The sequence below is a fragment of the Rhinolophus hipposideros genome (genome assembly GCF_964194185.1).
Source record: "Rhinolophus hipposideros genome assembly, chromosome: 12".
Taxonomy (NCBI): domain Eukaryota; kingdom Metazoa; phylum Chordata; class Mammalia; order Chiroptera; family Rhinolophidae; genus Rhinolophus; species Rhinolophus hipposideros.
The window spans coordinates 71920205-72064383 of NC_138058.1; the positions used below are offsets into that span (position 1 = coordinate 71920205).

At 42.4% G+C, this 144179-nt stretch overlaps 1 protein-coding gene across 3 annotated transcripts; it reads right to left on the bottom strand.

Moving 5' to 3' along the window:
* Positions 1-14975: 14975 nt before the first annotated feature.
* TAF1B (TATA-box binding protein associated factor, RNA polymerase I subunit B) lies at positions 14976-83716 on the bottom strand. Of its 3 annotated transcripts, XM_081069633.1 has the most exons (15): positions 83642-83716; positions 81587-81685; positions 78105-78192; positions 75821-75918; positions 74457-74552; positions 70512-70665; positions 64811-64967; positions 59434-59533; positions 37728-37875; positions 32314-32491; positions 31703-31749; positions 29113-29203; positions 24595-24665; positions 23862-24084; positions 14976-16642 (listed from the first exon to the last, which is right to left on the bottom strand). In XM_081069633.1, the coding sequence occupies exons 1-15, from the start codon at positions 83657-83659 to the stop codon at positions 16441-16443; spliced, it is 1770 nt and encodes a 589-aa protein (XP_080925759.1). In that variant the 5' UTR covers positions 83660-83716; the 3' UTR covers positions 14976-16440. The 3 variants fall into 3 exon arrangements, with proteins under 3 accessions (XP_080925759.1, XP_080925760.1, XP_080925761.1); XM_081069634.1 differs by lacking the exons at positions 78105-78192; positions 81587-81685; positions 83642-83716 and adding an exon at positions 77700-77746 and having other exon boundaries at positions 14982-16642; XM_081069635.1 differs by lacking the exons at positions 70512-70665; positions 74457-74552; positions 75821-75918; ... (1 more) ...; positions 81587-81685; positions 83642-83716 and adding an exon at positions 68507-68551 and having other exon boundaries at positions 14982-16642.
* Positions 83717-144179: the final 60463 nt, after the last annotated feature.

The window sequence follows — 144179 nt, forward strand, 5'->3', positions numbered from 1 at the left end:
TTATCCCGGGTCTGCTCATTCATTCAACAAATATTTACTGAAAGACCTACTCTGTGTTAGGCGGTGATCTAAATCTGGAGATAAGGCAGTGAACAGAAGGGACAAAATCTCTCCCTGCTTTCCTCCAGCATCCTACTTGGGTAACAGACCACAAAAATACGAGTCAATTACATGGCGTGTTAGGAAGTGGCAAGTTCTGTGAGAGACAAATAAAGCAGAGCAGGCAGCTGGGGGGCATGGGGTGGAGCTGGGCTTGGAAGACTTGAGGAGGAAAGGCCTTCAAGGAGGTGGGGAGGAGAGGTCCGAGTAAAGACACAGCTTTGCAGAAGGTGGGGACAGTGAACAGCAGGAGACCAGTATGGCTGGAGGGAGACAAAGGAGGAGAATGGGGGACATTTAGGCTTTTGGTTTTTACCAAGACGGGGAAGCATTGGAAGATTTGGATTTGGGCAGTGACGTGATTTCACTCATGTCTTTACGTAATCTGGCTGCTGAATGGTAGAGGGACAAAGGTGGGAGCAGGGAGACCAAGCCAAAGATACTAGTAGATGCTAGTAGTGTGGCCTTGGGGGGTAGAGTGCAGTGGTGAGAAGTGGACAAATTCTGGATCTAGTCTGAAGGTAGGAACAACAATATGTACTGAAAGTTGGATATGGAGTATGAGGGGGGGAAAAAGAGAGAGTCGAGGACAACTATTAATAGAAGGTCTTCAGTTGAAAGCTAAAATGATCTACCATCATTGAGATTGCAGGTGTAGGTCTGGGGGAGGTCAGGAGTCCCATTTGGGGCATACTCGTAAGTTCAAGATTTTTATTAGCGATCCAAGTGGATGTATCAGCAGACGTTGGACATGAGTCTAGAGTCCAGGGGAGAAGTCTGGGCTGCAGGACATCAGCACAGAGGTGGTATTGAAAGCCTGGAGATGGGATGAATCCTCACAGCAGTGAGGGAAGAATGGGACTAACACTTCCAACACAGAGAGAGTGGGAGAAGATCCAGCAGAGGAGACGGAAACGGAGGGGGCGGTGGGAATCACCAATGTAGGAGAACAATGGAATTGCGGAAGCTGAGAGAAGAAAGTGAGACAGGAGGAAGGCGTGGTCAGCAGGTCACATGTTGCCTGCTTCCAGGAGGTCAACAAAAACCAGGATTTAGCAAAATGATTTAACACTGTGGCCATAATTCAGCACCAGCTGTCCCTCATCTACTTCTGCCAGCTTCCTGCTCCCTGTTCTCCAGGCCTCTTGGGTACTAAATCAGCAACCAGACACTTTTCACTGTCCCCTCCTGCCATTTCCAATTTCTATCCGTTAAGCCTGGGTACACGCTGGAGCATGGAGCCTGTTCTTATTTCTTATTCACTGGTTTGCTATTTAAATAAATTATATTTTTAAATGATCTAAGAAAAGTATTAAATAAATAATAGTATGGGTGGCCCACAAGTATGGTGTAAATCATCCGAATTGTGCCACAGAAGTACAGTAGTACCTTGGTTTTCGAATGTCTCCAATGACAAACCTCTCGGTTTATGATCACCGTAAATTTTATGGATCTATGGTACCATTAGATAGTAAAATTCATGCTGAATTTGCAGTTTTAGGGGTAGATTTTAAAGGTCTGAAATGGATTAATATGTTTTGCTTTATTTTCTTTGGGGAAACCATGCCTCGATTTTCGAACGTTTCAGAACTTGAATGGTCTTCCAGAACGGATTGCGCTGCAAAACTGAGATACCACCGTAACTCAAGTTGGGAAACAATGTCCTCCCTCGCTTTTCCCCCTTCTTCCTGTAATCCATCTTTAAATGTGGTCAGAGTGACATTTCTAAAGCACAAATTTTAGATCACGTTACCCTACTACACTCAAGATAAAGTCCAAACTCCTTAGCAGGGCGTGTAGATGAATGGCTCGATCTGCCCTTTTGCAATTCTGCTCCTTCCCCAGGGCTGCTCTCCGATAAGAACCTACCACCTAGAGTTCCCTGCTCCTCCTCTTCCTGCTTGTCAAGTTCCATTCAACCTTCCAGATTCAGCCAGGACTCCCCATTCCTCCAGGTGGCCTCCCTGGCCCTCTACACTGGGCTACCTGTCGTGTTGCACACCCACCGTACCTTCTGCATCACACTACCACGTTCACCACGTTCTGTTGGTAACGCGATTTTCAGTTTACACCTATCTCCACCAGAGTGGAAACTTTTCAAGAGAGGGCAGGGTTTGTATTGCTGTCATTTGAAAGTCTCCGGCCTCCTGGTGTACACACAGAAAATACCCAGTAAGTGTTTATTGAGTGGGTACGTTCCTCTGTAGGCATCTGTTCTGCCTCTCAGTCTCCTCCCTTCTGTACCCATCTGGGATTCATTTACATGATCTTCCTGCGCTAGAAGACGATTGGTCTTGGGCTCCAGTCCCAGTGCCGGATACACAGGAGGCATAAAATACATATGGGGTGAATGAATAAATATCAAACCATAACACCAAAAATAAGAGCAGTAAGGGCCCAAGGTTATTAGAACTTAGGTTCGGTCTATCTTGTAAATTTGAATGTAGGCTTATTTAGTTTGTCTCTAAGAGCTCTCTAAAACAGAAGTTAAAATCCATACCGACGAGTGTTGGCAATACCTTATTTTGAATTTTCTTACTATTTTTTAAAATTATAAAAATAATACATGTTCATAGTTTTTTTAAAAAAAGCTAAACAGAAAGAAAGGGACACCTAAACAAAAAAAGTAAAGACAAAAAAGAAAGAAAATTTAAAACATGCAGGATTTAGAGTGGAGTACTCCCTTCTCCATCCCATCCTTCTCCCTAGAGATAACCACTGTTAACAATTTTTATGTATCTTTTCAGATATTTCCTATGTATCTGCCAACATACTTATGTTTTATTTTCTCACACAAATGGGATTTATATTGTACACATTCTCCTCAGGTTGCTTGCTTCCTATGTCTTAACTTCCTATGTCTTAACATTTTCCATGTTAGCACAAATAAACCTAATGCACTTACAAATGGCTGCATATTATTTCTTTGTATTGATGTATGATAACTAGACTCTATTGGTGAGTAATGAGGGTTTTTCTCCCCAATTTTCCACACTTACAAAAACCCTGCAATAAATATCCCTCTATACACTTTGCACACTCGATCGAATATGACCATAGGATAAATCCCTAGAATTGGAGTTGCTGTGAAAAAGGTACGCATAATTTTGATTTTTAGAGATCTTACCAAATGGTTTTCCAAAAGGCTACCCCACTTAGATTCCTACCAATGGGATATCGGACTGCCTAAAGGGCCACACCCTCATCAACCATGGGCATTATCTAACTTGGCTTTGCTAGTTTGTTAGATGAAAAATAGCATCTCATTGTTTTGGTTTGCATTTTAAAAAATTATGACTGAGGTTTAGCATCTTTTTATCTGTTTTGTAATACTTTTCTTAAGTTCAAGGCTGATGCCATGTTTTCTAAAGAGCCTGTGGATCTTTGAGGTACCTTCCCAAATCATGGGCTTCAGAGTAGGGAATGAATTTTGGACACCTCCCCAGTAGTCCTAACACATGGTTCTAACAGACTTGTGGAAGTAAAGAGGTGGGGTGAGTGAGATCTGGGTTCTCGCTCAGGTTCTACTGACCCACAGGGTGACCTCAGTTGAGTCATTTCTCTCTGGGTCTCAGAAAAAGGAGGAGGTTGGACAGGTCATCTGGCCCCTTTCATGTCCAATGTCCCATGGCTCTGAGAGTAGTTCTGAGCTTAGATCCCCTCAGTTTATAGATCTGAATTCAAATCTCAGATCTGCCTCCTATTTTTACCTTCAGCAATCTACTTCTCTGCCAGTCCTCAGTTTTCTCATTTGTAAACGAGGAAAACAATATCAAATTTTGTGGACTGAAATACGATAATGGAGTTACAGAATCTCACACAGTGCCTGGCACAGAGACACTGGATAGTTGGCCTTCACCTTCTTTATTAAGAGGGCAGGAACCCTGTCCAGTCCCTCCAAGCGCTTGCTGGTTGGCCATGCAAAGTAGTCCTCCCTCACCAACCATTTGCAGTAGGGGCCTCATGCTGATGACACAGCTTGTATGGAAGGGACATCTGAAGTAGTTGCGAGATAATGGCAGAACCTCCCTGCCTGATATCCAAGAATCTGTCCCACCCAGCTAACCAGATCCATTGTGTCTCACGCTGTTTGCCAGTGAGAGGGCAAGTTTTCCACTGTTGTGAGATGAAAGTCTTCCACTCTGGAGAAATGGGGTGTGGAAGGGAGAGTGTGGCATCCCCACCCTTGCCTCCGAGCTCTATGACTCAAGAAAGTTATATAACCTCTGAGCCTCAGTTTCCTCAACTGGGGAACATGGGATAATAATTCCTATCACCAAGGGTTTTGTTTATTTTGTTTTGTTTTGTGAAGCGTGTCAGACCTATTGAAACTCAACAAACATTAAATATTCCACCTCCCCATTTTTCCTCACTATATTATAAGCTGTTTAAGGGACAGAAACTATATCTCATATTAAAAAAAAGGAAATCCTTCATTATCTAGCATAGGGATAAGCATATAGGGGGGATCAACACTTGTTATTCAGGATGGTAAGGACGTTATCCTTCTTTCGGCGGTGTTCAGTGATCACATACCTGAACTCGTTTGATTCTTAGAACAACCCTTTGAGGTAGACAGGGTTATGCTCAGCTTGGAGATGGAGAAAAGAGGTCCAGAGAGATCAAATGATGTATTCAAAGTCTCATGGCCAGTAAATTCAGGACTTGACCCAGACTCTTGTTTTCTGAATCCCACACTTGCCCTCCTAAGTGGTGGTACTGCTGACATGTATTTCTTACTGATATGCTGGGTTTAGCCGGTGGCCACCATGATACTTGAAATGTGGACACTTGAAATGTGGCAGAGCCATGGCTGGGGCTTCCTAGAAATATCTGGCTTGGAAGATGGCATTTGATTATTCTCTGAGTTGATTCTCACACTCAGAGAACACGTTGATTCTCAGGACGCTCTTTCCATGTTTTGGTGTCCATGCACTGTTTGCAAATATCTTTAATGGCATTATCGTGAAGGTACTTGCTCAGGAAGACCTTGCTCCTTCCCCACCATGCTTGCCTGTTATGCCAGGATGATGGTAGTCTCAGGTGAGTCTTGTCGAACACCTGGGATATGATCCAGACTCACTCTGTTTGTGAATGGAGGCAGAAGCTATGTCGAGTTGGGTGTCACCCTCTTGCTGGCAACAAGCTATCTCACATTCTTTTCCTATGGTTTCACTGTCGATCGATCTTTCCAGTGAAGGTTCAGCAGTTGCAACACAGCTGCCAGAAGGCCCTGGACTGAGGAACACTGGCCTTAACCCCTAGTAAACACCTCTTGCCTGTGACAAATTGGGGGGTATTATGCTTACTGCCCTTTCTTTTTTTTAATTAAATTTGTTGGGGTGACATTGGTTAGTAAAATTATATAGGTTTCAAGTGTACAATTCTATAATACTTTATCTATATATTGCATTGTGGGTTCACCACCCGGAGTCAAAATACCCCAGATAGGAGATGAGAGGCCAGGGTCTGTTTGCTGGCTCCTATTTGTGTATTTTACTCTTTGAAGAAAATGTTACCAGTGGTAAAACATTTTCTTTATAAAACAATATCCATATTAAATTGTTGAGATGCTATCCTCATTTTGTAGGTAGCCAGCAAAGAGGGATTAAGTCACTTGCCCCAAACTGATATTTCATTACACGAGTCGTATAAAGAGTCGTATAATCCTTCCCCAGATGAGAGTTTCTTTTATTTGAAATTCGAGTATTTTTTAACTCACTTTTGTATATATTTTCTAAACTATGAGACTATCAATTCCAGCCTCTGGAATTTTGAGTTATTCCTGTCGGTGGTTATGGGACAGGGAAAAACTAGTGATTGGAAAAAAAAAAAAAGGAGGGAAAAATCAGGAGAATTTTGCAACAGCATCAAGAGAGAGAGAAGAAATGGAATCAGCTTTTCCACTTGTGGGTTTGCTTCTCGTGGAGGGGGGGCAGGGGGACTGGTGTGTGTGTGGTCTGACGTGATCCCGAGCACATATTACTTGGGGATCACTTACTTAGGTGTCCTTCAGCCCTTTTACTGAAAGCTCCCCAAGGCATCACAAAACTCCAAGCGGGCCACACGGTGGGGACAATAACTCCACCAGCCAATGGGGATACTAAGTCTGAGACAGGAAGTCCGAGGATTTTAACATGTAGAGGATAAGGCAAAGCACAAAAAATACTTCTTAGTAGGTATGTGGTCCTTCACAAAGCAAAACAAATGGACAAGTATCTCCCTGAAAATGCATGGAAGTACGGTCCTGCAAAGTTTCTGACGAGCCATTGGGGGCAGGTGGAATTCCTTGTACAGACTTCATTGTTGCGGATTACATGTGTAAAATGTCCTAGATACGCTTCTTTGGCATGTTGCCCATATTGTTTTTGTGAACTCTATTTTTCACATAAAGTCTCATGTTTCTTAATCTCAAAATCTCGCACCAGCCCTCGGGTACATATGTACACAACTGAATGTGGTCCAGCACTCAGGTTGCTCCATCTGGAGACCGGTCACATCAGCACAAATGCTGTCAGTGCCCCAAGGGGGTGTGTGCTATATACTTTGGGAATGGTGGATTTTGCCTGGGGGAGCTAAGGTGGGGAAAGTGGAGCCGGCATTGGAACTGGGTCATAAAGGAAGAATATGGGCTCTCCTGAGAAGAGGGCGGACATTTCTGACAGAATACAGCATGGACAAAGGCCTTGAGGTGGGAGATGTCCTGGCTTGTTCGGGAGCCCCTTGACTGAGATGGAGGAGCAGGGGTAGGACAGGTGACAGGAAAAGTTGTGTAGGAGCCACACCCCAGTGGACCTCCACCGCCAAGCCATCACTGTGGGCAGCAAGGAGCCATCGAAGGATTTGGAGTGTCACAGCGTTCTTACGTCTATTTTTGGAAAACAACTGGCAGAAGAATGACAAATGTTTGGAACGGAGAGAGGTTTTGCAACCCACCAGGAAGGAGATGAGGGCCTGAGCTGAAGTGACTATGTCTCCAGAGAATTGGAGACCAATTGGAGACCCGCCAAAGAAGTACCTGGTGGGGGAACTGTCAGGGTGAGTGACGGATGAGATGTTGGGGGTGACAGATAGGGAGGGGTTGGCGATTTATAGCTTGGGTGATTAGGTGAATGGTGCTGTAATGAGAGACAGGGAGCATAGAGGACAAACAGGTTTGGGGTGCAGGTTTGGAAGGGGGTGGGTGAGGATATGCTTCAGTCATAAAAGCTAATGTTTTCATCTTTGCAGTAGCATGGGGGTTCTTAAGTTCCAAGCTGACATCACCAATGGGTTAAGGTCTTTGAGACGCTGGAAGCTGCTGAAAAGTACAGATGCTGGAACTCTACTGCCTGGGATCAGAAGGTCTCGGTGTTATTATTTGTAAAAGAACACAGGACCACATCCTAGGATCATTTAGAGGATTAACAGAGGCGATGTAGGTGTATGTTAAGTGCTCAGACAGTGCCTGGCACATTCTAAGCACTGTATAGACTGTGTTTCCCTGAAAATAAGATCTAATCAGGAAATAAGCCCTAGCCTGATTTTTCAGGATGACATCACCTGAACATAAGCCCTAATGCGTCATTTGGAGCAAAACTTAATAGAAGATCCGGTCTTATTTTCAGGGAAACACGGTATTTGGGAAGGCCACGGATACTCTATGGACAAAAGTTATGCCCATCTTTTCCTCTTGTTTCAAAAATACTTCAATTTGATCAAAAACCAACATTTTGAAGGAAGACACCTGAGTTCATTCGTTAAATACTGAACACTGCACTGTTGTAACTGACCAGAAAGCAGGAAGCTTTTTGTAATTTTCCCCTTTTTTCTCATCTTTACTTTCGGCAGAGACACTTATTGAACATCTATTAGATGGAGGGTTCTATAGGGAGCCATGAGAAATGGCTGCAGTCTCAAAGGCTTAGCAAAGTTAGGAAACAGGACACAAGCATAGGCTGTCCATATGAAATGCCCAAACTAGGGCATACTGAGGAATTGAAAGGCAGGGAGAAGCCTGGGCAGCCCCACCTCTGTGCATCGGGTGGGTGTGGGGTGCTGGGTGATAAAGGGCAGGCTCTGAGGCCACCCCACCACTCTGATCCTCAGGCCTTGTTTAGGAGGAGCCGGTATGGGAGCCCTGGATAGAGTTAAGGAGCATCACCCTGATTCAGATGCAGGTCCCTGGGCTGCACTTGGAGAAACTCTGGGTAGAGAGTGAGGAGTGGAGCGGACGGACCTGCAAACTGTGTTTTGGCAGGACTGAGAGCAGCCCAAGGGCCCCAGCTGGTGGAGTGCCTAGGAAACAAGGGACTCTAAGCAGAGACCTTCCCAGGGAGACTTTTATTCTGGTGTGAATTTCTAAGGAGAGAAAGGTAAAAATAAGTAAAGGTGTTTTATAATAGTTCCTTGACCTCTAACATGGTAAAGAACACATTTGTCCTACTTTTCACCTTGGGAGTTTTAAAATTCAGAGAACACCTTTTCATTGGGGGTAATGTTTAACTTCATCACTTCATCTGAATTAACGTGGACAACAGTGGTGACAAAAGGTATTATATTTAAGTGAGATTTTTAATATGGACAACAATGGTGACAAAATGTATTATATTTAAGTGAGATTTTTTAACTTAAAAATTCCTTTGGGAATATCTGGGAGTCAGCCAGTTCAACCCAAATATCCATCAAACATGCACTAACTGTTCCAGAAGGAAATAATTGTTGCAGAAGGGCAAAAGGCCAAGTGAGCTGAAATACCAGGTTCTTAATTTATAAAGTCAATAAAAGAACTCTTTTGTAAGCTCTTCTTAAGCCGTAGCGAATTATCAGGCAAGTCTGGCACTAAAATCACTTTATGCTTAAATACTTCACAAGCACACAAAACACGGGAAACATAAACTAAGAGCTTCTTGAAAACATTTTGTGAGAGAACTTAATACTGTGTGAATTTACTCAGTTTTCAAGAACGCAGAGGCATTTTAAATGTAAGAGTTATCGTCTCCATACTCAAGATAAAAATACATACTTTTAACTGTCTGCAATATTCACAGAACTTTTACAGCAGCTACACTTTTGAAATTCTAGTCATGGTTTTCCTTAAGATTCAGTGTCCTTCTCTTCTTTGAAGCAATACATCTTTTTCTGTAAATATAGGGTTGAGTTAATACTGATTTTGTTTTTCTAGGTGGCTTTGTGCCAAAGGAGGAAAAAAAACCCAAAGAGATAACAAAGAACTATAGACACGCCCCCAGCCCAGGGCTCTCCTCCTTCCTTTGGGCATTAGAAGGCTCCATTCCTGAAGTTGCAATGACAGGCCTGCTGTGTCCCCTTGGGTGAGATAACGCACCCCGTGGTTCATAGCCCTTAACCATCATTACATCCCCATAATAATGTTGATTGACCTGATGGGAGAGGAGCCAAAGCTCGCAGGTAGAAGACACTCCCTTTGCTTTTAAGTCTAGCACAGAATCTCCAACTGCCTAGAGAAAACTGCATTTTTTTGTGTGAAGGATTAAAAAAGAAAAAAACAACACTATGTTCAAAATATATGAGATATGTCTGTAGATTATGAAATATTTAGGCCAATGTTCTGTATTCTCGTGGGAAAAGACTTGCATGGTATATTCATTGATTTAATTTTTTTAATTTAAAAAATTTAAAAGGTTTTTGTTTTAATCTACTGTGACCACATCTTTAATTACTACACTTGTAGATAGATTTATTTAGATAGATTAAATGGGAAAACACGTAAAATGTTTAATACAAGATACCGTGTTTCCACGAAAATAAGACCTAGCCAGATCATCAGCTCTAATGTGTCTTTTGGAGCAAAAATTAATATAACACCCAGTCTTATTTTACTATAACATAAGACCAGGTCCTATATAATATAATAATAATGTAAGACCGGGTCTTATATTAATTTTTGCTCCAAAAGACGCATTAGAGTTGATTGGCTAGCTAGGTCTTATTTTGGGGAAAACACAGTAGGTGCTTTATAAATGTTTTATACCTTTGTTTTCTATGATGTTTTTGAAAACAACTAAAACACAAAATTTAACTCAATTTCAGCACATCTATGCTGTATTTACATGGCTATGAGGTTTTACTAATCATTGAGAGACAAAAAAAACAATTGAAAGTCTATTTTTTCCAGAAGTATCTGCTACATTCTATTTTCAGCCCCGAGAAGTATCTGATTTCACATTATTACAATAGTTACTGGAGCTGAGATCATGTGAAATCTCACTTGGTTTTATTTCCCTTTAGGGTGGTCACCTGGATGGTAAAATTATGTTTCTGCAGCGGTATGGAACTTAATTTTTTAAAAATAAGATTTGCTCATAAAAAGAGATTCCACCCAAATCAACAAATATCTCGAGACACTCTAAGTGGCAAACTTCCTCTGAAAGGAGACTAAACATTTGATCCCTGCCCCCAACAGGATGCTTCCCTGGGAACCCAGCTCCCTGAGATTCCCCGAGCCTACCAGTGGCGTCCATCTCTCCCTCCTCCATGCTCCCACTGAGCTGTTTGTACAACTATTATGGCGCTTAGCCTGCTTCTGCCTTACTTCACAATTGTGTACCTCTGCAGTTTAGAAATAGCTGAGGCAGACATAGGGCTTGTGGAGATCACCTGCAGAGTGCCCTGTGACAATACAAGGTGACAGCAGCAGAGAAGAAATGGCGGTCCAGCCTACTAAGGCACCCCTGAGGGGGCACCTTCATGCTCCCAGTGAGAATATGGAAGGCAGCTGGTGGAACTCAGCATCTGCGGCCTGGGACCTGAGGGCACAGGATGCTGAGAGGAGCGATCAGGAGGGGTTTCCCCTGACCAGGCTCTGCTGTGGGGGCCCTACTGCACCTTAGCCAGCACCAGTACATCAGAGCCTGCCAAGGACCAGAGGACACATGTAGAGCGGGGGCTCTTCTGTCATCTCACCCTTGAACCCAGAGTCCATCTGAGGAAGGAGACAGAAGTAAAACCAGCCCTAATAGGGATCTGAACTTGAACTTTACTAAATACCTATTCCAAGGTGACTGTTTTAACCCCGAAGAGACTAAGGTATCTTTAATCAGTAAGATTAAAGGTTCAAGGTGGTTTTCTCACTCTTTGCTGCCCTCCCAGCAGAATAAAGGCTTGGGAAAAGTAGATAATAAAGTCAAATGGCATTGTTTTTGTATGTTGCATGTAGTGAAATAAATTTTTACTCTGCTAATGTTTTAAGTTCCTTGAGAGCAAAGACTGTTTAAGTCTCTGGAGAGACAGTGTATTGCAATAGTTTATTCCAGATTAGTTGTGAGACTTTGGGCAAGTTACTCAACCCCTCTGTGTCTCAGGCTCCCTATCTGTAAAATGAGAATAATAGCACATACACCACATGGTTTTTGTGAGGATAAAATTAATATCTTATTTATTAATTCAATTCAGTTAATATATATGAAAAAACATTAAGCACTTAGAAAAGTGGTACATAATAGACATTATGTAAGCATTTATTATTAGGTCTTATAAGACTAGAACAAATCTGGATGCTAACAGCTATAAAGTATCTAACATTAACAGATGTTAGGAATTGTTTTACCCATAAGACTATAGCATCATATTTTACACATATTAAATGTTAAGACTTTGAACTTGAGAGAAAAGACTACATATATACTGTTCATTGCTTATCAGCAGACAGTTCCCCCATCTTTCCTTGTTAACAGTACCCTAATTTTGCTCAAATATTAGACAAAGAGCTTTAATCCTGGGGAAGGTAGGAAAGCATTGTGATAATCTAAACCAATCGTGGTAATCCTATTCCCTTTTGCTAGTTATTGGGCAAATGATGCAGTCTGGCCAATGAATGTAAGCATTTTATATACCCTGCCACATCCCTCTCCCGAGCAGACGTGTTGCTGCTTATTTCAATTGTTCCTTCATTTTTTATAGCTAAGTAGTATTCCATTGTATGGATATACCACATCCCTCAACTGTTGATGGCTACTTGGCTTGTTTTCTTTTTATGGCTATTCCGCAAAAAAGTTGCTGTGAATATTTATGTATATGTCTGTGTGGAAATATGCTTTGATTTTTCTTGGATAGACACCTAGTAGTGGAGTGACTGGAACATACGGTAGATATATTATTCACTTTTAAGAAACTATCAAACTATTTTCTAAAACGGTTGTACTGTTTAATATTCCCACCAGCAGTGGGAGCACCAGTTGCTCCACATCCTTGCTAACACTATCGTCATTCTTCTAAAATTTCAGCCATTCTGGTGGGTGTGTGATAATATCTCCTAATGGTTTTTTTTTTTTTTTAAGATTTTATTGGGGAAGGGGAACAGGACTTTATTGGGGAACAGTGTGTACTTCCAGGACTTTTTTCCAAGTCAAGTTGTTGTCCTTTCAGTCTTAGTTGTGGAGGGCGCAGCTCAGCTCCAGGTCCAGTTGCTGTTGTTAGTTGCAGGGGGCACAGCCCACCATCCCTTGCGGGAGTCAAACCGGCAACCTTGTGGTTGAGAGGACGCGCTCCAACCAACTGAGCCATCCAGGAGCTCAGTGGCAGCTCAGCTCAAGGTGCCGTGTTCAATCTTAGTTGCAGGGGGTGGAGCCCACCATCCCTTGTGGGACTCGAGGAGTTGAACCGGCAACCTTGTGGTTGAGAGCCCACTGGCCCATGTGGGAATCGAACCGGCAGCCTTTGGAGTTAGGAGCACAGAGCTCCAACTGCCTGAGCCACCAGGCTGGCCCTCCTAATGGTTTTAATTTGCATTTTTCTGATTACTAATAATGTCAAGTACCTTTCATGTGCTTATCTGTTCTCTGTATATTTTCTTTGATGAAGTGTCTGTTCAAATTTTTTGCCCATTTTTATTTGGTATCTTTCTTACTATTGAGTTGTAAGAATTATTTTTATAGATATAAATCCTTTGTCAGATATATGTTTTGCAAATATTTTTTCCCAGCTGGTGATTTGACTTTTCATTTTCATAAAAGTGTCTTTTGAAGAGCAAAGAAGAAATAGCTAAACTGAATAACCCTATATGTATTAAAGAAATTGAATTTGTAGTTGAAAACCTTCCCCATCCAGACCCATATAAGCTTCACACTAAACATTTAAGGAATAACCACACAAATGCTCCTAGAAAATAAAAACAGGAGAGAAGGGAAAGCTTCACAACTCATTCTGAGACGCTAGCATTTCTCTGATACCAAAACCAGATAAATCACAGGAAAAGAAAGCTACACAACAACATTCTTTATGAACATGGAGGCAAAAATTCTTAAAATTTCAGCCAATCAAATTCAACAATATATTAAAAGAATAATAGATCATGACCAAGTGAGGTTTCTTCTAGGAATGCAAAGTTAGTTTAACATTTGAAACTCAATATAAGTTACCATATTAACTGGCTAGAAAGAAAAACCATCCCATCATCTCACAGATGCAAGAAAAGCATTTGGAAAAAAAAACACCCAACATTAATTCCTGATTTAAAGAAGAAACTCTGCAAACAAGGATAGAAGGGAACTTATTCAGCCTCATAAAGAAAATCTGTGAAGACCTCTTTTCTATCTACACTAACTCCTTAGGAGATCCCATCTAGTTTCATAGTTTTTAAATATTATTTATATTCTGGTGAGTCCTACCTTTACACTGCCCCAGGCCTCTGAACTATGGATTTTTCCCTGCAACTGTCTATTTTGACATCTCTTCCACATCTAATAGGCATCTTAATCTCAATATGCCCCAAAAAGAACTGATTTCACAATCCCCACTCTTCTCAGAGTTCCCTGTGGTAGAAGACCTAAAATTAAGGCCCAACATTATGTACTGCCTTGACATATCCACATAACCTAACTACAAGTTCCCCTCTACTGCACTCCCATGAATCAAGTCCCCTAACCAAACACACCTTGTCAAGACGACCAGAAGCAGTTCCTGCCTATCCCTGAGTAGTGGGTTTGTTTCCTGCCAGTTCACGAAATTATTCTAACTGGCTAACGATACCCTCCTGCAGGAACTGGGGTCACCCATCCTCCTGATACTACAAAGCCTGCCTCCCACAGTCCGTTGTTCACTGCTCCAAGTGCGTCTCCATTGGCCCTGTGTATGTATGAGGATTAATAAGCTGCTGTTGTTGATCTCATCTGTTCAGTATTGGCGCCAAGTGTTCAGCCATCCCTACAACCCTGGGGTGGAAATGGCTTTCTTTACAAACAGGATGAATACAAGGCAATTAAAGCAGCCCCATCGTGATAAATGGTACCTTACCTCAGTGGCTCAGGAAAAAAAATATGGGCATTTTGATTTCTCACGCCCACCCATCCCCAAACCCTTACTCATGCCACGCTTATTAAACTGTATGTGGGACTTACCGACTTCACTTCCACGCCAGTCTGCAGTCCCAACCACCATCTCTAACCTGAGCCAGTACAACACTCTCTAAGGTTGTCTCTCTGCATTTCTGCCTATTTCCCACTGCAGTCTGTTCACCACAGGGCAGTCTAAGTGAGCCTATGACATGGGTTGGATCGCATCATTCTTTTGTTCAGAATTTTCGAATAGCTTCCTGTGACAACTGGGATAAACGTCAAAGCCCTTACCATAACCATCAAGACCTCTTCCATCCCATCTGCTACTATCTCTCCTCCTGCCACAACACTCAGCCGTCCTAACAACTTGTGAATCCTGAACCCATCAAGCACGATCCTGCCTCAGAGCCTTTGCATGTTTGCTCTGCTTGGAATGGCCTTCCTCGCGAAAGCTAAAGGGCTTGCTCCCTCGGTTGGTCTTGGCTCAATGTCCCCTCCCCAGAGAGCTCTTCCTCAATTATGTTTTATAAAAGGCCCACGCTACCACTCAGCTCCTATCTCATTCTTTCTTTCTTTTTTTTTATTGGGGAAGGGGAACAGGACTTTATTGGGGAACAGAGTGTACTTCCAGTCCTTTTTTTCCAAGTCAAGTTGTTGTCCTTTCAATCTCAGTTGTGGAGGGTGCCGTTCAGCTTCAAGTTGTTGTCCCCTCAGTCTTAGTTGTGGAGGGCGCAGCTCAGCTCCAGGTCCACTTGCCATTTTTTTTCTAGTTGCAGGGGGCACAGCCCACCATCCCTTGAGGGAGTCGAACCGGCACCCTGTGGTTGAGAGGATGCGCTTCAACCAACTGAGCCATCTGGGAGCTCAGTGCCAGCTCAGCTCAAGGTGCCGTGTTCAATCTTAGTTGCAGGGGGTGCTGCCCACCATCCCTTGCGGGACTCGAGGAATTGAACTGGCAACCTCGTGGTTGAGAGCCCACTGGCCCATGTGGGAATCTAACCGGCAGCCTTTGAAGTTAGGAGCATGGAGCTCTAACCGCCGGAGCCACCGGGCCAGCCGCCTACCTGGCTTTCTTCATTGCCCCAGATATTATATATCTGTCTGCCTCTACCCAATTAGAAGATCCTCAAAGGCAGGGATCTTGTTCAATGCTGTATTCCATGCCTAGAATGTGCCTGGAACACAGACACTGCTCAGTAAGTATGTGTTGCATGAATAAACAAACAATAAAAATTCCCGATTTTTAATATCCTCCCCAGGTATTATAAGCCTTAATAACCTTTGCCAGTTTAATATCTGGAAAATAATATCTCTTTATTTTAGCTTGTATTTCTTTGAGTTAGGTTGAGTATACTATCCTGTTTTTGGAGCTTAGCCCTTGTATTTTTCTCAAAAAGCTATCCTTTCATATCTTTTGTTCAGTTTGTCTTTTTCCTATTGCTTTACAAGAGCTATTGATATGTTAAAGAAATTATTCCTTCACCCTTCATGTGCTACAAATACCTTTTCCCAGTTTGTCATTTGCCTTTGACTTTGTAGTCACATTATCAATTTTCTCCTTTTGGCTTCTGGTTTTGAGACATACTTAGGAAGTCCTTCTCCATTCCAAGATCACCCAAGCATTCATACTTGTTTTCTTCTAATACTTTTATGTATTTATATGTAAATGATTATAATTTTTAGGTCTTTGATCCATCTCGGATTTACTCTGGGGCATAAAGAGTAAAGAAGTGACCTAGTTTAAAAAGCAAACTTAGCTCTAAAATACAATGAATACAAATTTCTGCATACCATTTATGTAACATTGTTGCTTTAATTTTCTTAAAAAATATTCATAATTTAAAAAGCAAATTCAAAGCTCACTTGTTTTCCAATATATATTTTTATAAGCACACTGATATATATGTAAATATTTGTATGCATATTTATGTATGTATGGATATATATGCAAAAAATTCTGTTTTCCACAATTCTCTGGAATGTTATATTACACCTGACATTACTGTCACTATTAAAATATTTTCCCAAGAAAGTTTCTATTTTATTTTTGTCATTTTCTCACTTTCCTGGATCTTGAAGATTTCTTTTTCGTTTTACTGTATTTTGTTTTAAAAAGTCTCTTTTCGATTAAGCTCACTTCTTCATGGAGAAAGGAGGTCTTTATTCTTAGCAGGAAGGAGAAGAGATTTAGTATAAACTGATAACTCAGAGAGAAATTTGATTCTTCATAGGTTGTCACGTGTTTACAATAGCTAGAAGGGGAAGAAAAAGGAAGACGTTAACTTAACATGGCCATTTAGAAATGGATGCCTCTGTCCCTTGAACATCTCCCAAATAATTTAACATATATATGTTTAGGTTTAAAATAGTAATTTGAGCTGAAAGGAAAACTTAGAACAGTTTGGATAAACTTAATTTTACAAAGGAAAACGTTTTAGCACTGCCCATGCAAGGGACACACAGGTGGTACTGAACAGCCAGGTCTCACAACTCCTTGCCAGAGGGGCTGCCATTCCAGGCGGGCCCCCACTTCTTACCATGATAAAGGCACACAAAAGCACACAGGGAGAGATTCTGTACATATTTTTAAAACAAACAAGTGAAAACAAATAATCCATAACCACACCCAAAGTAAGACACCAGACTTGATGATGTAGCTTGCAGTCCTGTATGTCTTACAGAAAGAAGAATTTACAAAGCAATTTCACTTATTTTAAAGTAGTAGAGTCTGAATCGGATCAAATCTCTAACTACCACCAAATCTCTAATTCTAATTACCAATCTCCAACTAACTCTAACTATACCAAGGTATAGTTTACCCAGGAGACAGAGGAACATATTAATGGTTCACGGAACTATACCATTTATAGGGTGTGGGAAATTGTACAGAACACATGACCTGGGTTACTCAACAAGTAAATTGCAAGGGGAAAAAAGAGATAAAGGAGGAATTTACTAACCAAAACACCTAAGGGATATCTCTGCCACTTGCAATGTAAGGATCTCATTTGGATTCTGAGTTATTTAAAAAAGTGCATGACAATCAGGAAAATCTAAACAGTGACTACATGTTTGATAATATTAAGGAATTACCATCAAGTTTTTTTTTAATGTCTGATTAATGATATTATGGTTTTGCTTTAAAAATGTTTTGGTGCTTGGGATTTGCTCCCAAACCATCTAAGGACAAGGGTGGAGGACTGATTTGGGGCAGGGATGAAGCAAGTCTAGTCTTGTTGACAACTGTTGAAGCTGGATGACAAAGCACAGGAGGGTTCATTCTACTATTCTATTTTTGAATACACTTAAAGTTTTGCATAATAAAAAGTTTTAAAAACAAGTAAGATACAGAGAATATAAACTTTTAGATATTATGATTTATAAACAAATATCGTCCTAAATTCCTGAAAGGACGTTTATATTTGCACTACAAAACTCTGCCACCCAACAGTTGTGACTACAGATAACTACTCTTGGTTCTCTCATCTGTAAAACAGAAAAAAATAACAGTACTACCTTATAGGATGGATAAGAGGACTAAGTGAAAATATATATTAAGCCCTTAACTCGATAGTTGGCACATAGTAAGGCTCAAAAATGTTAATTTCCCCTATACTACTTTAAAATTGCACTTAAATTCTTTTTTTTTGGTTTTAATTTATTGGGGTGACAATTGTTAGTGAAATTACATAGATTTCAGGTATACACACTTAAAATCTTAAAGCTACATATTTTAACAATATACAATAAAGCCAATACCCTACTATGTTCAGTAGTAGGAAATTTAAAGGCCTCAATGGCTTTTTCATTGATTGATTCTTATTATTTTTTATTTTTCAGTTACAGTTGACATTCAATATTATTTTATATTAGTTTCAGGTGCACAGCATGGTGATTTGATATTTATATAATTTACCAAGTGATCTCTCCGATCAGTCTAGTAACCAACTGGTACTACGTACAGTTATAACAATATTATTGACTATATTCCCTATACTGCAGTTTACATCCCCATGACTATTTTGTAACTACCAATTTGTACTTAATACCTTCACCTTTTAACACCTAGCGCCTCCCAGCTGACAACCATCATTTTGTTCTCTGTATCTATGAGTCTGTTTCAGTTTTATTTTCTTCTTTAGATTCCACATACAAGTGAAATCATGTGATATATGTCTTTGTCTGACCTATTTCACTTAGTATAATACCCTCTAGGTCCATCCATGTTAAGATTTCATTCTTTTTTATGGCCAAGTAATATTCCATTGTATATATGTACCAGTTCTTTATCCTATCGTCTATTGCTGGGAACTTAGATTACTTCCAGATCTTGACTATTGTAAATGACACTGCAATGAACATAGGGGTGCATATATCTTTTCGAATTAGTGTTTTGGATTTCGCCAGATAAATACCCAGAAATAGAATTGCTGGGTCATGTGGTAGTTCTATTTTTAATTTTCTGAGGAACCTCCATACTCTTTTCTATAGTGGCTGCACCAATTTGCAATCCCACCAACAAGGTGGGATTCCCTTTTTACTACATCCTCGACAATACTTGTTTGTTGATTTATTGATGATGGCCCTTCTGACAAGTGTGAGGTGGTATCTCATTGTGGTTTTAATTTGCATTTCTGATGATTAGTGATGTTGAACATCTTTTCATATGTCTATTGGCCATCTGTATGTCCTTTTTAAAGAAATATCTATTCAGGTCTTTTGCCCATTTTTAATTGGATTATTTTTTGGTCTTTTACCTCCTTAGTTAAATTTATTTCTAGGTATTTTTTTGATGCAATTGTATATTGATTGTTTTCTTAATTTCTCTTCTGATAGTTCATTATTGGTGTATAATAAAAATGCAACCGATGTCTAAATATTAATTTTGTATCCTGCTACTTTACTGAATTCACGTATCAGTTCGAACAGTTTTTTGGTGAAATCTTTAGGGTTCTCTCTACACAGTATCATGTCATCTGCACATAAGGACAGTTTTATTTCTTCCTTTTCAATTTGGTAACTTTTATTTCTTTTTCTTGTCTGATTACTGTGGCTAAGACTTTTAATACTATGTTGAATAAAATTGGGGAAAGTGGGCATCCTTATCTTGTTCCTGATCTTAAGGAGAACTTTTAGCTTCTCCCTGTTGAGTATGATGTTAGCTGTGGGTTTCTCATAATGGCCTTTATTATGTTGAGGTATGTTCCCTCTATTCACACTTTGCTGAGAATTTTTATCATAAATAGATGCTAGATTTTGTCAAATGCTTTTTCTGCATCTATTGATATGAGCACATGATTTTTATCTTTCATTTTATGTTGTGTATCATGTTAATTGATTTGCAGATATTGAACCAATCTTGAATCCTAGGAATAAATCCCTTGATCAAGGTGTATGATCTTTTTAATGTATTGCTGAATTCAGTTTGCTAATATTTTATTGAGGATTTTTGCACCTATGTCCATCAGGGATATTGGCCTATAATTTTCTTTATTTGTAATGTCTTTGTCTGGTTTTGGAATCAGGTTAATGCTGGCCTTGTATAATTAATTTGGGAGCCTTCCTTCCTTTTGAGTTTTTTAGAATAGTTTGAGGATAGGTGTTAATTCTTCTTTCAATGTTTGCTAAAATTCACCTGTGGAGCCATTTGGTCCAGGACTTTTGTTTGTTGGGAGTTTTTTGATTACTGATTTGATTTTGTTAGTAGTAATCAATCTGTTCAAATTTTATTTCTTCTTGATTCAGTCTTGGAAGATTGTATGTTCCTAGGAATTTATGCATTTCTTCCCAATTATCTAGTTTGTTGGCATATAATAGTTTGTAGTATTTTCTTACAATTATTTTTATTTCTGTGGTGTTAGTTGTCACTTTTCCTCTTTCATTTCTGATTGTTCATTGATTGACTTAATAGAAATAAAATACAAGCCATTTTATTTACAGGAATTCTCACAAATATGGTGGCCACTTAACTTTTCTTATTTTCTAATTTTTAACTTCAGCTCTTTTGAGAGAGATTCTTTCAGGCAAAATGTTATCACAAAAAGGATAAAAGTATTATTTCTCTTACCTAGGCACTATAAGGAAAGCTCTGTTTCTACAACACAAAAGATAAGAAAAGGTACATAAATTATTCACTAACGTAAGGACTTTTTATTTCTGAGTCACTAATGATACCTTATAAGGATTACATTCTTAATTATAAACTCAGAAAACTATCCTAGAGTTATAACAGATAAAACCAAATATAATATACAATAATTTGTTATTGGAAAGTATCCTGCTGTGAGTAGAACATGTGTCAAGTGATGTTCCTTGAGCTTTGTGTGACATTGAAAATAAATGCATGTGGCAAATGGATGCTGTATGAATATGCTTATACAAATAATTTCCTGTGATTGGATACGCATACATGTATATTTAAAGAGAGGGCAGTGTAAAGGTAAAACTTTCCTTATGAGAAGTTCAAATGTATGCCAAAGGAATAGTCTGAAGTCTGCACACACACATATAAATAAATAACCAGGTGACACAAGTTAATGTTTTGGTGGTCTCGAGTATGTTCAAATTTTGCATATGACATATTTGAGTATTGTTTTTTACTATACTTTAAAATATTAGTTAAAAATAAATCTTTAAAAATTCAAATCAAACTTCTGTGGGATACCCCAAACCCCTCCATTTCATGTGGAAGACCACTTGAGAAACCCTGGCTGTTCGCTTCCTGTGGAAGGACAGGTGAAGTACCTACCCCTCTCAGGGGGCTCAGGGAGAGACATGCTATCAGCCAGTGCCTACGATAGGTGTTTGGACCTAGCGAATTGTCAGTAACTGGCCTATATACAGATGGGGACTTCTATAAATATGAGGAATATTAAGGGCATTTAGATTCATTAAGATCGTTAGTTCTGCCTCAGAGAAAAAGGATAAACCTCCCATAGCTGAAGTGCTCTTGCAGCCTTTTTCTGCTTAGTTCTCAAGGCCTGAGTGTTCTCACAATTATTTTACAGGACCCTGAAACGAGGGTTTGTCTCTTTGAACCCCAAGAAATGAGACCTTCTGCATAACAAAATACTCTACGTCACTGAAGATCTGCTCTCTTAAGTGTCAAAACATTTCATTTTAACAATTTTGGATGGAAATCTTTAAAAACTGAGTTATACATTATTTGATTTTCTTAGGGCATAGTCAACATAATTTTTTCAGCCTTTACAATTATATTATTACACGTCCATTTTTATTGTGGAAATAGTAGAAAATACAGTAAGAAAACAGAAATCAAAGAGAATGTACACAGTTTTGGGACATGCTCTGTGTTAAAGTTGATAAATAGTCAGGCTTATTTATTTATGTGACACTATTAATTGTGTATCATGAATAAACTTCAGACCACTGGAATTTGAGTTCTTTTGTCAGTTTCTGATCCCAATGCTGGCTCCTCTACTGTTTGTCAACCAGATGTCATTTAAGTTTGCTATCAAGATACCTCTCAGCAGAGCACCTTTCAGTCTCCCTCTTACTTTGTTTCTTTAGATGATTAGGAGTTTGGAAATGAGGCAACTCAGCCTGTCAGAAACACACCTGAAGGCAGAGTAAGGAGGCTTTGAGTGAGGGACTAATGGGCTTCCTGAGACAAGTGCATAAGCTTTAGTCATGGACTTTGTGACATTTTTATTGGGTGGCTGAGCCTTTTTTGCTCACTCAGGGGTTCTAGGCTATGGTCCAAAGAAGCAAGGCTGACAGGAATTTCAGTACATAAAGTCACGGTGTCACTGATGTTTTGTCTATAGGTTATAGTGTTTAGCCTTATAGTTCACGCAGAGAAAACAATCTCAATTACTTCATCTCTGATTATCCCAGGTCTATTTATAACGACTGTCTTTTATTACACTATTAAATCTGTGAAGATCATCCAAAAATCCACTGATTGTGCTACTTGAATAAGGAAAAGGTGTAAACTCCCCGCTAAGTCACTCAGGACCGACTCTGCGACAGGTGAGGTCTCAGCGGGTCCCCTCACTGGCCTGGGCTACACCCTTCTCTCTTCCTCTCAATGAAATCTTAAAATCTGAAAGTACTATGTTGCACTGACCACTGTAAAGGAATGCAGTGCCTTAAATGTGGAATTGTCCCTGAGACTGGGATCTGGCCTTGCATTGCTGCTGCTACTCCTTAATCATTCTAGACTCAGCTAAACTTTTTTGAGCAGTTAATTTTAACACAGATAACTTCATTTTATCATCTTCATCTTATTATCTTGAAACTCTACTCAGGAAGTGAAACTTGTTAATAGAAAATTAGTTTCATTTAAAATAATAATAGTGATCACAGTTATGATTTATTGAGCATTTACTATGTGACAGACACCAAATATCTCATTTAACTACCATACAAACCCTATGGAGCAGCTTCCACTTTTCATTCATTCATTCATTCATTCATTCATTCATTCATTCATTCATTCTCTCAACAAATAGTTGGTGAGCACCCAGGCTCTGTTCTAGCCTCTTAGATTTTTCATTAAATAAGACAGAGTCTCAGCTAAAGGACCTTACATTCTAGTGTCAGAAGGCAGACAAACACAAAATAAATCTATAATACTATAATATATTTAATAGTGACAAAAGCTATAAGGAGAAAACAGGCAAGGCAGAGAGTGACGAGGTGAGAGTGGTGGGTTGGTGCTATTTTAAACAGGATGGTTAAGAAAAGCTTCTCCGAGAAAGGGAAATTTGAGGAAAAAAACTGAAAGAAGTGAGCCTGTATGAATATCCAGGGGAAGAGCATTCCAGGCTGAAGATACAACACGTGCAAAGTCCTGCATGGGGAGCGTATTTGGCAAGTTGAAGGAACAGCTAGGAGGCCAGCGTGAACAGGAGCAGTGAGCATGAAAAGGAGGTTAGCAGGAGAGGTCAGAGAATAGCAGGGGCTTGTAGGCTCCATAGGGTCTTTTGATGGTAAGTTACTTGCCCACAGGGAGCAAGCAGCAGAGCTGGGATACGAACAGCCAGATTCATTAGCACGTCCTCTTAACTACCGTGGGAAACTGCCTTATAGACAATTTGTAAGTCAATACAGGAATGAGATTAGTAAGAAAAGACTTTCCGCAATGACAAAAGTCTTTATAATCTAAAACTTTTCCCCAGCTTTACTGAGATATTATTGACATATGACATGTAAGTTTAAGGTGTACAATGTAACAATTGGTTGCATGAATAGATTGTGAAATGATGATCACAAGATTGGTTAACACCTCCATCCCTAAAACTCTTAAAAGAGACTCGATGCATAATTCCAATTTTCTTGATTCTAAACTCACCATTTCTATTTCCAACAAACAACCTATCTGGCTCTCATTATAGCCAACTCCTTTAAATTACATGTGACTTTTTTAATTAGAAAAGAATACTACTTCAGGCCCAACTAGAGGTTTTGTCATGTTTTTATCCTTTGATTTCTAAAACCATCACGTACCTTTTACAGAACTTCTGTGTACTAAGCCAATAGAGGGAATTCTTGGTTGTCAGTGACTGGCCTTTCTTCTTCAGGATTCCCTGGAGGCTATGTCCATGGAAACAAGTTCTATCAGTGTCTTCTTCAGTCCAATTGAACTGAAAACTTGAAGGACTTTTTTTTTCAACAGTTGGTGTTGAATCAACCAGTGTGCTAAACTGTTTTTGTAGATTTACCACCATTTCTGGAAATGGAGGAAAAAAAGGAAAGGAATAAAACAAAAACTAATGTTAAATTACAGGTAAAGCCTGTAGTTTACTTGACAGTAATGTACCAATGCTGGTTTCTTAGGATGACAAATGCAGTGGTAATGTAAGAGGATAACATTAGGGAAACAAACTGGATGAGGGAAACTACTTAAAAAGGGATAAAATGGTAAATTTTATGTTATGCATATTTTACTACAATTTAAAAAAATGAGTAAGACAATCTAAAGGCTCTTAACAAAGTGTTCTGAAAGTCACAGAAATACAGGATTTTATATTTTGGTGGGAACTTAAGCTCTGTTTGGTATAACGGCACGTTCCTGAAAGACACAGATTCCTGTGGAGATTTCTCACGGGTGATGTGTCTTTGGATGTGCACTGAATACTTGTTACGGAAGAAAAATATTAATTATGCATCACTTTCAAGACAATTAGCTTTTCTACAGTGGTGTTGCTACTTGGCATTCATAAGAGAAAATGCAACTCACCTCGTCTTTTATATACCACTGATCTGTCAATGGATGAGTGGTAGAGTGGCTTTTCGCTTTTCCACACATACCTGTACAAGGTAGAACGACAGTTGGAGCCAGATGGAGAAGAAATGGACTTAAACACATTTCTGAGAAGGTTCTCTGAAGCAATGTTTGAAATTCCTGATATTCAGTGTAAAAGCTCTGGCTTAGAATGACTAATTGACATGTGTCTGCAGAGCTTATGTCCTAAGTAAGCATGCAGCCCTGAAGGACAAAACAAGCCAACAGAATGATGTGCTCCTCCCAGATGCCATGAGATCCTGAAGGAGCTGTTGATTATACAAAAAGTGTAGAAATGGTTTCCCTCACCACGAAATTCCCTTGCTGCCTATTCTCATAGAGTGAAGCCACCTAAGAAACAACTGTTTGTTTTTGCCCAACTGCCCTTTTGCTGAGGATTTAGCGGTTCTTGTGATTCTGATAAGTCAGACAAAGTGAACAATATGTTCGAGTCTTCTGTCATTAATGCCTGGAAATTAACCCTATCCTTGGTGGGAATGAGATCAAGATTCCAGCACTAATGGGCCCTGCACTAACTTAACCTATCCTTCCCGAGGGAGTGCCAGACAGGGAGGCCCCCTGTAAAAAGGAGATCCTGCACTAATCTATAAAATATACATAACATTGCCTCCTCCAGAGAAAGGACCAAGAGCCATGTGGGGTTTTTCCAGGTTAGGGATGACCAGCCTAGAGTCAGGCTAAAGGGAAGTGACATGTTCTATTTCTAGTTCCAGGGGCCCATGCTAAACTTGGCCAAACAGACTGCTGCCCTGAAATAAAGATAACACTTAATGTTCATTTTTAGTCTCATTTTTATTCTGAGTTTCCTAAAGTGGAGGATTTTCATAATTTATAGTAAAAAAATAACAACTGCCGTCTTCTTCTTGATCCCAGGCCTTTCTTATTTTGAGAGGCAGTGTGGCAATAGGAAGAGGACTGAATCAGAGGACCCCGGCTCTACCACTTCCTAGTGGTATTACCTTGTGTGAATCATTTGCGACAAATTCTGGAGGTTCTCAAGGGCAGACTAGAGGCTGTCTCACCCTTCTCTATGGCCTTAGTGTTGGCAATGAATGGCACATGGTAAGGACTCATTCAAATATTTTTAAAAAGAATGAAGGGATGAGTAAATGAACAAATGAATTCAACATCTCTAAATCTGTCTTCTACTTTCACAGGGTTGTTCTGTACAATTAAGATAATGCAAGCAATGGTTCTTTAAATCTACACCATTGTTGTAAGTAATTATTATCCAGTGCTTGACTGAGTGTCTGGGTAGTAGACATTCAAGAAATATCTGTAGGTTTTCTACAAAAAAAGCTGATAAGAAACAGAAAGTCAAAAATTCAAATATTTTCTTAAATTTTATGGTATTTGATAATGGGTAATTTTTTGCCATTCTTTTTTTAAAGTTGGGAAAGAAAATGCATATAAAAAGTAAACATTTTAGTAACATTCTCCTAGCAAAATAATCATTTTAACCAATTTAAGAATTGAGATTTTTCTCAAGGATTTAAAAAAGACTTGATAAAATCAGTAAAATCTTGACTTTATATAAAACAGAGATGTTAACTTTTTACTTTGAGTTCTCACAATGATTAAAAATGTTAAGGATAGAAATGAAACTTCTCTCATCATCTGGGGGCAACAGAGATTTAATCGATCTTAATAGATGATGGTCTTCCTGAAAATTATGTGTAAACTAAATTTTAATGAGCCACAGCACATTTAAAATATATCAGAAAGCTTGTCATTTTATGCCTATGGTAAATGAGTTTGTGATTCTTTCAAATATCTTTCTTTTGTCATTTATTTTCCTAAATAATAAAAGTAACAACATACTCAAGGTAAAAAAAAATCTCAAATAATAAAGAAGTTCCCTAAACAGTCTAATCCCAATATGTAGATAACCCCACTGCTAAAAATTCCTTGTGAATACCTAATCTAGATAGAATTTCTTATGCATTTATAACAAATGCCCACACAGGTGTCAACGATAATATAGACAAGGAGGCATTATTATTCCTTTGGGGTCATAAGCCCAGAAAATGGGGAAAGTGCTCTAAAATAACAACTCTGTTTATACTCCTTCTTCAGACTCCTTCTTTAGGACTTTATTTTGCTTACCTCTTCCCCAAACTACAAAAGCTACAAAAAAACAGAGACACACCACAAAGTCCTATATGTTTCCCTCCAGTCTCTATATGATTTGTTTCCCATTGTTAAAAATTAAGGTGTAATTTACATGCAGTAAATTCATCCTGTTCAGTGTATGGTTCTGCTAGCTTTTACAAACACGTACTGTCGTGTAATCACCACCGTGATTAATATATAGAAGAGCTCCATGCCTCCAAAAATCTCTCAGGCCTCTTGATAATCAACCTTTCTCCAAACCCCCAGATCTTTAATCTCAGGCAACCCCTGATCTGCTTTTCTCTCCCTATAATATAGCCTTTTCCAGAATGCCAGATAAATGGCATATTTATCTGTATATAATCTTTTGAATCTTTCATTTAGCATAATGCATTTAAAATTCACACATATTGTTCGATGTATCAGAAGTTTGTTCCTTTTTCTTTTTTTTCCCCTTATTTTTATATTTTTCCTTTTTATTTCTGAATGTATTCCAGTGTTCAGGTATGTATACTACAGTTTCTTTATCCGTTCACCAGCTGAAGGGCATTTGGTTGTTGCCAGTTTGGGGTCGCTATGAATTAAGTCACTATAAACATCCGTATATATGTTTTGTGTGAACTTACTTTCATTTCATTTGGGTAAATATTTAGAAGTGAAAATTACTGGGCAGTATAATAAGTGTATGTTTAACTTTATGAGAAACAGCCAAACTTTCCAAACTGGCTGCACTATTTTGCATTCTCACATTTGGCACAGTCAGTATTTTGTTTGTTTTGTTTTTTGGTCATTCGAATTGGTGTGTAATGATATCTCATCATGGTTTTAATTTGCACTTCCCTACTAAGAATGTTGAGAATCATTTCATGTGCCATCTGTACACGTTTGGTGAAGTATTTAGTTGAATCTTTTGTCCATTTAAAAATCTGGGTTGTTTTCTTATTGTCTGAGAATTCTTCATATAAATCTTTATATAAAAAGAATTCTTTATATAGATATAAATCTTTTATCAGGTATGTGATTTGCACATATTGTCACCCAGCTTGTGGCTTCCCATTCTCTTACAAGTGTCCTTGGAAGAGCAGTAGTTCTTTCTTCTGATGAAATCCAATTTATCATTTTCTTTTATGCTTTAATAACTTTCATCTGACAATATGGAACATGATATCCAGAAGAATAAAGAAAAATTAGAAATTTATGTCAACAGTGGGGGTTGGATAGGCTGAAACAGACAAGTAACCAGCATGCACAGGGGTTTTGTACCCAAACACTAGTCTGTAGTGATTTACATGTGACTCCACTTACCCCAAAGCATCTACTCTATGAAGTGAGATCTTGGTAATAAATCCCCTGGACAATCTCCTCCCAGGGTCTGTGTCACCCATGGAGACCCAATGACTAAAGAAACATTTCTTCTCCAACAAGGAAGAGGAAGAACCCAGTTTCCTAGGTATCCATGGGCTGTCAGAGTAAGTTCACCTCCCTTCCTCACTGTGCATCAAGCATGAATAGTGAGAAACTGTCATTTCTCTCCCCTTTCTGGCAAGGACCCTCTTCCCCATAGTGCTTTATTCATCCCTATAAGTCTGTTTCTCTATTTCAAAGTTCTCTTAAATTTAGAGAAAAATAATCTAGTTCTATCTCTGAAAATAGAAATTTAGTTTGTAGAGCATAAAGCAGGCATTATTATTGATATTTATGAGGAAACTAGAACCGAATGAATAATCATTTAACTACTTTGAGGAACCTTGGTTTTTCTCAAAGGATATAAATTATTTGATCAAATGAGTATTATTGTAAATTTACATAAAAAACAGAGATATTAACTTTTGCTTCAAACTGTCATAGAGACGCAAAGTTCTAAAAATACATATGAAACTGCAAATCAGAGACCAACAGAAACGCAGTATATATTATATAAGATATAGTATCTCGGAAAATTTCTGAGCAAACTAAATTTCAGTGCATTGAGGCTGAGAGGTTCAATAGCTTGCTCATGATCACAGAGCTCAGTAATACAATCAGGATTCAAACCCAGCACTGAATCTTTCCTCTCTACAACAATGGACCTACATCAGAAAGAAAGTTCAAAGTCAAACAGTGAGGCTGAATCAAATACACTCTCTTTCTGCTTTCCTTTGTTTTGATTTTTATAGGGATCTTTATTTTGGGACAACATTCCAATTAAAGAATAAAGTTAATTAGAATATGGGGCTAATATTTCTAGGAAAAATGTCACAGTGCTGATGAGTCTATACTGATGAAACTTCAGCTTTGAAATGTAAAGTAACAGACTTGAAAATAAAGTAGGTGAACCTAAAACTAAAAGAAATAACATACTTTGCCCTGGCTTCCTCCCATTTTTGTTTCTTATCATCAAAAGATTTCTTCATAACTTGATACCATTTTCTGAAATCAAACCATGGCTTATCTGAAAAAAATGAAATCCACAATTATTAACCAAATAAGTCACATATAATAATTTGCACTGTTCATCTGAATCTTCATTCATAGACATAACTAAATATTTATATAATAGCCCTCGGAAATTATGGATGGAGTCAGTCTCAGTACTCTAACATGACTCCTGAGCAATCAGTCTCTCCTTCCTCTAAGTTTCTACCAATAGCACGGCCATAAACTAGGTTATCCTGAAATCATCTTGTTATATGTCTATTTCTCCTAGATGTGACCACTACCTCCTTGAGAACAGAAGACACATTTTGTTTGTCACTACACAATAAGGCCTCTTCCTCCCAATCCAACACCCAGCACAGTACCTGGCACATATGCTTCAATATGTTTGAGAATTCATGAATTAAGGAACAAATGATTAATAGATGTGTGAAATGGCACTATAGTAGCTGAATCCAGACCCAGTTTCATCTCTTATTCCTCCATTTCAATTCCTATTCTTGTTCTTTCTATTACTAATCCAAATCCAAAGCTTCTAGGGGTAAGAAAGTAGACTGCATTGGACAGCTGGTGTAAGTGTATGTTCAAGATGTCAAGGTTTGAGAGATAACAGCATTGAATGTAATTAAATAGGGTCACTCCTCACTCTTTTATTCACTCTTTATGGGGGGTGGGAAGAATAAAAAAGGAAGAAAAGAAAGGTAAAACAGAATATTATAGAGTGAGGGAGTTAGAAGAAAGGAATGCTGATAGGAGGAAGATGGCTGAGTGAAAGCCTAATTTTTTACATATTCTCCAACGAAGACAGTCTCTCTTAATGTCCAGTTAAAAATCTTTTCAACTGGCCAAAATAATCACTTAAACTAATAGAGCCTTATAGGGATACAGCCACAGAGGTAAGGAAATGACCACCGACCTCTAAGGATAGAGGAAAATTATAACGATCAATTAAACACAAGGTCCTTGGACTTTAAGTGAGGTGGACAGCCCCTCATGGAGGATGGGGGAGGTGGGGACAGTGGGCAGCAGGGAACAGCAATTCCCTGTGTCGCTGGCAGCGTAGATTTATTTTGAGGATTAGGGGAGACAATGTGTCAAAGTGCTCTATTGACTCTTAAATATCTACACAGTCTAAGGTGATCCTTGAGCATGAGAAAGGATATTAGAAGACATCTTGTTCAACCTTTTACTCCATAGAGGAGCCAACGTGAAGCAATGTGCAGAAGAAAGGATTCTGCACATGTTCTGGAAAGAACATACAAACTGCTACCATTAAATCTAAGCTCCTAAAACCGATGAACAAATGTGTGGAAGAAAACAAAAAGTCAAACTCGTACAAGAATAGAGTAGAAACGTGGTTGCCAGGGGCTGGGGTGGGGAAAGAGGGAGAGGTAGGTAAAAGTGTATAAACATTCAGCTACATGATGAATAAGGTCTGGGGAATCTCATGTAAAACATGGTGACTATAGTTGATAACATCATATTGTATAACTGAGATTTGCTAAGAGAGTTAAACTTAAATGTTTTCACCAAAAAAATATGTAATGTAATGGATGTGTTAATTAACTGAATAGGAGGAATCCTTTTTTTACAATGTATACATACATGAAATCACCACAATGTATACTTTTAAATATCTTACAATTTTACATGTCAGCTACTCCTCAACAAAGCTGAAATTTGAAAAAAGGACAATGAACTTAAATCCAAGTGAGAACATTAAGAGACCAGAATTGAATTTAAGAATTCATGTATTTATCAAATGTTACTGAGTTGCTTTTAGGCTAGTCATTATGTTAGGCACTAAAGACACATTAGGAAAAAATAAAGAAAGATATGATCCCTTCCTCTAGAAGCTTACAATCTACCTGTCTATCATTTATGTAGTACTCATTATATGCCAAATAATCTTCTAAGCACTTTACAAATATTGACAATCCAATAGGGACAGACATATTAGTCAACTAGTTGTAATACACTGTGCTAAACATCTAACAGAAGTTTGGACAGTAGTCGCTGTGGCAGGAGTGATTAGTTTTGATGTGGAAAATGGTGAGGTGGGGAGTGGCTGTGAGAGAAGGTAGGGGAGGGTATTTATGTTGTTATCTTGAAGAATGAGGATGTATTTTCCAGGGATTAAAGGAGTTGGGGGATAAGAAGGAAAGAGCATCTCAAGTAGAAGAACCAGTGTGAAAAAAGGTTGATGGCATTACAATAGATGGCACAGTGACAAAATGGTCCTCAAGTTCATGGTCTACTATGGCTAGTGAGTAGACGCTGGGAATAAAAAAGCAAGGTGGACTTTACACACAGTAGGAAGTCAATGAAATTTTTTAGTAACTATAGAGATGTAATTAGATAACTACATGAAAAAATAATCCTGGTACAAGGTAAAATTTGTATCCATGTATATGTATATGTGTACATGCATATTTTCAGTTTCTTTCATACGTTTATTGTGTCTTTTTAATCCATTATTTATGCTTTGAATTTGATTGATAAAAAAGTTAAGTACCTTCTTTGTTCTCTTCATTATACTTCTCAGCAATCATAGACAAAGACCTAGACATACCAATAAACAAGTCAATTTATTTAGAGATCACTTATTGAAGACAGTGAAATTCTGAAATCTTCTGAAAGTATATAACAGTACTTGAAATTGATGCCAACTTGAATGGAGAAGCAATCCCTGAAACGGGGAGGAAGACACTGCAAAACTGCCACTCAAAATTTTTGGCACTTGGGACGGGTAACATTTTAAGACTACTTTCCAAAAGAATCTTTGAGACACAGTGCCAGGAGCCTAAAGGCATATAGATGAAGTGCCAAACAATTCCTTAGGATTTGTGTATGATGATTTAAAACTTGGGAATCAGTGGAACAATGAGAAACGTGTACCTACCTAAAAAATAGAAATAAAACATCAACAACTTACTAAGGTAGAATGAAATCTCTGGCAACTACCTGAGTTAAAATATTAAGTAAGAAGCAATTGTTGCTACTAGCCAATGTTCTGTAACAGCTGAGAGTCTCTTATTTTCACTACGATAAGTATGGAGTCCCTCCCTCTGAATACTTAGGTAAAAACAATATAATTTTTCCCTTATACAAGTGGCATACACTTACCATTCTAAATTGTCATCCAATAAAAAGAGCAGTTTCAATACTATTACAATGACAGCTATGGCTTGTACATCATATTTAACAGTTTTGGCCATTTTAGCTATTGGATCAAATGTCAGAAAATCCACTTCTCCTATTCCAGCCATTTTTACCACTTGGCAGGTGAAACCGTGCATTTCATCTGTTGAAGATAAAACCAGTAAAATGTGAGTTAAATTCTTTGGCTAACTAGACCATACTAATGTATATCTCCATAAAATAAGCTTTATCATAAAACATGGTACTATGCTAGAACTTGGAGACACACATTTTGTGAATAAAATAAACCAAAAAAAAAAAAAAAAAAGATATCTGTATAGAAAAACTAATGGTAGGATCCTGACGAGGCATATCTTTTCCTATTTTGACTTCCTAAAATATCTACTATTTATAGGACCCATCTTGGTACCTAATACACCAGGCACACATCAGTTTTCTATTGTTTCATACACATCTCTTGTCTGTGTTTCTATAGCAATTAGCACTTCCCTGAAACTAAGTCCCCTGTGAGACCAAGAGCTTCTGCAGGAATGTGCACTTCCTGGCTGGCTGACACCTGGCCAGCACGTACCTGGAAGCCTCAGTATGTGTTTAACTGCATGCACTGCTTTCCCAAAGGAATTCCATGCTCAGCATAGACTTCCATCTACGATGTAGTCTGAATAATGTGGGGCTTACAACCAGGACACCCAGGGCTTATATTTAGGCTTTCCAATCATTAGCCTTTTGACTCAGGATTAGAGTCACTTAACCTCAGCTTCTATATTTGTAAAATGGGTTATGGTGAGGATAAGACAGTATTAAGTGAATAGATGTTGAAAACTCTAAATTACTAAAAAAATTGCTTTACTCACTACTTTTAAGTATCTAAGACGTACCATATTCTATTTTAATTTCAAGAAGAATAGCTGTTATTTACAAGAGCATAATAAAGTGTAGTGAATTGAACTGAGTCTCCTCCACACATTCAGTCACCATGTCCTATTGATTCTCCTCCTCTAATGTGGTGTACAATACAGCAGCTACGAGTAGACTACTATGGAACCAAACTGCCTGACTGGAATCCCTGCTCCATCACTTTCTAGCTCCGTGACCTTGGACAAGTTACATGACCTCTCTGTGTCTCCGCTTTTTTCATCTGTATAAAGCAGGAATAACAATAGTACCTATCTCATAGTTATTGTGAAGATTAAATGAATTAACATACCTGAAGTGTTTAGATCAGTGAATGGCATAGAGGGGACACTTAATAAATGTGAGCTATTATGCTGACTACTTTCAAATCCATCCAGTCTCTTCCCTCTCCACTGCACTGCTGCACCTTACTTCATCTTCATAACTGGTCTTCCTTCCTCTTGTCTGATTTTGCTGTGATCCCATCATCTCATTCCCCTGCTCTCATTAACCCATCAAATAGATCTCTGCAGTTACCCACACAAGCCATAGTCTCATTGGCGTCTCTGCTTTACACAACTATTTTTGTCCCTTTGCCTAGGAAGCCAATTTCTTTTCCCTGTTTCTCATCTCAAGTTTTGTAGGGTGGAGTCTCACTCATCTTACAGAATTCAACTATACTGATCATTTCTTCTAAGAACACTTGCATGACACCAGTCACCTTTGATTAGCCCTCCTCTGAATGTTAAAGCAGCTCTTCCGGCATTTACCCCTCTACTGCACACTGTAAGCGTTTACTTCTTTGCTCCCTCTTAAACTTGAGGGTAGACTCAGCCCTGTTTTATTTGTCTTTCTAACTGCAGAAATCTATATATCATTGGTGGAACCTATGTGTTTATGGTGAAGAATGAGTAAAACACAAAAGTAATTTTTTTCCTAAAACGTTTAAGTAAAAAATTTCCACTGATTAAACAATGCTTTGTTCACAGAGAAATAGAACATATATAACAACGATAATTCAAAATACGCATCAAAGTATTTTTATATGTCTATCAGATCCTAATAACTTAGTTACAGTTTCACTTGCTTTTACCCATTCTTTCAAAAAACATTTATTGAGCATCAACTATGCTCTGGGTATCAGAGATAAAGACACAGCCCTTTTCTCCAGGAGCTCATGGTTTAGTAACATGTAAATACTTAGAATGCCCTGTAATCAGGATAAGACAAAGATGCGATGGTGCTTTGGGGAAATGCAGATAGTTCCACACAAGGCTTCGGTGTTGAATGTGGAGAGGGAGGCAGGGCCAGATCACAAAGGTCTGTACGACAGAGAATTTGGTGATAGAGGATTTGGACTTATTATTGTTAAGATTATTTCAACCTACAGATTCCATCTGAATTATTCGGTGCAAAACAATTAGGCGACGCACAATTATGCTCAATTCCACAAGCATTTACTGAATGCCTACTGCCTACTGGGTAAAAGACATCGTGCTGTGATGGAGGAAACCAGAAAAATAATAGCTGGGACTCGCCTTCAAACACGTACACTTAAACCATGACAAAAAAAATTTAAAAATACGTTTACTAAAATTTTATGTATTATCTGTATCGGGTTATAGATGCTATAGTCACTGCTGCTTTAAAAATTGACTTATTATTATTGACATTTCTTGAAAACTATCTCCTTTATTTCTTTTAAAATTAATATCCTGAACTACTTCTCTTACACCAAAAGTACAGAGTAATAAGAAAGCAAATGGAAGAAATTATGAGAAAGGAATCAGGCACAATAGAGAAAAACAAAGGAGTACAGGATCCTGAATCAGAGCATAATGTGGAAAGAACAGTAGCTTTGGAATGTGAAGACTGGGTTGTAAGTATGCACTCTGCCACCTACCAGTTAAGTGTCACAGAGTCTTGCCATATATATATGGAAGCACTTTGGAAATGCTGAAGTTCCCCACAAATTACATATGTGACTGGGAAAGCTGCCAGAAATTCTCTCTAGCAGGCGTGTCTGCCCCAGTATGACTAACAATACTAGAAAATGTGTTTGGAACTCATTCAAAGCCATCAGAGTCAGTGCTCACTCAGGAAGGGTGTGTGCGTGACACGCTTGCTGAAACCTTTCTACCTAGTTCCAGAGCCCACATGGTCATGCGTGAAGCCTTTGGGGAGGGCATGTGTTGCAAAGGGTTTGGGGAGGGCATGTGCTGCCGTAGCATGCTAAAAACTACTGCCAGCTTTCTGGGAAGCCTAAACCTCTCTTTGTCAAAGCGCCAATACACAGGTTTCTTCTTTTAGACTAACAGCACCGTAGAACAGATGGCACTACAGAGAGTATATTTGTACACTGAAAACGGCGATATCCTAGAGCTCTGCTTAGAATCTTACGGATAGTTAGCACATCAATGTCACATTTTAGAATCTAAATCCTAAAGTACAGGGACTATCACATCTGAATTTGTAGAGCTATTTTGTTTATTGTTTTCCCACCACTATTAAGTAATACAGACTCAATATAGGACATTTATAAGATACATAAAGGTAGAAGAAAGGAAAAATGCATTACTGTAACTTAAAAATAGCACTTTAATATTTTGGTATATTTATTTCTAATATTTTTATGAATATTTTCATTTTATATATAATTTGTAATTTGGCTTATTTCATTTTTTTATTGTAACATACACATTTTCCATGCTTTTCTAAACTCCTCACAAACATGATTTTTTTTTCTGATTTATAATTCTCCCCCCAATTATTTTTATTTTTATTATTAGTTTCAGGTGCACAAGACAAAGTAATACTTAGACGTTTATCATTTATATCCCTCACACTGTGTGGACCCCCTCCCCCCATCCACTATCCCTCTGACATCTCATCGAGCCATTACATTTCCAACAAACATGATTTTAAAAGCTGTACAATGTTCACTGAATACACACCCCACTGTTTGCTTAGCCATAACCTTTCTGTCGGATATTTGAGTTATTTCTGATTTTTCAGTATAATAAATAAGGAGGTCAATAACATTTATGTATAATTTTTTTCCCTATTTAAAATTATTTCTATTGAACAGTGTATGAGAAGTGAAATTTCTCTACCCTGATTTTTCATAATATTGTCTTCAAAAAGGCACTTAATAAATATTAGATGAACATGATGAACTGCATGTTACAATGGGTTTAATTCTACTTGTTACTCTTAGGAAGAGTTAAGTGACACACACAGCTAAACTACACACACTGGCCAGAAAACACTGCCACTCTCTCTGTCCAACTGCAGCCATGTCAGCTCCGTGCTTGCCCTAACCCAGCTATGTCGGTTATATTTTAGTAATGCCTGCTATTTCTTCCACACCTAGTATTCCCTTTGTAAATTCAAGATTCTGGAGTACAGGAGAGAACACAGAAACTTTTCATATTTTCAAAGAACAATCAAAAAAGTAAATCAAAAAAGCAAACTCCAAAACAGTAATTCTGATCTATCCAACATGTCAAAAACACAGAAATCAGACTTTCCAAATTCTGGAATCTTTATCAAATAGTGACTTCTAAAATCTCAACAAGAGACATATATTCTTAAGCTTAATAGATAATATGTTTGAAAAGTTTAAATGATTTATGTTCCTTTACAAAACATTTTAAAATTACAGATTAATATTTACATTTATATATGTATTACTACATACTTATATTTATTTTATAGTTAAAATTACATTATATGTATGGTTTTAAACAGTTTTTCTCATGTATCTATTGTTCTTTTCTAGTAAACACATATTCAATCACATTTTTGATACTGCTTAAGCAGTAGTATAGTCACACCATGTTTGCATTTTCTCTTAAAAATGAAAGTTCTAAACTCACATTTCTAGTTTAGCAAGAAATTCAGGAATGGATTCCATCGGCAGATTCCATCTGCCTGTGTCTCAGTATATTGTGAAAAAGGTCTATGAGGTCCTTTTCATATTCTGTGTTTCGATGCCTTAAAGAGTGCACTGTGACCCCATTGGACTTTGGTCCCCATTTGTTTTAGGGACTGGAAATAGCATTATGTCACCAAACAATAAAAATGTTACAATAAATTAGTTTCTGGGATTTTTAAAAATTAGAATTTATTATGTAATAATCATGCTTCATGTAAATGAAGACGTGCTTCTTCTTGGGGCAGGGGTGGGGTAGGGGCGCGGGTGCACTCAGGTCATTGATAATACACACTGAAACATTTGTTACTTGCACTCAGCAAACTTACTGTCAAAACCAAATGTTCTCTCAAGCATATCCCTCACACTAAAAGAGAACTCTTCACTTCTGAATGGCCTGAAATATTTTAAGAAAGGATTCTGAACTTAAAGCTGCATGTTACTGTGGACCCTGCCAGTTGGCTCTACTAGTCTAGGATTTGACAGGATGTTGTATTTGCTCACTAAGATCCTAGGAGGAAAAAACTCCTCATCAATACCACACACTCACCAGGGAGGTTGACCTCCATCAAGTATTTCATACACAAGATGTTTGGATGCAGATAGCAGTCTTCGGTTATGTCTGGGAAACGAGGCAAATCTAGAAATGTGGCAACTTCAATCATTTTTTTATGGATATCCTCATAGTTAGGCCAAGACTGAAATAAAAGAGAGATAGTCAAGCTAGCGATTTAGGCAACATACATTTTAAAAAATATATTTTTTCTGATTTATAAAATAATATGTATTCATTGAATAAAACTGGGGATGTGGAAAAAAGCATGAAGAGAAAATCCCCCTGAATCCCTAATATCCTAACTTAGCAATAACACAAAATTTAGTAATAACACTAAATTTAAGAGCCACTAACATTCTATAAATGTTGGCTCATAAAACTCTTACTGACCTTACCCATGATCTAGTGAAATCATTACTTCTTGCCAGTCATAGAAGAATATTCCATATTCTTCTGTGAAGGGATAAAACTTTGACCCAATTGGAGTTACGATGTTGTCATAACTCCTCTGACACAGGCACCCTCTCATTAATCTTCAAATTCACAGCCAACAAATTTAGCTCGCTATTATATTCAAATGCTTCTATGTGGAAGATAACACCAGGGTTTAAGTCTAATAGTTTAAAATCCACAATTTATAGAAAGTTTCTTATAGAATTCAAGAAAATCTATGAGCTAATACTAGTAAATTCTGCTTACTTTAAGGTTCACTCCTGTAGTTTACTGGGTATGCTACTTATATTTTTACAATTTATAAACATTTGTGATATTAATACTACATATACTTTTTCCCCATTTAATAAAAACATTAAATTTAGAGTCTATTTTATGCGAGATACTTTGGAAAATATAAAGATGAATGAAACAATCCCGTCAAGGACTTCATAATCTAAAGGGGAGATAGGTGTGCAAAAATGACCTTAGTACAAGATAGGAAGTTATCAAGTATTACAGTAAAATTGAAAAAAAAATAAAGCTATGGGATTTCAGAAAAACTAACATTTCTAATATGATAGGACCCTGTTCAAACTAGGCCTGAATACAAACATTTTGGAAACCTCTTTGGCAGTATTTGTAAAATTTGAGCATGTGCACGTTGTGACAAAGCGATTCTACTCCAAGCTACACATACCCAGGGGAAACGTGCGGGCATGTCCATGAAAGACATGTACTAGAACGTTCATAACAACACTACTTGTAAAAGCCCCAAACTGGAAACTACCCAAATGCCGTCAATGATAGAATAGACAAGTACATTTTGATACAGTCTCACAATGGAATATATACAGCAAAGAAATGAACGCTCTACATGCAACAATTCTACAAAGGAATCTCCAAAACACAATGTTAAAAGACAGAAGCCAGATGCAAAAGAGAATGATTCCATGTATATAAAGAACAAAACTCAGCAACTCAGCAGCAAGCTTCTGAATGGTTAGAAGGCACGAGTGATTCCTCTTAGAGTAGGGGAGGCAATGAGTGGAAGTAACCAAAAGGGTAGAGCTTCTGGGGTGCAAGTTATGTGGATTCTAGACGGGGCAGTGGAGGGCAGTGGTGGTGGGGCCTTTTCAGCCTATGAAAATTCACCAAGCTATGGACATTTGTGATATGTTCACTTTTCTGTATGTCTAGTTTATCTCAAAAAGTTTTTAAAAAGTTAAAGATAGAATACCGAAACAGAAAGAACGACAGTTATGTAAACCATTTTGTGTAACAGACCACTTCACATACTCCCTTTGTAAGAGAAATAATCTAACTGGTGAATTCAGAGTTAGAAAGACATTTAGACGTATATGGTCCAACTTTACAAGATCCCCAGCAGGCAGATGTCTGGCCCTTATCGTAAATCCCAGTGGTAGGGACTCGAACCTTCTCTGAGGGTAGTCTAGTCCATTTTTAATGGGTCTAATCATTAAAAAGTTCTTCCGTATTTTAAGTGAAAATCTGCTTCCCAATTTGAGTTTATAGTCAATTAAACCCTCAAGTTGTTTAAAAAATATTGCTGTTAAGTCCTATCTTGAACATCTTCTAAATGTGTGCATGTATTTGGGAGCCAACTGAAGGAATGAATATTTCTGTTAAATTTTACTTTGTTAACTTCAGCTCATGTATAATTTTAAGCATAAGGGAATACTTTATAATGGTACAGGGGTATGCTTATTAGAAAACTATCATACTATTAATTTCCAGATTTTATAACTATGCTTGATTTGACTTTGCCTGAAGCTACAATCTTTGCATATTTATTTTGATACAACTATTTCAGCATCTAAACACTGAGTTTTATTAGGGGAAAAAAGCCTTCAGTTTATGCTGTATTATTAATATATGATTATCTGTAGCTGAAAAATACAAAGTAAATTTCTGTCAATCCAAAGCAGCAATATATCTTTTTAGGTCTTTTTTTAATGTTGATATACAACAATTCTACTTGTAGGGTGAAATACTATTAATTGTATTCTCTTTTGTGAATTTAAAAGAGACAAAAGGAAAACAAATACTCAGTGATCTTTGGGAGAAAGGGGTCTTCTTTTTTTCTTTACAAAATTCATTCACTTAGACCTCTGCTTCATTTTGCACAGAATTTGAAGCATCTTTTCAATTTAAGACAATTTTAATATTACTGACAAGATTTATGGCAACTCTAATACTTTTCAATAATGCAGGTAGGGGATACAATTAAGTGCTTTTATCTGTAAACAAAACAAACACTACATAGAGCAGTGACAGTTGCCCTTAGAAAAATAATCATTTCAAAAACCAATTTAATAGATAAGTTCATGACAAGTAATTGTAAGGTCATTAATGAATAGGAATCTAGTAGGCTAATGTGATTTAATATATTTTTTAAATGTCTACACTAAAAGCTGGTACAGTATCAGCTTTAGTGTAATAGACAAATAGGCCACCATTCTCTCACAATGAACTGAGGATGAAATAATTACTATGCGAATCTACATATTTATATTATAGTTTACAATTGATTCCAGATTCTCATAGTTTCAATTCAGTTTGGTAGCTCTGACTTTAAAAATAAATTTCACTTATTTTTAAATAGACTTTTTTTTTTTTAGACTTTTTGAATGACACTGAAAACTTTTTAAAAGCTGGGTAGGTTTTTAATAATCATTCCACTTATTAAACTGTAGAATGATTGCTATGCATTTAGTTGTTTCTAGTTTTCATACATATATAAATAAGGCCATGATGAACATCATGACGCACTGTTTAGCAACATTTAATCTGATTAAAAACTAATACATGATCATTATAAAAATTTATGAAACAGAAAATCTATAATAAAGACAACAAAAATTGTTCAGGGGACGGACGGATGGCTCAGTTGCTTAGAGCGTGAGCTCTGAACACCGGGGTTGCGGGTTAATTCCCACATGGGCCAGTGAGCTGTGCCCTCCGCAACCAGAATGAAGACAACGAGTTGCAGCTGAGTTGCTGCTGAGCTCCTGGGCGGCTGGATGACTTGGTTGGTTGGAATGTGTCCTCTCAACCACAAGGTTGCCAGTTCGACTCCCGCAAGGGATGGTGGGCTGCGCCCCCTGTTCCCCAATAAAGTCCTGTCCCTTTCCCAATAAAATCTTTAAAAAAAAATTGCTCTCAACTTAGAGAAAGTTACTTTAGGGTCTTGGTGGACTTTCCTCTCAGCCATTAGGGGCACATCCATATTTATAACATTGGGATTTAAATCCAACAGCCTCTTTGACACCGCTGCTTAGATATCTCTCCACTATGTCAAACTTACATATTCCAAATTGAATTCTTCATCTTCCACACCCCCAAATTGTATCCCTCCATCGGCGTTCCTTACCCAGTCAGAGAAAACAAGCACTTGGCAATCATCCCTGAAAGCTCCCTTTTCTCACACTCCACATCCATTCAATTCTACACACAGCTGAGTCCACCTCAAAGCTGGGCTGTGATTGCTGCTATTTCTCATCACTTCCGCTGCTACTACCCTAATCTAACCTACCACACCCAGGCCTCCTAACCGCTACCCCTATATCTGCTTTTGACTCTTTGAAACCATTATCAAGAGTGATGTTTTAAAGTACAAATCTGATATGTCACTCTCCTACTAAATCTCTTTAATAGTTTACACTGCTCTTAGGCTAAGCTCCTGTCTACCTGAGAACCTTTGTAAAAGTTGAAAATTAGGCATATATAGTTTTGCCTAAAATTAGGCATATATAGTTTTGCATTTTCACCTAACATTTTGTGAGCATTTTCTGTCATGAGATAGCCTTTGAAAACATCATTTGAGTGACTGGAAAATATTCTCCTTTATGAATCCTTTATTATTGGATAGCTGTTAGATATATATTACATGTATTCCTATGACACAGCTATTAAAAAGTATTTCCATAGCTGTTCCATGACTTAGGAAAATATTCACAGTACAATACTGAAAATATTTTGCATTTATTTTGTTTCTAAATATTTAAAAAATTTGTTTCTAAATATTTTAAAGATTTGTATATATTCTTCAATCCTAAGTTTGCAAGTGTGTTTATGCACATTATATAAGACAATCAAAAATACCCAATGTTAATGGCATCCATGAGAAACTGGATTACAGATGATTTTTACTTCTTTATACATTTCATTATTTTCTACATTCTTTTTAATCATTCTGAACATATTATTTTCATAATAAGAAAAAAGAATTCAATAACATATTACAGTGGTTTAAAAATTTAAACAGAATCACCATATGATCCAGCAATTGCACTTCTGGGTACATGCCCAAAAGAATTGAAAGCAGGGACCCAAACAGATACTTGTACACCCATGTTCATAGCAGTAATATTCACAATAGCCCAAAGGTGGAAACAACCCCAATGTCCATGAGTAATGGATAAACAAATGGTCTAGCCACACAGGAGAATATTAGTCAGCCTTAAAAAGGACTGAAGTTCTGACACATGCTACAAACATGGATAAACTTTAAAGACATTAATCTACATGAAATACGCCAGACACAAAAGGACAAACACTGTCGACTCCACTTGTATGAGGCCCTAGCACGAACTCACAGCGACAGAAGGCAGGATGGTGGACGTCAGGAGCTGGGAGACAGGGCAACGTGGAGTTAGTGTTGAATGGGTGGAGTGTCAGGTTGGGAAGATGAAAAAGGTCTGGAGATGGATGATGGTGATGGCTGTACAATGTGAATGCACTTAATTACACTGAACTGTATACGTAAAAATGGTTTAAGTGGGAAATTTTATGGTTTGTATATTTTACTATGATTTTAAGAAAGAATAAAGAAGGAATCTAAAATAACATCTAAAGGGAAAAAACCAACATATTAGAGACATCACAATTAGATGTAATAATAAAACTGAAGATTTTAAAAAGTCAACATACATAAAAATCTACAAACATTCAAAATCTATACCACTTGCTAACACCCATCTTTATGTAAAATATCTTAGCACTAGAAACATACATTTGGGAGGGGGGGTGAAATGATTAAACTATAACAATTAAATATGTAATACCAAGATACCGAGCAAAAAGAAAATACAATACCTGCCAAATCCCCCGCTCAGGGCCTCTCTGTCCAGAGACAATGCTTGATTACCACGTAATGGTTCTAGCACAAGACTGAAAGAGACCTTCTTAGTAACTCAAATGAGGTACGAGTGATAACTGGACGTTACCACCACCTGCCATTTCTGTCCAGGAGTGTTATCAAAAGGATCAGAACGCTACCTTCTGCCTCCATCATCACTTGAAGTGATGGCCCAATTGTCACTACACAGCTTGGCTATGGACTAACCGTCCTATGCAGCTGCTCCCATTCCAACTGTACCACCAGCTCAGCAAAGGCTAACCTTTGGCAGAAGGCAGAGAGCACTGTCACATATATTGTTTTAAAGAATAAGACCCCAGTGAAACATTTTTGCTTCTGTCCCATTGTCCTTGCCCAGGGGGTTGGGCTCTAATTTTGACAAGATTCTAAAACATAGATGACTATTACATAATAATTCCAGTAAACATTTAATGACTGTATTAGAACAATCTGATTTCGAATTTTAGAAAACTCATTCACGTACAGAGCACATCCAAGGGAAGGGTCTCATAGAAGCTGCTAGGTATTTGCACCACATTTTCACTAGGCGTATGGAGTAAGCAGAATAGGAGGTCTACAGAATCCCGTGCAAACTTGGCTTGTTTAGTGAGGTACGACAGCATTTGTTTTATACTAGGCTTTGGTTATCTGCTAATTAGTCTAATTCAACCTCAAATATTTTATGGAATAACAAAAGAAAGACAGACAGAGGTAGAGAGATAAGACTTGTTTTACTGCTAAGCACCATCTCAGAATCATCTGCAAGATGCTTGTTAAAAATGCATATTCCTAGATCCCACACCAGAATTACTGAATCAATCTCTGATGTTGGGTCTAAGAATCTGTAGTTTAAACAGGCTCTCCAGGATATTCTTATGTGAATGAATGAATGAATGAATGAATGAATACATAAAAGGCAGCAGCTTCCCACCCTCATTTTTCTGGCAGGCCCAAAGAGCCCCCAGACGGTCTCGCTCCACAAGCCTGAAAACAGAAGTGCACCCACAAATTCCAGGGATAGTCAGATGTTGTGGGAGGCCAGGAAGAAAAGAAAACATCGCTGGTTTCTATTCATGCTGTCTGGCAGCGTAATTCTGCAAGGGAGGAGTGGGAGTGAGAGAAACTGAGAACACCTGTTATCATTACACTTGCCTTAATTTCCCTCAGGTGGACTTTAAACCTGTCAGATTATTATTGCACAAACAATCCCAAGAACTGCATGTGGCCTATAGAGTACGATGGTGAACGAGTCTAGAATAAAGTTTGAAGACCCACAGTGTGTTGAAACTGGATCCAATAATGCCTTTATTTGGGGACCAACAGCTCCGAAGGAGTCTTTTCTTCCTTCAACCAACAGGGACCTAGTTTCACAGAGGGTGTAAGATTGCTGCAAGGCAAAATGAGTCACTGTGGCAAAGTGCCACTCAGTGGGTTTGGCGGAACCAGCATGACATCTTTTCTTTTTACTCATTCAGAGAGAAGATCAGAATGTTGTTGATCAACATTCAAAACACTGGAAATGTGCTTCGGAATGAATTTCCAGTTTCCTCTTTATCCTTTCTTGTTCAGTCTAGTGAGGGATGACGAAATGACTAATTCTCGAGAGTGTTTAGAAACATGGAGAAGGACCACGGTAGAATAATATGTGTTACATATTATCTGTTTAGAAATTGGTCTGTGGGTGGAAACTATATAAAAATCAAGCAAATCAGGCTGAAAAGATTGAAGTACTAGCCCCACTGGCAGAATACATTGTATCTGTGACAGAGACAAGTGTGGCTAGGCCCAAGTTCAGTTCAAGCAGTGACTGACATGATATGATATGTATGATAGAGAAGGTGTCCCAAAAAGAGACCAGATTTTCAGTTTATTCTATCAAATGAACTAAAATATTTTTGCTAGAAGTAAATGACGCTTTGAATCAGCACCATACTCCAGAAACTTGAGTTAAAAAATAAAACAGAAGACGCAGAGGAAGATAAAGGAGGAGGTTATCTTCAAATTAAATAAGTTTAAAAAGAAAAAGGCTATCCACTTAGAATTGGGAATCACAATTCAGAAAAAGGAGATGGTTGGAAATACTAAAAATTTGTACACCTGTCTCCTTTCCTGAGCTTTGCTCTTAAGGCAGGGTAATGACAGGAGGCGTGCTTGGAAAAAGAAAACAAACCACATGAATACTCTCTATTCTGTATACCATTCCCCTAAGTTTTAAGTGAGCTTTGTTTGTCAGATTTGTTTTTATTGGGACAGAGAGGCCTACTTAAAAACTACAGAACAACTTAATGGAAAGAAATAGTTCACCTAGGATAAAGGTTTAAGGGTCTTTAAAGCTGTTTTTTTCCCCCCTTAGTTTGTTTTTAAGGTGTGCTCAACTTTCTGGAATAACAAAAACAAAACAAAACCAAACACAGAAGAAAAACAGTCCCCAGCAGCCCACACACACAAAACTCCACCGGCATTATCTCCATCGCCATCTCCTAGAACAATTGCACCTTTTGTCATTTCTGGTGGAGGTACGGCTGCTGAAGAAGCCAAGACTTAGTGGGGAAAGCTAAGACATGGAAAGAGGGAAGAAAATGCTTCCTTTGTTAATGAAAAGCCGTTTCCATTTAAAAGTTTCAACATACTATGGAAGAGTGAATGCACTTCTGTGAGCGAAGAGAAAGCACACAATGAAGAAAAGCTGCCTGTCAATTAAATCAACAGTCACCTGAAGACATCCCAACCTTCCCCCTTTTTCTTGAAAAAGGAGGGGACAAGTGGGGGGAATGCAGATTATTACTAGACATGGTGGAGATGTGTCTAAGAGGTATAGTAAATAGGACACACAGAGCTTCTTGAGTGACACAGATTCATTTAATTACAATAGTAAAAAATCACAAGGTTCATAGGTTTTGTAAAAGACTACAAAGCTATAAGAAATTGTCCTAGCATGCATTAAAAACAGAGTGCTTGGGAAAGCATTTTATTGAATTTCACAAATATTTCAGTGAGTTTATTTTCCTTCATGAAGCAATGCCTTAAGACAGGTAAGGACAAGCTAGAGTTTCTGTTACACAACAGCAGACTCTTGTGATAAACCTGATTATAATACCCTGTCAGAGGTGAACTTCCTGCTTAGCTATTTAAAACAAGAGCACAGTGCCTCACCCTTATCCTTATTGTTGTTTTGAAGCAAAGATTCAGCTGAGAAAAAGCTAATGCTATATGCACCTGTTAATCCAAACTTAAAACGAGACTTTCTATTACAAAGGACAATTAATAAGAAATAAAAGTAATGTCAGAAGTAATGACAAAGCACTATAATATACTTACGGAAGAAGGTTAAAATGAATCCCACATGTATTATGATTCACAAAACAGTTCACCTCTCATTTCAGCCTGCTGGAATTATCTTAATGGTTGTGAATCTACCAGTAGTAACAAAAAATACTTTTTCATGTTCATAGGCTAGTCAACTGGAAGTCTATGGTAAATACATTGCCTTATGTGAACTATAGTCTTGGTCCTGGGGGTGAGACCATTTTAGAAATGCTGTCGACTTGCACAGACAGACAAATCTTATGAATAAATAAAAATGTATGAACTGATGACCAATGAAGATTTGCCAACTGAACAGGAGACAGTAATTTGTTTTGGCCCCAGGATCGGAGCAAGGAAAAACCTATTGGAGTCATCCTTCTGCTGACTGTTGCATAGCTATGTTCAAATTTCACATGTCTGTTCTAAAGAAGCTTAAAAGCTGGTGTCCAGAAGGGTAAGTAGATAATCCCAAAATAATTTCTATTTGATTTTGGAAGGGTTATGTGATTCTTGCAGCAGATTCACCTGTGTCGTTACTCGGTTTTCTTTAGGCTAGCATACAACCTGCTTCCCATTCTCTTCTGGGAAGTAGAAGTAAGGGGAGACCTGGGCTGAGCATGCTGGGTACTGGGGAGGGTATCGGCCCAGGATCAAATTACATCACAGATAATCCACATGAAATCATTGATTTCGCTTAGCAAATACCATGTTTCCCCCAAAATAAGACCTAGCCAGACCATCAGCTCTAATGTGTCTTTTGGAGCAAAAATTAATACAAGAATAAGACCCAATCTTATGTAACATAAGACCGGGTGTGATGTGATTGTGATTATGATGTGATGTGATAAATATAATATAATACCGGGTCTTATATTAATTTTTGCTCCAAAAGACGCATTAGAGCTTATGGTCCAGCTAGGTCTTATTTTCCGGGCAACACAGTACGAGGTATGATTCTCCTAAAAGAAGTGCCGTCAATGTAACCTCACACAGACATTTTCTGACCGAAGTAATTCGTTACCGGGTTCAGTATATTGGTAAAGACTACAAATGAACTGATAAGATTATTTATCTCATACTGGTTTTCATGAGTGATACCAACACACCCATAATTTGCATTTTTAAATAACCTTGCTTATAAGCAGAAATTATAACCCTTACATATTTACCACTAAAATATTAATAGAATGCTTTTTTAGTTTTTCCATCAAATGCCACTACTTAATGGCCTCCTAATATATTATGTAACAAATACACCAAAAGCAGTCTGGAAGTTTCCTACTTAGGTGGAAAATACTCCCCAACAGATCAATTTGAGATCTGAAAATAAAGTATTTAAACTTATTCTTTTTTTCAGCTTTTTCAAATCATTTAATCAATAAACACAGACTGAGTCCTTACCATGTATACAGAATTGCACTAGGTCTTACGGATAATAAAATAGAAGCATTAAATATGGTCCCTACTCTCAAAGAATAATTGGGGATGCAAGACACATACAAATAAGCCCATGTATTACATATTGCCTTTTGCTCCTTTGTTCCAGAAATTCTTTTTAGAGAGCATCCTCTAACTGCCTTTAAAATCTTGAAAAATACAAAAAATATGTGATATATCTGCAAGCTACAAAGCATATAAATGAATGAATAATGAATTCATAATAAAATGAATACCCATGAATCTACTACCTGACTGAAGAACTGGAACATCACACCACTGAGGCCAGCAGCGCTCTCTCCATCCCTATCCCACCCTCTACCCCCCCTCCAGAAGTAATCAGTATTCTGCATTGTGCTTATCACGAACTCGCATTTTTAAACATACTTTTATCACGCACATTAATATACCTAAATATCTTCATTTTAGATTCTTTTGAGCTTAAGAAAAATGGTATCATACTGTATAACTTTCTGAGTCTCACCTTTTACATGTAATAGATTGTTTCTTAGATTCATTCACATGGCTTGTGATTGTAGCTCATTCATTTTCATAATTGTTTAATATACTATTCATTGTCTGACTAGGTCACACCTTATCCATTTTCCTGTAGACAGACATTTAGATTGTTTCTAGTTTCGTTTGCTATGTGTTTATATTACCTAGCTGCCTTCTTTACCTTTTATCCCCAAACACAAAACTCCATCAATAGAGAACTAGTTAAGTAAATTGTGGCCTATCTACATTGTGTAGCTCTTAGAAAAGTAGTAAGTTAATAAGTAAATTGCAATTATACAAGAAAATATCCCTATTCTTAGAAAATAAATACAGAAATATTTAGGGGTAATGATAGAGGTAACTTACCTTCAATGATTTAGAAATAGAATTTCATACATAGATACAGATACATACATACATACATACATACACACATACATACACACATACATAGAGAGGATAGCACAAATGGGATGAAATGTTAACGATAACTGAATCTGGGCAAAGGATATATACAGGTGTTCTTTGTAATTTTTTGTATTTTTGCAACTTTTCTGTAACTCTAAAATTTTTCCAAAATAAAAAGTTTACTTAAAAAAGTTCTCCAAGATATAAGTGAAAAAGGCAAAGTACAATAGTTATTGTTACCAAAGCATAATCTTGTATTATTTTTTATACTTATACTTTGTACCAACATCTCTATAACAAACTTCTCACCTATTTTACCCCCGTCTCCTTTATCAAGAATAACTTAAAAATAGTCAGGGCAGCCCGGTGGCTCAGGTGGTTGGAGCATGCTCCTAACACCGAGGTCGCCGGTTTGATTCCCACATGGGCCAGTGAGCTGTGCCCTTCACAGCTAAGACTGTGAATAACGGCTCTCCCTGGAGCTGGGCTGCCGTGCCTAGCCGAGCTCGGTGTGAGCTGCTGTGGGCTGCGCTGGCAGGCAGCCAGTGTGTGGCCGGCAGTGGCTGGCCATCGGTCTGAGTGGCCGGTAGCTGACGAGAGCTGCCATGAGCTGCTGTGAGCAACCAACCAACGACCAACGACCGGCGACCAACTGCCTCAGCTGGGGTGGGGGGTGGAGGGAACAAGGCTCATAACACCAGCATGGGCCAGGGAGCTGTGCCCTACAACTAGACTGAGAAAACAATGGCTTAAAAACTGGGGGGGTGGAAGAAAAGAAAAGTCAAAGTAAATTATTACTGTGAAAAGTATTTCGGGGCCAGCCTGGTGGCTCAGGCGGTTGGAGCTCCGTGATCCTAACTCCAAATGCTGCTGGTTCGATTCCCACATGGGCCAGTGGGCTCTCAACCACAAGACTGCCAGTTTGATTCCTCAAGTCCCGCAAGGGATGATGGGCAGCGCCCCCTGCAACTAAGATTGAACACGGCACCTTGAGCTGGGCTGCTGCTCAGCTCCCAGATGGCTCAGTTGGTTGGAGCGTATCCTCTCAACCACAAGGTTGCCGGTTCGACTCCTGCAGGGGATGGTGGGCTGCGCCTCCTGCAACTAGCAACGGCAACTGAACCTAGAGCTGAGCTGCGCCCTCCACAACTAAGACTGAGGGGACAACAACTTGACTTGGAAAAAAGTCCTGGAAGTACTCACTGTTCCCAATAAAGTCCTGGTCCTCTTCCCCAATAAAATCTTAAACAACAACAAAAAAAGTATTTTGTGTAAACAGAAGCTTATAACCATGATCTTCCAATAACATGGTCCAGTTGGGGGGAAGTTTTAAAGCAAAGATCAGACTATTGACCATATTCATGAATAGAGATAGTTTTCTAAAAAATCCAAGAATGAATGAACAATGAGATACTTTTAGGCATTTAAGAAACAACTGTTTAAGTAAGTTACTTAAAAGCATCTGAATATTAACTCTACTTCTAAATGCCTAAAAATTAGTATTTGGAATACTTCTGCTTCTCGCCAGGAAGGATTAACTACTATGTGAATTGACCTCCCGCTGTAAACAGAGAACTAGAAAAAATATGTATAAAATAACAGATCCAGGTACTGGACAAAAGGAAGCACAGGACTATCACACTTTAGAGAAGAGAAACAAATGGCCTCAGTTTACTGCCTGGAGGCAATTTTCAAGCTGCAGTACAGGGAGTGAGACTTGCTGAATTGAGGAGACAAATACTGGAGCTTCCAGAAGCTGAGGTGGCTATAGTTTGCAGGCAGAATACCAGTGAGGATAAAGCTGCAAAGAAAGAGAACTCCAGAGATCTAAAAAGGGTTCTGTCAAGCCTTTGGCTGAGTACCAATCTGTGCATGTGTGAGAAAAAACCTGAGGGAGGGGAGAAAAATCATTGGATTTTTTTCAATGACTCAAAACAATTCCCAGAGCTCTAACAGGCACCATCTGGAGTGGAGAGACTTCATAATAACAGGGGCGTTGGGTAGAGTCTTCTGCAAAGACACGGCTCAGTGGTCTAAGGGAAGAGTCTAAGGGACTAAGCTAGTGCCAGAATAAAGGCCCTGGACCAGCCATAAAATAGCTTAAAAATAAGCTTCAAAATAATCAACCTGATCTCCAAGTTACCTAATCATACACCAGAACAAAAATCCAGTATCCGACAACATAAAATTTACAATGTCAGCATACAATCAAAAATTACCAGGCATGCAAAGAAATAGGAAAATATGACACATAACTAAGAGATAAACCAATCAATACAAAGAGACTCAGAAACAACAGAGACAATGGAATTAGTAGATGAGAATATTCAGCTGTCTACCACGTTTCCCCAAAAATAAGACCTAGCCAGACAATCAGCTCTAATGCATCTTTTGGAGCAAAAATTAATGTAAGACCTGGTCTTATGTTACTATAATATATAATATAATACCTAATTATATAATATAATATATAATATAATACCAGACTGGGTCTTATATTAATTTTTGCTCCAAAAGACGCATTAGAGCTGATTGTCTGGCTAGGTCTTATTTTCGGGGAAAGAGGGTATTATAAGTATTGTCAATCTAAGCAAAGATATAAATGAAAACAAATATAATAAGGGAAATGGAAAAAATAAGACTAAAATGGAACTTCTAGAAATGAAAAATTCAAACTCTGAAATGAAAAAATATCCTAGATGGGTATAACAGCAGATTGAACACTCAAGAAGTAAATATCAGTGAATCTGAAGACACTACCATAGAAATTATCCCAAAAAACACATTGAAAAAGAAGACAAAAAGAAATAAAAGAAAAATAAAAGAACACAAGTCTTAGTGAGCTGTGGGACAATATCAAGTGGTCTAACATGTAATTGGTATCCCAGAAAAAAGAAATTAAAGGACAGAAAAAATATTTGAAGAAATAATGGATGAAAAATTTCCAAATTTGATGAAAACTATACTCCTATAGACCTAAGGTCAATGAATCCCAAGCAGAAGAAACATTAAAAAAATTATGCCAAGGCACATCACAATCCAATTAATGAAAAACTGTGATAAAGAGAAAAGCCTTAAAAAATAGCTACAGACAAAAAAGATACATTACATAGAAAATAGCAAAGATAAGATTGACAGCAGACTGATTTCTCATCAGAAATCAAGCAGGCTTATAAATGACAAGTCCACAGCTAATATCATACTCAACAGTGAAAAACTGAAAGCTTTTCCCTTAAGATTAGTCACGAGACAAGGATGGTCATTCTCACCACTTTTATTCAGCAGAGCACTGGAAGTCCTAGTGAGAACAATTAGGTAAAAAAAAGAAAAGGCATCCAAAACAGAAAGGAAGAAATAAATGACATAAAATTACAGATGACATAAAATTACACATACAAAACCCTAAAGACTCCACCAGAAAACTGTTAGAAATAATAAATTCAGTAAAATTTTAGGATTCAAAATCGATATATGAAAATCAGTGTGTTTCTCTACACTAACACTGCACTATCAGAAAGATACATTTAAAAAAACAATACCATTTACAATTGCATCAAAAAGAATAAAATACTTAAGAATAAATTTAACCAAAGAGGTGAAAGCTCTGGACACTGAAAACTATAAGGTACTGAAGAAAGAATTTTAAAAAGACACAAATAAATAGAAAGATAGTCTGTGCTCATGGATTGGAAGAATTAATATCGTTAAAATGTCCATACTAGCCAGAGCAATCTAGATTCAATGCAATCCCTATCAAAATACCAATGGTCTTTTTCAAAGAAAAAAAAAAATCCTGAAATTTGTGTGGAGCCACAAAAGACCCCAAAAAGCTAAAGCAATCTTGAGAAAAAAGAACAAAGCTGGAGGCATCAAACTTCCCAATTTCAAACTATATTACAAAGCTTCAAGAATCAAAACAGTATAGTATACACATAAAAATAGACACATCGAAATGGAACAGAATAGAGTCCAGAAATAAATGTACACATAGATAGCCAATTAATTTACATCAAAGGAGCCAAGAATATACAATGGGGAAAGGACAGTCTCTTCAATAAATAGTGTTGGGAAAACTGAACAGTCGCATGCAAAAGAATGAAAGTGGACCATTATACTATATGCAAAAATCAACTCAAAATGTATTCAAGACTTAAATTTAAGACTTGAAACCATAAAACTCCTAGAAGAAAACACAGGAGGTAAGCTGCTTGACACTAGTCTTCACAATGATTGTTTTGGATTTGACACCAAAAGCAAAACTAAACAAATGGAATTACATCAAACTAAAAACTTCTGCACTGCAAAAGAAACCATTAACAAAACGAAAAGGCAACCTACAGAATGGGAAAAAATATTTGCAAATCCTACAACTGATAAGGGGTAATGACCAAAACATATAAAGAACTCACATACCTTAATAGCAAAAACAAACAACCTGATTAAAAAATGGGCAGAGGAACTGAACAGACATTTTTCCAAAGAAGACATACAGATGGCCAAATGGTACATGACAAGGTACTCAACATCACTAATCATCAGGAAAATGCAAATCAAAACCACAATGAGCTATCACCTGACACCTGTTAGAGTGGCTATTATCAAAAAGACAAGAGATAGCCGTTGGTGAAGATGTGCAAAAAGGAACCCTTGTGCATTTGTGGTGGGAATGTAACTTGGTGCGGCCACTATGGAAAATGGTATGGAGGTTCTCAAAAAATTAAAAATCAAACTACCATACGATCCAGCAATTCCACTTCTGGGTACACATCCAAAGGAAACGAAAACAGGATCTCAAAGATGTATCTGCATTTCATGTTCACTGCAGCATTTTTCACAATAGCCAAAACATGGAAACAAACTAAGCATCTGTCAACAGATGAATGAACAGAAGAAGATATGAGAAGAAAGCAAATTCTGCCATTTATGATGATATGGATGGAACATGAGGGCATTATGCTAAGAGAAATAAGACTGAGAGAGAAGGACAAATACTGCATGCTATCACTTATATGTGAAATGTAAAACAAAAATGAAACTCATAGAAACAGAGAGTAGAAAAATGGTTGCCGGATGCTGGGGGCGCTGTGGGTGGGGGAAATAGGGAGATATTGGTAAAAGGGTACAAACTTTCAGCTATCAGATAAAAAAGGTCTGAAGATCTAATGTAAAACATGGTGACTTTAGTTGAAAACACTGTTGTATAATTGAAATTTGCTAAGAGAGTAGAATTTAAATGTTCTAAATAAATAAATAAATAAATAAATAAGTGAGGGGATGAAGTGTTAACCCAATGGGGGGAATCCTTTCACAATACATACATATATCAAATCACTACAACACACACTTTATATATCTTACAATTTTGTGAATTATATCTCAATTATACCTCAAGCTGAAAAAAATAACGAAAAAAAACAGAAAGAAATCAGGCAGACCTGAAGAAAACGGAACGACATCTTAAAGTGCTAAAAGAAAAGTACAAATCTAGAATTCTATATACTACTAGTGAAAATGTCTTTTCAAAAATGAAGGCAAAATAAAGACTTTTTTTAGATCAAGAAATGCCAAAAGAATTTATTGCCAGCAGATCTGTACTGTAAGAAATGTTAAAAGATGTTTTTTAGACAAGAAGAGTGCCAGAAATAGCAAATACGTGAGTAGTTTTCCTCATTTTAATTTTTTAAAAAGACAGATGACCGCTTAAAGCAAAAAGAATCCCAATGCACTGTGGAATTTATAACAAGGTAAAAGTAAAATGTTTGCTACTAAAGGCTGGGAGGAGGAAAGTGGAAGTATATCGTTGCAAGGTTCTTATACTATACATGTACTAGTGTATTATCATTTAAGGTAGGCTATGGTAAGTTAAAGATGAATATTGTATATTCTAGAGGAACCTCTTAAAAATAGAAGTATAGGGCCGGCTCAGTGGCTCAGGCGGTTAGAGCTCAATGCTCCTCATAACTCCGAAGGCTGCCGGTTTGATTCCCACATGGGCCAGTGGGCTCTCAACCACAAGGTTGCCAGTTCAATTCGAGTACCACAAGGGATGGTGGGCTCCGCCCCCTGCAACTAAAAATTGAACACGGCACCTTGAGCTGAGCTGCCGCTGAGTTCCCAAATGGCTCAGTTGGTTGGAGCGCATCCTCTCAACCACAAGGTTGCTGGTTTGACTCCCGCAAGGGATGATGGGCTACGGCCCCTGCAACTAGCAATGGCAATTGGACCTGGAGCTGAGCTGCACCCTCCACAACTAAGACTGAAAGGACAACAACTTGAAGCTGAATGGCACCCTCCACAACTAAGACTAAAAGGACAACAACTTGACTTGGAAAAAAGTCCTAGAAGTACACACTGTTCCTCAATAAAGTCCTGTTCCCCTTCCCCAATAAAAAATCTTGAGAAATTTAAAAGAAGTATAATTAACAAATCAATAATGAAGATTAAATGGAATAAAAAAAATCTTAATTCAAAAGAAGGCAGAAAAAGAGGAAAAATGGAATAAAGACTAGATGGGACAGATAATAGCAAGACGGTAGATTTAAACCCAACCATATTTATGATTATGTCAAATGTAAATGGTCTAAAGACTTTAATTAAAAGGCAGAGATTATCAGACTGGATTAAAATAAAGATTTATCTACAAAATGTGTATTTACCAAATACACATTTTAAATATAAAGGCACAGACAGGTTAAATATAAAAGATTGGAAAAAGATATACTTTGCAAACATTAATAAAAAAGAAAAGTTGGAGTAGCTACATTAATATCAGACAAGGTTGATATCAGAACAAGAAATATTACCAATATTACAAAACTTGTCTCAAGTTGTAAAAACTTAGGAGGGGCAGAGAATAGTTTAGATTTGATGCAATACTGAGAACATAATATTTCAGGCTGAAACCCTGCATCATCACTAGAAACAAATGCGACTGTAATAGTTGCAAGCTCTTCTTAACCACATTGCGCAGAGGAAGGCAGTGCAAACCTGAACTAAAAGCTTACGCTAGACTTCTGGGAAATAGGAGCTGCACTGGCTATTATAGTGACAGTCTCGATGCTGCACATAACATGTCACTGCTGCAGTCATTTAAACATCTGGCAACAACTGGATCCATTACTACACGAAAGGATACAGAGACTATGTTTTTTAAATAATGATTTTTACAGAGTGAATCTTGAGTGTCTATGTGAGTATGCATAAAGTGAAACCAAATTTCTTAACGCAAAAGGTAGTTATACATCCCAAGCATATAAATGAGCACAGGAAGCACTACCCTCTCCAAGAAGCTGAATTTATGATAACCAAAATTATAAAATATCATAATGAAACGCAAGAGTCGTATCTGTGGACTTCCTGAAAACTAGTTTGAGAAAACTAAGAAATGGGCACAATTCAAAGGTTTTTTTGGTTTTTTTTAAACATACTTTTAAAATGAAAACTGTATTTTCCAAAAAAGATACATTTTTCTCCTTCAAGCAGCTTGATTACACTCTTAATCCCTACCTTAGATGAAAAAATTTTCCATCCAGAACCCTGGAAGGGAGGCTATTACCATTTGAATATCTGCAGTATGCCTGCATTGTGAATATATTATCTCAAATAATCCTCATTAGAACCCTAATGAAGTAGAGCTATATGTATTCCCAAATCACATTTCCTCTTAGGCCAGTTTCCTTATTGAAAAGGTCTAAATGATGTCTAAATTTCCCTCCAGCTTTAATATTCCATGATTCTATAGAAAAAATTCTGCTGTATATTCCTGAGAAGCTTACAATGTGTTAAAGACAGCTAAATAATAATTTTAGGCACCAGAAAAAAGTACAAATGACCTCAACCAAGCAAAAATCAATGTAACTTGAATGGTGAATGGCTTCGAGAAATTAGGTTAAACTCCAGTCAGTTAGGATGTAAAATAAAGAATATACTCGGAATTGAGAGAAGAGGGAGAAAGGGAGAGAGAAGGAGGGGAGAAAAGAAGGAAGGGAGAGAGAGGAAACACAGAATTTTTTCTATTAACCAAGACTAAGCTGGTAACTAATGCAAAAATAATAACTCAGTTTCATTGGTCCCTCTAGGAAAACTGAACAAATATAAAAACACACACCTGGAATTATTGAGCCACTGTCTTTTCCTTTTAGCGAACATTTAAACAAGGCTCAGACGACTAGCCATAAACAATTTTTAGCAGCTGAATTTAGAATTATTAATTAATGTATCATACGGGTTTTTAAATCATTAAAATAACAAAAACAACAACAGAAAACCTCCTTCTATGTGACAGTTTTGGGGTAGCATCAGCAGAGTCCAAGGAATGCCCAGGAAGTCCACACTTCCTGTCTCACTGAGCATGAGATGCCATTAAAAAATATGAAAAACCAATCAACCTTGAGTCCAGGCTAGTTCAGAAACTAAGACCTTGTTATTCTCTTCCCAGACATGAACAGGGCTCCTAAGGTGTTAGGTGTACCTTACACGTCAGTCTTTACCTCCCCGATATTACGCCAATTCCACCACATCTCTGACAAATTAGCTGGGGTCTGGAGTGCTGGCTGGAAAAGCAAGATGTGTCCTCTGTGTGTCTAGTCCTTTAACGCAACGATCGTAATTCTGCCCAAGCTGAGAAATAGGCTAAGCTGCCTTTTTATTATATGAAGGTTCGCCCTTCAAGAAGGCTGCTCTAGCTAGCCAGCTGTGCCGCCCGCCAGGATACTCGCTGCCCCACTGTCACTACTAGCCTGGACCCCCCTCCAGTAGGACCCTCTATCCCATGCTTTCTGGTTCTGGTTGCCATCTCTGCCATAGGGCTACCTCTTGGTTTCGATAACCAGTTTGGAGCCCCTTTTTTTTGCCTCAGTAACCTTCTCCCACTTCCTGCCCTCGCTGCTTCCTGCCACGCTCCCCTCACCCAATCCTCACTGCGTGGTATGGTCCCTATTTTTCATCTCCTTCCAAACTAAGACTGCCTTGGCCACACTGGACTATGTTCACGGTGAGAATATCAGGCAAATTACCTAATCTATCTGTGTCTGTTTCCTTGTCTGTAAGATGGGGTAATAATAATACTATGTACTTCCTAGGGTTGGTATGAATAATAAATGAGCTTATAAAGTATTTAAAACAGGGCCTGGTACATAATAAGCACTACCACTACTATTATTTCATTTTGTTTTTTCCAGATCAGTGGTAGCTGCAGCTCTCCACTCCGTTCTTGTGATGCCAAGGATCACAAACGCATTTGGAATGCGCCTGATCTCTCCTGGGTGTGAAATCAACGGTGATGATGAGGAAGCAGCCCTGGGAAACCACCTCCATGCTTGCTTTCTGCTCCCTACATCGAGAGGAACTACTTTGACACAAGTTGTTCTGATGGCAGAGCCATTTCCCGTTTAAACATCAAATGTTCTCTACAAATTATTCATAGTGACCAATATTCTAATTCAATAAAGTGCTGCTAATATTTATAACCTCAGATGTAAAATGTTATGATATGTTACAAGCTTATTTATCTGCATTTCCAACCATCTATTTCCTTCTGGCTCAATGCTTCAAAATTAGCACACTATATTGTTGTATTTCCATGGCACCTATTTAAATGTTCTAAAGAACTAGAGTGAGGAGGAGGGCAGAGTAGCAGGCAAACAGAGCAAAGGTGACACAATGTGCCAAAGGCCTAAAGCGCGGTAGTTCCAAGTCTAAGACTACCAACTGCATGACCTTGGCAAATTGCCCTACCTTTCTGAGGGATCTGCTCACTGTAAAATTGGGATAACATGAACCATACTTATGCAGGGATTTAGTAAGGATCACAAGTGTCTCTCCACTTAAACTGTAAACAATGTGAAGGTCGTGAAGATTAGGAAGGCCTACGAAAATCACTCCTCAAGTGGGCAAATGGTGGATAAACTTTAATATTAACATTTAGTATACTGACAACCTTCTGATGACAAAGGGCAGACAACATTTGAGTACTATAAATAGTGATAAAGACTCATAATTAAAGGACAGAAGCCCGTCCAGTGGAGACATCTGAAAGACTAACACAAGCAAAGGACTTAAAATAACGTCTCTTGAAACAAGGTAATAACTTTATTTTCTCAAAAGCAACATACTGTACAAATAACAACAAAAAACATTTTTTAGAAAATTTGAAATTATTTAAAGGTCCTTATATAAAGCTTTTAAAGTTTAGTCTCAACAATATACCTATTTGTACTGTAAAGTGTGTACTTTACACTGTAGCTATATTTTGAGGATAACCTAAAGGATTACAAGAAGCCACACAAAGAAAATAAAAAATAATAACTCTACTCTTCATTAAGTTATGACTAATGGTCCATATTTGGATAGAACAAAAACTAGATGACATTTAAAAAAAACTCCAACATCAAATTAAAAAGTCACTACAGTACTCTTGTATCTTATGAGTGACTATAAAGTAAAAAAGAAATAACTTACCTCTATAGCAAAGATTCTTTTGTCACAGCCATATAATTTCATCTCTTCTGGAAAATGTTGAAAAGCATTTATGTACGGAATATGGTCCTCTTCAACAAATCTGTATTTTTAGAAAGAAAAAATTTCAGTAAGAGATAAGTACTGATTTAGCAAAGTAAATGAAAGAGTTAAAAAGTTATTTCAAAGACAAAGTAAGAATCAGCATGTTGTTATATTTTTAAGGATGATAAATCTAAAATCATCTATTATTCTCTGTACCCAGGTGTGGAGAAAACATATAGTCAATTATCTAATGATCTCTTCAGTTTCTGGCTACCTAGACGAACTATTTCTAAGAAGTGTGTCAATTCTCCACCAGACTTGCGATGCGGCATTCCTTCTTTCCCTAGCTCCTACTCATCTTTTGAATCACTTCTTTAGTTTCCTTGACCCCTGTGTTGTTAGACACCTCCCCTGTCTACCCTTTTGTCCCCAGTACCTATGACAGTGCATGGTACATGCTTGTCGCAGGAAGAACATTTAAGGGAAGTGACCTTGCCCATTTGCTTACCACTCCATCCCAATGTCTGGTACACAGTAGGTGATCGATTTTTTTTGAGTAAATCATTGAATTTGAAGAAAATAGCACACATGCATAAATAAATACACACACATATTTATTTACAATTACTTCAACAGAAATTTATTGAGTATCATACACCCAGCACTATTCTAGGCTGTGGGGATACAGCAGTGAACAAAACAGGAAAATATTCGTGTTCCTAAGGAGTTTACATTCTAGTGAAAAGAGAAAGACAGCAAACAAAACCAATAAATGAAATCTATAGTATGTTAGGTAAAAAAAAAAATAGTAAGGAGAAAAATAAAGTAGGGAAGAAGAGAAGGAGGACTGGGAGTATCGCAACCTGTACCATTTATATACACATGTCTATATGTTAGATTTTGTAAATAAGAAAATTGTTAAGGAAAATAAGGTCGAGACAGGAATAAGTTAGTATACAAAACAGTTTGCATCAGTCATCGTTGCTGGTAGAGCTAGCAGTTAAAGAACAATATTCAAATTAAATTAAACTTCAAATGAAAAATGTGACTTTAACCTTTAGTCTACTGAAAGTTGAGAATTAAATATTTTATATAAAAATGGTGTCTGATGAAGCTTATGATGAAATAGGGTTCAATAGAACAGTCTTACAGGGAAAACCACCTCACTTAGGTTTTCATTATTTTAATTTATATAAAAGTATCTATACATAAGAATCAGTATTCACATTATTTCAGAACTATTTTTTTAGTTCAGTATTATTTTGTATATAAGATGTAGCACGTGCTTATCACTTTTACAACTCTCTAGTATCCCATGATATTAAGACAACTCACAATCTATCCAGTCACTGCCCCCATGTGATAATGTATGTATGCCAGCACCGTAGGAGGTGTCAGGTGTTCCGCAATGAGTAAGACATGAAGAGCTCCCACCACGACCCGAGCAGGTCAGACGACAGCCTGGAGATGTGTCAGCACAGACAGTGCCACACTGTCCCCACAGAGGCACACACAGTGCTGCAGGAGCAGAGGAAGGAACCGGAAACCTGCCCGGGGGAGGCAGAGATGTCTGCACAGAGGTCTTGGGCATCTAAGGTTTTAACAATTTTCACCATTTATACGTAATGCTGCTCTTAATTTTTTCCAAATTATGTTTTTCTTTTTGATTTTTCTTTTAGAAAAATATATCCTTCTCCAAAAGCTGGCTACTGAGTCAAAGTTCTGAACGATCTATTTCCCTCGTTAAGCATTACGGCTGGGCCTTTGGAAGCTGACAGAGGGACGCCACAGACCAAAAGTTCCTCCTGATCAACAGACCGCTACTCTAGCCACGTCCCCCAGGAAGCCTCTGTTTATAATTTTATTGTATTTTTTAAAAGTTTTAATCTGTGACAGATTGGAAATTTAACAAATTGTTTCTTCATTGCAGATAATAAAAGAAGTGCTGCATTACAGAGAAGTCGTGTCGACCTGCAACACATATCCTGAAGCCATTAACCTCTTTTCATTTCATCACCACCACCCTAACCTGAGCCACCATCTCCCAGCAAAAGCCCACCTGGTCTCTCTGCTCCCCCCTTGCCTTCCTGGAAACCGCTTTCCCACAGCCGCCTGAATGATCAGATCACGTCTCTTCTGCTAAACCTCCCAGGGGCTTACTGTCACACTCCTGATGAGTATGGGGTGTCCTCCTGGAGCGATGGCTATGTCGAGGAAATAGACACAGAAGGTGATTGCACCACCTCGTGAATATACTGAAAACCACTAAATTGTATTTTAAAAGGGTGAATTTCATTAGATATGAATTATACCTCCATTAAAAAAAATCCAAACTCCTAACCTGGCTTACAAAGACCTGCATCTGGCCCGTTTTTTATCTCCCTGCCCTCATGCTCCTCTTTCAAATAAGCTTCGTCTGCCGCACTGGTCTCCTGCCCCTTGATCATACAGCGCTTGCTCTTGCGTTAGAGCCTGGCACGAGCAACCTCCCTCTGCCAGAACGCTAGGACTTCTGATATTCACCTGCGAGCTCTATTTTCATTCCAAGCACAGCCTCAACTCCACCACAGTGAGGCTTCCCTAATAACCCATCAAAAGTAGCCATCTATCATTCTCTGTCACATCATCCAATTTCAGTCTTCTGCGCAGCACTTCACTGTTTCATATTTATTTATGTTTGCTCATCTGTTTCCTACTCTAGTCTTGAACTTCATGAGAGCAGGGACTTGATCTATATGATTCACAGCTGTAACTAAAGGGTCCAAACTAAAATAACACCTGCATACAGTCAATATTCAATAAACATTTGTGAAATGAATACATGTTGGCTATCTTTATTTATTATTGTTATTGCTAGGTTGGCGGGGTCCTTCAAAGTCCATTTTAAGGATTATCGATTTATCCTAAGGACTAGGGATGCTCTAAAGGATTTAAACAGGGGAGTGACATGCAGGATCAGTGTAACACATATGGATACTGTGGCCAGGCTAATCCTGGATTCTCTTCAAATCAATGTTCTTGAACTATTTTTTCAAAGTTTGGTAGTAGTTTTAAACTTTAGCATCCAGAGGAATCTCCTGGAGGGAGGGCTTATTAAAACAGAAATTACCAGGCATTACTTGGTTTGTGATCCGGAAGGTTAGAATAGGTCCAAAGGTTAGCATTTCTAACAAGTTCCCAGGTGATACTGCTGATCAGGGGACCACACTTTGAGAACCCGTGACTTAGAGCGTTTTCTCCCAGAAAAGCAAAGAGGATCAGTGGTGAGTTTCTTCTCCTATTACTCCAAGCAATAAAGCTCAGTTCCCAAACTTGTATGTGCATAGAGCAAAATAAAAGCCCTCCAGCGAACTAGATGCAGTCTCCTTGAAGGCACTGCAGAATTCCCCTCAGAGGGAGGAAAGAGGGAGGAGGGGAAAGTGGGCAAAGGAAGGGAGAGGGAGGAGAATGGAGGAGGAAGAGAGGAGAAGAGAGGAGGAGAGAGGGGGAGAAAGAGGAAGAGAAGGGCAGAGAGGGAGAGAGAGTGAGGAAGAGAGAGAGACAAAGGTGTAGGATCTTACCCTCATCCTTCCAATCATATAATATTCTCCTTGAGAAGAATTTCAGGTAAATATTGTTTTCTCCATCTTGCTAGATTTCTAGGAGAGTTCTCTTATCCCCTTCTAGATTTCCCTGGGTAGGATGGCTAGCCCTTCATCGAGCATGAATGACATGATTAAATTGCTATTTCTGTACAATCCCTCTGGTTATGGAGGAAAATAGATAGGGATGGCACAAAACTACAGGCACAGGGCTCACCTGGGAGGCAGCTAAGAAATCCAGGTGAAGATAGAGACAGAGGGAATGCAGAGAAAATGGTTTCATGAGTTATTCTGGAAGTATATCTGATAGGATGTACTAACTAAACACACGAAGAGGGGAAAGCATCAAGGACGATGCCTAGGTTTCCGATTGGATACAACAGGGCGCATGGTATTGATGAAGAAACAAAACACTGGAGAAGGAGCTAGACTGAGAAAGGTGATGAACCTTTTTTAGTCATGTTGATTTTGAGATACCATAAAGACACCCAAGGAACGTCCAGCAGGCAGCTGTATATACGAATACGTGGGTCTGGCCCTCAGCAGACAAGTCTGGACTGGAGGTGGAAATTTGGGAGTCATCATCATAGAGAGAGTAATTAAAGCCTTGGGAGAAGATGAGATCACCCACTGAGGGCATACAGAGCAAGATGAGGTTTTTAACTCAACAGTAAAATTCACTGAATCATGGACTATCTGCATGCGGAGTTCATCGCACCTGAGAAAGCCCTGTTATTGGGTTGATGTGGCCAAATTCAAAGGCACTATCATCATTTACTGGAGGCATTTTATTTAATCAAAGGGCCTAGTGCCAATAATGATGATGACGGAGGATGAGGAGACAGAAGACGACGACTACGGCAAAATGATGGATAGCACTGCGCTCTTACTACGGCAGGTACTGTTCTAAGTGCTTTTCATGTAGTACTAATTATCGCGAGTCTTTATAACCCAATGAGGTAGATATCATTATAAGAGCCACTTTACCAATGAGGAAACAGAGGCAGAGAGAAATTAAATAATTTACTCAAGGTCACATAACATACAAGGGGCAGAGCCAGGATTCAAACCCAGGAGTCTGGTTCTAAATCTGTGCTCTTAAAACCACTCTACAACTGGTTAAACCCAGATGTTATGAATTAGAACACAAATCGAGGGAAAAATGAACACATTAATGATTTTGGCACATCTTCTGTTTAATAAGAAATTCACACAATGCCATAATTTACTCATGACTGTAAAACCCTACTGTAGACTATCTTGAAAAACGTAAATGCTATCTACATAACAAGTTCTTCCAATAGTTCTGTTTTCAATTTTACCTTATAAACATAGACAACCTATATTTTAGCTCTTAACAAAACCAATGTATGCTTTTGTGTAACTACTTAATAACCATTTGCCAAGGGGAAGGTCATCTGTTCATCTTCTCCCTCAGAAATGAAAAATACTTAATAACACTACTCAGGTATTTAAATGTCACTTTTCATCTTCAAAGCATTTTACTCACAGTAGATAATTAATTTCCCAACACCCCATGTAAGGTAAATACTATTATTTCCACTATTTAAATAAGGAAACCAGGAGATGAATTACTAGCCCAGGAAGGATTAAATGTCAGAATTGGAACTCAGGCTACCCAATCTTTTCAGGGCCTTCCTCAGCTGAAGTCTCCTAATAAAATTCAAAATATCCACAGGTTGTCCCCTAGTTCACACAGATAATCAGCAAACATCACGAGCGGCCCCGCTCACCTCAGAAGATCGGAAAGAGTGATTGTCTCTCTTTGCCAAAGCAATGCCAAGTAGCAGAAAGCAAGTGTGCTTGGCACAGTCATCTTCACAACCCCCTTCTCCTTCCGTAGCGAGTATTCAACTCCATCAAGAGATCCAGAACAGATGGATGCTGTTTCTGAGGGGAGAAGAGGACACGTGCAATTACAGACCACAGCCCGAGGTGTAAAGCCTCCCAGCCAGGCCCCATCCTGCATGCCCCCTTCTCTCAGAGGCTCCCCAGACACTGGCGAGGGCAGCACCTCCTCTCGCTCCCATCCTCCAGGCATCCTCTGCACAGGACATTATTTCATCCTCACTCACTCATTCAACACTTCTTTATTTACTTCTTTGTGCCACTGTTCTAGGTCTGGGGAGATGACAGTGAAAAGCATCTCATCTCTCTTGGAACCTACATCCTAGTAATGGGAGGCAGTCAATAAACAAAAAAATTACAACTGACAGATGGTGCTGTTACATAGCAAATAGGAACGTAAGGCCATGCAAAGAAAGAGAAGGGAAGGGGACAGATGTGCTATTTTATCTGAGTGGTCAGAGAAGCCTCTTGGGGAAGGTGACATCTGAGCAGACCTGAATGAATTCAGAGAGAAGTTTTGAGGGTCTCAGGAAGAACACCAAGTGTATCAGCAGGAGTGAACTTGAAGGAACAACAAGGAAGCTGGTGGGGCGAGAGCATCATGGGTGAAGAGACAGTGGTAGGAGATGATACAGGACAGAGTAAGAAAGCATATTATGTAAGGCTGTGTAGGTCATGACTTGTACTTTGGATTTTATTCTAAGTATAAGAAGTTTCTGGAGAGTTTTAAACAGAGGATAACCTGATCTCATTTATGTTTTAAAAAGGTCACTCTGGTTGCTAGATGAAGAATGGAGTTCTAGGAGGGTGAGTGGACACAGGACAGCAGCACTCCAGGACAGTGATGAGTGGCTCCTGGACCAGGAAAACACTGCAGGGAAGAGATGGCTGGATCCTGAACATACTCTGAAGGCAGAGTCAAAAGGATTTACTAAAGGACTGGACAGAAAAAGAGAAGACAAGTGTGATCCGAAGGTTTCTGGTCTGAGCAACGAGAAGATCAAGACACCACTTACTGAGACGGGGAAGATGGCAAAAGAGGTTTGATGAGAGAAATCAAAATATTGTAATTGTACATGGTGAGTGTAAGATCTTATTAAATGTACAAACGGAAATGTTGGGGAGGCAACTGAATATAAAAATCTATAGTTCTCAGGAGAGGCGGGGCTAGAGAGAGGAGGCTAGAGAGAGGAATTTTAGAATCTGGGATTCTAAAGACAGAAGTGAGGGTAGATAAAAAGCAGGAGTGGGAATGACCCTGAGAGACTCCGAACTTTCTTGGACAAAAACTCTCCAAATTATTCCTGAAAATACCTTTTTCCAAATCCTGTCAACACTTTCTTCGGGCATTTATCAGTACCTGACCTTTTCTTATGTGCATTTATTGTCCAGCTCCGTCCACTACAGTCTAAGCACCTTGGAGGCAGACAGCCTCATACACCAGTGTCCCAGTGCCTGGAAAAGCCCCGGCACAGAGCAGGAATCCAACAAGTATTTGGTAGCAAACAGATCTTACAGTTCTACTTCTAAGATTTTCATACCAGTGAAATGACTTTTAAAACATGCTAAGATTCAGTGTCAAGGCATGTTGTGGCAGCACTGTTTATGATGTGGAAAAAAAAATTTACAACAACCTAAGAGACAAGAATAGAAATTTTAATAAATAACGCCATACAATGGGTAGACTACATAGCAATTTACACAATGTTTTAACTCAGTGGTTCTCAAGTGTCGTTCCTTGGCCAGCTGTATTAGCATCACCTGAGAACCCTAGAGCTGTACTAGTCTGTGTTTTAGCAAGCCCTGCAGGGGTCCTGATGGATGCTAAAGTTTGAGGATGACTATTTTAAAAGAATACATAAGGGCACCGATTTCCATAAACTATTATGTTAAAAAAATATAGATATGAAACATATAGCTACTTCCAGTTAAGATGGCAAATTGGAAACACACATTAGCCTCTGCTCTGTCTCACTACAACAATTATATAGACTTTTAAAAATATATAAACCCAAGAACAAATAACATGGAAAAGGAGACAACAGCAATAAAATTTTAAAAGCTGGAAAGTATACGGACAGGTGATTACTGCCTTAGCAGTACTGAGAAAGATGGATTCAAAGCCAGCAGTAGGGAAAGCCAAAAACCAATCTATTTTTCCCCTGGGGGTCTCTAAAGAAGGCTCAGGAGCTGGTTGAAGCAGGTACCCCTGGAAATTGGGTGAAGGTAGGGCTAACACCAGGGCGACTGCTTAAAAGTCTGATTAAGAAGCAGTTAGATACTCAGATTCCTGCCTCAACTCCATGCAGGCAAATGACTGCTCCTCCCCAAACTTGGCAGAAAATCGGAGGTTTCTCCTCTAGAGAGAGTAAAAGACGGGTCTCTGGAATAAGGCACGTCAGTTGAGTGTAGGAGTATCTCACTGAAAACAGCAAGATTAAGTGAAAGTTTACATGTGGAGTCTTGAAAGTCAACCCCCACTCCCCTCAGGCCCTCTCTTCGGCCCACTTCCCAGAACAGCCAGGATTACACCTTCCAACCAGAAGATTCCACGAGATTTCTCTGGGAAATCTGATCAGCTCTGGGGGAAAAGAGTGCTGGGTGATCACTCAGCAAACAACCCAGCTAGGTCACCCTCACGCAGAGCAGAGTTGACAAGACTCACCGTGGTACAACGCTTTGAACCAACCCTTTAGGCTCCATTCTATAACAGGAGTAGCCGTCTTAGGCTCACTGAACATTTGAAGAAAGCCTCTAACACAGTCATAACAAGGATACGTTCTGAGAAATTCATTGTCACGGGAACGTCATACAGTGTACTTACACCAACCGAGACAGTGTAGCCTACTACACACCTAGGTGCTCTGGGGGTGGAGGGTTGGGAGGGAGGAGCCCATCAGAGGGAAACATGGGGGGGGGGCCGAGGAAGAAGGCAGACAGGGAAGAGGAAAGGGAGAGCAAGATCAAAAGAGATCCGGAGAGATTAAAGCTTGAGACAACAAATAATAAAAGAGGGAATTGGGAGGAGAGAGAAAGAGACTCAGACTGAGAATGAGAGAGAGAGGAATGGGGCTGGTAAGAAAGAGAAACAGAGACAAATGGAGCAAAGGGAAGTGAGTTTGTGCACACGAAGTGTGCATGCAGGAAGCAGGACTAGGTGGCTTCCCCTCCTCCCCAGCATGGTCGCTCCCTCCCCAACTCTGGGTCCCAGCCTTGGGGCACATGGCAGGTAAATGCCACATGAAGCCTCCTCCTCTATGTAAAGCACCCAGAGCCAGCCGTAAATTCATCATCAGAGTTGGGTCCAACCTTTCTTTCCAACATCTCAAACGTTTTGCTTATAATCCATTATAATCTTATGGGACCACTGCGTACACGCAGTCCCTCGTTCACCAAAATGTTGTTATATATAACTGTATAAAAAGCAGGGTCCAAAACAGTCAAATTGGGTGGGGGAAATATCATTAATATCCTCAGCAAAATAAGAAAAGATGCTCCACAAAAATGAGGCGGTAAACCAGGAAAGAAGATGAAATGGGCTCAAGGAAAAAGGAATTTAACAAAAGACAAGTGACAGAAACCTCAGGGTGGTGGTAAAGAGATCCCAAAGACAGCCGGGTCACAGGTCTAGAGACTTATTCTAGACCAGAGCAGGTCAGGTGCTCCAGAAAGCCTTCTTCTAGAAGATGAAACTGACAGAACATCCAAGTAGTTGAGAGATTTACTTCAGAACTGGGAAGAAGTATGGAGATGCATTATTAATAAATAATACATTAGTAATAAATAGAAAATGAAACAAATGAGACAATTACCAGTACTAGAAAAACCAAGGATATGCAAAAAGTGTAATCATGGTTAAGTTATATGGCTCAGTTCTGAGTAACATTTATACATTTATAATAATCAAAGCATTAAATATTGATCCAGCAAAAAATTATAATTATGTAATTATAATTTAAGATAAAAACATGCAAAATTGTTACTAGTGACTATGTGGGAGGAGGGGCAGTGAGGAATGTGTGAAAGAGCTAAGACTTCATCTTCCATGGAGGGAATTTAATGGCTAATATCCCAAACCAGAAATCAGTACGTAGTATGAGACCCTGTGATACAGAGATGTAAAGGCTGCAGAAAAGTTGAAAATGAAGGCCTCTTAGGAGCAGGCCATTTAGCGGAAAGAGTAGACTACAATTTTTATATTTCTTATTTAAAAAAACTTTTATAACAAGCTTTATAAATATTTAATTACATGTATATAGAATTTTGAGAGAAAAGGTAAAGAATGAAGAAATAGTTCACATTTTTACAAAAACAAAACTCCTTTCTCTCTAACTTATATATATGTATATATGTATATATATATGCGTGCGAAGAACTTTCTGGAATGATCTAATACAGCAATAGTGGCTATTTCTGGGTGGTATGATAACTGGTGATTTTACTTTCTTTGGAACTATCATGTATTTTGTAGTTTTGTAATAAGAGTTGTATTAATAGTTACTTTTAATGTCAATACTAAAATAAAGCCCTAAGGATCATCACTTACTGAAAAACAAACACACAAAAACCCTACACATACGGAAACAATTATGATGCTTTATAAGGCTTGGATGGTTTTAGTCACAGTCCTCTAGGAGTTCAGGCTCCTGAAAGCAGAAGGAAACTCCAGAGGTTCACAGCTGCCCGACCAATTATTCTAGGAATCTAACTTCTTTACTTCTTTGGACAGAAAAGTAACTTAGCTGTTATCTGTGTCACAGTGCAGTCTAGCAAGAAATGCAGATATGCTGATAAAAGAAGTTTTTAACCTTTGGAGGGCAAGGGGCTTGCAAAGAAGCAGCCTATACAAGAAATGTTTTGTTGAAAATTTTATATAACAACACTTAACCCAGATTCCAACAATATCTAACACCTGAGGGTTTGGAAGCTACTATGTATCTCCCAAAGAACTCTATCAGCACACATCCAGACTCTAGTAATATACAATAAGGCCTGGTCTGTTCTTTGAGGTCTGTTTTCCACCGTGTTTTTGTTTTCTTTTTAATGTAGTATAAAAACAACTAAAATCACGAATAAATGCTTTGAGGAGAAGGTCAGTATCTGTAACCTTAAATATACTTTTTAGCTATTTTAAATTATGGAATTAAATCAGAAAATAGATACACATACACACATGTAATGTGGAAGCTTTATTCAGCTTGCTTTGGTCTAGGCTTAGAAATTGGGCATATCATCTTTGACTTCTGTCTATCTTACCATATGGCTAATTTCTACCATTTCTCCACTGCAAATTTTCTTAGAAAATTCTGAGTCCCGACATATACATGACCTTTACTGAATTAGCCTCCTACTTTCTGGATCTACTTACTGTTTAGCTCCGTTTCAACATCACACAAAAATACTAATGTGGAGACAATGTACCTTTTTAAAAATTACACTAAGATTTCACTTAATTTACCTTTCTCCTATTCGTATGATTTTGCTAGGCCAAGTTCCTTTCCTTGGAATATGAAGAGATTGTACTACATGATTTCTAAGATGCAGCACCAGCTTTAAAACTCTGGGTAATCTGATGCTCATTTTTACCTGATTGTGATGCTTTGCTGATGGGGAAAGGCTTTCGAATGTGGTCATCAGGCTGAGACTCTGCTCCACTTTCAACAAAAGAAGGGCAGCTAAAGTCACTTAGCAGTTCAGGCGCACTATCCCAGTCTGAATGACTTGGATTTTCTTCCAATACCTATTTGCAAAATAATATAAAAAAAATTATTGTGTAGAAATTTTAAAATGCAGTTAATTTCCATGAACTTAAAGAATTCCTGACCATCATAAGCACCATAAGAGAAACGACTCTAGAGAATCACAATTGTCTGCTGAGCCCTTAAGACCTCACTCCCACCTGGGATCCCAGGCGGCTCCCGGCAGCGCTTCCCGGAGAAGGCCTACAGACAAGGGTGAGCAGGAAACAGGCTGCCAGCTTCCTTCTTCCTGTGACTACACCGATAATGACTCATGCACACCACTGGCCTCTCCTTACCGAGCCCACCTGGGGAACTTTTGCTTGGTACTTTTGCTAATTCCATCTCTCCTGCCTGAACTATCTTTTCTCCCTCTCTCCAACTCATTACTTACTCTATCACACCATCTTTCCAACCGACTCTTCTTCAGTCATTTCTTATTTCCTTGAACTCCTGTGGCACTTACTATTTACAACACTTAATTGACAAGCACATACTATCTCACAGCACTGTTTAATTGGAATGGTGGCTAAAGTGTTCCTGAGAAAGGTCCGCTGGCTGACACTAACTTCTCAGGGGGAACTGATCACAGTGAAAAAGCCACACTCTCAGCCATGCAGGCCAAGAGTCTCAACCTTATTAAGAGAAAATAAGACTGATGTTAAGGAAACTCACAGGAGAATAAAGCAAAACAACAATCAGGGATAAGATGCGTGTGTCCTCTGTGAAGCACATCCCTCTCTACAGGCAAGCACACGAGATGCTGGATACACTATAAAGTGGCAGATGGCACGGGCTCCCTGAGAAAACTGAAGCAATCAGAGGAAAACTTCCACAGGTTCATGCAGGCAATCATCTGCCGACCATCTGTCTGATTCTTCTAGCGGACTTGCAGCTCCCATCTAAAGCCTGTTTCTGTTTCTTCCTTTGTGCACTAAAGCTCACCTCTCTTTTTCCTCAAAGATTATCATTCATTTTTCTCTCTCGTCCTCCCCTGAACATTTCTTCTCTGTTCTGTATCATTCCTCTCAGTACATAAATATGCTCTCATTCAGCCCACTTGAAAAAAAAACTTTCCTCGACTCCGGCTACAATCCAATTTCTTTGTATAGGCATACTTTGTCTTACTGTGCTTCACTTTAATGCACTTCACAGATGTTGCATTTTTTACAAATTGAAGGCAAGACCCTCTACCAGCAAAACAATGACGACTCGCTTTGAGATACTCGCTAATTTCAGTGGTCTGGCTCTCAACTCGCCATATTTGAGGTCTGCCTTTAACTTCCTTGCAGCAAAAATGCCTTGAAAGAGTTGTCCAGACTTGATGTCTCCAATTACTCTCCTGCTGGTCTACATTCTACCCCCATTCCAATAAATCTTTTGATCCTACTGCTCCACTCATCAATTTTGAGCTCCCTGCCCTCCTGACTAGGCAGGCATTCCCCTCTTCTTGCAACACTTTGTTCCTTAGTTTCCAGAATGAGCCCCTCACTCTCTTGGCTTTACCAGCTGCTCTTCAGACTTCTTAGCCGGTTCCTCTTCTACCCCAGACATCTTCATCCTAGAGTGGCCCAGAGCTCAATTCTTTGTCCTCTTCTCTGTCTTCACTCCTTGGTGATGTCATCTCATCCTGCGGTTTTCCACTGACTATACTGTTTTCAATTCTAAAATCATGGCGCATCTTACAAACGGCATTTTAGATTTGATGATTATAGTGTAAATTGACAGCTTCCAAATTTGTACCTCCAGCCCAGACCCCTCTCCTAAACTGAAGAATTGTACTTGACAGTTCCTCTTGGATGTCTAATAGCTGTCTCAAACTTAACATGCCCAAACGGAACCATTCATCTTCCTGTTCCACCTGGTACTTCAGTTGATGGCAACTCCTTCCTTCCAGCTGCTCAGGTCAAAATCCTTAAGAGTCATCCTTGATGACTTCTCTCTTTCTCTCCCACCCCACATGCAATCCATCAGGAAATTCTGTTGGTTCTACCCAAAGTTTATCTAGAATCCTATCACTTATCATTGCCATTGCTACCAGCTGGTCCCAGACGTCATCGATTCTCATCTAGAGCAGTGCGTGAGGCCCGCATTTCTTTCCCTAGCTGTCTTCAGGGCTTCCTCTCATACTTCCCTATGATCCCTCATCAGGGAAGCCTTCCTTGACCACTCCAGACCAAATAGTACCCACCCTTCGTTGCTGCCCCATTTTCTATTCCCCTGACCCTGATTTATATACTTGCTTGTTTGCTTGCTTTTTCTGTAAGTTTTCAGTAATTTATTTCACCCAAGATCACACAAGTCAAAAGCAGTAGAGCCAGGATTCACATGCAGACCTCCTATTCTTGGAGTATCTACATCCGAAGTACAAAGATGAGGTTACTGAGTAATTGAGAAGACTTAGCTTTTCATTTAAAAGCACTTGTTTAAAAGCACTTTTTCTTTTCAAATGAGAGTATAGCTGTACTCTTTTGATAAAAATCATATATAACTGACACACCAATTATACATCAGTTTAAAATTTTGCTTATTGCTTATTTATTCACTAAGGAAGATTTTAGTGTGATGCTAATAGTACTTTAGATGTGTGCTTACTCAAGTCAACAAAACCTCTTTAAATATCTTACGTTAACCTAAAAATATTAAAGTGTCAGAGAAAATCCCAGGTTCTGATTCAAATTTTCTATGTGCTAGGCAAAGCCTCAGTGCATAAATGTAACTAACAGATACCTTAGCTATTTAATTTTAAATATGAGGTTCTTAATAGTTTGGATGATTCTGTGTGTTTTTTTCTCTTTCAAAGGTCACCTTAGGATTACATAGCATCTCTTGCTTTTTTTGAGAAGTACCTGCCTCCTGAATCAAGATAGGATAATGTTTCATAATTCTATGATTGTAACATGTTGCTTTTCCCAGTAATTTACTTGAGTAAATTTCTCAAGTAAATTTCTCTTGAGTTTATTTAAATTCACTGTCTCATGTTTAGAATGGATATTTCCTAAACTATTTCTTAAGTTATTCCCACTTTTATCATTGTATCTTATATGGCTTGACTCCTCTAAACTTCTCCTTCTTAGACCTATTCGACCTATTCCTTTCACCAGACCTGGGTTTCTCAGTCCTGGGCCGATAAACTCTGCATCTGGGACCCATGAAACCCCAACCAGACAAGGAAACACACTGGGCCAAGTTTGCAAGCTCTCAACAAATCCGAGTCAAATAGATTCAGAATCTCTTTTCAGCCCTGGAGAATAAGAACCAAAAACAAACACATCGAAGATTACCAAACCTGCCTTTCTCAGCAGCAGAAGCCTCCCCTACCCCAAATAAAATGTACCATGGCACATTTAAAAGAAAACTGCTGAAAATATAGCTGCTTTGGGGAATAGGGAGAGGAGGCTTGTAAGACACCCAACCTTATTTTTCTTCACATAAAGGCTCCTGAGAAAAGACAGTAACTGAACTAAATCTTGAAATGTCAGGTAAAGTAAGTAGGTATTCCAAGCAAAAGGAATGTATGCAAAAAAATTTTTTAGTGGTACAATTATAGAAATTTCTTAAGTTTCTACTTAGAACTGAACCATATATTTCTTTATGTTTCAACTAGTCAAATAAGAACTCGAAATTAATTCCAATGTTAGATCAGTGACCCTGTCCTTCTGGACTATAATAAAACCTTGTCACTGAAAATCCTCCGACAAGCATCATAAACCCAGAGAGGGTTGAACCCATCTTTATCTCTACCTCTTACTACAAACGTCTTTTTGTCCCGCTTTCCAGACTTGTCACTTACCGTAGCTTTCCTTCTACTGGTATACACTGGGTTTTTACAATAGGCCTGCTTGCTCTTCTGAAGGTAGCGCTTCCAAAAGTTATGTAAAACTTCATTCTAAGGTGGAAGGGAAATGAGTGGTGATTCAGGTCACGACAAGTACCCTGGCACGTCTACACCACCAAATCTCTTGTATTTTATACAATGCCCTCCATCTAAATGTACTCTTACCTACTTTGCCTGAACCAGCAATCTTACCTAATGCAATGACAGTCATTCATAAACCTCTGGTGTTTCATGTTTTTGAGTTTTTAATTCCTAGAATACTTTTCAGGGTAGGCCCAGAGTCCTTTCAGGCCATGCACTGGTCTAGAGGCCGTTCTGTTTGGCTGCCCCAGACACTGGTCTGAATAGCAAAGGCTCCTCTACAAATCTCTGCTTGGTGATGTCAGTCCACATTGATCTTTCTCCCTTCTCTTTTTGCCTTTAATGTCACGTATGAGCATATAGTTATATAATGTTATATAATGTTGTGTTTCTTCATTCCACATATGCATAAAACCCTCTCTCCATCTTGGCCAGATCTCTTAGCACTTGACTTCCAGTGACGGGCATGAAACAAGTGTACAATAACCACTTGCTGCTAAATAACTGGCTTTTAAAGAATTCCTGAGATGGCTTCAACTAGATGAAGAAGTATGAAATTCAAATAATAGCAGGGCTATTACGGTACTCCTGAGAGGCAGCGAAGTCCAAGTGTGGTCCCTGGACCAGCAGCACCCATGTCACCTGGGAACTTGTTAGAAATGCAAACTCCGGTGCTTTCTCCAGAACTACTGAATCAGAAACTCTGGAATGGCGTCCAGCAGTCTGTAGTTTAACAAGCCCTCCAGGTGATTCCAACACAAATGCTAGTTTGAGAACCACTGGTTTAATGTATCACTCCCCGAAGTGCATTCTGGAACTCACGTCCTGATAGAGGCCACACACACATACACACGCCAAAGGATTCTGTTCTCAAATTGTGAATATTGCATACCACATGCCCTTGGAAATGAACCAAGCACATTGACACATGAAAGGCACAGTAAGTCTGCCAAGTTGCTTTACTTTGTTTAACCTAATGTTTCCTAAATATCGGATGATGCAAACCTTTATTTTCTTTTAGATGTATTGCTGTTTTGCATCCTGTAGAACACAGTTTGAGAATTGCTAATCTAATAAAAGGATTAAAACAAAAATATCAGAAAAAGGATTCTTACAGTAGCCCTACTGTTATTACCGATAACCCTCCTTTTCTCCTTGAAACTCTAGTTTCACTCTAAATCTTACTATTCTTCAAACAACAAAATGTGAAGCTAACACCTAGACACAAATGGACTTACCTTTAATTCTGGACCTACTCCAAGGGTCTTTAAGGCTTCTGCTTGTTGATAAAGTATGTGCTGAAAACCTTCACACACATACCAATCCCAGCCTTTCTCTAAATGACAAATAACATGTTTCAGACATTTGCATTCTTAATTTACTAACTGTAATGCTACTACATAGTTACAATTGTGTTTTACACATTGCTACTGGAATAGTTTTGTATCCCTGAATAGGGTTTCCATTCTTACACGCTCTTGTTTCAAATGTGGCAAATTTGTACACAAAAGCTAAAGCTAAATATTATTTTTATAATTTATCAGATTTTAAATATTTTAAATTATCTGTAACTTTCCCAAAACATTAATGTAAAAGGCAGAAAAACTAATTGTCACCATGTTAAAAAAAAGAAATAAAATTTAAAACTGTACACTGTTGTGAACATCCCAAGTAGCATCCTAAGTGGAAGAATGCTCTGTACTCATCCACTGCTTCTAGCACTCCTCCATTCCAACTCACAAAGAAAGGGAACGATGAGTATTTGGAGAACGAATGAACAAAAGCCAAGACGTGATGGTGCAGACATACAGAGAGCAATAAGAACATTCAAAAATAAGAAACTGCTCAATGGCATTCTGCTTTTCTGGAAATGGTTCAAGGTTATGGGGAGAAATTGAAAGCAAAGAAACAAATACTCATGGGGCTCTGCCCAGGTACCAGATGTGTGCTAGGGATTGTAAATAGGTTATTTTCTTCGATCCTCAAAACAATTCTAAGGAATTGTGAAGAAATCTGCCACCATAACAGACAAGAGCCACATGTTTAAATAGAACTACCAGTTAAAGAAAATGTCAAAATCTGGTAAGATTCTTATGTTTTATCCCTCCCTGCGGGACAAATACTGTACAATTCGAAAAGTATGCGATCAGCTTTTTTACACATAGCTTCTGAAGTGTTACTATGACTCCAAGATCTCTACACCATTTCGTGGGACTCCTACTCCCTGCCCTCACCTCCACGTCCCATGGTCTCCCCATCCCTGCTAACTCAATTTCTGGAAAGGGTGTTAGAAAGCCAGTAATTTTGATGCACCCCTCAAGTTGAGGCTGAAGGAGTTAAAGCTTTATAAGCTGTATACATGTGCGCTCTCATTTCTCCTGCACACTGTTCTCACAAACTGATCGAGTTGTACTTTAAGTTCTGTGTCTGCGTTCCTATTTTGCATAACAAATGGAATTACCATTCTCATTTTACATACAGGAAACTAGGGTCAAAGAGACTGAATCTAACGCACTTGGCATCTAATTTGAAGCACCTGAAGTTCTTTCAGCAATTTAAGTTTAAACTATACATTTTACTTATTTACACAGGTCAAGTTCAAATTAATCAGGTTTTACCCTAATACAATTTAATTAAAATTATTCATGTTTTAGTCTAATAAAAATAGTTACTATTAAAAGTTAAACAGGAACACAAGTTAGCATTTAGGCATTCTCTCTGTTATTCATTTAAGAGTGTCGATGTATTTCATTAAATTTATATATATATATATGTATATATACACATATGTATATAAAATATATTTCATGTGTGTGTATGCTTAATATACCTCATGTAGAAGGGTCCACCATTATCATTAGTCTAGTTTCAAACTTGAAAATCTGGTCCTAGGTAATTAGTCACAGAAATAAAAGGCATCATACACTTTACATCGGATTCTTTTCAAAAATGGTTAATTAAACATACTTACTGGATTAATGAAATAGATTACCTTTCAAAGCATACCCATGCTGAGGCTATATTAATGGAAAATGATTTTCCGTATTTTAAGAGGGCGTGTCCAAAATTCAATGTGAGAAATGGATTTTTAAAAGTTGAGTAACAGGTTTAACTCACCTAACCTGACAATTCCAGCTGAATCACTTCAGAAAATAAGCATTTTCCTTTAAAAGCACAGAAAACCATATTCATAATAGATGATACATATAGAACAGAAAAACATATGCCAACAGATAAAAAGAGATATGCTCCTTTTGCCATCATTATTTTTTGCATAATAGTTGCTCCACTGGAAAAGTAACTCAATGACAATAAGCAGGATAAAAAAAGACATGCATTACGACATTTGCTTCCAATTTTACCATGAATAATGACCCACTTTAATTCCATTTTGGATTATCTGCTTAAAATTCTGGCAACTCTCTAGAATCTGTTTAATATTCCATTCCACATCCCCAAATCATGAAGGTGAAAAATATGACTGAAGAGTGCTAACCAAGCACAGATGAAGACAGAGCTTACCAAGTTTTCTTTTTCTTTTAAGTCCCCGGTTTATGGCTTGTATTTTAGTATTAGGAATAGCCTCGGTGCTTATAACTTCCTGAGATCTCTGCAGGAAACAGAAACAGACCATTAAAAAGACATCTTTCCAGCTCCCTAAATATATTTCTAAGCATGTTCTGGAAGTATAAGGAACCAAATGAGTGCCAGGACCAATGATTTTGCGAAAATTATGTAAATTGGAACATTCTGATTAACTTTTCTGTTGGTTTCTTATTCAACATTACTCAGTACCTAAAGCAGTTTCTGGAATATAGTAAACACTAAATACATGTCTGTCAGATGAATAAACTTTAATTTTATTTCAAATCACTTTTTAATTGTTTTAAACCAAAGTAAAGTCAAATATATTCACGTTTTTCTGCATCCAAAGCACACTTTGGAATTAAAATAATTTCTATATTTATTGTAATCAGCAATGCTAAACCTACACACAGATTAGTTTCATCCTACTTTTCTGTGTGTTTGAATAATACTCTAAAACAGCTTTATTTATGAAATTATAAAAGTATTACTTTTTATTTTTAATGGATTTTATCAGATTTTTAGAATGACAAGATGGTGAGTACAATTCATCCCAAAGTTTCCAATTCCAAGTGATCTCAAGAGCTGATACCTAAGACTCTGGCTGGCAGGTGCATGCGTGTACACACACACGCACACACACACACAAGTATTAAGTCTTAATGATGGAAAAAAGGTGAAGAGTTTTAACCAACAGGGAACATTTATATATGTCTCTAAATTTAGAGATTTAGAATCAAATTTATCTTCAACTTTAAGAATAAAATAAATGTCTCTAGCAACAGGATTGTTGGAACACATCTCCCTAGTCACAGACACCATATTCAAAGCAGTTCTGGTGCACCTGCTTGGCCACGGTAAGAACATGAGACCCGGCAGAATACATACCAAAGCAGTTACCCAGGAGAAACAGGTGAAACGTCTTAAGAGTAGGCAGGAAAAGAAAGGCTTTCAAATCTGGACTAGATAGAATGTACAATAACCAAAAGCTAGAAAAAGCTAAATATCTAAGTTGGAGCTGCACTTAACTATTAAGTTACTGAATAGCTGGTTGTGTGGTGGACTATTTAAAGTCAATGAAAATGTCCACAGATATTTAGGACGACTCAGGGAAACATTTCATTTATTAAGACAGAAGATTCAACGGGACTTACCCACATCCCCTTTCCCTTCTGATACGTGGGGGAAAAAAAGACTAAATGGAAGCTATTGAAATGTTGTGAGTTGAGATTATTGGTGATTTTAGCTTTCATCTTCATAATTTCCAAATTTTCTACAATAAATTTGCTCTTATAATCATAAAAGTCTAGTAAACTCCCACAATTCTAGCCTACTACACCTTTATTAAACACCCATGAAATACTTGCAAGAATACCTATTACACAAATTGATCAGATTTAAGACCTGAAAACTTTTTTCCTGAATAAACTATACCAAGAGAACATTCTAATTCCTTCACCAATTCAGAAGGCTTCTTCCAGATTATAGAGTATCTAGACCTTGAGGGCTATATACAGAGTAAGGTGGAGGGCAATGAAAGGGACAGGAAAATAGGGAAAGTTGTACCATGACTTCTACTCTTCATAGGTGCACCTACCGTCTCCTCAGCCATTCCCCGCCCACCGGATCTCAACACCTCCACACTACAATACCACCCTGCAGGAAGCACCTATCACATCATATTCTCTATGAAGACCATGCCTGGACTGCCATAAAGCCAAGAATAACCACACAGCTTTGTCCATCGTATGGAGGGCCCCGAATTAAGTTCTGGGCCTATGTAAACATGTTGCTCACTTTCAAGAATGCTACATTCTTGAGAAGTTACTCCATACATGTTGACAACCTTTCAAACATGGAACTAGGGAGTGCTATTAGGATCTTTCAGGTTAAAATATGATTGCAGCAGATTGTATCAGACAGAAATGAATAAAAACATTATCAAAGACAGAAATAAAAGAAGCAATTAGTTAATGTAGTTTAATTTCTACAAAAATTGTATGTGGGCTTCACCTGATAATGACAAACAGCTTATTTAGACACAATCTTCCTTCACTGTGTTTACACTTGCACTGCTGGTACAAAAGCAATGGTGAGTAAAACTACCAGTGTGCCTGAACATGCATCAAAGCAGAGGATCAAACTACACATATTACAGTATACAACATATGTGTGTGTGTGTGTGTCCATGAACCTATCACCATAACCAAGAAAATAAACAGATCTATCACCCCAACAATTTCATTGAATGAGCACTTATATTTTTAATACTGTGTGACTAAATGGGAAGGAGACATAAGAATTGCCACTGCAGACAGAAGAACAATGATTATCTCAGTCATTGAAAAGGAAAAGCTCTCATGTGACTCAGTTGCAAGCTAACTTAACCACTTTTCTCAAGGGAAAATATTTTTTTACTTGTTTCATATATTTTTCCATGTTTTTAGTTATTTAGGGTTAGAAGGTAAATCGGGTGCCTGTTACTCCATCTTGGCTAGCAGCAGAAGTCTACACAGTTACTACTTTCATCTGTCCCAAATTTGCCTTTCTTAAGCCAATGTGGTGAAGGTAATATTTGTTCCTTCCTGGCTCTGTAGACTTTGAGCAAATCCTTTTCCAGAGAAGAGCCCTAGCATGTTTAGCCGTCCAACAGCAGGCTGTCATTACCCTCGATTATTTTGGTTATTTTCCTGAAGATGTGTAACCAGAACAGGACCTAGCCCCTCCAGGGTGAAGGTAACCTCATTTACCAATGCCACATAGGACAGTATGACCATCTCTATTTTAAGAGGCAGGTGCAGTGGGGTAAAATGAACACTCAAGTCAGAAGACTCAGGTTCAATTCCTGGCTCAACACTTTATAATTGTGTGACTTTGGCAAACTCATTCTACTGGTGAGCCCTACTTGCTGCGTCTACAGATATGCATAATAGTATATATCTCAAATACTATTGTTACAAGGGAGAAATTCAATAATGGGTAAGAAAAGACTTGGTAATCTGTAAGATACTGTACGAAGAAAAATAATAATGAAGCATATTTCCAATACTCTCAACAGTCCTCAATCTTTCTAACATTTCATCTTCCAAACCTCTAAGCTACCACGACACATTAAAAACTCTTAAATAAGTATTAACTAATAAAAAGAAATGCATCATCTTCTAAATACAATTTTAATTATTTCCCTTTAGACTATACTGTCTGAATCTGGAACTCATTTATATATATATATATATGGCCCAACATAATTTCAAAAACTCACCCTAAATCTAATTTACAAATTCCTTAACCCTTGTGTAAGCACTTGAAGACTACCTACATTCTTGGACTTTGGGCATTGCATGAGTGATGCCACATATCAGGCTGAAATTGCAATTTTTAAAACATGAGCAAATTTATACATGAGATCTGTTACTTACTTCTGTAACGTTGTGGCAAGAAGTGCAATAATATTTGCCTTCATCAGTGAGACCCCAAGACACAGCAGCACACTGAGTACAGCGTTCTCTGAACTCTTTCTGCAGGAAAAGAGGAAAACCACATTCAATGCATTGTACCTAAAGCCTGCAATTCTACTACAGGGTTCCCTGCTATTTTACCCTATACATTAAAAATCACAGAAAACATATCAGAGAGATTATCTATAAATGGGGAGAAAAGAGATTCGGTTTCCTGAGCAGTGTGGAATTAAAATTTCTAAAATATGCAGTGTGTGAGGGGAAAAAGTGGGGGGGGGGGAGGTGGTAGGAGTAAAATGGAAAAAAAGGTGAGTAAATAAAACTTGAAAATGCTAGGATGAAAAAAGATGACAAGGTTTAAGTATAGAGAAGACTTAAAAATAGAAATAGCATACATTGTAACTTCCTCCAGGACACTAAACACATACTCGCTACAAAGGAACCAGATTTTTATTAGAGTTGTTTCCAGTTTCAACTTATTCATTCAGCAATACAAGGAGTATCAACTATGTAGTACCAGGCATTTAAGTGCTGGGGATTCAGTGGTGAGCAAACTAGACACGATGCCTACTCATAGGTATACAGGCTGATGGTGAGTTATAATGATTAATGACATTAACTCAGCATTTACAGATGTTACCCATCCATCATTCAATACACATCTATTGAGCATCTACAATAAGTAAGGCCTTCCATTTCTATTATTCTTCTATACATACATAGACTGTTCCTAAATTACTGATTTCCAACTCTTTGGTGTTTGACATTATTATGGTTGATCTAATTATGGTATACTTTTAATAAAGAGTGCGGCATTTTATGTAGTATGTGAAAAATGAATGCCAAATTTATTTCGACGTTAGTCAAGGTTTTTTTTTTATAGTTTTATTTTATTTTATTTTATTTTTACATCCCTCACACCGTGAACCCCCCTCCCCCCATCCCCCACCACCCCGACCTCACACCGAGCCATCACATTATACACATAAAATTATAGTTGGCAGTCATTAATGTCCAGCCTCTGGTGTACAATGCCATGACCAGGCATCCACAGCATCCCTGAGGTGGTCTCCCAAACAGGACACATGTCCATCGGACACCCAACAAAATCCCCAAACACTATTGAGTAAGTTCCCCAAAGTAATTCTCAAAAGACCCTGAGGCCATCCTGTGGTCACCAGCCGCCCCCCAATCCCTTCACCCTTCCCCCCATCCCCCACCCCCTCCCCCCCCCCCGCCCATCTAACAACTCTCGGTTTTTTGTGTCCCCAAAACTGTCTCTGATTAGTTCATACACATAGTCTTTTCTTTAGATTCCGCATATAAGTGAGATCATATGGTACATGTCTTTCTCTGTCTGACTTATTTCGCTTAACAAAATGTTCTCTAGATCCATCCATGTTGCTGCAAATGATAAGATTTCTTTCTTCTTCATGGCTGCGTAATACTCCATTGTATAAATGTACCACAGCTTCTTAATCCAGTCATCGACCGATGGGCATTTCGGTTGTTTCCATATCTTGGCCCCCTATTGAGAACTATCCATACTCGGAGTGTCCTCACAACCGAATTTGGAATCCCTGCACCAAACGGCGGCGAGGATTCCCGAAGACTGGCCGGGGTTACTCGGGGGCATTCAGGTTCAACCCCCGCGCTCCCTCGCCCCCCAACATCAAAGGGACCTTGTAGGCGGTCCTCTCGAGAGAGATGAGCCCCGCGGCGGCCACCCCACAAAATCCACAACTTCGTCCTTCCCCTGAAACACACCCATACCGGCTAATACCGCTCCCCCTTCACCCACAGCCTCATCCTGCCAGAAACTCCATCCTCTTTCCCCAAATCGCAAGCTCACACGCCCGCCAGCCCCAGTCCTTTCCCCGCCCCGCAGCCTTCCGCCCCGCCCTCCTCCGGCCTGGGGCCGCCCCCACCGCGTGTCCGCGTCCTCCATCCCCTTCTCCTCAGCTTCATTCCCCTCCCGCCCGCCGTCCCGACCCGCCCGGCTCACGGCCCGCTCACCGCCTCCTCCAGGTCCATAACGGCACCGCCTCCGACACAGCCCGGCCTGTTACTCGCGCAGCGAGCGCAGCTTCCGGGAGCAGCGGAAGCAGCCCTCCGGGGGGAAACTGGGACACTGACTTTGGGTTCCGGGCCTTAGGGCTGCGGGAAGGCTCCTGGGGAGAAGCTCGCAAATCCTGCGTCCCTCTCCCAGACAGCATCCCTTTCCTCGAGGTAACTAAAACCAACCAGTGAGACACTGGGCGGTGCCTAATACGGAACCGATCCATCACGCTCCCCTTTGACAGCTGTTAATCCACCTGGTGTTGGATCAGTAAGACCCTCGGATTGATTCAGGCTGCAGGAGAAGGATGGAGGCCCACGTTCTCGGACCCCTGGCACCTTCCACTTCGCACTGTCTTTTAATAGCACGGGAGAGGCATAGGGTCCTGGAGGAAAGAAGGCAGGTTGAGTTAGACCTGGGTTTCTAATCACGGCTTTTCTGCTTGCTTGTGCCTCAGTTTCCTTCTCTGTAAACATAACTATTACCTATGAGTCCCTTCTAATTGAGCTCATTAAATTTAGCTTTTATTGTGCCTTCATTGGGCACCTTCATTACCTGATTTATTCGTTAGACCCTGAGGATTCAGCAGTGAACAAAGTAAACAAAAGTCCCTGCCTTCATGGAGGTTATATTTTTGGGGGTGAGAGGCAAAAATAAATAAGGAAATACATGGTATGATAAATGGTGACGGGTACCAAGGAGAAAGCAGGAAAGAGAATGGGAGCTATAAGATGGTTTCACTTTTTAATAGGGTGGTCAAGAAAAGTCTTACTGAGAAGATGACCTTTAAGGCAAGGAAGCAAGAGCCAAGGTGGGAACAGCATTCCAGGCAGAGGGAACAGTAGGTACCAAGGCCCTGAGCCTCATGCCATATCATTTAAGGATCAGCAAGGTAGTCAGTAAGTGGCTGGAACAGTGAGCTAAAGGAAGACTAGAAAATGTGATTGGGGCAAAATATGGTTTTAAGGAGTTTGACTGGTGATGGAAGGAGAACTGACTCTGGGTGGTGAACACACAATGTGATTTATAGATGATGTAATACAGAATTGTACACCTGAAATCTATGTAACTTTACTAACAACTGTCACCCCAATAAAATTTAATTTAAAAAAAAAAGAAAAGAAAATGTGATTGGGGCAACATATGGTTTTAAGGAATTTGACTTGGAAAAATTGGGGCAGCCACTGGAGGACTTACATGATCTGACTTATGTTTTGCAGATTAGTCTGGCTGGTGTGGGGAGAATAGAGTGCTAGACGGCAAAGGCAGAAGTTGGGAGACAAGTCAGGAGACTATTAGCCTAATCCAGACAAGTTACAATGGTAGCGTGACCCAGGTAAAGGTAATGGAGACAGTGAGAAGTAGACAGAACCTGGAAGTACAGATTTTGAAGGTAGAGCCATAAGGATATTTTGATTGACAAGAAGTGCGCTATGAGAGAGAAAGGAGACAAGGATGACATCAAGACTTTTGCCTTGAGCAACTGTAAGGGTGAAGCTATCACTGACTGACTAGGGCTGTGAGTGGAACAGTTTGAAAGTGGGACAAAGAAAGATTAAGAATTTTATTTTGGACTTGTTATGTTAGAGATATCTAGAGGACATCCAGGTAGGATGAGAAAGCAATTGGATATAGGAATCCAGAATTCAAAGGCAAATTCTGGACTGGAAATAAACATTTGGAAGTTATCTCTATCTAGATGGCATTTAAGGAGACTAGATGAGATCACCAAGGGAGATCAAAATATGAAGATAGAAAGGCCTCTCAAATAAAAATGACATTTGAAAGGAAACGTAAAAGAAGTGGGGGACCCCGTCATGCAGATGTTTGGGGGATTAGCACTCCGGACCTAGACAGTAAGGTGGTCCTTAATAAGCCAGGAAGTGGTAGATGGCATGAGATCAGAGAGGTGGCCAGGGCCAGGCCCTGACTCAAGTCTTGTGGTTTATAGTAAGGACATCAGAGCTCATCCTCAGTGAGATGGAAAGCAGAAGCGTGGCAGCAGCTGCCTCATATTTTAGAAGGTTTCCTCTGGACTGTGGAGAATAGGTTGTAAGGGGGCCGAAGGGGACCTGGGAGATGACTTAGGAGGCAACTGAAATAACCCAGGTGTGGGCTGTTATAGGGTGAGCGTGGTGAGACTGATGAGGAGTGGTCACCTTCAAAGGTATAAGCAAAAAGTCTTTCCTGATGGATCAGATGTGGGGTGTGAGAGAAAGAGAGGAGTGAAAGATGACTGCAAAGTTTTGCGTCTGATCCTATGTAAGAATGCAGGTGCCATTTATTGAGGTGGGAGAAACTTTGGTATAGGCTCATGGTAGAGTTCAGATGTAAAAGTTGGGCTTATGTTTAAATTAGTGATGCCTATTCGCTATCCAAAGGGTGATGCTAAGTATGCTGTGGAATAGACGAGTTTGATGTTCAGGGGAAAAGTAACAACTGCACGTGTAACTGGGAGCCAGGAGCCTGGATGAGATATCAAGGGTATGAGTGTAGAGAGCAAAAAAGTTCAGAGGACTGAGACCTGGGCACTGCAACATAGAGAAGTGGGGACCACAAAGGAGGATTGACAAAAAGGGGCTAAGAATGAATGTCCGCAAGGTAGAAGGAAAGCCCAGAGAGTGTGGATTCCTGGAAGCCAAGTGAAGAGAGTGTGTCCAAAAGGAGGATATCATCACCTGTGTCACATGCTCCTGAGAACTGCGATGACCAGGTTTGGAAATGGGGTCATCAGTGACCTTGACAAGACTGGCTGCAGTGTTGGGGATGAAAGCCAAATAGAGCGGGTTCAATAGAGAATGGTGGAAGAGTGCGGACCACTCTTGTGGGGGATTTGGTTGTAGACAGAAGCAAAGGAGCCATAGCTGGTCGGTGATGTAAAATCAGGGAGATTTTTATGTGTTTGTCTGTTTTTGTCTCTTTGCTTGCTTAAGATGTCTATAAGCTGATAGAAATGAACTCTCAGAGAGAGAAAAGTGATGGTGCAAAAGAGAGAGGGAATGATTTTAGGAGTCTGTCACTGAACTGGGGAGAGGGGATGGGAGCCACATGTGTGGCAGGACCAGGAAAGAAGGGGAGACATTGGAGTCAGAGGCAGGCACTGGTGGGAACATGGTGGAGGGCTCTTCTGATTGTTCCTCCTGAAATACAACGCAAGCCATTGCCGAGCATGGAAGTGGGAGGGTTGTACAAGGTCTGAGGGGAGAGCAGAGATGTAATATCACTTGGAAATGGGAGAGTTATATCAGAAATCTAGTAAATTGTCAGGGAGCATTAGGGGCCCTGGACATCTGTGATCATAAATATAAAGATAAGGCCAGTCAACACACTTAGCCATTCAGCTGCTTACTTTGTTAAAACATCCCCTTTGCCCCAAAGGGACAAATTAAGTGCATCCACAACTTGGAAAATATCTGCCAGGTATACTGCTGACAGCCACTTGTCATAGCAGGAATACGTGCCTTTTTGTTTAAAAAGATAACTTATCACAAGTCTGACAGGTCTTTTGAGTATTTCGCCAGGAGATAATCAACAACCTTCTGTGTGGAACACAGGACTTTCATAGATATTCAGCTCACACAGATTACGGTAACAGTCCCATGGCATCTGAAAGGTCTTGTGTGTATAAAATTAACCACATCCATGGTATTCCGCAGCAATGTGTGGACTCAACTTTTGATGCCCTCCCTACTGGTGATTGAGGCAATGGATGGGTTACAACCACAACACTGCCAGCAGTCTTATCTCAGAGTTCTTTATTATTTTATTGAAACCAGGCAATCCTTCCGTGGTTACATGAACACAATTTTAACACAAAACATTGTATTTATAAAAGAAATGATTTACTGCCCAGAGTATCTGTTCCCTGGTGCCTCTTCCCATTACTGGTGCCTCAAAAGTAGTTTTTTCTACATGCTGTTACTGAAACAGAATCTAGAGACCCTCATGAGCAGGGACTTGTTAGAAATATCTATATTTCATCCAACTATATCACAAACCTTCAAATTACAAACCTGTGTCATTTGTTCTAATACTTGTTTGTTCTAAATTTTCAGCATTTTCTACACCTTCCAACAGTTTTTGCAACAGTATTTGTCATCTGTTATTTCAGCCATGTTTCTCATGGAAGAATGATAGAAAACAGGTAAATATAAAATGTAACTTTAGGGAGTGATAAATGCTTTAAAGCTGGGTAGGTTTATAGGGTGACAGGTGGGGGAAATGAACAGACTTTGTTTAGGGTCATCAGAGAGACCTCTCTGAAGAGGGACCAGTTGAGCCAAGATGACAATGCAGTGAGTCTGGGGGACTAAATCCTAGGGAGAGTGAAAAGACCCTGCCTGAGGCAGGTCTGGACTTGGTGTGTTTGAGGAACAAAAGGAAGCCAGTGTGGCCAGAGGGTAACGGGTGAAAGGTAGAGTTATGGGCCTCGGGGTCAGAGTGTTGGGCAAGGCCCCGCTGCCACAGGTCTTCTGGACCCACAGGGTTGATATTTTCCCAGTACACCGATGCAGCCTGTACCATGTATTCCTTGTACGTCTCTCCTGGCTACTATCATTGGCTCCCACCAGGGAAGGGAGAAGGGTCGCCTGGTGGATCAACTAGTGGCCGGCTAGCCAGCCGTGGCTACCTGGTACTGCCCACTTAACCCACATCCCTGGTACTGCCTACTTAACCCATGCCTGTCTGTGGGGGTGGCGACCTTCACGGGATTTGGGGTTAGAGAGAGCTTGGGGGAGCAGCCAAATGGGCCCCGCATAGGCACTAGCCAGGCATTTGGGCCTCTGTTAGTATAGTGAGTATAGACGGGGAGACTGGAGGAAGGAAAGGCCTGAGGACACCAAGGTGCAGCCTCCTCTTCTCACCATTCCTACTGAATTTCACTTCTATTCGGGGGCATACGTTTGTTCAAACCCAACACAGCTTTCCAGCCACGGGCACTGACAACTGGTTTTCTTAGTAAAGTGAGAGCTAATGCATATCTAGCATTTTCTGAGCCAGGCACCATTCTAAACATGTTACCTCATTTGAATATGATAATCAGCAACAGCCCCTTTTTACAGACAAGAAAACGGAAACAAGGAGCAGTCATTTAAAAGGTGTGTAAGTGGCTGAGCCAGGAGTCAAAACCTAGTAGCCTGGTAGAGAGTTGTGGCAGCCTTGCCCGGAACCCCTCAGGAAGGCTGGGGCTCGGCCTTATTAGATACAGCACTCCACAAGAGAGAGATTCAGCCAATAATAAGATGTTGAATATGTAAGCATCTCAGATGATATTGTGAGAACCAGAATATGTTTGCATATCATTGCTCTTTGGTCAAGCTGAGAGGCAATTCGTTACCAAAAATAATATTGTTGTTATCAAGAGAAATTCTCCATTTTGAGTCTCCAAGTTACCTAGTGGCTACTGATTTAGTGGGGAAGTTATTGGAAGAGTTTGTTGCATTTCCCTCTGTCAAATTATAGCTCCAATAGTGGCATTATTTGATTAGTGAGAACATATCTAACAAAAGATCACACTGATAATTTCTGAAAGGCAACAAATGATATAGAAATTATTAGACTGATTTGATGAGTGCTCTGTGTGACAGCTTACATTATTTGTGAGCATTTTTGTTATATAGATAAACAGATGTAGGTTGGTTTATTTAGAAAGTAGAAGGGAATATATTTTAAAATGTTTCTTTATACAGAAATGTATACATAAATATATATGTTCTCCTACCAGTTGTCACATACGGGTATTTCAAATATTCCTTCTGAAGCCACAGTTAGGCATTTCAATTTAATGCTAAGTGTGTCGAGAAGTCATTGAAGGATTTTGAACAGAGTGACATGGTCTAATTTATACTTTGAAGTGTTATACAGGCCTCTGTGTGGAGAAAAAACCACAGAGGATAAGGGTAGAATGAAGATGACTAATTGGAGTCTGTTACAGGAATCCAACCCAGACCCTGCAGGACTTGGATAAAGGGAAGTGAGAAATACATATACTTTGGGAGACAAACAGAGGAATCAGGGATGACGTAGTGAGGTGGGTGGTAGAGCCCTTCACGGAGATTGTTATGAGAAGATTTGGAGGTAAAAATCAAGATTAGGACATGTTACATTAGATATGTCTATTAGAAATACAAGAGGAGATGCTGAATAGGACATTGGACTATTGAGTCTGGAATTCAGAGATGTCTGACAGGAGATGTGAATTTGAATCATAATATAAAAGTGGGGTTAAAGCCCTGGGACTAAAACAAGACACCTAGGGAGTGAGAGCAGACAGTAGATGAGAGGAGAGAGCCCAGGGCTGAGGCACGGGCCTGTAACATTTAGAAGTGAGAACAAAAACAATGTAGTAAAGATGGCAGAGAAGGAGCAGCTAATTTGGAAGGAGGAAAACGAGCTCAGTGTGGTGACCAGAGCCACGTGAAGACAGTTTCAAGAAAGAAGAAATGTCAAATGCTGGTAAGATTTGGATGAACTTAGCACAGGACTTAGCAAGATGCACGTCATTGATGTGATGGTTTTGTGCAGTGGTAAGAATGAAAGTTTAATTGGAATGGGTTTAAAGCAGAACAGAGAAAAAGCAGACAGCGAGTAATGACAACGTCTGCAGGAGTTTTGCTGAAAGGAAGAGCAGAGACCTGGGCAATCGTGAAGGGAGATACATGTTGCAGCATATTTATATGCTACCCCGGATATGAAATATCAGTTACTAGGAGAGAGAGGGGAGAGTTGCAGGAGCGAAGTCCTTGAGTGGGTGAGGACAGATCTGGCTCCTGATGAGGCTGCCCCTCGGTGGCATTATTCTGATGTGGCCAGGCCATGGGAATTCCAGGAATGTGGCCAACCACACAGCCAGGCTGGGGCCCTGGTCTGCTGGGTGTGGTCACATTAGAGCTTGTCCCCCTCCGCCTCCGCCCATCCCCTGATCGGTCCAACATCTCTGTTCTTGGAGCCCAGGACAACTTAAACTAAAAGTTTAGCTAAAGAGATTTTACCGAGTGTGGAAATGGCTACATACTATTTTAGGAGGCAACAGAGACTCTGTAATCAGGAAAGTAGATTTGAAGCCTGGTCCTGAAACTTACGTGCTAGCTTTATGACCTGGACAAGTCACTGCTCTTTAGTCTCAGTTTTCTCGTCTGCAGTACGGAGATGATAACTTTACCAAAACACCTCCTGAGAGTGTAAGGTAGAAATGGGACAACGGATGTGCAAGGGCTTTGTCAAAGCTTTGTAAACTGAAAAGTGAGGTACAAATGCCATAAATTAGGCTTCGTTTACTAGATCATCCTATCCATTCCTCTCACAAAACAGAAACAGCTTGTACAGGAGGCATTTCTAATGACACATTCGGTGTCATTCCTCTCTGGGCCTTTAATTTTCGTAGCTAGACTTTCAAGTATTTTTTAAAAGATAAGAGGCAGGTCTTGACTCCTCGTGAGGGCCTCTGAATATCATTATGGACATAAGTGTATCACTTCAAGATCACCAGTTGAAAGGGAAGGGAGATATATTATTATCTTCAAAGCTTTCTGGTCTGGAAACCTATTAAATGCTAATCACAAAGCACAGAGATGTTCCAGAAAGCAAACATCATCCTTGACACCTCTCAGACTCATGAGACTCCTTCCTCCCTGGGCTCCCATCAACGTCTGCTGGAGGTAAGAGAGAATCAAGCATTTCCCCGGTGAGTGGACCCTCTGAGTGCTCCAGGCCTGCTTAGGCCTGGTCTGTCCAGGACTGAAGCTCAAATCCCCTGTGGTTTGCGTAGTCCTGGTGAGAAGGCCCAATTCCCAGGTCATTGCATCATTAAGCTGGGAGGTAATTATTCTCTTGACCTCCTGAGATTCACATGAGGTTCTCGTCATGTGGCCAGCATGAGGTAGAGGGGGAATCTTATCTCAGTTTTGCCTGCTCCAAAGAACCCACTCTTTCTTCTAACAGCGTTGGTGCATCATAACTTTCTTTAGTGTATGAGTGGATGAATGAATAAAGTCCTCTGTATACAAAATTGCCTTGTCAAAGGACATCAACAGCCAGAAGGCACAGCCCCAGTTAAACAGAAGCAAACAATCTTCTAAGATTTGAGTAAGGTACTCAGAGTTTGGCTTAAATAACTCAGGAGTTTCCCAAACTCTTGAGTGATAAGATCTCAGGCAAGTTGCAGAACCTGTTGGTGGCTGGTTTATCCATTTCTAGTCTTGGGGCAAATTCGGTCTTGCTCCTCCCTCCCTTCCAGGAACAGAGCCACGGGACTAGTAGCTCTGGCCATGGGCCTTGAAGTCCTTGAAAGATGAGTCCTGGCTTGTGCCCATCCCGTGGCCAGGACTAAGTGCGTAATTCCTAGGGCCTCTTGTTCAAAAATTACTAAGAATTTCAAGACAGCAACAACAGAGCATTAAACCAAGCCCAGGGCCCTTCTGCACACCCATGAAGCCAGTCCTGCCTGTGGCCATTGGTTCAAGAGAAGGGAGGAAAAGGTCTTAAAAGGAGATTGGTGGGAGATCTTGGGGCACTAAAAATATGACAAATAAATAAAAAAAGCCATGGAGCTCAGGTTCTGATTCCTTGAAACATACAATTTCAGAATAGAAAGAGCTTTTAAAATTTATCTAGTACTACTTTTGCATTTCATAGAAGAGGAAATTGAGACCCAGACTGCAGCAGTGACTTGGGGAGTCATAGGGTCCCACAGAGAAGGCAAACCCTGTCTGGATCTCTCTCATTCAGGCTTCTATCACTGAAACAACACAGACCAGATTGAATGATGCATCATTTCTCTTTTTTCTCCCCAACCGCTCAGTAAACTACAAGGGTTACGTCAACAAGGACCAAGCAAATGGGAGAGGAGGCAATGGAAATTGGAAAGGAGTTTGAGAGTGAGCAGATGAGATAGGAGGAAGAACAGACTGGAAACGGGGGCTGAGTGAAAACCTGGACTGCCCCATTCCCCTTTCCAGAATTCTAGTAGCAAGGTTTACAACCCAGCCATCCCCCACCAACATACCCACACACCATCCCAGGCAGGACATGAGAGTCTTCTCTAGATTAAATCCCAGAGACTACCTATCATTTGGGAATCTTCACAATGAGGTGATTTGAAGGTCCATCCTATTAGAAGCCCCTAGTGCCCAAGTCTGGCTTATATGCAAAGAGCTTTCTAGGCTTATAAGTGATTGCTAATGGTCAAGCTCCTCTAGACATGGGAGAAAGCTTCTAACTTGAAAGACAGGAAACAAAACAAACATAAAAAATGGCAAAAAGAATCAGGAGGCACCAGGGACAATTTCAAATTGACAATCTCCCCAAAAAAGGTAGGGACAATATTGTATCCATGAAACAAGAACCAGAAAGCTTTTTAAAAAAAATCCTAAAAACAAGGAAAACCTCTGTAAAGTTAAATATGTGTGAGTCAAAATAAAAATTTAATATGAAAAATAAATTCAGAGAAGTTTCCAGAAGATAGAACAAAAAAGACGAAAGAATGAAAAATAGCAGAAAACACATAAAGCAAGAAGATAAGACTAAGAAGTTGAAAGCCAACTACTAGAAATGCCAGGAAAAGAGGCAAGCAGATACTTACCAAGAAAATAATACAAGAAAACTATCAGAACTAAAGCATGAATTTCCAGCTTGAAAGGGCTTGCACAGGGAATGAAAAAGACCCAGAGTCAGGTATCCCTTTGTGAACATCTGAATATCATGGATACAGAAATATAAGCTTCTAGAGGGAAAAAGAAGGGAATCAGAGTCAATGGACCTCTCAACAACACATTGGAATCTAGTGGACAATGGACCAATGACTTCAATATTATACTTTATATGCTACACTTCTATATCCAGCCAACTGTCCATCAAATGAGGATAGAATAAGACCTTTTCAGACATGCAAGAACTGAACTCATTTACTTCCTTTGTGCCCTTCCTTTGTACTTTTAGTGAACTACTGAAGGTAGTAATAACCCAGGGAAACAAGGGAGTAAATCAAGAAAGGAACATGTAGCATCCAGGAAGCAAGGAATCTAAAGCATAAAAGGCATGTGGATCTCCACGATGATAGTGAATAGAAATTTCCAGATGACATCTGTACAGCATCCCATTTAAATTGGAGAACATGGAAGAAATGTCTCTGGGAATAAGATAAATATAACATATTTGAGATTATGGAAAATATTACTGATAGAATTTGAGGCAGACTTTATTGGGACATTAGGAAACATTAATGATATATAATAATAATGATAATGTGTAGAAAATCAGGCACATGGGACAAAAGGAGGAAATGAGTAACTCCAGTAAAAGTGAAGGACTAGATAAGAAGGTTGGTATGGGCCTAGTGTTGTGGTTTTCTAGTGAATGACGTTTGCACAATCATAATAAAATACATCCTGACTATCATTGTAACTAAAATAGTTTTATAACTATGTGGGGACAGAGGGAAGAGGAAGTGGAGCAGTGTGGACAATCTGTGTCCTTACTTATTGTGGGAATGCAGTAGTAGTGTCTCAAAATGTAAATTAATACATTAAGAAATAGAGATAGCTCTGGTCCCATGGTTTTAAATATCATCTACAAGACTTCCAAGTTTAAGATGGCGAGGGCAAGGTGTTCCCATTTCTTTTTTCTCTCAAAAAACTGCTTCAAAACAAGATAAATAAGAGTCAGAAACACAAACTCTATCCTTGACACGAGCAGACATTGCCATTCTGAACCATTAAATGTGAAGCTACTAAGTGACTAGAAGAATAACAAAAAAGTGAGTGAAGATGAATCTAAATGCCAGTACAAGTATTGCAATTTGTGTGCAATAAAATTTACCGATTTTCAGTGTACATGGTGAGTTTTGACATATGTATGTAGCAGTGTACCCACTACTTGAAAGGTAATTTGGACCAAAGGTAATTTGGACCAATCAAAGCCTATCGCCAACCCCTGACCCCCTAGCAACTGTTGATATGCTTTCATCACCATCATTTTGTATTTTCTAGAACTTCATATAAATGCATACAGTGTGTAATCTTTTGGAGCTGACTTTTTTCACTTAGTAATGCTTTTGTGACTCATCCATGTTGTTGGCATGTATCAGTAGTTCGTATCTATTAATTGCTGAGTAGCATTCCATTTAGATACAGACTTTTCTTTATGCATCTACCAATCAATGTACATTTGGATTCTTTCCAATTTTTGGCTCCTCTGAACAAAGCTGCTATGAATATTCATGTGAGAATCTTTGTGCAGACATACATTTTCACTTGACTTGAGAAATACCCAAGAATGGAATTTCTGAGTCATATGGTAGGTGAACGTTTAACTTGGTAAGTAAATGCTAAACTGTTGCTTCACATTCTAGCCTTAGCATTCAACACTTGGCATTGTCAATCATTTAAATTTTATCCATTTCATTGGGTATGTAGTGGTATCTCCTTTGGCTTAAATTTGTACTTCCCTAATGATTAGGGATGTTGAATATCTTTCTTTTCATGTGCATATTTGGCATCTGTATATATATGTATATTTTGGTGGGAAGGGGAACAGAACTTTATTGGGGAACAGTGTGTACTTCCAGGACTTTTTTTTTTTCTCCAAGTCAACTTGTTGTCCTTTCAATCTTAGTTGTGGAGGGGGCAGCTCAGCTCCAGGTCCAGTTGCCGTTGCTAGTTGCAGGGGACTCAGCTCTCCATTCCTTGCGGGAGTCGAACCGGCAACCTTGTGGTTGAGAGGACTCGCTCCAACCAACTGAGCCATCCGGAAGCTCAGTGGCAGCTCAGCTCATGGTGCCATGTTTAATTTTAGTTGCAGGGGGCGGAGCCCACCATCCCTTGCAGGACTCAAGTTGTTGAACCGGCAACCTATGGTTGAGAGCCCACTGGCCCATGTGGGAATTGAACTGGCAGCCTTCGGAGTTAGGAGCACAGAGCTCCAACTGCCTGAGCCACCGGGCCGGCCCCGGCATCTGTATATTTTTTGATAAAATATCTGTTCAAATTTTGTCTAATTTTAATTGTCTTGCCTAATTATTAAGTTGCAATAATTCTTTATATATTGTGGACACAAGTCCTTTATTTTATTTATGTTTTGCGAACATAGTCTCCCAGCCTGTGACTTGCTTTTTCATTTTCATAATTGTTCTTTCAAAGAGCAGCATTTTTTCTTTTGACAAAGTCCAAGTTATTGATTTTTTTTATTGCTCTATTTTAAAAATCTTTGCCTAACCCCAAATCACTAAGATTTTTCTCCTGTTTTTTTAAATAAAGTTTATGATTTTAGCTCATTTTTGTACATATAGCCAACCAACGATTCCAGCACATTTTATTGAGATTATCTTTCCGCCATTTAATTGTCTTCGCACCTATGCTAGAAAATCAATTGACAACATATATGTGAGGGTCTATTTCTGGGCTTTCTGTTCTGTTCCACTGGTGTATATGTCAACCTTTACTTGAATACTTACTATCTTGGTTACTGTTAGCTTTATGGTAGGTCTTGAAACCACATGGTGTAAGTCTCCCAGCTTTGCTCCTTTTCACTTTTGTTTTGGTAAATCTATATGCTTTACATTTCCACATGAATTTCAAAAGTTGCTTACTAAATTTTTCAAAACAATGCTGCTAATATTTTGAATGTCATCATGTTTAATTTATAGATCAATTTGGAGGAGAATTGGCATTTTAACAGTAATGAATCTTCCAGTCCATGAGTATGGTATATCTTACCATTTATACTCATCTTTAATTTTTCTCTGTGATGTTTTGTAGTTTTCAGAGAATAGTAATTACACATATTTGTTAAATTTATCCTTATTTTATAATTCTGTATGTATGTGTTGTGTATGCGTTTGAGAGAGAGAGAGAGAAAGAGGGAGGGAAGGTGGGAGGGACAGAATTTCCTTTATGTTGCCCAAAGTTGAGCAAACGAAAATTGGTTAATTAAGGATTGTGGTTTGCTGAATTCCAGTTAAGTAAGATTTTGCTGTATTTGGCATTCACATTAATGGCTCTGATTATGTCACACCCCATGTTAAAAAAACTTTCATTGGGAAATAATTATGGGATGTGCGAAGAATGTAGTATCAATTTACAAAGGGAAAGATTGGAAGCAATTGAGCAAGCTGAATAGGTAGACGATGCTATATTATCACCATGCAGCCATAAAAATGACATTATGCATCAGCAATTTTCAGAATGGAGTCAGGATGTCTTATAGGGTCAGGCAGGTGTCAGGGCCCCATGCATGTTCTGATCACAGTAGCTCTATTTTGATCCCTTTTGGCTTTTGAGGTTCCTGGTAGGATTTTGTTTAAAAACAATTCCAGGGTATAAAACATTTAAAAACTATTACTGCAAAATAATTTTTATTAATGACCAAGAAAAATGTTAACAGAATTGTAATCAGATTAGAAAAGAATCTGTATTTTATGTCCCTGTTTGGGGGGAAAAAAGAGATGTGTACAGAAAAAAATTGGAAGGTTATACATGTATCAAAAAATTAATAGCAATTATATCTGGGCAGTTAGATTGTTAATTATTTTTAAATGTTTGTTCTCATTTGTCTTTTTCTAAATATGTGCAATGTAAAGTCTATTATTCTTTAATAAGAATAGAATAAACTACAAATTCCTTAGGATGTCATTCAAGGCTCTCTATCATCTGTCATTAAATGTCTAAATGTCTTTCTAGAATCCTTGCTAAACCTCAGCTCATCATATAGTCACAAGTTTAGCTTCAAAGAATTACCATTTCCTGGATGCACGCTGGGCTTCCCTGTTCTCACACAGTTTCTCCAGCCATGTTCCTAGTCCAGAATCCCCTAATCATACACCCTCACTTCCTACTGGAGTTAACCCATTCAAAATGAATGTGATAAAATGTAAGAAAAAAAAACATTTCAAAACTATACAGAGTGCATGATTTCAGCTAGTTAAAGAAAAATGCAAAGAAAAAACTGGAAGGAACAATGTAAATGATTTACAGTAGCAGTGCCCATGTATTGGGATTATAAATCTTTTGTTTGTTATTTCGTTTTTTTGCACTTTATTGTACTTTCCAAATCTTCTACCATGACCTATTAAAATAGTAAAAAGTAAAAAAGTCATGCCCATTTTAAGACCTATATCAAATGCCAACACCTCTAAGAGCCTTTCACAAAAAATACTATTTTTAAAAAGCTCCAGTCAGTGTATCCTAACAATGTAACTAGATCTATGTGTGGTGTGATATAGATTGAAGGTCCCTAAGCCTGGAGGCTGACATGGGGTGAGTCGCAGCCTCTCCTCTGGCTGGCCTGTGCTTGGCAAATCACCTCACCTCTCTGGGTTTCTGATTCCTCCCAGCGCTGTAGTAAGGACTAACTGAGATCATGTGAATATGGAGTATAAACTGTAAAGTGCTGTTCAAATGTATGCTGTGTCTGATTCCCCTACGAGGCTGAAGCTCACTCACTCTAAACTAAGTGACACTCAACAAATGGCTGTTGGTTTAAACCTTCCAGCACTTCCAAAACTAGAGCAAAAATCTCTGCATCCTGAAATGTTACCAGTAGACTGGGATGTGATGAAGGCCTGTGCTTCAGAGAACCTGTGATTTTCATCATGATGTGATTTCCTCTGCTGTTCCCAGAACTTGGGGCCTTAATAAACTGTTCTGCCAGCAGCTCAGCGATCCATGGGCTCCTGCATGGCCCAGGGGTGCTCTTGAGTGTCAGGAAAACAGGAAATTATAACACAAGCCACAGTAACACACGGAAGAGGGCTCTGCAGCCCCAGACACAGAGCACTCATGGCCCTCCTCTCTCAATGAGGTGACCCTGACCAGAGCCCGTGTGAGGGTTGGCCCGGCCATGGCCTTTGTCAACTGAATGGACTGGCAGAGACAGAGGAGGCAGCCACCTCACCTGTCCAGTGCAGCCCCTGTTATTCCTCGGAGTGGGTACCAAAGAACCCCATGAAGGGAAGGGGTTTGACAAGGGCACATGCTAATGAGTGACAACTAGTTAGAACTGAACGAGAGCTTCCACACGTGTTCTTCAGTTTGGCCAAGATTGCTCTAAGGAATCAGGAATTCCCACTCTGCTCCATACCCCTCAGCAGAGCCTGGCCATCGCTGGTCCTCCGTGAAGATTTGCGAACATTGCTGTGCCCGGATCAGTGTGTCTCTCTCCATGAGACCCAACTCCTGCCCTCAGAGAGATTCTTTCCAGACTGAGAGAGACCCAGCCGCCTGACCATGGCCAGGGCTCTGTAAGTTGTCATTTGCAAACATTGGTTCTCATGGTTCTATCCCACGTGGAAGCAACTGTGAAAATCGTGATGATGAGAGCCAAGCAAATCACACAAACCAAAGAAGGAAGATCGACTGAACAGAGAGAAGGAAAGCGGGAGTGGACTCCAGTGTTGCCAGAGCTTCCAGAATTTTTTCTCTTTTTAAAGACAAATCCTCACTTTTAAAGAAGTCTCTGGATTTTAAAATGCTGACTCGACATGTTTTAAAACAGCTGAGCCCAAACAAAATGGCAGCCCCCGGGTGGCCGGCATGTCTGTCCAACATGAATGTTCGTCTGGCCAATGGCAAAGGAGTCTGGGCTCTCGAGGCCTCTGTGCTGTGGGGGAAAGACCCTTGGACTATTGGCTGAGTGACTAACTTCATCTGTCTAAGCCTTTGGGTCCTGAAGATGGAGATCGTAACCTACCTCAAGGAGTTGTTGAGTCAAATAAGATTGTGTAGGGAAAATGACTTTTAAAGAGGAAAGCATCACACCAAGATGCTTTCTTGTAATAGTAACATGTAATATCTCCAAAGTTCCCAGATTTTTAGCATCCCTGTCAGGTTAGCTTCCCAGTTCTCCAGCCTATGCCCTGCTGTGAGGACCCTGCCTATGTGACCTGGTGCTGGCACATGATAGCCAGGGCCTCTGCCTTGTCCCCAGGCACAAGTGACCCACGCATGAGGAAACTCTGATGGAAGCTCAGATGGTGGGGGTTCAAATAGAAGGATGAGCTGACTTAGGGCTTGAATGGATTCCTCAGGCTAAAATCAGATAGATGGGGGAGGCAGATAAACACCAGCCACATGGAGGCATCGTGGACAGTAGACCCACAGGTACTTCCAAGGCTTTGCTTTTGTACGGGAGGCAAGATTTTCCCTCTACCTTCTTAGGATTTTCAGCTGGGCCTGAGAATAGGAGAAGCACATACAGATTTATTTAATAGGAATTGTATGTGACATAGGAGCCCTCATAAGGAAATGAAGACCCAAAGAAGTGACAAAACCTAAAATACTAGGTAAAACAAAGAGAGGCAATTGTGGAAACACAGCTAAAATATATGGGGAGGCTAAAGGAAGGTAAGAGTCATTTTAACAAGGTACAGAACTCTCTTGGTCTCGACTTCTCATCCTTGATGGCAGGAATCTGACTTCCTTCCTGGTACAGGGAGGGCATCTTTCACAAGGGAATTTCATCTCCTGCTTTTAAGAAAAACAAGGAAGGATAGAGTATTCTTCTTGAACCTGCTGTTGTTCAAGCGCCTTTAAACTCAAAATTGTCAAGATGCCAGAGAGGCATCTGTTGGGGTGGCGTGTTCTGACCTCCGTGAAGTGATGGCCATGGGCTCTGTCGTTTCTGATAGTATTTGGCTCTGGCCTGTGCTTAGCGCTCGACGAAGTGCTTCCACACACATCGCCTCATTATGGAGTGGGTCTCCTTACTGAGGCTACAGGAGGAAGACAGAGGATCAGAGAGGCTGAGATTTCCCCAAGACAGTCCCCCAGTGGGAGGCAGGGCCTGTACCAGCCTCTCCCCACATACTGTGGGCCTCAGCTGTGCACACACATTGTGCCTGAGTTGTGCTGGCCACTTCTTGCCTTGTACCATCTAAACTTCACAACACCGTGATTCCCCCAAAAGTAAGACCGGGTCTTATATTAACATATCCAAGAGATGCATTAGGGCTTCTGTTCAGGGGATGTCATCCTGAAAAATCATGCTAGGGCTTATTTTCGGGGAAACATGGTAGCTTTACAGGGGGACAGGTGTCACTAAGGAGAAAACCAAAACAGAGAGGTGGAGTGACTTCCCTAAATTCATGCAGTAATAAATGCATCTAGGGATTGGAATCTGGGTCCTTCCAACTTGAATCTGAGCGCTTAACCCTTCCCCACTCCAGCTGCCTGAAGGAGCGGGGGGTGTCTCTACAAGCCAGAATTCTGATTCTTCATTCAGTCACAGATGTGACTTCATCTGTGATTTTCGTCTGGGATTCTGGAACCCTCCAAGGTGCACTGCCATGATCTTACCGTTTGTCTCCCCAAAGCCAAAACCATGTGGCACAAACTGACTCCTCTGCATGACCTTTCTGGGCTCGGCTTCCTGCTGAATGCCCTGTTTTGATATTCTGTGCTTCTGTGTGTGTGCTGGTGTGACCCCCTAAGACCAACACCTGTGTGAAAAACAAAACCAAAAATCCCTGCTGCTTTCTGAAGTATCACTGGAGGCCTAGTTGGAAGGAAGATCAAGGGTCCAGATTGGCTAGATGTCAAACAGGCCATTGAGACCCAGGAGGTCTATGTTCTAGAAATTTCTAAAAGTCCCAGAGTCACAAATGCCAGCAGAACACTTAATTTCTCCTAACAACAAATGCCACACACTAGAACTGGCAACATTTAAGGGAGCCCCTCAGACCTTTCGTGAGCACAGTGGTGCTACAGAAGAGCCTCCTGGCAGCGTCTGTAGCCATATGGGGCACAGTCATGCCTGGTTTGGGCACAAGTCCCCAGCTCTGTGCCCAGCCATCCAACAGTGTTTCAGGAAAATGGCACATTACCATGTATGGTGGCTTCCAGGGTGAGTCATATGAAACAGACTGTGAAGGCAAAACATTGGCAGGGGCCTTTGGGCCCTGGAGAATCAATATCCTCGTTCCTAGAGGAGGCTTTCCAATATTTCTTGCCATACTTCTGCCAGTTTCCAAGTCTTTCCCTGGAAAATGCTGCAAATGAAAAAAATATTTGTGGGGTCCCTCACCCTTGCCATGTGAACTGGATGACCCAAAAGAGTGAATTTCTTATCTCTGCACATGAGACTGAGAGAATGGAACACAGGAAAAACAGGACGTCCATAACTTCCTACCTTTCATTAACTTCCTACCTTTTATCGGCATCTGCATCCTAGCAAGAGAGGGAGATGCTTTGAGGTGAAAAACCACACGTGAGATCTGGCTGTCTCGTAATTTAATTCCATTCAGTTTGACAAATATTTATCGATGGACTCAGTCTGCACAAAGCTGTGCAAAGTGCCCAGGGGGCGTGCCCCACCCCAGTAAACCTCCAAGAAAAGCAACTGGAATTTATGTAACGTTAGGTGCTTTTTCATATCAATTATTTCATTTCATCATCACACAACTTTGAGAGGCTGGTCGTGATCATTTCTACTTTTCAGAATGAGAAAACTAACGCTGGACAAGAGGAAGCGACTTGCCCAAAATAACACCGCTAATAAAATGGTAAATGCAGAATTCTACCCATTTCTGTGTCTCCAAAGCCACAGAATGAGTGAAATCATATTAAGGTGCCAAATATACATGGGTCTGAGCACTCTATTTGTTGCAATGGTTTATTGGTCTATTTTTGTGCTATTTTTATTCAAATGGCTTTGTAGTCTGTCTTAATTTCTGACAGGGTAAATCCTCCCTCTTTGCTTTCCTTTTGAAAATTGACTTATCTATTCAAGAATATTTTTTACTTCTGTGTAAATTTTAGGGTAAATTTATAAGCTCCTGTTAAAAAAAACATCCCATTCTTTTAATCTGGAAATGTCTCATCTTTCCTTTGTGTTTCAAGACCCTGCCATAGTTGAAGAATACAAACTAATTGTTTTGAGAATATCCCTTGATTTGCACTTGGTGAATTGTTTCCTCGAGATTTGATTTGGATTTTGTAATTTTGACAGGAATGCTATACGAGTGACATTGTTCTCCCTGTATTACACCAGGAGGCACGTGACATCAGACTGTCCCATTTTCTATGTTCACTTGGTGAAGGTTCTATGTTCACTTTGTGTACTCTCAGATTTCTCCACTGTAAAGATATTCCCCATCCCCCTTTGTAATTATTAGGTTGGTGCAAAAATAATTGTGACTTAAAAGGTTGAAAATAATTGCGAAAACCTCAATTACTTTTGCACCAACCTAATATTTATACTCTGGGGAGATATTTTGAGACTGTAAATATCTTGTTACCCAACAATCTTTCACTCAATGGTTTTGAGTATTTTTGTTTGAATTAATTATTCTCTGTGGTTGCAAGACGTTTGTTTTCCAACTCTCATCTCTTCTACATCTGTTGTCTTTCCACTATAAAGAAGAGTTTCCCTATCTCCCCCAACTTATGTGTATGTTTGTTTCATTTTTAGAGTCAGTATGGACTCATGCATTCTTTTTGATTCAATGTATTATATCCATTACTGTCATCCTTTGTTTTGACGTTCCAATTGTCCCAGCTTTGTGTCCTCTTCAAGTGGACTTGCTCAACATCCTTTTGACATGTCCCACCATTCCTTTAGCACTTCCTTACTTTCAAGCGTAGCAAAAAGTTCCAGGTTCATCTTGTACTTTTCCTTTCCCAGCTCTGGAATCACCCATTTATCCAAGGAGTGCTATCTCTTTTAGTGGAGAATGGTATTTAGAAACCAAGATCAGGACACGTTGTGCTCAGTGCTGCTGAGGTGACTTAGATTCTAGACCATTTTCATCAGGCTGAGCTTGGAAATTGATTTTTTTTTTTTAAAGCATGAGTTCATTCTGATACCTCTCATTGCAATCCAACACCACAAGGTTTTTCATTACTGTTATGGGTTGAACCGTGTCCCCTAAAAGACATTGAAGTACTAACCCCCAGTGTCTATAAGTGTAACTTTGTTTGGAAAGAGGGTCTTTGCAGTTGATCGAGTTAAGATGAAGTCATTAGGGTGAGCCCTAATCCAACATGACTGAAAAGGAAAATTTGGACCCAGACATGTGCAGGGAGAACACTATGAGAAGATAAAGACAGAAATGAGGGTGATGCTTCTATAAGCCAAGGAATGCCAAAATTGCTAGCAGACAACCGGAAAGTAGGGGAGAGACCTGGAACAGATTCTCCCTCATAGCCTCAAAAGGAACCAGCCCTGCCAACACCTTGATCTTGGACTTCCAGCCTCCAGAACCAAGATAATAAATTTCTGTTGTTTAAGTCACCCCGTAGTACTCTGTTACAGCAGCCCTAGGAAACTAATGCACTCACCTTTCTCCATTCCTTACCTATATCTCCTTTCTCCCAGAGTGAAAACTCTGGTTCCTGACTCTATCAGTGTATTTATTCATTTTCTCAGTCTTATGATACACAAAAGTTGTTTCACAATTGTTACACTTGTATCTCTACCAACAAAATTATTAAGTAAAGCTCTAGATTTTCTGCAGGGTTTTTTTTGTTTGTTTTATTTGTTTTTGCATTCAGACTGAAGGGACTTTTTTCGAAGCTGCTTGGATTAGTTTTTTTTTCCTCTTTCTTTCTTGTGCAGTTATGTTATCCATTTGGTATATAGTTCAGTTTATTTGTTTGGGCTTTATTCAATTTTAGGGTTGTTCTCCCCATACATACTGATCGAATTTTATGTACTGAATATGTAACACATTGACAAGATTCCAAAAGTTTGTCAAAGCTATGCAGAGAAATATCATTCTCTCTCCTTTCTCTTCCACTCCATTCCTACCTACCCCTGTAGGTAGTTAGTTTCATTAGTTTCTAGTTTACCCTTCTTGTGTTTCTTTTCTTTTTCTTTTTTTTTTTTTGCAAAAACAAGCAGATTTCTAATATTTTCTTATTTCTATTTCTTACACAGAAGATAGCATACCACGTATGTACTTTGTTTTTCCTACTTACAACATATTCTGGATATCATTCCATAATAATTTTCAGAGTTCTTTCGCAGTCTTTTTTACAGCTGCCTTGTACTCCATTTTGTGGGTGTACCACATTCAATTCATACAATCTCTGATTATGGGCATTGAGGCTCTTTACAATATTTTGCTATTACATATAATGTTGCAATGAATAGTCATGTGCATATGTGTTTTCATATGGTTGGAAATATATCTTCAGGATAAATTCCTAGAAATGAGATGGCTGGACAAGAGTTAAACATACATCCTGTTTTGTTCACTAATGCCATACCTTCCCCATAGGGTTTTACCATTTTGATTTCCACCCACAATGTATAAGAATGCCAATTTCTCCACAGACTCTCCAATGTAGTGTGTTGTCAAGCGTTTGAATTTTGGCCAATCTGATGGGTGAAAATAGTATTTTGGTGTAGGTACAATTTGTCTTTCTCTTATTATGAGTGAAGTTAAGCATTTTTTCATATGTCTAAGGGCCATTTTATTTCATTTCTTGTGAATTGTATGTTCATGTTTTTTGCCCAGTTTTCTATTGGAATTTTGGATTTTTCCCTCAAATTTCAAAGAGTTCTTTAAATATTTATTATATTAGTCTTTTGTCTTTGATATATATTACAAATACTTCCCCTCAGTATATTATTTTGACTTTGCTTATAGTGTTTTTTGCCACAAAAAGGTTTCTTTACTTTTTAAACTTTTATGTAGTTGGATTTATCAGTTTTTAAAACTGCATCTGGGTTATGTTTGAAATGTTAGATGGTTAAATATTAATAGCCTCTCAATTAAATCCTTAGCTGTCAGAACACTTGCTTCACTAGATTTTGCCAAATGCCAATCATACTGACTGAGCTAATCTGCTCCTCTTTCTGAAAATATGAAGCAAATAATTAACAATACAATGTCTTCTTATAAAGGCAATATATACATCATCAGTGAAAAGCTGGAGAGACACAGCTCTGGGCTGGCTCTGCTGCAGACTTGTCTCAGGACCTTGAGGAAGTGACTTCATCTCTCTGGGCCACAAAATGGTCCCTTGCTCCGAGTTCAAATTGTAACCCCCTTCCAGCTACAGGAAGGGATCTGGGGCAGAGCAGAGCTGAATGCAAATTCTAGGCTATCTGATCAGCATGTTGTCACTGTGAATTAAGCAGAAGATGGCCTTGGGAACCAGAGAAGAGTCCTAGGGTCAAAGGAAGCTGATTTTACTGGGGATTACAGAGGGACTATTTTTCTGATATGATGTGAAGCTCTTCAGAAGGCTTGTACATTTCTGCACTTGGTCAACCCCAAATATAGACCTGCCATCCTGCCTGAAATTGCACTTTGGTCACTCCTCTGGACTAATTCAGAAAGCTCCTGTTAAAACACCTACTGTTACTAGATAGCGTCGTGTGCTAATACAGTGGAACAGACTGACTTGTGAGCTCATCAACTCTCAGCAGAGATTTGAACGAATGGGACTTAGAGAGGCCACACTTTGATAGGAAGACTGAGCCTGGGGTCAAGAATGGTTTGGGAGGAGGGGTCCTTGTGTGACCGTCTAGAGAAGGGTGTGGAGCAAGACAGTGAAGACATCGGGCTGAAGTGTCACCGCAGAGGCACAATCTCTGGTAACTGCCCCTTTCTGCTCAGCAACCTGCCCAGTGCCACAGTTCAGGACATGGCTTCTTCCCTAGTCACCCTGCCCCCTGCCTTCTCCATCATCCTTCCCTCACATGCAGCCTGAGTGATCTAGAGCCTTTCAGAGGCTCCCTGTCGTCTTCCGAGTCTTAAACAAAATCCTTTCCAGGGTATTCAAGGCCTGTCCCTCCAGCATCCTCTCCCTCCAACTTTGCCCACAGATCCTGCAAGTATTCTCTGAACAGAAGTATTGGGGAGATAATACTGAATGTCAACTCTAAATATATACAGACGGTGCCCAAAAATGTATACACATTTCAAGAAAGGAAAAAGCTTTATTAAAATTGTAATACTCAATATATACCAATAACAAAAGATGAATACAAGTCATGTGTATATATTTTTTGGCACCCCCGGTATATGTGTGTGTGTATATATACATATATCAATATGTATCTCGATATGTACATATAGCATCAGAGGATGTAAAGTACCGCACAGGGAATATAGTCAATGGTGCTGTGATAGCTGTGTATGGTATCACATGGGTTGTTGAGGTTATCATTTTGTGAGGGGTGTAAATGTCTGATCAGTATGTTGTTTTGTACACCTGAAATGAATAAAAAATAAATTAATTTTAAAAACAAGTAAAAAAATAGCATTGGGGTGTGTGAAATAACAAGAACAGGGACGTGTGCATGACATTTGGGGGACTGCAATTTAGAACTAGGACCTTTCTCACAAATCTAGGTTCAGGTCCAGCAGAGCTGGGAACGCCCTCAAACGTATTTTCATAGCTCCCGGTTCTCACGGGGCTCCCTCCGCTTTGAGGGCCCTTTCCCCATCACTGGGCTCATTCTAAAAGGCCCCAGGAGGCCCCTCTGGTAGAAGCGCTCTCTGGTCCCCTCCCCTTAGAAGCAGTCTTGCTGAATTCAATTTTCAGCACTCCGCCCTGAGGGGAGGGGCGCGGGCGCCACCTTGTGGCCCTACACCCTCATCGCACGGAATGCTGACCCTTGACTGGCTAATTGCGATCTATTACAAAGCCTGGGTGTGAAGATGGGGCTCTCCCAGCCAGTCTGTCCTGATGCCACTTGCTCAAGGACAGGCCACTGGGGCGCCTAGGGCCTCTTTCCAGGGGAACAAAGTTGTAGCTCTTGGAAGGGCAAGGTCCTGTTGGTCCCATTCCTACAGGTCCTTTTGTTGCTCCCTCCTTCTCCCCCAGGGTCCCACCAACTCTGAGGTCCCGGCTGGGGCTCCAGCAGGATGCTACTTTGTTGGGGTGCGGTGTGGGAGGAGATGAGAATAAGCTTGCGAGTCAGGGAGCTCTGGGTTGATCAGCTCTGCCATCACGGGCACACCCCTTGGTCTCTTGGGGCCTCAGGTTTTCATCTTTAAAGACGACAATAATTTAAGCCATAGATTTTCTCTAAGAAGTGGAAATATGGACATACACTCTTGGCACTTAATAGGTGCTAAAAAAAATAGCACCTGTTAACATCATGAATTTGAATGGCAGCTGTGCGTCTTCTCCTGCCCTGTCTGCGGGACGTCTCCCCTCAGGGCCCCTGGGCACCCTCATCACTACACTCAGGCCTGTGTTATGCTGTCACTTACGTAGTGTCCACCAGCCTGGGAAATGGCCAGTGGCAGGTACAAGTTCGTCTTCCACAGCGCTGGCGCCTTGAACATGCTCAGGTAGATGTCTCCTGACTCCTGACACAGTCGCTGTCCGGCGAGCATCAAGTGGATGAGAAGGTCGCTCACAAGTATCCTAAGAGATGGTCTGTGGATGAAGTGGGGAGGCCAGCCACTCCCGAGTGTCTCAGGAAGACTTGAGTGTTGAGACGCTTCTCCGTCTAATTGGAGCAATGAGGCTCCCCTCAGTAGTGTCCACCGGCTGCTGGAGGGTAGAAGCCCAAGGGTTCTAGATGCAAGATTTGCTGGAGGCAGGATAATTAAGGCATCACCCATTTGGGGTGGTTCAGAGCAAGTCTGAGGCCTATTGGGAGACTTTTTGTTCTCAGTGGTACCTTCCCATTGGGTAAGGAAACATCAACCAGTGTATTTGAGGACCCTTTGCAAGGCCTGGAGCTTGCCCATTTGCACATTAGAGACACTATGGCTAATCCTCTCAACAGGAACTGTAAGGCAGGAATGGCTTGTTTTATTTCACAGAGAGGTTAAGTAACCTGCCTGAGGGCTCCCAGCCAGGAAGTGGTGGAGCAGGGCTGCCTGCTGTCCCAGTTGATGTGTGGAGTTGACGTGGGATGACAATAGGGACCCCGGTGAGTGTGAACTGGAGATGCCCCTCGCATACCAACCCCGGGGCTTGTTGTCTGGGCAAATTCCTGTAAGATGCCACTGCAGGATTGTAGCAAGTCATTATCTCAGAAGTACAGCAGTAATAGTAATCACTGTCACTTTAAGGGCCCCCACGGCGCCATGGTTACAAGGTGGTTATGGATAGGAGAGGATGGTCTCCTGGCTGCATGGAGCGGGGTTACCCAGTGGGGGTCCAGCTCTCTGAGTAAAGACTTTCCACCACTCCCCCTCTTTCCAATGCCAGGCCTTCTGTGGGACTATCAACTTCAAGTGCTTCAAGAGTCTGTCAGCAGTTCTACAGGGCAAACTTGACCCTTCTGGCTGCTGTCCTAGGGCAGCAGGAGGTGGTGGGGAGGTGCGGTAGGGGTGGGGAACTCTCCAGGCCGCATCCTGTGCGGAAGAGGTCGTTTGGATTTTGCACACAGGGGAGCTGTTAAAGGAAGAAATGGAGGCCAGGTGTGTCCGGCCTTGTCTCTGTTAAGTGGCTGTCACACATCTCCTGGGACAGGTATGTGTTGCTTCTAAGGCCTAATTCTCAGAGCGTTTTCACAGATGGGGACTCTGAGGCTAAGAGGTCTGGCTGGGAGCCGGGAAGTCCAGGTATCCCTGATGTCCGCCACGTGAGCCCTGGGTCTGAGACAGCCCTTGTGGGTGGAGCCTTTGGACCAGGTGAGCTCTAAGCACCTTCCAGCCTGAATGTCTACACACCTGCAGTGTGTATGGAGAAGGCGTTGGACTCGGCCTCATAAGCTGTTTCTCCAGCTTGTGAGCCCCCTTTTCCTCATCTCCTCCTAAGAAACTAAGGCAGCATGTCTCCTGGTATCAGGGAGGGAGCGCAGGCCATGTTTCAGGCTGGGCTGGTGAGGGGAATGTGCCAGGCTGTTGGGACTTCTCAGCCAGGGCCCAAGAGAAACCAGCTGGCACCCCTTCTGAGAGAAACAGTGGACCTCCTTTCGGCCCAGGCTAGGCCTCCAATGAGGTCAGCACCCGGTGCTGCCCAGGCCCCTGTCAAATCGTTGACAGGGAAACACAGAGATTCTCTGACCTGCTAGCCTATTAAGTCAGGACTGCGTTGGAGAACAATAGAGGACCTTGCATCGGGCAGGTGAGACACAGACCCCTACCCCCTGCCCTGGGCATGCCCTCCCCTGCAGCCAGGCAGGCCTTGCCTCAGAGAAGCCTCCCATGGCCAGCTTGCCAAAGGCACCTCTGAGCTCAGCCACAAGCCTCACCAGAAGCTCAGTGTCTGACTGGGACGTCTCCGAGGAATCAGAGGCAAGGATGTCCAAGCTGTAGGAGGCTCAGAGAAGGGTGGCACTTGGACAACTGGCAGCAAACCAGACACCAGGCTAGTACCGATCCCTGATTTCACTTTCTGAAAGTTTATCAAACTGGGGTCTCCCTGGTCCTTGGGCATATGTTTAGGAATCCAGGAATCCTCTACAGACTTTCAATTGGGCATTTATGATCTAAGAAAAATCTAAAAAGAATACGATTTGCATATTCTAGGCCATCCTGACCAACCCCTTATGACTGGAGACGGCTAGGGTGGTCAGGGCCCCGCCCCGCTGTGGGCTGCGTGAGCTACTGCAAGCTGATGTGAGGCTAGATGACGTCAGGCCCATGGGAGGTCAGCTGTGGGGGAAGTGGAGGGCAGAGCCCCGCTGGAGGGCGGGTGCTGTGGCTCTAAGGTCTGCGGTTCCGGACAGCCTCTGGCAGCTCCTGAGCGTGCAGCTTCTCTGACCCAACCCCGTGATTCATGCTTCATCTTGGCTCAGCAAATGGGGCCCCCTAGCCCGGGGCAGAATTTTTAAGACCGTGTGGCAACTAGATTAGCTGTCCTGAGAGAACTGGATGTGCTGAGGTTGGGGGTGGGGGTTGCCGCAGATGTGGGGAGGCTGAGTCATCATCTGGGGCAGCAGGAGAGCCGGCACCTGGGACAGCGGAAGAGTCACAAAGAAACTGGCCTCAGACACACACATAGCACCCTCCGCCTTAAGTCCTTCCATTTCTATGCTCTGGATGCGTCCATTCATGCTGCCCACCCACCCACTACCCACTGAGAGGCACCTAACATGTGTTCTTCATTCACTGCATCGAGGATAGTCTCGTGGGAGGGTCCAGACTGGGCAGATGCCAGGAAGCCCACGGCAGCCCTCTGAGCCCCAAATGGACCTGGGCCCCTGGGATAGGAGGATGTCCTCCCACGGCAGGTTGAGTCTCTGTGATGTTGGTCATGGATGCTTTTGGGCCTCTGAGAAGCCACGCTTTGGAGGTGTTGTCAGAGGGGCCTGGAAATCTGGGTCAGCTACTGGGCAAGTCCCTACAGGTGGGAACTAGTGTTAGGAGAGCCTAGCCTGGCTGTAAGAAAGCCATGAGCTTGGTGAGGGACAGCGAACCCACTGTTATGACACATCCCACTTCCGGGCCCGCCCAGAAACCTTTTCTCTGGAGGCAGCAGAGTGTGAGGGGAGGGCGGGAGCTTAGGAGTCAGCTGGGGTCTGACTGTGGTTGTCACACAGCCCTCTGTTCCTTGAGGTTTGGAGAGTCTTGGGTTCCCCTCTGGCTGCCTCTGAAGTGGGCCAGCCAGTGCTGCAGCTGACCCTCGTGAAAGAATAAAGCCTCACAGTTAGCAGCATGCATAACCCCAGCCTTCCAGGACAGCCTAGACCAGGGTGCCTTAATGTCACTGACCATGGGGGACCCAAATGGACATGGAGCTTCAAAAGGGAGACAGGTACTCAATTGACTGGAGCCAGGCTCCAAGAGGCTTGAAGGCTTTAGGGTTCCGCTGGCCGTGGGTATAAAAAGCCCTTTGCTTTTCATGCAGAGGCTCTGACGCAATGCATGAATTTCTTTCTCCCATTCATTCATTCATCCATCCATCCATTCATTTCCTGCCTACTAGTCTGCTCGTGAGTAGAGTAGACCCAGCTAAGGTCCCACGAGCATCCAAGCAAAGGTGGCTGCAGCAGTAGCCAGGCCAGAGGAGAAGCGGTCATTCCCGTCCAGCCACTCCCGTCAGCCACTCCTGTCAGCACTGCAGACCGGGCCTTGAGTACCATCCACTGGGGATGAAGCAGGAGGCCTGACGAGGAGGAACCTTACAGCATAGGGCCCTGATTCTGCCCCAGCAACAGCAGGGAAGGGCTGGTGCTAAGGGCCGTAGGGAAAATGCACAAAAGCTCGGTGTTATCATTATTTTCCCATTGTGCAGATGAGGAAACTAAGACTTAGAGACAAAAGGTGTCTGGCCCAAAGTCACACAAAGTCAAGATTGACCCAGGAACCTGGAAGGGTAGAGAGGAAAGGGAAGAGAAAAAGAAGAAAAAGGAGGACTCTGGAACTCAGGCTGGAATAGGTAGGGGAAGTGCAGAGATGCCGCAAGCCCCAAGCCCCAAGCCAGGCGTCCTGGCCTTCCCTGGTCTGGAGGCCTGGATGCTGGCCTCCAAGGGACCTACCCCGCCCCACCTCCTCCCTGCGCTCGGCCAGCACTCCAGCTGCTGTGCCTGCCTGCCCTCTGGTGGCAAGATCTGGAAACGCATCGCCACCGCAACCCCACCCTCACCCTCTTACCCCCCAGCACGATTCTTGGAAATTGTAGCTACAAGTTAGTTTCACACCTGCTGTGCTCCAGGTGCTGAGCTGGTGATCAGAGAAAAAGGAAAACAGTCCTGTTTCTGAAGAGTGCCCTGTTTAGGGGAGAAGATAGAGGAGGAAACAGACGACAACAATATGATGAGGTAGGGGCTTGGCTGAGGGGACCTCCGGTGTCACATACTAGGGCTGCCCCAGAGCCAGAGGGGACGTCAGAGTGTGTCTGCAAAGGAGCCTGGGGCTGTGGGGTGAGGGCGTGGTGAGGACCCCACTCCTCACTGTGTTAACCCAGCCTCTCACTGCACAGGGCAACAGGTGGACAAGGCCCTGGGCCTTACGGCGCTGTGTGGCCACGGGCACTTCCTCTCTCAGAGCTTCAGTTTCCCCTCCGTAAGGTGTAGATAAGAGGCCTCGTGCCCAAGTCCCAGGGTCTCCGTGAGGATTAAAGATATGGGCACAGGGAAAGCACGTGGCGAGAGCTGCTTACGCAGGCCCTTCTTTCTTTGGAAGTGTTATCCCTCTCATCCTCATGGCAGACAGTCCCATAGGGCAGAGGCCTGTGGAGAAGGTGTGAGCAGTGGCTGCGTTGACCCTGGAACGCGAGAGCGGGGCTCAGGCCTGGGCACTCCAGAGACGGCACAGCAGCCTGGATTCTAAGCCCCCTTGTGTGAGTCCCCGAGTCCCTGAACTGCTCTCTTCAGTGGGGACTTTGCTGAGGACCCTCCCACATGACCCAGGGTGGAGAGCTGCAGTCTGGTTTCAGAGTTGCATCATCCACAGTCTTCGCCTAAAGCATTGGCTACAGGCAGCACATCTATTGAACTCGTCTTTCTGGAAGACTCACTGCTCAGTGTGGTCCTTGGACCAGCGGCATGGGCAGCACCTGGGAGCCAGTTGGAAGTGCAGACTCTCAGGACCCTCCCCAGACGCACAGAGTCAGAAGCCGCATTTCAACAAGATCCCAGGAGATTCCTGTGCCTTTACAGTTTGAGAAGCAAGAATGTTTTAAGCAACTGGACTCAGGTGACAAATGAATCGCAGGGTGATGCAGCGTTCGTTCGCTGAGACTTCCCTGAGCTGGCACCTGTGCTGGGATCTGCACCTTCTCGGGGCATCGGCCAAGGTCAGAGCCTCCTGGCTCCTCATATTCACAGCAGTGCTGGCCAGCTATGCTGGGAGGGAAGGGTGTGCACAGGCCCCTGGGAGCCCGTCTGCCCAGGAGAGTCAGGAATCTGCGCTGAGACTTGAGGGGAACATTGGAGTTGGCCAGGCAGACAAATGGCTGGAGGTGGGGGGCAGGGGGTCTCAGGGCTGGTGTTTTCAGAGGACAGCACTTTGCAGCTCTTACCCCAACACTGCCAGGGCCCTGGGGCAATTGGAGGTCCTCAAAATCTGTGTCAGAATATTTAAAAGTTATAAATCAAGCTCACAAACTAGACATCACAAGGATTGCAGCTTCCACCTCCAGCTCTTGGGCATCTAACCTGACTCTATAGGTGAGGAGAATGAGGCTGAGCGGTGACTTGCCCAAGTAAGTGGGGATCAGGGTACAAGCCCTCACTGATTTCCTGGCTCTGAAGGAGGAAAAGGCAACATCTGGGGCAACAGACTTGGCCAGACTTGCCCTGGCTCTGCCACTCCCCAGCTGTGTAACCTTGGGCTGGGTGATTAAGGTCTCTCTTCTGTAAAATGATGGTAAGAATGGTGTCCACCTCACAGGGCTGTCTCAGGGTTTACCTGACAGCGGCACCAGGGCCTAGGAAGCCTGATACATGTTGTCAGGCTCACTGCCTTCATGGGCAAGGGCTCCCGTAGGCACCAGTGGGTAGGGGTCCTTCCCTGGGAGGGGGCCCCTTGGCGCTGTGCTGACGCAGCAGCTGCAGGTTATTTTTAACTGGGAGGCCTGCCAGCCCTCACCACGAGGTTATTTGGGGCCTGGCCACAGCTGTGCTGGCCCGGTGGCTTATTTTTGAGGAGGAAGCAGGACCCAGTGCAGAAGGAAATAGGAAAACCCCTATTTTCCACTGGTCCCCTCTTCTCTCCTCTGAAAACAACAGAGTTATCCTGGGGGCGTCGGGGTGGGGCAGGATTTCCCCTCTTGGGGAGGGCCCTCACTTCCCCCAGGGTTCGGATATCCAAAACCAGGTTGAAGTGCCCAGTGGGGCCTTGAAGGCAGCAGAAGGGAGGCAGGGGAAGTTCTAAGTTCCGTCCCTCTTGCCAAGCCAAGAACCCTGCCACCCCACCTGTTGTTTTTCAGGTGTGAGTCAGACAGATGTCCGGTGGGTGGGCCTCTGGCTCTCTGGAAGCAGGGTCATGTCTTATGTGCTCACCCAGCAGCAAGGCCTGTGGAAGCTCATGGTCCTGCCCAAGTTCACCCAATCCCCAAGAGCCATGGGGTGTTCCTCCTATGTAAATCTCAACCCTTCTCTGTGTGTCCCCTAAGGAGACACACAGAACTTCTGTGTGGAGTCCTTTCTCCCACCCCTCACCCCCTCCACCTTTCCGGTTTCTAATCTCCTGCATTCACACCCCGCCCCCCCCCTCCATGTTTGTGGACTCCTCTTTCTCCCCACCCTTTTTTGGAACTGAAATCACAGCTTGCACCCTTTGTCTTACACAGAGTAGCTTCCACCCTCCTGGAGGCTTTGGGGGGCAGACCTGAAAGCATCAGCCACAGTCCAGTGTAACTCCTACAGGAAGGTGGTGAGGACCCGGAGAGAGTTTGAAGTTTGATAAACTTTTATGTCCTAAGATAGTCTCCTTCAAATATAGATGATTTTAACATAGTTATTATGAATATTTTCTTTCCATTTCATTGGACGCTGTAGAATTATATGGGATAAGTACTGTATTTTGATTGAAACAAAATCAAAATTGGTGGCACTGCACAGTTGTGAGCTGTGAGTTGCCTCAGAAGAATAAGGCTTCTCAGCTCCCATCTGTGATTCTAAGAAAATTTAATCAGCTTCCTGGTGATTTCCAAGGTGAGTAAGAAGAGCCAGCTGTTTCTACCTGTTTGCAGCCTGGCTTGTTGTTACCTTGGCAACAGCTGTCAACAGGAATATTGCCTCTCCCGAGCATGTCACATCCTTTAGGGCCAGAAATGTGTGCTCCTGTGTGAAGGGCAAAGCAGTGTGTGCCTCCCAGATCCAGCGTGCAGGGCTGCCTTCCACTAAGAACTGCTTATTTATAACCCAAAGGAAATTTGTCCTAAACATCGGATTTCCGTGCTCACCTGGCTAATTTTCTTTTTATAGTTTATAAGGACTTAATGGGGAGAATTTCACCATTCGAAGAGGTTACTTATTTTTAAAAGCAGTATTGGACTGAGCTTAAAAATGGGATATCACAGATCTAGTAGGAAAACCCACAGGCCCTCATTGTACAGATGAGGAAATTAAAGCCCCCGCAGGAGCGCTGACTTGCTCCAAGTCCACGTAATTTATTGGCAGTGCAGGACTTGAACTTGGCTAGAGTCCCGGTTGCCTTTTAGGGGGATGATGTCACTGCAGGTCTGGCTTGCTGACAGTAGTGCCACGCAGGAACTGTCACCCCAGAGGGTGGGCACAGGCTTGTTCATGGACTTGGGAGCAAGGGGGATACATTCTGGGGCTCCCTGAGTCATTTTACGGGAACTTCATTCTCCTGGATTCACTCCTTGCCTTGTCTCCAGATGCTGGAAACCCGAGTCTACACAGGGAGCTGGCAGGAGCTGGAATTGAGTGAAGTGGGGTGGATGGGGCTGGGAAACTGGCTCTTCGGGTGATTAGAGCCACGTCCCCCATCTGCCTGTCCCTGCTGTGAGGTCTGAGGCTAGGGGACTTGCGGTCTGTTCTCTCTCAGCTCAGTCCCAGGTCCTGCCTGTTCCGCGGCTCCTCCTGGACTTTCCCATGTGCACCCCTCCCCCCAGTCTGGCGATGCCCTCCGTCTCTGAGCTCCCGTCATGCCACTCCCCCAGGGAAAAAGCCAAGTGGCACCCCTAAATACATTGGAAATGACTTCTTTCTTCCTCTTATCTAAACCCCACATCTAGGTTTGGGTGAACACACTGAAGGTTTCTGTAGAAAGTGCCTTGTCGTTCTAGCCAGCTTTGGTTCCTACCCTGCTGCCTGTCCTAAGGAGGAAAACTCAGGTTACTTACAACCTGACCTCATTTTCAGGAGAGATTTTTTTTTTTTAACCCAGAGAAGCTGAACACAGCTGGCGCTGGGTGTGGGGTGTTCTCAGTTGGGGAAAGTGACTTTCTGGGGCCACGCCGATTGCCTTAGCAGTGGCTTCTGAGGGTAGAGACCGGGTGACCACTACTTTGGGCTCTGGTGAATGACCACTAATCCCCCACGGAGGCCAAAGCCTTTGTTCCAGAACCTTGGGCACATCATTTCACTTTTGCTCCCTGGGGTTGTCCAGGTCCAGTGACAGAGGAGGTGGGGAGAGTGGGAGGGTGTGGCGTTCCAGGCGGTCCATATCTGCCCAGGTTCTGCCTCCTGCTCGTTACTTAATGATACTCTTTACCTCCCAGGATTGTTTGGGATTGTTTGGTAGAAAGTGCTTTGAAGACTGCAGAGCTCCTGGGGGTTTGCTGTATGAGGTGTTTTTGTAATAACAGACCCAGCACAACCAAACGAGTGGCATGGACTAATGTCTGGACAGTGTGGATTAAAGGCTGGACACAGGCTTAGGATGGGATGACCTCCAACAAAGATACAGATGCTAAAGACAGTGAAGGGTGGGAGACATGGGTGGGCCTGATGTGGGTGCGTCCTGGTTTGGGAGCGAGAGCTTGAGCTGTGGTGGGTACCTGTGTGGGTAAGCCCCAGGGAGGGACCAGGTCATGAAAGGTCCATTAGCACACAGGGTAAACACCTGGTGATGGTCGTGGTGGGTCTACAAGATTCTGTCAGTCTGGGCTCCTGCAAAGGGCTGTGTTCTGAGCATCTCTTTGACTGGCTCCCCCTGGGAAGATGCTGGTCGTGTGTGACTTGTGGCTTTGTAAGATAACAAAGAAACAAGTGGGGGCTGTGATGGAGGGTGGGAGAGCCCTTGACTGGTTGAATTTTGGGAAGCCAGTCCAGACTGGAAAACTTGGTGATTACCCAGGAAGGGCAGTAGGCTTTCCCTCTCCTGGAGCTCTTTCCCTTTCAGCCTTTCGGCCGTTAGTTCCCTGACTTTTGTCTAAGGCCTACCCTGAGGGATAGACATTTTTATAGGTTGTAGGCTACTGTGTGTCAGGTTTGGGCACAGACAGGACCCCTGTGGACAGGGACTCGCTGAATTCCCTCACCAGCTCTGAGAGGAGGGGTTATGACCCCGATATGCCCATGAGCAGAGGGAGGCTGGTGGACATGGAGGGACAGGTCGCTGACCATGCCCCCGCTCTGCACTTGGCCCAGGGCCTTGGGCCTCTTGACCAACTCTCTCAGCAGTTTCTGTCCCCACACTCACAGTTCTGAGGACAGTTGGGGACTGACCAAAGCTAAGGGAGAAAGGACACTCGAAGTGATGGCCACTTGCAACTTCTCTAGCCACAGGCTCCGGGCTCACAGACCATCAGGGGGTGGCTGCCGCCACAAAACCGTTCAAAGACCCTTGCTCTGGCCTCTGCTCCCATGTGCTACTTTAAGAAGAAATCTAAAATGAAAAAGAAGAAAGTTTCTATTTTTGATGAGACAGCGATGAAATGGAGGCTTTTAAATTATTAAAAATCCAGAAATTATTTATTCAGGTCAGATATAGAGCTGCCTTTCATGTCATGGATATTAACCCTACCAGCACATCTTTGCTGTGTCCTGGCAAGTCGTTTACCCTCCCGGGACCTCAGTGTTTTCATCTGTAGAATGGGTGGGAGCAGGCAGAGGCCAGGCTAGACGGTCTCCAGGGACTCCCGGGGGCTGCGGGAACTCCCAGGGCCCCTTCATCCCCTCTGTTCACTTTGCCCATCTCTTCATTCTGCACCCTCTACCTTCAGGATCAGACAAATGTCCCATTCTGCTCACCCTGAGCAGCTCAGTGGGTGGGCAAGGGACCAGCTATTATCACTACATGTCGGGTCCTACACAGTAATTTATACATTCCAACTTATTTACCCTCTAGTAACCCCTGAGGTGGATAATAGTATGATCTCCATTTTACAGATGAGGAAATTGGGTACCCCGTAGGGAAGTGCCTTGCCCAAGGTCACTCAGCTTGGAAGTGGCACTGCTGAAGTCTAAGCACAGGCAGCCTGGCTCCCAAGACACCCCTGCACCACGCAACCTCATCTCCCCTTGGGTGTGAGCGAGGCCCTTAGGCACCTGTCTACCTGGACATGTCAATCCTCTTCTCTCTGCTTTTGCACTAGTTGTTTCCTCTGTCTGGCATGTCCTCTCTGCCACAGACCAGCAAAAACGTCACCTCCTCCAGGAAGCCTTCCTAGCCTTCCTCTGTGCGTGCATAGTGTTCTCCCACGTCCCTGTGAAAGCCCTTACCCTCCGAATCGTTTACACCCATCTCCCCACCAAACTGCGAGCTCCTTGAGTTCAGAGACAATGGTAGATGTATTTCTGCATCCCCAGGGCCCAGCACAATGCCTGGTGTGACCTAGGAAGGATTTGTCGAATGAATGAGTAAGTGAATGAGTGTTTAAAGGGATTCATCTTCCTTGGCCTATAGGGGGAGGTTGTTGGTTGCCCCAAGGCCTGGCCCTAGGAAGCCCCCTATGTTTACCCATCCCTGGCATCTCTGAGATTGTTCTCCCATGAGGGACTCAGCTCGGTAAGGAAAATATTGGGTTGCCATGGCAACAGGGATTTTTTTTTCCTTCCCAAAGAAACATTTCCACAGAAACCCCAATAGATGCTAGTCGGTGCTGTGGATGCTGCCCACTTCTCCTGCACCCCTCCTGCCTTCCCAACACCTCCAAGTCCAGAGCCGTCCTGTCTCCTTCTATGGGCGCTGGCAGGGTTTCACAGCTGCCCTATTTAAAGCTGCATCAAGTGGTGCCAGCCTTGCCTCACACTTTTTCCGGGCGAGGAAGGGGCAGTAGCCTCAGGCTGCCCACACTGGGAGTTGAGCCCAGTCACCCTCAGACTGGAGGCCCCAGCTCAGCGCAGGGAAGCAGCAGGGCTCCCACCCCTCTGCCACCTGCCAGTCCTATCCCACCTCAGACACAGGCACCATACCTTTCCTTTTCTCTTTCCCTATTCCCCAAGCTGGGGAGGGCCAGGACCTTCCTGGAGAGCTCCAATGCCCGCCCACCTTCCTTCCCTCCCTCCCTCCCTCCCTCCCTGTGATCTGTAGATCCACGGCCCACACACGCTGGAGCCTGCCTCCCAACACTGCATCTCTGGCTCTCATCTCCATGGCAACATCACCCCCGCAACTCCCCTCAGGACCACTGTGCTCAGCTAACTAGAGGCCTGCTGCCTGCTGTCCTCTGGCCAACCCTATGGAAGGAGGGTGGGACATCCACACATCTGCTCAAGCCAAGACCCAGTCCTCACTCATGTACCCGCCTCTTCCCCCACAGGCCAGACAGACAGAGTGTGTGGGTGTGTACATATGCCTGGGCAGGAGTGTGCACAGGTGTGTATATGTACATAGGCAGGCGCTGGTGTCGAAAGCACTAACACCTCATCTGACTCAGGTCCGTGGGGCCTGGGAGCCCGCCAGCAACGCCTAATGCTGTGTGTGTGTCCTCTGTGTGGTTTGTTTCTGTCGGCGTGCCTGGTCTCTTCAGGTCTGCATGTCTGTCCGTCGGTTTGCACTCTGGCAGAGGTTGGGGAGGAGTGGGTATGTCCTCCTGTGTGTCAGGGATTCTGGGACCACAGGTCCTTTTACTTTACTTCTCCAGCAACAGGAGAGGACCCCAGCTCTGGCCCATTCTCCTCGGAAGTTCAGGTCCCTGCAGTGGCCAGTTTTGCTGTGCCGTTCCCCAGGGCCAACAGTTACTCCATAGACACGACATGCTGGCCCTTGGAATCCACACCATTTTTCCTGAGGTGAAAAGAATGGGAACCACAGAAAGGGCCATGGACCACATTAGGAGAACGGACGTGTAGCCTTGGTCTGTTAACAGCTGACCAGGTGGCCTGGCACAGGACACAGTACCTCTGGGCACCAATTTTCCTGTCTGTTACTGATTTCTTATGGGCGTTCTAGTTCTGCCTACCCAGAACGCCATCAAATGGCGATTGGTTAAATACTCAGTTCTCTCAGCACACAGCATTTCTCTCATTTTCATGACCACCCTGGGGAATGCATATGATTACGCCCAGCTGACGAGGAGGAAGCTAAAGGCGAAGTAAAGTCACCTGGGACGCTGTGGAGGCAGGGGTCAGCCCATCAACCTGACCCCGAAGCCTTTGCTCCCTCTCCACCTGCTCCCGACAGCGTCCTGCCCGCAGGCTCTTGGGTCAGACTGGGCCCAGCACTGCCCACCGAATGTACTGTGGGGTAGGGAGTAACCTGTGACAATGGGCACCTGCCAGCTCTGTTGGGAAGCCCCTCCTTCGGGCCATAACTCAAAGAGGAAAGTGTCAGAAGGAAAGACAAAAAGCAAAGCCGTCAGCTTCCTCGGCTGGTGAGTAATAAATATACAAAGGACCTCAGACAAGGGTCTGAGAGCAAAATGGGAGCTAGAGATGCCTCAGAGCTGGAGCCAGAAGGTGAAAAGGGGTGAGGGGCTGGGGGCTGACAGGTGCAGGGTCAGGTCCGGGAACAAGGTACCTGGGCTCCAGGCAGGGCTGTAGAGCAGTGCTGCTCAGACTTCCCCTCGTACACTGGTCACCTTGTTTAAATGCATGCTGGTCCAGGAGTTCTGGGGTGGGGCCTGAGAGTGTGCATTTCTAACAAGCGCTCAGGCAATGCTGCTGCCTGCTCTGGGACCACACTTTGAGTTGAGTGTGGGCTGAGATGTCAGACTGTATTTGAACTTGGATCTGCCCCTAAGTAGCTGTATGCATGGGCAAGTGAGTTCCCAACTCGCTGTGCCTGTTTCCTCACCTATAAAAGGGGGGGTGACAGTAGCTACTTCAAGGAGGTGGTTGTGAGAGGTAAGTTCATCTACATTAATCTATGTAAAAGCACTTAGATCAGCACGTGGTAAGTGTGTTATTATTCTAAAATGGTAGGCTGAAGAAAGCGCCCTTTTTTGCTGAGGATAATGGGTTGCTGTTGAGTTTTGAGCCCGAGTGATCTGACCAAAGTCTCATTTAAGACTTTTTCTGGGTTGTGATAGAAAATGAGTGGAAGGTGGCAGCCAAGCCTGGGGACCAAGCTGAGTTAGGGCGTGTTACGGAAGGAATGGGGGTGCCAGAGGAAGCAGGTGGCAGGAACGGGCAAGAAGGGCAGGAAAGACAGACATTTCCGAGGCAGACCTGACTGAAGTTGGCCAGGGAAGGCCTGGGATCATCCCGAGTCTGTCCCACAGCTTTGCACACACAGGGAACCTTCTGAACCTTTGCTGTCCTGACATGTCCCCGCGGACAGACCCCTCGAGCTCTGCTGTGCCCACTTACTATTGTCACTTCTCAGCTCAGCTGCTGGGGCTCCTGGACAGAGGGTGTCTCTATCACGGCCCTCACTTTGTGGCTCTGTTTGGTGGCTCTGTCTATCTGCCCGACAGGAGAGCACCCAGCACACGGGGACCTCCCCTTCCTCTTTGTAGCCCTCACACAACAGCCCATATGTAGCCAGTGCTCCATCAAGGACTGTTGGGCGAGTCAGGGACCGCATGACCGAGTTTATCCTTTCCCTGTCCCCATCTCGCACCTGACACCAGTAGGTCTTCAACAGTTTTATTTGAATTGAACGAAAATTATCCTGGAAGTTTGAGACTAGATATCCTCATTGAGCGGGCGTCATAGAGAGCCCTCAAGGCTGTGGGCTTTTTTCCCAAACAGTTTATAAAATCCTGAAGGTTAAGTGGTTCTTCCTGCCTGCCCAGATTGACTGAAGCCTGGTAGAGATGTGTCCAGGAGAACTCCACCCCCTCCCAAGGTGTCCCCAAGTGGTTGGCTGAGATATTTCATGTTGGGATCACACTGCCAAAGTACCCACTGCCTACCTTTCTAGAAACTTATAGGCTTTCTCTTGGGTGCATTGTTTTCCTAAGTAATAATTCTAGAAACCCCTTCCCTTGTCTTTGGCAATAATAACCCAATTCCCAAGACTCCAGATGGACTTACAGCCTTCATTTCCAGACTGGGGAGGGGATAGGCAGATAGAATCATGCCAGCTGTGGAGGTTCTGTTTGCACCGGGCCAAACACACCAAGCCCAAATGACTACTTGAAGCATTATTAGAATTCAGGTTGCCCCATCATCACAATTCTCTCTGAGCTGGGAGGCTGGGAAAGATAAGGCAGATTGTGCACTGTGAGCAAAAGCTGGACCAGGGAGCCTCTGAGATTAATTACAGCTGGCGTTTCCATAGTCTGGGAGCACCCAGAAAGTGCTATTGGGGGAAACGTAAACCAGGTTCCCCAAAAGGAATGAAAGACACGCTCCATTCTACTGTGTAAACAAAATTAATGCCACTTACCAAAGACCTTCCTTGCCAATAGAAAGTTGGATTCCTATTAGTCACTAAGGGCCATTTTCCTGGAAGCAAACAGCCTAAGTGAGCTGGATGATTTTAGTGCAACTTCTGACTGGAGGTTTGGGGTACCAGACAGCCCATGTTGGTATATTTAACAAGCATTGGGGCTCTCTTCTTTGGCTCTGTGGCTAAGTTTATTATCCAAGGAACAAATGGAATTTGAAGGCTGCTTCAACACTGCCAGAGCCCATTAAGAAATTTGCTATGAAACAAAGTTGGAGAACGTTCAGTTGTGCAGAGGAGAAAGTTGGAGGCAGAGACAGTAAAGGAAGGCTGGCTTTCCACTCCCAGCATCTGATAAATGGCTGGCTCTGATTTTCCTGCAAGCCCACGTGCACTCCACTCACCTTCTCCCACCACCTGGTACTCAGCCTGAAAACAAACCACCTTGCAGATAGAATCCCTAATGGCCCCTCCCACCCCCATGGCACAGAATTATTCTTATTCAGAAGCAAGAGATTCAGTGCCTTTTCTCTAACTCTTAACCAAAATAAACATTCGATTGTTTTGGTGTTTTTCACCTTCAATCATTAAACAAAGCACCTGACATCTTTCTTAATTCAGAGACCTCAAACTCCTATTATCTTATGAACTGCTTATCTCCCCCAACTCCCAAAGCCAGAATCCCGGGAGTCCTAACAAACTCCTCCCGGTACGTCAGAGGTTCTTCGTGCTGGATGCATGAGGATCACCTGGGTCTCCTGCCCCACCCACACCAACTCAGTAAGCCTGACAGCTGGGCATCCACACTCCTCTGGTGAGCCCTGCTTCTCCTCTTGCACCCACCCAGGGATCGGGTCTCATAGATCTTACCTCCTCTGCCTTTCTCTCTGTCCCCTCCTTCCCACCTCTGCCACTTCCTTCAGGTCATTTGCACTTTTCACCTAAATGATGACAAGCATTGTAACGGGTGCCCCCGCCCCAAAGCACACCCTCTGCCTTCTTATTTGCTGCCAGAGTGAGTTTCCTCACATGCACCGTAGATCTATCACCTCTTTTCCCCTCCTCCCCCTACGTTCTAAGCACCCACCAGGACCAGGCACTGTTCTAGGTCTAGAGAATCATAGGGTTGAACGAGAAGACATCTCGGTCTCTGTTCTCTTGGAGATTATATTAATATTTGCTCAGGGGAAGTGCTAAATATCAAACTACACCAGTAATTGTTGAATATCAACTATGATTCATGCCTGGAAGAAGTAAAAGGTAATTTAAGAATGTTTTCCCAGCTCAAAATCTCCCGGTGGCTGGCATGCAGGACTCCTGCCTGAGCGTTAAGACTCCCTGTCCCCACTCTCACTATGCTCCTTCTGAGCCACCTTACCAAACAACTCTGTGGGGACAGAGTCCCAGAGAGCAGTTTCGAAGCTCTTGGCCTCACGTGGAAAAGTGCTGGCTCAGTTATTAGATGTAACCAGATGTAATCAGATGGCCACCCGCTGTGGCTGGGTGGCCATCAGCTGTTACCAGTCAGCCATTAGCCACTAATATAACTGCCGTGGCTATGCTGGGGGTTGGTTGGTTGACAGAGAAGCAGATTGCGGCTAGCAAGTGGGGTTAGCAAGTGTGGATGGCAGATTGCGAATCATGTAAATCCTACTTCCTGTCTCTCACCCTGCTGCCAGCGAGACTAGGGTGCAGGAAGACCCCTCATTGGGGTACTAGTGGATGTTTGCTTTTGTGTCTCAAGGCGCTGCCATCGAGAATATAGGGGTGCAAACCCCCTATCCATGGCTCCATTGGTGTTTCTTTTTGACCTCACCATATCCCGCGTTCTTGTGCAGAGAGCAGGAGCTGAGTCCCTGCATTACAAACTCCTTCTTTGAGGATGCAGTGCTCTTAAGCCTCCAGCCTCTCTCTGCTGTGTGGACTGCTTTCCCTTCCTTCACGTGGCCTCTCTGTCCTCCTCTAACTCAGATGTCACCTGTTCAGGAGGCTTCCTCCGTATGCCCAGCCTAAGTTAGTTGTCTCCCTTCTGTGCTCCTCGACCTCCCTCTGCCTGCCTTTGTTATTGCACTTTCCCCATCGCATTGTAGAAGTCTGTCCTGTGTTACGTATGTGCCAGGCCCCGGGCACCCCACTGGACTAGGAGGGCCCCAGGACCTGAAATAGTCAGTGAACGAAGGAATGCAGAATAAAGCTAGTAATGTCTGGGTAACAGGGACACTGAGAACATTCTAGGAAAAGGAAAATGTATATTTACTAATATTTAACTTTGAGACTTCACTAAAGTTCTAGAGATTGGGAGAACGAGTTGTCATGTACGGCATCATACGGGGTCTCCTGTCCCGCTTCCCACATAAGAACGGAGGACATGGGGAGGCCAAAAAGGAACACCCACGGAGCCATAGATAGGGGAGTCATATTGTCACGCGGGGGACCCTGCTCGCTGCGCCATTTGTCGTGCGGGATGGCCGGTGGGGTCTCTGCTCCCACTCCCCACATAAGAACGCAGGACATGGTGAGGCCAAAAAGGAACACCCATGGAGCCATAAGTAGGGGAGTAAAACCAATATATTCTCGCTGGCGGCTGGGCTGGAGACACAGGAAGCAGGATCTACATAATCTGCCTAACAGCAGTCCGCGCTTGCCAGCCACCATCTTCTTGCTAGCCCCCATTCCCTTCCTGCTAGCGTAGCCACAGCCGTTATATTAGTGGCCAATGGCCTACGGGTTACAGCTGACGGCCAACTAGCCACAGCTGCTGGCCATCCAATCACAGTTGATGGCCATTTACTACCCGAGCCAGCACCTTTCTATGGGAGGCCGAGAGCCTGGAAACTGTTTTTTTGGGGTTTTGTCCCCACACATATCTCTATATTCTCGCTGGCGGCTGGGTTGGAGACACAGGAAGCAGGAGCCACACAATCCACAACCTGCTGTCCGCTTCTCTGCCAACCAACCTCACTTGCTAGCTGCCATCCGCTCTTGCTAGCCCAGCCACCATCTTCTTGCTAGCCCCCATTTTCTGCTAGCGTAGCCACGGCAGTTATATTAGTGGCCAATGGCTCACTGGTTACAGCTGACGGCCAACTAGCCACAGCTGATGGCCATCCAATCACAGTTGATGGCCATTTACTACCCGAGTGAGCACTTTTCCACGTGAGGGTGAGAGCCTGGAAACTGCTCTCTGGGACTTTGTCCCCACACTGGGCTTCTGCATAAACCCTGTCCTCCCTGAGCCCCTTTCTCTGCCATCAGTGGGCCTGACAGCAATTCCTGACCACAGAGAACAAGGTCCCGAAGACACAGTGTCAATGGGAGATAAACAGGGTTATTTAACCAAAGTGGTATCTAGAGGTCCAAAGGGATATGAGCCAAGTGGCCCGCCTGTGGTCACGCAGGCTATTGGAGGGATACAGGGCATCCGAGTAGGGCCACTGAGTGAAGCACTTTAGGTGTCAGTCTGTGTCTGGTCACAGTGGAAAAGACACAGTCATGGGGACCAGGTTAATGTGAGTGTGAGCTCGGCTCCAGCCCTCTGCCATGAAACGTGGGCAAGCCACTGGGCCTCAGTTTCCTCGTCTGTGATACGGAGACAACAAGATTCCTGGAGCTACTCTTAGATGAAATGAGAGGAGGGGTGTGGCACGCCCACCATCTGTAGGTACTACTAAAATGTCCAGTCTTTCTCCCTGGCTTCAGAGAGATGGGTTTGGGGGATGGTACTTGAAGGGCAGCCAGACGCTGAGATGGGCAGTTTAAATCACAGCTGCCTCTCACAGCCCGTTGAAACAAAAATCTATAGTTATTGCCTTCTTGGAGGCTTTAGCGGCCCGCCCCGGCAGCTGCTCCAAATCTATTTCTCATTAGACTGATTTAGGAGATGCTGAGAATCGGTCGCTATGGTTTCTTTATTTTCTCTTGACAGAGAACAAATTAATATGGCTCAGGAATCATTCTTTCCATTATGTCCCAGGGGAAGGAAGAGAGGAGGATCGAGTGCTTGGAACCAGGAGGAATTCACAAGTCTCAGAGGCAGTCTGCTGTCCTAGGGGGAGGGCTGGAAGAATAATCAGAGCCCATCGCTTAATCCCTGGAACCCGGCCCCCCCCTCCCACCAGCTAGGTGTGGCTGTGGACCCCCTCCATGAGCATCTCTCACGATAGTCTCCCAGTCTCCTTATTCATTCATTCATTCATTCATTCATTCATTCATTCATTCATTCTGTACCAGATTTAGTGCTATTGTACCAAGAAAATAAATAGTGCAGGCAGGGGAGGAAATACAGGTGGGGGTAAAATTTTAAATAGAGTCATGGGGGAAGGCTGAGTTAGGAAATGTCAGCTGAGGGAAGGCCTGAGGAAGTGGGAAAGCCCTCAGAGATGGGCCATGGCCCTGGGAATGGTCTTCTGGAAGGGTTGCCCTTTCCCCGAGTACTGAGTGCTTAACTTGTATTATCTCATTAAACCTGAGACCCTATTGAAATCTCCATTTCACAGTTGGGGAAACTGAAGCCCACACAGAGAAGAAACTTGCTGAAGGCACAAACCAGCAGGGCAGGGAGGAGGTGGGGGGGGATGGTTCTGATCCGGGGCTCACACTATCATGGAGGAAACTTAAAGCCTCAGACTTGGGGGTCGGGGGGAGGCAGGGGCTACTTCCTCCCACCGTGGCACCCCTGGAGAGGAAGCCCAGGGGTACAGTGAGGTCATGGATGTGAGCACCACCAGGATTCTTGGTTGCTGAGATTCTGGGGAAGGGCAAGACTCCTGGCCAAGCAGGTGGGGTTTCACATGTGCCATCTGACCCCTACTGACAAGCCCATATCTGGACAACCTCACAGTGTGAGTCTGGAGGCAACCAGGCTTGGCAGAGGAAGTGCTCACACTGCTGGGGGCCCAAAGAGGATAAGGAGGGCATCCACAGAGAGGCATGCTCAGGTCTGTGCAGGCAGGAATGGCAGAGCTGTCCCAAGGCAGAGTGGCCTGCCCTGTGGGTCCCAGGTTCCCAACACCAAGGTGCTCCAACACACACCAGGCAGGGAGCCTGGGGGGAAGGCAGTAGGGGCTCAAGCCCTGATTGGGGGACTGAGATACTCCAAGTGCGTCCCTTGTTAGCCCTGCAGCATCTCTGCCCCACGCAGACCTTCTCCATTAGAATCTGCACGTTAACACGACCCCAGGCCAAACAGGTGCTCATCAAAGGTCCACAAGCCTTGACCGGCCACCAGTCACAGAGCAAAGAGGCTCATCTTTACCCCCGTCACGGTTCTTATCCCACAGCTTCCGGAGGCCTGTGATGGGTTCACTTCTTCTCTGCCCTCTCCTTAATCTCCTTTTTGGGAGCTGTGGTGTAGACAGGGGCGTAGCTGGACAGCTGGCAGCAAAGGTTAAGGAAGAAAGCCAGCTATGGATGGGCAAGTTGAGAAATACCAGAAAGTGTCCAAAGTTTGATATCATGGGACCTGCCGAGGGCTGGATGTGGCCTGGGTCAAGGTTTCCTGGAGACGGAAATTCAGGGAGCGTAAGACAATCTGGATGGATAACTTAGCAGTGAACAGCAGTATTTGCTGAGTCCGTTCCTAGGCGAGTGTGGTCCTGGGGACGGCCGGCCCAATGGCAGTGCTGAGAAATGTAACATGCAGTTGTCTGTGGAAGACGCAGTACTGTAGTAGTTGATAAGAGCAAAGAAAGGTAGAGAGTATGGCTCTGGGAGCTCATCTCTGAAAACTTGGTGTTGATACCACAGCTTTGTGCTGCCGTAGGCAGAAAAACCCTTGCTTCGATACATTTGTAATAGAATAATATTTTTGTCTCCCATGCTGTATTAGTTTTCTAGAGCTGCTGTAACAAAGTACCACCTATTGGATGGCTTAAAACAAGAGAAATTTATTGTCTCAGGGTTCTGGAAGCCAGAAGTCCAAGAAGTATCACTCTTCACCTTGACACGGTGTTCTCCCTGCGTGCATGTCTCTGTGTCCAAATTTCTCATTTATTTATTTATTTATTTATTTATTTATTTATTTATTTATTTATTTAAGTGTATTTTTCCAGGACCCATCAGCTCAATTTAGTTGTGGAGGGAGTAGCTCACAGTGGCCCATGGGGGATCAAAACCAGCAACCTTGTTGTTAAGACCACCGTGCTCTAACCAACTGAGCTAATCGGCTGCCCCCAAATTTCCCCTACTTACAAGGATACCAGTTGTATCGGAATAAGGCCCATCCTAATGACCTCATCTTAACTAATTACACCTGTGTTGACCCTTTCTCCTCCTAAGGTCACATGCTGAGGTGCTCGGGATTAGATCTTTATATCAGTTTGCCTGGGCTGCCATAACAAAAGACCATAGGCTGGGCAGCTCAAACAACAGACATTTATTGTCTCACAGTCTGGAGGCTGAAAATCCAAGATTGAGGTGTCGGCAGGTTTGGTTTCTCCTGAGGCCTCTTTTCTTGGCTTGCAGGTGGCCTCCTTCTCCTCGGTTTTTCCTCTGTGTGCACAGCCCCTGCCGTCTCTCTGTGTGTCCTAATCTCCTTTTCTTCTATGGACACCAGCCAGATTGGGCTAGGGCCCACCCTAACAGCCTCATTTAAACTTAATCACCTCTTGAAAAGCCCCATCTCCAAATACAGTGACATATACCCACAGGTGCTGGGGGTTGGGCCTTAAACATATGCATTTGGGGGTATAATTTAGCTCATGACAGACTCAACATATCTTTTCTGGGAGAACACAGTTCGACCCATAATACACACCATGCAGCACAGTTTCTTTTTTCCTTCTGGCCTCAGACATTTTCTCAGCTCCCATTCTATGCCAGGCCTTGTGCTGGATGATGGGGGTACAGAGAAGCCAAGAACCGAAGCAGTGGCTTTCCAGGAGTCCCAGTCTGCAGTGGGACGCAGACCAATCCCCAAACTGGAGGTCCAAGCTTCAAAAGCCTAGAAGGGCCAAACGCGCTCTGCCTGGGGGAAGGGGAGGGAAAGAGGCTGGCTGAGAGTCAGCCAGGCCACCAACCCCTGAGATGTGTTTCAGCCTCTTGTGGGCACATCTCTTACACCCAGATTGCAGCTCCTCTCTCTGCTCCATTTCCCTGGGGAGGGATGAATGAATGAACAGACATAGTGAGGAATAGGAAGTATGTCAACCAATCAGCATGTACTAAACAACTATGTACCAGGTGCCTCACTTTTTTTAGTTTTGGGTTTTGTTTTTTGTTTTTTCAGTATGAAATCTGTTCTTTATTGATTCCAAAGTTTCCTTTTTTATAGCTTCATTGAGGTATAATTGACACTCAATAAACTACACATAGAATATATAAATTGGTGCGTTTGACATAGGTCTATATTTGTGAACCCATCACCACCAAAATTTCCTCGTGTCCCTCTGTCATACTTCCCTCTCACCCGTCCCCACTGGTCCATCTGCAGGCAGCCACCGATCCTCTCTTTGTCGCTATAGGTTAGTGTGCATTTTTGAGAATTTTATATAAATGGAATTATGTGCCATGTACTCTTCTTTTGTTTGTTGATGTTTAGGTGGTGTTTAACTTTTTAAGAAACTGCCCGATTGTTTTCCAAAGTGGCAGCGTCATTTCCCATTCCCGCTAGCAGTGTGTGAGATTTCCAGCGGCTCCCCGTCCTCGCCAGCATTGATGGGGTTAGGCTTCTTAATCTCAGCCATCCAGTAGGTGTGTGGAGGTATCTCATTGTGCGTAATTTGCATTTCCCTAGTGACTCAGGAGTCTGAGAAGATGTTTCACTTTTATTGTCTGGTCCGATTCCCACAGCTTCCCTGTGAGGCAGGGGGTTTAGTGCCATTACTCAGGAGCCCTTGAGTACTTGCCCAAGGCCACCCAGCTGGTGAGTGGTAGAACCAGACTTGTCCCTATTTATTGCTCAAGTGCTTGTTTCCTGAGCTGGCAAGTCCTCCGTGACCCCATTAACTCGGAGCTGCGGCTGGGCCTTGAGTCAGGGCGAGAGCACATGAGCTTCTGGAAAGGGATCTGTCTGAGGCGAAGAGGAGTCAGCCAAGGCCTTCCTCAGCTCCATCCCAGGTTTCTGTCCTCAAAAGCAACACATGTCAGCATTTAGCCCACAGCCTGGCAAGTTGCCTCTTCCCTTATGTCATACCCTCTCTCTCACCACTCCCTGTGAAAGCCGCCTCCACCTGGGGTTTTTCCCTCATCTCTGGAGGGGAAGTGCTCCCTCCTTGCTCTGAATTTCCTCAGAACTCACCCTCCCTACTCAGGAGGCAGGTGTCCTAGAGCTCAGCCCTGGCTGGCTGTGGGCAAACAGGCCTATCAGCCACCCCATGCCACGCCCAGGTTTCCTCAGGGTCTAGAAAGGACTCCTCAGCTGGCTGTGTCCACCTCAGACACACTTTATATTTGGCTGGTGACAGAAGGTCCTCTGAGTCAGGGGGAGGCCACCTAGTAGTGGAAAGGAGAGAGCAGCCCCCGGTGGTTCCTTACACACACACACACACACACACACACACACACACACACAACTAATTTGCTTCTCAGCACAGGCCACACCCCTTCACATATAAACCAGACTTCAAACTAGCACAGTTGACATCTCTGAGATACGCTGATCTCCCACAAGTCACGGCAGTGATCAAAATCTAACTTTAGAAGTTTCTCAGCCAAATTAGCCTTTGCCACCAAACTGTCCCACAAATGACCTTTCAAGAACATCCTTTTTCTTCTTCCCAACTCTCCTTTCCATACACCATCCATCCACTCTGGCCTGGGGCCATGGTTATCTCTGACTGGACTCCTCCCCTGCCAGCTGGTGGGCACTAGAGTATACGGCCTAGAACATGGCTGTTGCTCAGTAATTGTTTTCTGCAGAAGGAGGTCCTGGAGCTTTTACATAATATTCACATGAATTGCATTTTTAGCTAGATGCTTGATCAAGGCATAATATCCAGTTTTGCACCTTTGGTTGAATGAGGACAGCGGACCAGATCTTCAGGGGTTTTCTCAGCTATTCCTCCCCTCCCCTTGCCTGAGATCTCTTTCTAAGTCTTCTTTTTCTGGGTCTCAGTTCTTATCTCGATCCTCAGTGGAGGTGCAGAGGGAGGGGCCCAGGAGCTTTGGAGTTAGCTGGGCCTGAGTTCTGCTTTTGAACCCTGTTTCCCTATTTGATCCTGGCCTATTGCCCAAATCTCTGTGACTCAGCTTATTTGTCTGGATAATGAGCATAATAAAGCCTGCCTGAAAGTCTGGCCTGATGAATAAATTAAAAGAGAAATAGTATATAAGAGCCGTTATCTACATGTTGTCTCTCACCTGAGCCCACCCTCTCCAACCCCTGGGCGAAGGGGCGGAAAGGATGAGGCCATGGGACATTCATTCCTGGCAGAAGGAGCCCTGAGCTAATGAGGGGCTGAGGGATGCAGTCATGAGAGCTATGCCTGGGGTGAGCCCCAAAGAGCAGTGGGCCTCAAATGCGATGCCAGGAACCTGAACTTCAGGCTGCCAGAGGTGGATTAACGGGCAGAGAGGAGTTCCAAGGTTCTGGGTGCCCTTTGTCCTCGTCAACTCCCATTAGAAAGGGAGAGGTGGAAGTCAGCTGCTGCTCAACACTCATAAATCAGAGAAGAGTCAAGCAAGTTTCTAGAGGTTGCAAATAGCTGACTTTTCTAGGAGTTTAGTGGCTGCTTCAGGTAAAAGCAGTGTCACACCCCAGTCTCCACCATGACCCAGGACAGCCATGAATGCATCACAAAATGATCTGAATCACAGGAACCACAACCTGCCCAACAACACAGCCCTCCAGCTACTTTCACCTTCATCTTGAGTGAGTTTCAGGCTTTGTCACCAGTGTCCCACCTACGTCGCCCAGTAAAGCCAACATTCTAGGCCATTAAGGGATTGGCCCAGGCCCACTTTTCTCTCTGGGTTTCTAGTTTCTTGACTTTCAGTCTCAACCATTTTTTCTATCTTTCTGCAAGTTTGGCCCTACATTTTTATCCACTAAGTGTATCCAGACTTTGTACGAGGTGTGATTAAAAAATACTGTGAATGTTTACATTTAAAAAAAATGTATTACAGTAAAAGACACATTGCCATTAATCCCCCTCAAAATATTCTCCCTTGCTTCCAACACACTTATCCCACCATTCTTGCCACTTTCTGAAGCAGTTGTGGAAGTCCTCTTTCGTAGGTGTCTTTAGTTGTGCTATCGTGGCTGCCTCTATGTCCTAAATCACTTTGACTTTGGGGAAGAGCCAGAAGTCACACGGTGCCAGGTCCGGTGAATAAGGTGGATGAGGACACACCGTAATGTTTTTATTTGACAGAAATTGCCATACAGAAGCAATGTGTCACATGGAGCCTTCTGTTGTGATCACAAAATACAGTGAATGCTACTGCCGAGTGCCATCCAGCGGAAAGGCAGGGATCTTCAATACGGGAAGTGGCACACAGAACCTAGTACCGTGTTTCCCAGAAAATAAGACCTAGCTGGACAATCAGCTCTAATGCATCTTTTGGAGCAAAAGCTAGTATAAGATCCAGTCTTATTTTACTATAAGACTGTATAATATAATATAATTAATATAATATAATACAATACCAGGTCTTATATTAATTTTTGCTCCAAAAGACTCATTAGAGCTGATTGTCCAGCTGGGTCTTATTTTTGGGGAAACAGGGTAACAGTGTATGCCAAGTTTGAACTTGTTCGGTGCAGTCAGTCGGGTGTGAGATACGGTTGAGAGACGGCGTGTTTAAAGTGTGCCATAAATCATCCTACATCATGACAATGCTCCGTGTCACACATAGCTTCTGATATATGGCAATTTCTGTCAAATAAAAATATTACGGTGTGTCCTCATCCACCTTATTTACCGGATCTGGCACCGTGTGACTTCTGGCTCTTCCCCAAAGTCAAAATGATTCAGGACATTCAGGCAGCCATGATAGCACAACTAAAGACATTCACGAAAGAGGACTTCCAGAACTGCTTCAGAAAGTGGCAAGAATGGTGGGATAAATGTGTTGGAAGTGAGGGGGAGAATTTTGAGGGGGATTAATGGCAATGTGTCTTTTACTGTAATGCATTTTTTAATTTAAACATTCACTGTATTTTCTGATCACGCCTCGTATGCATTCTGTACATCTAGACGCCTCTGTTTCCCTTTAGAAAAAAATGGTTTCTCTAGCAAGTTGGAAGGGTCCAAGATAACTGACACTAATCCTAAGACTTGGAAGCAAGAAAATATGCACGTGTGCCGATGGTGATCAGAAGAGCTTCTGCAGAACGTGCCATGTGCTTCTCCCCAATCAGGGCCTGGCCTCCCTGGAGACCTGAGGATGCCAGGGCAATAGGGGGAGATTGTAGGGACACTCACATAAGAAAGACACACAGAGCCGAGTACCCAACAGAAGGCTTCATCCATTCACAGAGAAGGGTGGAGACCAGTTGCCAGTCCCGGCAGGGCAGAAGCAGCTCTTGGAAGCCAAAGCACTGAGGCAGGCATTGGAAAGGCCGGGGGTCAGGTGAGGAGCTGCGTAGGAATGACAGTGAGGAGTGGCAGGGAACGGTCCTGAGATGCATCAGGAGAGACACTGTGGCTGAGACGGATTATCTGTGCATTGGCATAGGAGAGCCAGGTTTAAAGGGACAAGGTCACACAGGAGCAGAGGTTGTAATGCAAACTGCTTCCATAAGAAGATCCAGGACATTGAACTGGATTGAAGGATGGGGGCAGTTAGTCAGTGCTGAGCTGGAACCAAAACAGGGAGTTGGGGTCCAAACAAACAAGACTTGGTTTCCTGGGGTCCCACGTTCCCCGAGATAAACACCTTGTCACTACAGTGTGAGAACGGTTGCAACCTGAAATGGAAGGATTGCTGGAAGCAAAAAGGAAAGCTGGCACCCTCCCAGCAGCCAGAATTAGATGGACTGAATAGTGAGAAACTCTCGGTGACAAGAGCCTTGAGGTAGGTTCCCCAAAAGCCACAAAGCCAGGAGCGGGAGCTGATGTCTTATCGTGGGCTTGGATGAGCCTTCCTTGGACCGGAGGAGAAGACGTGTGCTGAAAAAGTCCTGTGGCAGCAGCCCTGCCATTTCCCAGAGCGTCGGAACGATTCAGTTGCAGAGAGAAGGTTTCTTACAGACTCTTGGCCCTCCAAGGAGTCCCAAAGTTTCCTTTTTTTTCAAGGCAAAGGAAGAAGAATGTGACCCATCCCTGCTCTGCACCTCATGTTTTCTCCCCCATCAATCAATTGGTTGGGTCAAACTGTGACTGACTCTGAAAGGAGAAAATAACATTTCCTTAAATCCTTCTTTGTTCTTAGCACTGAAAAGACTCAAACCAAGTGTGGTTAGTTGAGGAAATATTCTACTAACTTTGGAAGAATGAAATACTGGACGTGAGTGCCTAGCAATGCCCTTTGCAGACTGGGATTCTGGAATCTTAGGACCAGACTGTTCTGAGTTATCTACTTCAATAGTTTCTCCTGCCTTGTGCGAAAAGGGAGGCGCAGAGAAGGCAAATTTCTCAGTAAACCCGAGTCACTCAGGGTCACCTAGCCCAACCCTCCCATTTTACGACCAAGGACACTGAGGCTAACCCAGCAAGTAAAAAGATTGGCCCCAAGCCACTCAGCAACCTACGGCAGAGCATGACCCAGGTCTCCAAATTATACTCCCTTTCTTCTTTATGTCCCACCCCAAATTACTGACCTTCCTGCATTATTGAGAAACCAGCCCACAAATGCCTGTGTCTCTTCCTCATAATATGCGGATGGTATTCCAGACTGTCACCACCTCCAATCACAACCCCCTCAGTTCCCCGGGTGAGCTTTTCCATGTTTTCAAAACTCGGCATTGATGCAAAAATTTCACAACATCAGAATTATATGTTTTCAAGAGCAGCGCTTGTAAAACATGCAATTTTGAGAAGAACATTGGTCGTGAGCTTTAACAGGGACGCTACCCAGTGAGGAGAGCAGAGTTTGGCTTCAGGCAAGTCAAGATTTTTAAACCTTCAAGACACATTTGTGTAAATATCCTCATTCAAAATGAAAAAGAAAGCCCAGGCTTCAGGTGACAGGCTTTGCTTCAACACCAGCCTCACTGAATTTTGGCTCTTATTTAACTCTTTCTCTTTCCAAAGGTGAGTCTCCGAGAGTCTTCCTGCCATATCAGCCTCTCGAACATCAGGAGGCAGATTTTTGGAGCCACAGCTGGTTCTTGACCAGCTGCAAGTCTCAGATTCAGTCTTAGTTCCCGACAGACCTTATGTGGGCCCCTGGAGCACAATCGAGCCCCAGCCAATGGCTTCCAGAAAAGAGAGAGCAAGGCCCACTTGAAGAGGACTTACCTGGGGCTGCCTGGGGTGCGATGGGGGGACATGAAATGATGATGGTTTGAGCCTCTCCAGAATGAGCTCAACAGGGTTGGAGAAAGAACTTGTTCTTCAGATTTAATGCAGACCTGGATTTAGATTATTGGTCAAGGCCCGTTTATTGGCCCGTGACCCTGGACAGGTCACTGTCACTTATCCTCCCTGACATCTCCTTTAGCTCATCTGTTCAGTGTCATTAACAGTGTGCACTGCAGGCATGTTGTGATAATGGAGACTATAGAGACCCTGCCACTGGGGAGAGTGAACCGCTTGATTTGGGGGAAAGCGCCGTGACTAAAACTCTCGAAGTCTAGAAATTAGTGAATTCTGCTGTGGTGACACCAAAACTCCAAACCTGTTCATTACTTGACCTGAATTCTGCTCCAAATGTATCTGAGATGATGGATTGCCCACCAGCTCAGCACCTAGTAACGTGAACCAGACGTCAGGCAGGCTCTGCTCAGAGGATCTGTGGGTGGTGGGAGGGGTCAGGGAACAGGAGTAGCATGCCATTGGGTTAGAAAGAGCGCTGAGCGTGGGTCTGAAAAACAGGTGCAAGATCCACTCTGGTCTTAGTAATTCTGTCACTACAGCCCAGACATTCCCATCTCTGAGGCTAGAACAGTGGTTCTAATCCCTAGCTGCACACTGGGCCAGGCATCCATGCAACTCCAGAGGCTGCTGGGAAAAGCCTCCCTGAGAAGGCAGCGTTGAGTCAAGGAGGAGAGGGAGCAGCCCTGCGATGTCTGTGGAGGATGGGCTCAGAGAGGAGCAGCCAGTGCCAGACCCTGGAATGGGAGCCTGTGTGCCCAGGACAGCAGGGTCACCAGGGCACCTGGAAGGGAGTAAAGGCAGAAGGTGGAGGTGCAGAAGGAGCCAGGAAGGACTCCAGCTGCTGGTCTCCTCAGACACCTCGTGTCTGTGGTGGTAGAAAGGGTAGCTTTTGGGTAACTTGAGATGAGAGTGCAGAGGACGCTGGACGGGACAAGTTGAGATGCCTACTAGACCTCTAAGTATGGCCCTGAGCACCCTGCGGAAATGATTCTGGAGTTCAGGGAAGAGGCCACGCTGGGGTCTAGAGGGTAGATCACAAAAATGGCAGTACGTGTACCTACTAATGAGAATAATCCATCAGAGAGGGAAAGTTGATGCAGGAGAGAGGGAAGGGGCTCAGATCTGGTGCATACCTGTTCTTCATGGAATGGGGCTGTTGAAGTTCTGGAGGGAGGAGAATGTCTGAGACAGTCACCAAGGGGACTGGGAGAATGACTGGGTGAGAGAAATGTAGGGTTCCTGGGCACTAGGAGGGTTTCATGGTTGTGAACTAGGGTTGTGATTCGAGTTTGGCGGTTATGGAATACAGCTGTGATTATGGATTACAGTTGTCATCAATGATGATGACAACGTAAGGTTTTTACCGTGGGCTACGGTAGGGTTCATTCATTCAACAAACGTGGATTATTAAACCCTAGGGCCTAAACAGTTCCTGACACAGGGTAGGTGCTAAATGAATGAATGAATGGAGGAAATGCTAACGCTGGTAAAGATAAATTGAGATCATGGATGGGGAGTCCCACGTGAGCACAACAGATAATTTTAATATTTTTTTAGCATAATTATTATTGGTCTTGTATTATTTCTTTCAACTCCTTCCATGGTCTCCTGGGCCCAATGGCTGCTCTAAAGATTGGTGAAATGAATTTTCCCCCCAGGAACTTCATTTTCAAGCATGCACACCCCCTCAGGGCTAAGCCGGAGAAGTGGCTGCAGCAGAGGTTGCCACGGCAATTACTCAAGAAAAAGTGGGGATAATTGCATCCTTAGCACTAAACAGGAGTGGGCCAACCTCGTGTCTGTGGTGGTGGAAAGGGTAGCTTTTGGGTAACAAGGAAACTTGTCGATGAACTTTGGGGTCGGTGGGCAACGGGGCTGCAAGCTCCCCAGGCCTGTGGTCTCCGCAGCTGTGTGTGTGGTTCTGAAAAACAAGAACAAAACACCTGTGCTTGTCAATCAATGACCAATGAACAAAAGCAAATACAGACAGGAGCCAGAGGTCTAGGATCAAATCACTTCACAGTCACCCAGTTATCGCCAGGATGGCAGGAGTCACCAAACTCTCCTGGCCAAAGCTACCCCTGCCTGTTTTTGTCAATAAAGTGTTATTGGAACACAGCCATAACAATGTATTACATACGTATTGTCTCTAGCTGCTTTTGCGATACAACGGCAGAGCTGAGTAGTTGCAACGGAGATTATATGTATGGCCCACAAAGACTAATACATTTGCTATCTGGCCCTTTACACAAAAACTTGACTGACTCCTGGCAGAAAGCGTTTGAAGGAGGGGGCGGGGCCAGAGGAAATTTATATAGACTTCAGTGGAGGTTTATATGTTCTTTTTTAACATTCATTGGATGCTGTTTTGTGACAAAGTTCTTCAGGCAGAGCAGGAAGTTGGAAACTCTGTCCCTAGAACCCAGGTGATTTGGTTCTTCAGCTCTGAGGCCTTGAGTTTCTCCGTCTACACCATCACGGCAGCGTTAGCTAAAGTAAGAGGGCCACGTGGGCGTGAGGGATCCATGACACTGTTGCTGCGGCAGGCTCAGCTCGGTCACAGCGGACACTGTCAGCAGGGGGAGAACTGCCTGCTCTTGAGCTGACAAGGCTATATTCCTTGTGCTCGGCTTCCCGGAAGTCACCTGTCAATACTGTTCCCACGGCCCCTCTCCGCGGGGACATTTCTTGCCTCAGTCACAACTGTCTCTGGATGATTTCCTGTCATTTTCTACATGAGTGTGTGGGCAAACTGCTGACTCTCAATCATTTGGGGCTTGTTGACAAATGGCCTGAATCTTTATTTATCCATCAAGGAGTTATTGAACCCTTCCCTGTGGCAAGAAGCATTTTGCAGGAAAACGGGTGAGACTCCTTCTATCTGGGGAAAGATGCCTGTGAAGGGGGATCCCAGGGGAGTGAGTGAGGGAAGCACAGAGGAGGCAGCAGTTGGGGAGACCCAGCTTCATGGGATGACAAAGGACCTGGGCATTGCAACGTGAATAGGAGCTGGCAGAGGGAGACAGAGGGAATGGCACAGTTACGGGGCGGGGTTTGGGGTGATGGTGCTTATGAAAATGGGGTGCCCCCGATTGTGAAGAGCCCTGAGTGCCGCACTGGGGAGCTGGTTTCATCCTGTCCTCCGGGTCACTCCAGCAGGGTCAGCAGGTCAGATGTGCTGAGCCCCTAACTCTAGGTGACCCAGGACAAGGGAGGGGAAGAGCTGACTCCCAGACTCCTCCCATGGGCCTGGCATCCACAGAACACCTCCCTCCTGGCCTTCAGGCTGTGGGTGGGTGATGCTCATGCTGGAGGGCTTCCCCTGCGGGGCTGGAAAAGCATCTCTGCTGATCTGGGGTTGAATTTTTTTCTGCTCTCTTGTCAACTTACTGTTCCAGAGCTCACACAAGCTTTGTTCTGCCTCAGACCATGGCAGACCGGCCTCCGCGTTACTTGTCCTCGTTCTGCCCCTGCTTCTATGACTTCAGCAACAACAACGGTTACAGTAACAGTAATAACATGTCCCATGTACTCTTCCTATGTGCTGGGTAACACACGAGGCCCATTCAACATGATGCTTCCTGCCTCTTCATTGCCTCTGTCCATGCTGAATGTCTTCCACAGGGATGTGGTTCTTGGGGCCCTTTGAAATCCAGAGCTTTGTGCACGAAGCCTCGACTCACATCTGAGTTGGTTGGGATGTTGGGTTCGGCTGTATAAGTGTGACTAATAGACACTCAAAGCAACAGTGATTTAGACGAGATGTAAGCCTTTCCTCTCGTGTAGAAGTCCCGTCAGGCCTGGTCCCACTCTGCAGAGCTGTCCGAGGCCCAGGTCATTCCGTCCTACTGCTCTGCTCTCCCTAAGGGATCGCCTGCTTCACAGGGTCTATGGCCACCACATTTTACCTCCCTTTAAGGGCACAACCGAGAAGTCCCTCATGCCACCCGCATTCAGATCCTATGGGCCAGATCCTAGCCTGAGGCCACACCCAGGTGGAAGAGAGACCATTCCATGATGTGGCCGCTGCCTGACCACTGCTGAACCAGCTCAATCCGGACCAGAACAGAGATTGCTTCTCCTGAGCCCCCTCAGAGACTGTCTATCCCCTCCCTGTGCTCTAGTTCCTGGGACAGGCCCTTGCCCTTCCCCGGGGCAAACATGTAAGGCTTTTCCCCTATCCAGCCTGCCCTGCCCTATACAGCACTTCAGTGCCTGCCACATGGCGTGGGGATATCCAAGGCGTCTTGCTGCTGCCCAAGACGTAGCTCGTATGTAAGTCCCCTTAAACTCAGCGTAATGATGGAGTTGTCAGCCTCTTTACTTGGTCTCTCGGCCCCGAGAAATTTCACACAGCACCAGGGGTGAAAGAGGCTGGAAATGCAGTCTATCCTAGGGGCTAGTGAAAGTTCCATTAGTGTGGAAGGACAGAACTGAGCATGAGGTTCAACTAACAGGCTTTCAGCCACTGGTTATTTAGCTGTGTGTGTTCATCCTGGTCTTCCAAAAGCTGATATCAAGATGGGATGAGTCACGCATGAGATTCCTCAGGGAATGGCAGTCAGGACAAATGGGGTGGGGGAGGAAGGGGAGGCTTAGAGAGCCATGAGCTCAGGTGAAGGAAGAGGGAAGGGAGGGAGGCTGCCTGTGGCAGTCTCTCAAGGTGCCTGTGGCAAGTCTCTCAATCGGGTTTTGAGAGAGCTCAGCAGGGTGCCACCCAGCACATGAAACCCAGGTTCCAATCTCCTCGTAGCCCGGCGTGCTCAGTGGCTGGCAGGGAACCGTCCATGGGAAACATGGCCTCGAGGAGATGGATTTCAGGGTAGCAGCTGCCTGTCTTGTCAGTGGTGCTCCTTGCATCAGAGATCTGAGAGGCAGGCATCTGGCCGCTACACTGTATAACTTTGGGCAAGTTGCTTAACCCTTCACTCCCTGTTTCCTCAACTATAACGTGGGGGTAAGAACTCTCATTCAGGCTGGGTGTGAGGATGAGAGATCCTGTCTCTAAGGAGCTTATCACTGTGCATAGCGCACAGGGGGCTCGTAGTGGCTGACCACTTTTACTACCGTGGTTGTTGCTGTTGTTATTATTTATTAAAGGTTCCCAGGCAGTGGACAGACACCAGCAGAACTGCACTAGGTAGCTGCAGACAGCATTGAACATCACTGCAGATGCTCCATGGACCTCTGGGATTACCGGTAAGCACTTTCAGAAACATCCCCTTCCTCTTTCCAAAATGATCGAGATTACTTGCCATCCGAGCAAGATGTGGAAAACAGAACTAGACCATGAATCTGCAGGGCAGGGTGGGGAGGCAGGCAGAGGAAGCCGGCTGGGTTACTGTGGTTCAGCAGGCGCGAGCACTGGGCAGTGGGCGGCCTCGTCCCCATGGCTCCGCGCCTCTGTGACTCCGTGGTCCTGAGCCGTGTCCCGGCCTCCCAGGTGACACCTACCACCTCAGGAGTGTTTCTGGGGAAGTTTCTCTTACGAAAACTGCTGACTAATAAGGGACATTTAAAATAAGAAGTCTGTTTCTTAAAAGAAATATTTGATTCAACTGAATTTATTGAGTGCCTGCAGCAGTGTCTGGGCTGTGTCTGGGGAAACAGTGAGTAAAATATAGCCCTTGCCCTCAAGGGGCCCACAGGCAAGACAAGTGTCAGTAACAAATACCGGACCGCAGTGCCTTGTGATGGGTTTAAGGAACAGGGATGCAGAGTGGAAGAGGAGTCCAAGCCGGGGGGTCAGAGAGTTAGCAGGAAGGTCAGACAAAGGGAACAGGGTGCAAAGACACAGGGGGTATGACCCAGAGGTGAGGGCCTGCTGGAGAGTGCAGAGCAAGGGGGAAGCAGAGAGATCTGCACTTCAGGCTATTTTGCCACGGGCATTGTGGGCTGGAAGTGCTTCACTCATCTAACTGCCCCCCCCCCAACCTCCAGCCCCCTAAAGTAAGACAATGCTTTTCCTGTTTCCTCAACACCAGGTCATGTCCCATCATGAAGCACGTGAGGGGTAAATGTTTACTGAATGCATACCTGAGTGGATGCATTAAGTATACATTTAGACCAACAGTTTCCAAAATATATTCCCCACCAAAAGGATTAATAGCAGACAACTTTCTCAAAAGAGACAAAAGTGTCAGTTATTTACTTACTGCTAGTCTGGGCCGGGTCCGCACATACATGACCTTGTCCACTTAGCACAACCCTCCCATTGCCACTTGATAAATGAGAAAACTGAGGTGCAGAGAGTTTACTGTCTTGTCAGAGGCATTAAATGTCATAGCAGAGCCACAATTTGAAACCAGATATTCTTATATTGAGTCCAGGGCTCTCTCTACCAGACAGCATCACACCTGCCTGTAAATAAGCACATATGCAGGTGTTCAGAAAAAGCACATTCATCTCATTGTATGTGTGTGTGTGCACACACACGTGTCTGTGTTTGCCAGAGGTCTTCCGAGATTTTCCACAGAACAATTGTGTAAATGGACATGGTTTGCTCAGGAGCAGCCCTGCTAAATTCATAGAAAACCCCACCTGAGGTGCCAGCAGACGGAAGAAACCCGGAGAAACCCGGACCAGCTTGGTTGGCTAAGACAGCAGCTGCCCGGCTGAGGGGAGAATGGATGTTCTCTTGTCTGCAACCGGTTTTCAGCTGAAATTTTTTTTAATGCCATGATTTGCCCTCTAAACATGTCTGTTTTCAATTAACCTCCTTTCCAAGAAGAACAAGCCATCTCCAAGGGATAAAAAATCACAACAAAATCCAAATGAAAAGGGTCTCTCTGGCCCCTCTCAAGGGCTGTCATGCTCGGGAGGCTGGCAGCTCGGGTCTGACGATGCCCCATGGAGCAGGTCAGTACTGCAGTGATGAGGCAATGGCCAGAGCTGCCCTCTGTGGCCGGCAACAAGCCTTTGTCTCCTAGGGAAGCAGCTCCTGGGAAGCCTGTGGACTGATTTGTAGCCTGGCTCGCTGTCTGCTCCGGATTCTCAGAGCACTTTCCAAAGAGGCCCCATGTGATGTCGTCAGGGACCCAAATGGGGAAACTGAGGTAGCTGTAACCCAGCACCTGCCCAAGAGCAGTCTCTGGCTCTTGATACCATTGCTAATCCTCACCACAGCCCTGAAACGACTACTGCCACCCCATTTTCTACAGTAGGAAATGGAAGCACAGTAGGACTTGATTACATGCCCAAGGCCATACACGCAGAAAGTGGCAGAGCCAAGATTCGAACCCGGTTTATCTGGGTCCAAAGCTGTGGCTTCTGGGAGCCAAGATAGAGGTCTAGGTCTGTGAGATCCTGTGCTGAGTTCACCTGCAAGATAATCACACTAATGGATTGTGGTGTATGAGTGTGTGCACTGTGGCATGGTGTGTGTGTTATGCCAGGTGCGGTGTGTGTGTTTAGTATGTGGTGTGTGCTATGTACATATATGGTTGTGTGTTGGCAATGGTGTGTGTGTGTGATATGTATGTATTATGTGAGGTGTGGTATCAGATGTGTGTGTGGTGTGTGTAATATGGTGTGTGGTTTGTGCATGTGTGTGGTGTATAGTGTGTGGTGCATGTGTCTTATGAACAGTCTTTTTAATTTCATACCTGCCTGGAATGCAAAAGCTGGCAGGGCTGAGACAAGGTGACTGATAGAAGACACTTGGCTTTGGAATCGGGCAGAGGTCAGTTCACAAGTCCTACTATGTGGCCTGTGACAAGCAACCAAACTGAGTGAGTCTGTGTCTCATCTGTCAAACGGGGCTGACGGGATCATAAAGGAATGTCAGCAAAGCACCCAGCACATGACCTGCTTGTCTTCTTCACACTCAGCAAGCCCTGTTGGCTGTACCGCCCACGTGTACGTAGAATGAAGCCCCCTTTCCACACCGCCCTCAGCTCTCACCTGGATTACACCTTCTACCTGGTCTCCCTGCTTCTGCCCTCGACTCCCTGGCCAGACCCTTCCCAATAGAAGGGCCAGAGTGAACTTTTAGCACACACATCAGATCATGTCACCCCTGCTCAGACCCTGCAATGAAATAATGGCTGAAAAGGTCGCATGTGGCCTGCCCACTCCATCCCCTTAGTCTCCATT

Excerpts from the sequence above, each read along its gene's own strand:
- TAF1B (XM_081069633.1), bottom strand. Across the intron at positions 59,534-64,810 it reads ACTCTTTCCGATCTTCTGAG|ATTTGTTGAAGAGGACCATA; the intron begins GTGAGCGGGGCC and ends CTAAAAATACAG. Across the intron at positions 29,204-31,702 it reads TAATGAAGAGAACAAAGAAG|ATAAGCCATGGTTTGATTTC; the intron begins GTACTTAACTTT and ends CATTTTTTTCAG.